We start from the raw sequence: 123,727 nt of genomic DNA on the forward strand, positions 1-123,727 counted from the left end.
TCATTTATGAGAAGTTTTTTTAAAAAGGGTAGCATGAGAAAAACAGGAGGTAAGAAATATAGTTAATTAAAAATACACTTCTGGCATGAGATAAATTTGTATCTTGCCGTAAGAGTATGCCGTTTTTTTTTAGATTTTACATTCAGCTTCTCTCCAAGCAGCTTTTGGGAAGGGGGAGGTGTAATAAAAGAGACAGTACAATATATGTCCTGAGGGAGAATTAGCTCACATTAGCACTGTGTGTCGAAAGTTGCACCTCTGTGAAAAAAAGTTAAAAAAAAAACTGATAATTCCAAAGTTTCTCAAGGAAACATAGCTTGAGCAAAAAATAAGACAAAACAATTTAGTAGCAGTTTAGCTGCCTTAGTTTACATGACTAAAAAGCCTTCCAGTACTCTTGAGGTTCATGGTTGCCAGTGCGTACAAAGTCCCCTCAAAGCAATTCAATACTCTGTTATAAAATATAGGATAAAGTCCAGCTCATTATGAGTTAGGCTGAAACACCTGAAGGCTTGCTGTTTTTTTTCCTGATAAAAAAGGCATGAAATGACACCCATTTCTTAAGTTGTCATTACAGGAATCAGAGCTACAACATTGATCTTACAAAGAAAAAAATTCAATACTGTTAATTTTCACTTGTACGTAATGTGAAAGAGGTCTATTCCAAATGAAAGTTGCAAATATTTACAACCTCTCTCAAGTGAATATAAAGATAAAACATTTAAGAATTAACTAAATGTAAACTTAGTTTTGGAATAACAATTATGAAATCCATTTAATAGAGTGTTTTCTGGTCAATTATAATGCAATTTGTGTAATACTGAAGAGAGAGTCTATCATTTTTTGTCTTTCCCCCTTTTTCTCTCACACATACATACATACATACGTACACACTCATATACAATCTTAAAAATAATAACACATACCCAGCTCAAAGCAGAACATTTATTTTAGGTGCACAAAATTCAGAAATTGTATTTATCATTCTGCACCTCCATGCATAGATATATTCCTTAAATCTGTTATATATCTGGGTGTCTATAAACACATCAAATCACAACTTGCTTGTGCATCATCTGTATCATTTCCAATTATGAACCATGAAATGTCTTCCTTTGGTAAATATATGCTCACTTAGCTCCAGAAGTTTTACTGACAAAATTATTTTTAAGATGGGAAGATCATGTATCTGAAAAGTGTAATTTTCAATTATACCAAATTTTTAAACTTTTTTTAAAAGGCTGCTAGCTATGCAGATATTATAAAATCATTTTGAGTTTGTATGTTTCCGGACAGATTTTAAAAAATACAGGGCAATTCTACAACTCCGCTTATGCTATGTATCAATCAAATTAATTGAATTAATAAGGGAACAAAATCTCAAAGATAACCTTAATTATGCCCAATAAATACATATTTGATAGCACTTTTAAGATTTAAAAAAAATCTGATATTTCATTATTTATAATTTGGTGTGTATAGTCTTAGGCTTTATAAACCATAGTCAGCAGTTCCAAGAGAGATACCATACTGTAATGGAAAAAAGTAGCACTTAGACTATAGATCAAGTGCTGCATACAAACTATTTCTTTAACGAAGTATTTGAATTGCTTGTAACTGATAGCACTTCAATGAATGGCTGCCTGGAATGATAACTTCCTAAAAATATAGCTTCGAAGTTTTGACATTATCTACAAGTTCTGAGGTCCGTGTTAAATTCCAGCAATTGTGGAAAAAATTCATTTCTACTCATTCCTATTTAAAAAAAGAAAAAAAAAGAATCATATACATTGCAAAATTTGTAGAACTACTGTTACTTATAAGACAATCTTGAATGATTGATTTCTATTAATCTACTCTGATGTGTTTTAATCAAGTCTCTGTTGCAATCTTGAAAACCAGGGAGCTGGAAATCTGTTATTTGAATTAATAGCTCCTCAACTAAAATGGCTAGGCAATATTTTTTGCCGTTCAGAATATTTGCAACTACTTTTTGAAAATACACAAGGGCATCACTGGGGATTCCACTTGTAAACAAAGAAACATTATATGGTTATGATATGCCATCTTTAAAAAAAAATAAGAAAGGAAGTTGTGAAAAAGTTACAAAAGAAGTGAAAAAACATGCCACAACTCAGATAATTTAAAAATGATTACTAGAGAAATATTTATCAACCTATACATATTATTCAGTGGGTTGTTTGATTTTGCTACTTGTTTCACCAGTAGCATGTACTCCTCTGTTATGCACCACAGAGTAAGGAAAAGCTGCACTGCTACAAGTATAACTTAGATTTGGAAGCCGTGATAGAGCTTTAATGCTGCCAGGAGGTCTCCCCGGGCTGACTTTGTAACCTGCAGCTTTAGTTGTGCCCAAGGGTCTACCTGGACTTGTCTTAAATCCAGCTGCTTTGGTGGTCCCGAGTGGTCTGCCTGTGCTTGTTCTGTACCCCGCTGATTTTGTCGTCCCTGAAGGCCTTCCGCGTTTTCCAGATCTGTTGAGATTTTTCTTTTTTTTAAGTTCGTCTTTCGTCTCTAAATTTCTGCTACTTGTGGTCTGCAAATGTGGTTCATTTAATGCATCTTGTCTCTGGCATGGTATTGGCTTGTGCCCAACTGTGTGGCTATACTTGGTTTGCTGTGTGGAATATAAATCAAACTGATCGGTGGGTGTCCCATTGTCATCGTTAAGGCAAGATGTTTTTCCAGTCCCGCAGAAAGGGGAGTTGCTACTGGCAACAGGGTGCATCATTTTCTGCTAAAAAAAATGAAATAGAAGTTTAAAACCAAGATAACATTTTTTTAAAAAATTATGTTTTGCCTTAAATTGTGTTTATTGCCTTATGAATGATTTCCAATGTTAAAGAACTTCATATAGGATACAAAGTAGCCCAACACATTATTTAAAAGAAAACCATTTCAAATCATTGCCAGTGTATACATGCAATTTGTATTTGTGTTCGTTTCATATGTTTGTACTACATAAACTCAACTTTTTATATTAAAAATACTTTTAAATTCACAGCAAAATTCTAAATCAAAATAAGCCTCACAGATGCGAAGCTCTTTTCGGCACTATAAAATGCAAACAGTAATTCATAATCAAGCAATTGCTTCTTATGGACACTACTAGTAAGTTATTATGTGATTCCTCTGAAATCTTGCCAAGGGCTCCTTCGTCCGTCAAAATTCTAACATATCCAATACTAAAAATTGAACACACATTTGTAAGATGCCAGGTGAGAAGTACTGTTATAATATTGATTTTTACTAATATTCCAGGGTTCTAATTTACACTTTTGGTTAACCCTAGTCTGAAAATGGCAGATAATTTTTTTTTCAATTGTGAGCAAGGCTATTAATACTTTATATCAGCTAATCGTCAATCATATTTTTTAAACAAACGAAGAGGAATCTGGATTACCTCAACACATAGAATGAAAAGAGCTTTCAATTAAAACATCTAATATTGTAATTTAATTCAGGTCAATTAGCAAGATCCAAAAGTCTTGAATTATGATCATCACAATATTTTAAATAGTTCTAAACCTGAAGGATTTTTATGTACAACTAACTTGTACTGTTAAAATGAGCATTAGTTATTTACAAGAGTTTTGAAATAAATTTGAAAATACAAAAATTACATTTTATAATTATTAATATATATACACACACATACAGTACATACATTATATGAATCATGTATGTTTACAATTATATAAAATACAATATAAGTAGTCTTTAACTTACAACCATTCATTTAGTGACTGTTCAAAGTTACAACAGCACTGAAAAAAGTGACTTACGAACAGTTTTCACACTATTACAGCATCCTTCCTCATGGTCCCTTGATTAAAATTCAGGCACTTGGAACTAGCATGTATTTATGACAGTTTCATTGTTCCGTTGTGATGTAATCACAATTTGTAACTTTTCCCGGCGACTTCTGACAAGCAAAGTAAATAGAGGAAGCCAGATTTGTTTAACAACCATATGATTCATTTAACAATTAACAAATGCAGTGATTAACTTAATAATAGCTATGGCAAAAAGGGTGTAAAATGGGGCAAAGTTCACTTAACAATTGTTTTCTTAGCAAAGAAAAATTTGGGCTCATTTATGGTCATAATTTAAGGATTACCTGCAATTATATTATACTTGGAAATAAAGGAATTTACTGACAGTAAAAACAGTAAGAATTATTAAGCAATGGAGCAGCTTGCCTCCCGGAGTTTTGGGCTCTCCGTCGCTGGATGGTTTCAAGAAAAAAAAAAGTTGGACAACCGTTTATCCAAGATGGTATGAAGACTTGGGCAAGGAATTAGACTTGAAAATCTCCAGGGTCCCTTCAAGCTGTATGATTCTATTTATACAAAATACTGAACCAAAACCAAGCAAACCGCACTACTAGTCTGTAGAGATTCTCAGTCATTCAGGTCATGGTTGTCCCAAAGGTCCTTTTTAAGGAGGCAACTGGACTGTCTTGGGTTTTTTTTCCCTTTGAAGACTTTTTGCTTCTCATCCAATTGCCTCCTCAAAAAGCACCTTTGGAAAAACCATGACCTGGATGGCTGAGAATTTCTACAGATGTTTTACCTATACAATTTGGGATGAACATCTTTTGAATGGTGTGGGAGTAGGAATGGATTTCCAGGAAAAAATTGCAGCCTACAGGAACCAGGAGCACTAATCGGGTGACCCTGAGGACACAGATAAACCTCCAAGGACCCTCTACATTTTAGAGTCTAAAAGGATGCAAATGACCAGCTGTCTACAAGGAATATAAATCCTTCCATTCCCCGCCATCCAGTTAGAACCGAAGAAGCTTCTTGATGAGAAGCAAAATGTCTTCAAAGAAAAAACAAGAAAGTCCAGTGGCCTTCTGAAAATAATAATTCAATTACTGAATTATTGAGATAATCAATAATTCTTGACTTTTTGGAATAGAAAACACTTTTATTTTCTGAACACAAAAATCCTTTCATTTCTCTCTTTGTCAACCACTATAGCTAAGTGTTTCAACTTTGGTTAATTTACGATGTGTGGACTTCAACTTCCATGAATTTAAGATGTGTGAACTTCAGTTCCCCAGTCAGCATTCTGGGAGGTGAAATCCACACAACTCCAAACGCTTTGCTATATTGTAGTCCAGGGGTCTCCAACCTTGGCAACTTTAAGATTTGTGGACTTCAACTCCCAGAATTTCTCAACCAGCAAAGCAAAACTGGCTGAGGATTTTGGGAGTTGAAGTCCACAAGTCAAAGTTGCCAAGGTTGGAGTTCCCATTGTAGTCTACTGGAAAGTTAATGGAGATCAATAGAAAAGCAGACATTAGCATAACTGGTCTTAATTCCCTCCAACCCAACCATCTCTGATAAATGCAAACTGCATTTAAATTTAAAATAGTCTAGTCATGGCTGCAAAGAAGCATTCATTGTGCCCACAAAGTGCCACCTAGAAAAGCTATTGTTTTAATTAATTGGATTAATGAATCAGGTTTGACTCCATCTAGAGATTAGTATCATCTGTCTATGATGCTACTTAAGGAAATTTGAGGGAAAAGATAATCCAGAGTTGCAAACTAAGATCAGGACAGTCAGACATCATTCCTGCTGATTTGGATGGAGCTTACTCATATTTAATGGTATTCAGTAGCAGCCTTAGTGAGTATCAGAGTTCATGCAATATTAAGCAGACTGCTATAATGCAAGTATTTATATCAGAGGACAACAACCTCAAGTCCCCAATTTTATTTTCTGCAGCTGTCTCCACTACAGTTCTTCAATCCAATATTCAAAAACTGATACCTGTAGAATGATTTCCAGCCATACTAAATCAGAAAATACACAAAAACAATACAGGTAGTCCTTGACTTACAACCACAATTAAGTCCAAAATTTGCTAAGTGAGCAATTTGTTAAGTGAGTTTTATCCCATTTTATGACTTTTCTTGCCATATTTGTTAAGTGAATCATTACAGTTGTTAAATTAGTAACATAGTTGTTAAGTGAATCTGGCTTTCCCATTGACTTTATCTGCCAGAAAGTGGTAAAAGATGGCCACATGACACTGCAACCCTCATAAATACACACCAGTTGTCAAGCATCTGAATGTAAATCACATGACCATAGGGATACTGCAAAGGTCATAAGTGAAAAATGGTCATGTCACTTTTTCAGTGCTGTTGTAAATCAAGGACTATCTGCACTCTAATCCCTGAAACAGATTTGGCAAAGGCAATATTCCAAAGATAACCCTACACTATTCCCAAAATGGATTGTACCCCAAATCTATCCATGAAAATTTGGCCCCACCTATTGCCAATTCTAAATTTTCCCACAAGTTTAAAGAACATAGACAGCAATACAATCCATGTTGAACTAGACATTCCTGACTTATATAAAGTACAGCTGGTAAGCATTTTGATAAGCATTCCCTATTTTATTTAGATAATAAAAGCTCTTCTAAAATTATACCTGATACAGTGCAATGTATTTACTCAAAAGAAAAGCAACTTTCTAAATTAAGACACCCATATAAAAGAGTAACATTCTCTCTCTCTCTCTCTCTCTCTCTCTCTCTCACACACACACACACACACACACACACAAATAATCAGTCTCTATTATGATGTTCTCAGAAATATTACAATCAACATCCTATTTTAAAGTTAAATATTTGGGAGAAAAAAGAATATATTTTCCTTTCTAGTAAATACAATACAGCTGCATCATTTAAAAAAAAATCCTCTGCACTAAATGAAGATGGATTTTTTTTCTTTTATTGGAAAGCACTGGATCCAATAAATTTTCCTCTTGAAAGAAGAGATGAAGGCAATCTTGACTACTGTAATCCTCTCTGCTCCAGCAATTCATTATATTATCTATCAGGCTGTTCCAAAGAGACTGTTTTCCAGAACAGCTTTTCAGAAAATGCAGCAGAGGTAGTTCTCGACTTAATAACTGGTCACTTAGCAACTATTCAAAGTTACAAAGGCCTCCCCCCAAAAGTATGTATGACTCAGATTTGAATTCTGTCAGCCCTCCAGGGTACATGACTGCATTTTGGAAAGTTAGGAACTGGCCATCATTTATGGTTGTTTGCAGTATCCCACGGTCACATAACCACGATTTATGACATTTTTTCCGGAAACCAACATTTATTTCTAGATTAGTTTAGTTTTGGGCAAAAATATGTCAATAGTGAACAATGAGTTCACTTAATGACCATGATGTCCATTAATGACCATCACAAAAAAGGTTGTAAAATTGGATGCAGTTCCAGGATGACCTGCTTAATGACAAGTACAAATTACAACAGTAATTGTAGGCTCAATTACAGTCATAAATTGAAGACTACTTGTTCGCAGAAAAGAATCTACCTATTTCCTGCCCTGCAGAAGCAGAATTTTATTAAATCATAATCTGAATCCAAAACCCACCACTTTGTAAACTTGTGTTATAATTTGCCTTTTTTATAGTTTAGCAATGTTATTTCTAAAAACTATTTCCTAAACAAGAGATGATACAATGTTCCCATCTTGCCTTAGAATATTCCTATGTTGACCCTTCTATATTTGTAGATCAGTGGTAGGTACCAGCAGAGACTACTGCCGGTTTGCTCAGGGGCACAGGGCGACTGGCTTCGCACGCATGATGTGCACTGTGTGCGCATGCGCAAGACAACTAAAATTGTTTTGCGCATGAGCAGAAACCAAAAACAAGGTGGCGGCGTCTACGGATCCACCGGGAGAACTGGTTCAGGAGTGTGGCAGGCCTGGGTCACTGCCAGTTCCAGTGACCCAGGCCGCCAAGCTACTACCTGTTCGGCCGAACCAGTAGGAACCCACCATTGTTGTAGATTCATAACAAGGACAAAACATTATGGCAATACAGTAAATTCTGAATTAGCATTAGGAAACTCAATGAATTGCTCTGGAACAATTACTATCTCTCCATCAAACATACCTTACAAGATGCAAGAATAAGAGGAGGGAATATTAATAAGCAAGAATAAAAGTAAGGAATATTAATTATCGGCATACTGCTTTGAAAAAAAGATTACAAATAAAACTAATAAGTTTGTATGTCTGTACATATGTTTCTATTAAATCACTAAAAGCTAAGGTTGACCCAAAGAAAAAGGAGATATATATTTATACCTTCTCTGTCCTCATAATATAATTCCAGGAGAAGAATATAAGATTCTTAAATATCTTCCATTTAGCCATCAATTAAATCTAGATCTGTTTAGCTATATCCAGAACCCATAGACAATATCTTAGGACTTAGATATAAATAAATAGACAGTGGCTGGAATAGTTGCATTAAAAGAAATCCAAGGATGGAGATCACTTTTTCTCAACAGCTATCTTGTGGCCTAGTTTGGGGGGGGGGGGGGTGTTTCCTAAAAAGGTTGATCTATCTGTATATGTTTCACCATCACCACAAGAACAAGGGAGATAAAATAGACCTGATGCACAGTGGAAGATATAGTCTACAGATGCTATTGTCTCTTTAATTCTACAGTGAACCTGAAAAAAGTGAAAGAAAAAGAAAGAAAAACAACTGTAAAGGAAGCAAAAAGCTACCTTGAAATTTTGAATGTTCATGGGGCAGGGAAAATCTGCAGCCATATCTTGAAGAGAAATAAGCAGGAGTTCATTCTTTTCATTGTACAAAGTAATACACAGCCTCAATTAAAAAAAATGCAACGGATACAAATTTAATGGAAAAACAACAATATAATTCTGTACATATGGGACCTATTTCTGTATTATGCTCAGGGCTATAGACTAAATATTTAAAAACAAAGACTCAGACCACATGTATAATCAAAAGGATTCCAAGTACAGTAAAAGTGCAACCTAGATATGAGTCAAAGCTAGAGATATGTAAATAATAGGTTTTAATAAACATGTGCTGTGTTTATTAAAACCCTTAATTAGCAAGTTAATATTCATAACCTTATTTGTACACATAGAGAAATATATAAAACATAAATAAGGAGAGGAAAAAATATGCAGCCTATTTGTAATAGGCAAATTAAATAGGGCAGTTAAGAAAATGAAATAAATTCCAGAAAGATGCTATACATGAGAGCTGCAAGATGTGAAGCTCCCATGGCTGCTGAATGCAAAAAGCAATAAGTAACACAAAGAACTACAGCAGCTTTACCTCCTTCTCTTTCACTCACCACTGCCCCCCAAAGCACCGGAGTGTCAGTGGCCTTCCTAAGATATTTACAGGGAATATTGCATTGGGATATGCGAGTGCGAGCATGTGTTACGGAGAGCATTTTATTATAAGCTCGAGGGAAGGATAAATCAGGAAATGGGGGCACGGGACTTAATGAGTTTTTGCTACTATACCACAAGATCAAAACCATTAGGACCCGCCATCTGCTTTATTCAAAGCAATTTACCCAATAAACAAGTTACCTTTTTGACCTGTTTCCCCCCCCCCTTCTTTTTTTTTTTGCTACTTCTAATTGAAGAGTTAAAAACCAGGGCTGGGTGGAGGATCTCCCTCTGTTTCCAGACCCCACTTATCAAACGGGGTAAGCGATCCCGACCAATTCCTCTAAAAAAACGCCGGATTCAAAATAATGGCAACAGTTATTCGAAGTGTTCCGAAGTACTCAAATGGTACTTTGTCTCCCGAAGCTCGGTCGGAAGAACATAACGCCCCCTCTCCCCCCCCCCCAAGGAAAGGGCAGCCGGTCGCTCCGGGGCCCAGAGAACCGGGAGGGTGGGAGAAAGGGGTTGGTTGGGGGTCGCAAAACCACCTCCCTCTCCAATGCAACGGGGCGCAAACAAGAGGCTCGAAAGCGATTCCAGACGGCGGATGTCGCGGTTCCTCCCTGGAGGTGGAGAGGAAGATGGGAAGAGGGGCTCACGCTCCTGCCCCAGAGGAGGGAAGCGTCTCGCTTCGTCCTCCTCTTCCTCGGGTCCAGTGACAAATGGACGGGTGGGCTTTTCCCGATCTCAGGAGCGGCGGCCGCGGAAGGGAGACGGGCAGGCACCGCCGTTCGGCCCTTTCCCTTCTTTCTCTCGCACGGAGCCAACTGGGCGAGGCTCCATCTTGCTCGCCTATGCAAAGGAGCGGGCGGAGAGGCGACGCCAAGCCCGCGGGCGACTCCTACCTGTGGGATCCGGAGAGGGGTGACGCTGGGGAGGGGGGGGAACCGCTTGGTCCGGGAAGCGCGAGCTCAAGCAGGGTCGGAGCCGGTCCTTGCGGGGCGCTGCGGCCCCTCCCCGCCGCCGTCTTCCCTGCCTTCCTCCCAGGCGGGCAGACCGAGAGGGAAGGCGAGCCGGAAAGATCCACGGGCGGGGGAGCGGGCCTGGCCGAGACCGAGTGGGCCAAGCAGCTGCAGGGAGCCGCGGCGGCAGCGTGCGCGCTCCGGGGTCTGGGTCTCTGCGCCGCGGGAGCGAGCGAGGGGGAGGCTGAGGCTGAGCTGGGGGAGGAGCGGCGGCGGCGGCGGCTGCTCTGAGCGGAGGAAGGGAGCGGCAGGCGGACGCCTCCGAAAGAGGCCGCTGGCTGGGGCGGTCGCTGGAGGGAACAGCCGCCCGGAGAACCTGGCCTGGCGCGTTCCAGGGGCGACGCGACGCGGCGTCACATGTGTCTGGGAGGCGAAATGACGGAGCCGGCGAGCTGTGCTTTTGGGCCGGGCTCGGGCTGCCGGGGGGCCTCAGCTGGCAGGCATCTCTGCGGGGGTACGGGCGAGCGAAATGCGGGGAGAGGGCCCCCCGGGAGGGGGAGAGGGCAAGGTGGCTTCGAGGGCGAGGGGCCACAGGCTGTCACCTTCAGAGGCGGACCCTAGAAACGCGGGGGTCACTCAGCGCTGCAGAATTTGATAAGGACTAGCTTAGCACTGATAAGAGTTGGGGTGCAGGTCTGCAGCCCCAATTACTACCCGATACCATAAAGCGAATTGACTTGTAAGCCTATGTGCTTCAATATAATTATTTTCTTGTGTGTGTTTGCTAAAGGAAACCGCATATATGCATAAATCAGCGCTTAAATATCACCACATCCTGATGCATTTTTCGTTTATGTCTTAGGATTTATGAGCTGCCCTGTGGCTAAAATCTCCCTGGGTGATGGATAATAAAAACACTAAATCAAATCTGAGTAAGCCATAACAAAGGCTGCAAAACAAGGTATCAGATGAAAAGATAATTAAAAACACAGAAATTAAACTGCTTAATAGCAAAACAGAGTGGAAATATATGAAAAGGCACACTGGTCTAATAAAAAAAATAAAAGACCTGCTGCCAGCAAAGTAGGCTTTAAGTGGATCTCTTTTGGAGAGAGACTCCATAGCATAGAGACTAAAGGAAGCGAGAATATTCTCCTCTCAGACAACAATTTCAAGGCTTGGGTAGAATTGCAAAAAAAAGGGGGGGGGAGATTTAGCTGCAGATTTTACCATAAATACCCAACAACGTGTATTTCCATCCATTTGAGAGGCAGTAAAAATTACTGCTAGTCCTGTCAGAATTAGGCTTCAATTAAAAGCTAGAAAATTTGTTTCTATCAAAGAGTGCTTGAACCTCATGAGCTGTCACCCCACTGGAGTATCTTGCTTGGTCAGGCTTTCCTTCTTTTACTGAAATCCTTATACATGATAAAGCTGCCACCTTCAGACTCAGCTGTTGTGAGTTTGGAAGCAATATCAATGTGTACAAGTATCAACCAACTGAAGTTAATCCGCCATGTTTCTGAAAGTCCTTCATAAATAATAGGATTTTTGTAGGTTATCATATCCCACATCATTTCAATGAACAAGTATACAATTCTCATGGGCTGGCAAGGGCATTTCTGTACAATTGATAAGCTTAATCCAAAAGTTCAATAAATATACCAAAAAAAATAATGCTTCCTTAATTGTAGAATTTTTTTCTTTTCTGGAGGAGATTTGAGAACAGGTCTCTCAGATTCTATATATATCATTCAGGGCAGTGTTGCCTCTTTTAGATGAGCAGTTTATAATTTTGAAAAGGAAAAATAAAGTTTGATTCCACCCTTCAAAAAAGTCATCAATATTTATATGTGCATATACTATTTCTGATTATTGGTGTTACATATTAGAACTAATCTATCATATTACATATTATAACTAATATCAGGATCGCAACTTGTGCCCATCAGCTTTGAACCATGTCAGTTTCCTCAAGTATCCTATTTCTTGGGTGTCAAACAGATGCATCAACTACTGGCCACGCCCATCCCCATCTCCTTAGTCAAGGAGAAAAAGTTGTGATATGTCACATGACAACAATGTGTCATGAGTTTGACACTCCTGTTCTGAACTGATTTCATGCAGCCTCAGGTTGTTTTCTTAGGCCACACTGATGGATAATTTTTTTGGTTCAATGCTATCCAGCCAGGCCAGGATACCCTGGAAGATGCGCAGGCTGGGCCATGCAATCATACCAGGGGTCTGAGGGGCCTGGGGTCAGGGGTTGAGTGGTTCAGCTGGATTCATCCCAAAGAGACTTCTGGCAACACGGGGTTCAGAGTTGATGCCTTGAGGCCTATTCTGAGAAAGTAAGTGCTGTTTTTGTGGCTGGTCTGGGTGTTTGGGCAAGGATAGAGGCAGGCAAAGCTTAGCCAGGAAATATGGGATTTCACCATCCTCATTTGATAGATTTGCTAGATTGTATCATTCATTCTGGGTAAATCTTGGGGAAAAAACAACCCAGTAATAAAACCAAGTCTAGAGTCTCTGGTTTGAAAAATATTGCTAGGTATCACACTAAGATACTTTTCATTTTTCACCCAGTAGCGCAATTTCTGAAACTCAGCAACTTTTAAGATGTATGGGCTTCAATTCCCAGAATTCTCCAGCCACTATGACATCTGGGCAATTCAGAGAGTTGAAAGCCTCGCATCTTAAAGCTGCAGAGGTTGAGAAGGATTGCTTTAGAGACTTGTAACAATATATGAAAAAGATTCAGTCTTGCCGCCTGATGAACTTCAGGTTAATGAACTAATTCTCCTCCAGCACTTGGATGGATTTTAGATGGATAGCCCTGCTTGATGTCAATCTGCCAAGTTCTCTATAGAAAACTAATAATAGTACATCCAGGTAGATGCACCCTTTGTCTCTTGGCTTGGTCAGCATATGCATATCCCCTGTACTGTGGGAGACTATTTAATTTAGGTTTTCCTGTTGAACTAAAAATAAAAATCCTTTGTGGCAATCCTTTTTTTCCGTGACCCGTCAAAACCACGCTCAACTAAACCGCGCCCGATTAAACCGCGTCGCTGACGTCATCAACAGGGCGACAACAGCCAGCGCGGAGAAAGAAGGGCGCTTTAAATAGCGCTTTGAAAGCAAGCCGATTCAACTTAAGGTAAGGGTTAGGTTTAGGGTTAGGTTTAGGGTTAGCTTTAGGGTTAGCTTTAGGGTTAGGTTAAGGGTTAGGGTTAGGTTAAGGGTTAGGTTTAGGGTTAGGTTAAGGGTTAGGATTAGGTTAAGGGTTAGGTTTAGGGTTAGGTTTAGGGTTAGCTTTAGGGTTAGCTTTAGGATTAGGTTTAGGGGGGTTAGGTTTAGGTTTAGGGGTTAATTTTAGGTTTAGGGTTTACAGCATGCTTCTGTCTCCGCGCTGTTGTCGCCCTGTTGATGACATCAGCGACGGGGTTTAGTCGGGCGCGGTTTAGTCGAGTGCGGTTTTGTGGTGGAACCCTTTTTTTTCAGCCAGTTCTAATATTAGTTCTGACTAAAAATCTGGTGTTGCAATTAATATTAAAAATGCCTCTAAAATTTTTAGTTTGCCCACTGTACATTTTTGTTATACTCAGCTGCAGATTCTAGGCATATACCAAAATGTTGATTTTTAACAGCATCAGCTATAAACAAATTTAAAACTCGTCTCATGGATGTAGCCATATGAAGGGTTAAACTCAATGGAAAACCAAGGTTGAAACATTTGTTTTAAAGAAATCTGTTCAAAAGAAACTGCTTTTCTCGTCTTCTACAATACAATATAAATAAGCATTAAGATTATTTTAAAGCAAGTCATTGTAGGTTGTTGAGGTTATGTTTTTTTAACTATCTTGTGCTTTTGAATAGAGAAGACGTCATCTGTTCCCTGCTGGCACACATTACATTTAAGTAGCTGGATACATACAGCATGAGACAGTGGAGTCTCTGCAGCAGCAAACAAACAATTAAATATTAATCTACTGCACTTTTCATGATAATGCTTGTAGCTGAATGGAGCCAGAATGCAGTTCCTGTGCTATTTTTTAAAGAGAAGCTTGTTACAAAATGGACTCCCAGTCTTGCTCAGCTATTTAGGATAATTGACTGAAGCACAAAATCAGTAATGCTAAACTCTTCAACCTAGTATCAAAATCTTCTTTAAGGATTATATAAATGTTAATTTCTTTATGCACATTCCTGGTGGCAGCTGCAGTTCAATATTTATGTTTCTTTAAAGAAGTCTTTAATATTTATGTTTCTTTAAACAAATATTTACCTTTACAAATCTCTGTTCCTAATTTAATGACCTAGATAGAAATGTGCATGTATATAAATGATTGTTCCAAAGAATTTGGTCAGATTTATATAGACAGCTATGTTAGTTTATGATAGCCAAAAATCAGAAGGAATCTGGTACTCCTTTTCAGACCAACATATCTTAATAAAGGGCATAAGCTTTCATGAGCTGTGGCTCACTTCACCAGATATATGGGGTGAGTAAATTGATCAATTTTGCCCCCTGCATATGATGAAATGAGCTCACAAAAGCTTATGACTTTTAATAAAATATTAAAGGGCTACCAGACTCCTCCTTATTTTATACAAATATAGAATCCTGTACAATATGCCTGTTTGCCAGAGCTAGTTTGGTGTAGTGGTTATGGCATCAGGCTAGAAACAAGGAGACTGTGAATTCTAGTCCTGCCCTACACATGAACCCAGTTGAATGTGTGTGACCTTGGGCCAGTCATTCTTTCTTTCCACTCTAGAAAGAAGGCAAAGACAAACTGTTTCTGAAAATCTTACCATTAAAACTGCAGTTCTAGTCCAGACAGTTGCCAGGAGTCAACACAGAATTGAATAAATAGATACCTGTTTTCACACCAAATTGCATTTACATCAGTAGAATTCATTTCCATATAACTATGGAGCATTGTAGAGGGAAGTGATTACCAACTCATAAGTACATGGTATTATCAGGCCAATGCAGAAATACTTTCATACAGACGAGAAAGGATGTAGAATATCCAAATTTCGCAACACTTCATCTTGAATCAGCATAGTTCGTAAGCTACGTCATCTGATTCTGGATCTAGTTCATGAGATGAAGCTGAACTTAGTAAAACTGCTTCAAGGACTGAGAAAAGCTGTGCTTTCAAAGTATCAGAAGGCAGCATACTGGATAAGCTTGTATATGACTAAGCAGCTTCTTTAGGGCTATATTGCAAGCCAGTTCAGTGGAAGATACTGATAGGCTACCATCTCTACAAAGGTCACACAGAACAGGCTCAAGTCTAATTGGGGGTCTGATTGTCTTCAGAATGCTCAAAGAAGTTGGTTTCTGAGATAAGCAAAAAGGCTGGCAAGTGAGGGAAAGAGATCAGATCCGGCTCTCCTCTTGAGTCTGCAAGACTTCAGCTATGGATGGCGATAGAAAAAGTAGGAACTATCCAAGAAGAGATGGAGAGATGAGGTTTTTCTTCTCATTTCATGTGAGATTTCTGTACTGAAGCAAACATATTACTAGTCCAGAAAATCCATTCTTGGGAAAACTGGAGAACACACAAAAAGGGAACCAGAACCATTTCCATCTTCCTTTTTGTTACTTAAGAAATTTCAAGGAAGAACAGATGAATTATGCCTACTGCTCCAATCAAAAATTTTGACTCTGAAAATAAAACCTCAGTAGATGCCTCTTTTGCTATATCTACAGTCAATCAGTACTAGTTTCCAATCTTCATTTAGAAAGATCATTCTTGGAACCTATTAAAACCATTAGGCTTTTCTTCAAACTGGATTCTTTTCCAAAACTCCTTGTAGCTCATAAATGTACCAGTTTTACTGAGAAGAGGAATTATTCCAGCAGTGGTTTTGACCATATTAAATGTATGTGTGTGTGTGTATAATTGCTCTTTGTAATGCCGTAATCTAAACCAAATACTTGATTTAAAAAAATAAGATTTGGAATAGCAATGCCATGGTTGCCTTACCTATATTGGTCCACTAAATAATAGAAGAAATATAAAATGGTTTCAGCGAAACCTACTTTTGTACTCCATAATGATTTTGTTAATTATGTATGAGATTTCTTTCTGCCTCACTGATTTTAATCTCTTATCTCTGGCGTCCATTGAAGGCTGCAGCAAAACAGCAAGTATTCAAATCATACTTCAGTTGAATGTGGAGATAGACAACTGTGTTTCTTAGAAAGGTGCTTTCCCTCCCGTACAGTAAATATAAATCTGTAAGCTGAAAGCTTTTTAAAGAGTTTTTCCTTTCTTGTAAGACTTGGACCATCTTGCATATTATAATCACAGATTTTTTCTTTTTCTTAAATAAAATGTACTTTTCACTGCTTCAAGCATCAATAAAAAATCAATACCAGTTACTGAAAAGCAGCTTCTTTTAATGTTAAAAAAAGTGATATTTTCGTCATCCTGCAAATTTCTGGGCCTGGGGTTGGGGGGACTTCTCCTTACAACCAGATGTTGAACTGACCATCAATTTACCACATCTCAATTTTAATTTTGAACAGTTGTTTAGCTACAGTAATACTGGTTATCTACAATGAAACGAGTATTGATTCTTTTATCCACCAGTTTCTCCAGGATTTTGTGATATTATCAAAATGCATTTTCTTCAGGAAACTGTTCTACAGTCTGCTTTTCTTTTTTTTACTCAGGATTACCTTGAGATAATTAGCTATATCTACTAAGTTTCATAGACAAGTTAGGCTTTCCACATGAAATTTTATTTTCAGTTGTTTCTGAAAATAAGACAGTGCAGATGCCCAAATGTACAGAATATTTATTCATTAAATGTGAAATCCAATATATAAAGGTTCATACATGACTACACTATTAGCTGTATTTTATAGGGAATATCCAGATATTTTTGCATTTCATTTCAATCTATCAAACTAAGGGACAAAAATACCGATCCAGAGTTACTATCTCCATAATTACCATTTATCCAAAAGCAATCTGAAATGTGTAATATTGTATCAAATGTCCCATAATATTTTTCCAACTATCATTAAAATATGTTTTTTCAGTTAACTGTGCTGAACAGAAAGGCATTCTTCCTGTCCTAAACTAGGGTGAACCAGCAGTTAGAATTTTTCTACAAAAACCTACCCTTTAAGAACACAAAGTTGTTTAAGCAGATACCATATTTGGAAGTGATCTTGGTCAAGAAAAATAATCACAAGAGCAGCACATTCCTTTTCACTCATGTGACTGGGAAAAGTAAGCAAGCAAACTTGTCTTAAAAGGTGGGGCAGAAACAGATTATACAAATCACAAATGTGCATGCACACACAGGCATCACTTCTCTTACAATGTTTAAAAAGTCAAATGATTCCTGTAAGGGGAAGCAGGATAACATGAGAATATATCTACAGAAGCTTCTAAGTCTAATCACTTTACAAAGGTCTTGTCTGACGAGTTACAATCTTAGGCAAAACACAGCAGGGAAAGAGACTGGGGCAAAAGGATATATATTACATGGGATTAGTAAGTGCCATTGTAAAGAAGATTCCAAAATCGGATTTAATTTATGTAAAAAACTGCACACCTTGCCCTTACCCAGTAGCTTTCAGTGGAAGCCTTGTCCTTACTTATGCACATAAAATTTCCGTACTGGATGTGGCTACTACCTCTCATAAATATGCAAATAATTCCTGTAAGCAGACATTTTGATGTTTATTTAAAATATTTTTATTCCACTTTTCTACTTAAAAAGTATTCAAAGAGACTAAATCAATTGAGTCAACAAGGTCTAACATAGTCTTGCATTCAAACACTCATTTGCAGATGACAAAAGAAAATACAGTTTAAATAGTGTTAAGGTTTCTAGATTGCAGATTGTATCCAATTAAGCTGATTGTTCTGTAAACCACTGAGTCTGTGTTGATTTAGCAGTATATCAGTAGAATGGCTACAGTAAATTTATTTCTGCTATACAAACACTTCTCCCAAATTTTTAATTCAATGGACGCTTCCGTGAACAGAAAAATAGGTGTTTTCTGCAAATTTCTTCTCCCATTTAACTTTCCATTTGTTCCAAAATTTTCTCCAATTCTTTGGAGTACATTTGGAGAGAAAGAGGTTTGACGGGTTGAAGCACCAAAGGAGAATTAGCAAAAATGCTTCCTTGTATCTCACTAGAATCTCTGCTGAATCAGAGCTTCCCATTAGCAGAACTGGACAGATCTGAAACCACAGTACTTACACATTTATCACTGGAGGTTTTTAAAACCAACAGACTTCTTTAATGAAATGGTTATGTATAAATAATAGTCCGTGACCATGAAAGCAGGATATATTTTTTTCTTATTCAATATGTACAGAAAAGAATTAAACAATTCTATTTATTTAATGCAGTTAGAAAACATGTATATAGTGAAACACATTTTTTTACAAAGACTTGCATTCCTTCTAAAACTGAAAGTGTATTTTTCTGATTAGCTTCATATTCTTCTCCAGAAACTCAAGGCAGACACCTAATAGTCCCATTCCAACTTTCCCCCCTAACAATAACCCTGTGAAGAAAATTGAGCTGTGAGAGATAAGAAGGGGAGAGAGAATCTACAGCTGAGAGTGGATTTGATCTGTTTCTCCCTGGTCCTAGCCAACAACTAAACCACTGCAACACACTTTTAAATATAGTAAGAATTAATTTTTGCCCAATGGAAGTGCCATCAGAGTTTTTCTAAGAAATTTCCCAACACAAGAGTATTTCAAATCAAAACCATATTCTTACTTTTCTCTTTCCAGTACTTCAAAATTAAATGTCAGCTTTAAAACAAAAATATAAAAGAGCCACAATATACCACAAAGAAAGGTGTCACTGTCTAAAAATGAAACAATTAACAATTCTCAATCTGTTCAACTTAATGTTTTGAAAAATATGAGTGTTTGACATTTTAGAGAGGATGTCCCAGGGCCATCTACCTGAATTGGCAACAGAAAACTTCACTGACAAAGCTGTCACATTGCCAATGCCTTATAGGTAATAGGAATGAGGTACAAAATTAGAACAGTCCTAGAATTGACATATATTTTCTTCTTTCCATTAAAATCTAAAGGTAAATTTTAAAAGCCAGTGAGCAAATGAAACCTAATATTAGTCCTTCTATTTTTTTTTCTCCTGGATAGTGAGACAAGCAGGTTTGTGAATTGGAAGTTCCTTTATCAATAATTCCCTCCCCATTGCCATAGATTCTGGCTCCCCCCCCCCCGCAATTCTTCCAATTTATGGGCATATTCTGCACGCTTTTAAATTTAGAACTGCTCTAAATTGTTTTTGAAAAATTTTTCTTGTACAAGGGAGCATGCTTTTTCATAGGGAATTTCCAAACTGGACTACTACATACCTACCGATAACTCCAATTATACAATAATACTAAAATTAAAACTACAGGAATTTGAAAAAGCTATTTTGACAGTTTAGCAGTCTGAAATCAAATGTGATGCTCAAACAGATTGCTGTCTTCCAAAAAAATAAAAAACATGCTAAAGGTGCTTGAGTAATTATTTTTATGTAATCATGAAAAAGTCTGGAAAAATAAACTCCACTATCTATGCTAGATTAAGCTAGATTAAATCCATACTTCTCTATAAAAGTGTTTTCATATTACAGAAGTACAATATTCTTCTTAATTAAATACACATTTGTATTACTTAGTTGTTTTCTAAAATGTAATACTGTTATTCATCAGCCAACTCAACTCTTTTTTGACATGACATTTCAGAAGATCATAAAGTTCTTAATATCACCAGGAAGTGGAGGAAAGGAGGGGCAAAAATCTAACACACAACAGAGGAAATTTTAATTTTAATTCTAAATCATTTTTCTTTTCCTAAAAATGACCAAGAAACAGCTGCAATATCCTACTCCTGCCTGAAATATTTTGAACTGAGATTGTACTATATACTTTTCATGAATATTATTAACTGACTTTATGTAGTAAATTGAAAAACATTACAAATTAAAAAAATAATTATGCCCATTTGAAACTGTGGTTCTATATGCAGAAAACAATCCCTCACCAAAATAATTGTGATCTTGATCTTTAATCAAATTACAATATTTTTAAAAAGCAATGTACAAATAAGCAGTAAACAACAAAGGTAAACAAAAATGTTTCACAAATGAGAAACTAGTAGAGAGAAAGTTGCTCCAAATATTTATAAAACTTTGTATCTTCCTTTGTTGGTTGGTTGGTATGAATTTTGCTGCAAGAGAACAAATGAGTATGTTATTAATCAAAGATCCAATTGATAATGATTAATAGAACAGTAAGTCAACCTAACTATATAAAGCAACAGAAACACGTTTAATTCAGAGTTGCACAGAACAGACCTCCACAAATTGGATTATTATGAAGCAGAGCAGGGGATGCAGCTTTCATTAATTCTTCCCAATAGTCTTTAAAATCCATACTAAGTGGTGAAACATATTTAAATCATTATATATGAACTAGCGTTTGGGGGGTGGGGAATACTGTTGAAGCAAGCAAAAACTAGGAAAAAATTGCCCTCTTCTTCTTATATAGAAAATTCTGCTACCATCAGAAGGACAATTCTGTTCAAACAGATAATTTTGAATGCAATCTTATGAAAGGAGTATAAAATGAAGTTCAATAAGCATTTAACTGTGTTAAAGCTATTTCACTTCTGACATCATCACATTAGATAAAGACTCCTTCAAAATAAAACTATACATGTGAATTGAAAATACAATGATGCATAAAATAAGCAAAAATAAATATATACAGAAAGAAAATTGCTCTACTTTTACAGAAAAATGTAATATAATTCTAAAAAAAAACTTCCCAGATTTTAACTACTGAAAAAATATGTTTGTTTTAAAAAAGGCATCCTGTAATAAAATGTTCTTGATATATTACTGCTAACAGTGGCTAATATGAATTATAAAGTAGAAATTCATTACTTCAAGACTTCAGAATTTGCAATATTGAATAAGTAAATTTAAGATATTATGATAGATTTATGTTACCCTGTCATCAAAAATTCAGTAAAAATGGTGCAATGTGTTAAATCAAGAGAATTCCCAAAAGAACAGCAATCTTCTTACTTCAACCTCCCTCAACCACTGGAAATGCCAAAACAGCTGTTCCAGCAGCTGTTCCTTACAAAATCTTACAAGCTGATTCTTTGGAACAGGTGATCCTGTAGGTACCCAGGTATCAAGCCACAGAGGGCTTTATAGGTCGAAATAATGATCTTACATTGAATTCTGAAACTGATCAGCAGCCAGTGCAGGCCTTGCAAAATTAGTACTGGAGCATATAATCACTGGGAGCTTGTACATACGGATGCCTTTTAACATTTCATACAGAAATCATGAAATCATATTTTACCTACCAATCGGATGAGCTCTTCTTTGATAAGCCTAGTGATTTCTGCCTTTGCTTTCTGAACAGCCAATTCGTTGGCACCTGGAAATGCAAAGCAACCCCCATTAAAACATCTGATTATTTGAACATAATCTTAAGTAGTTTGAAAGATTTTTAAATAATCCATTAATTGTATATTAAATGTATGCTTTAAAATTGATTAGTATCATTTTGTACTATCTCACAATAGTTGGTCAGAGTTGTTAGGAGTTAGGCAGCCTATACAGTGTACAAAGAAACATACAAATAGATAAATAAATCAAAAGTCCTTTTGCATCAGGATATACTCATTTAAGTAAATATAAATAAGAGATATAAAGCAACAGTTGTACCAAGTTTCTTATGCAGCTTTAAAAGTCTCCTTAACTTTAAAAAGCACATTCTCTGAGGCTATACATCTCTGGCAACTTTTTTTCATATTCCCTTAGTAAGGAAGCCCAAAAAATCCAGACTCTTTTAAAGGAGAAAGATTGTGTATTGGCTGTTTCAGATCATGTTCCAAGAGAGTGTAATCCTTAGCTCAGTGATGGCTAACCTTTTTGCCATTGTGTGCCAAAACTCCGGAGGGCAAAAACCAGCCAAAAATCAGCTGGCCAGCACACTGGAGCTGACAGAGCAATGCCTCATGTGCCCTCAGAAATGGCTCCACGTGCCACCTGTGGCACACACGTCATAGGTTCGCCAACCTGCCCTTAGCTCATGCTAGCCCAAAACCCAAGCAAGGGCTGCGAGTATGCATGCGCTGACCTGCCACTCAACACACCCAGTTCCCTTGTTCCCCCCACCGAGCTGGGCTGCCAAGCCACAAAGGTCGGAGACCACTGTACTATGTCATAAAACAGACCTGGGCATTTTACAATTCCGGGACCATATCTTGCTCTTTGGTTGTCCCTGTCCAGTCCACATAAGGTCAATCAGAAATTAGAAATCAAATGTAAATAAGTGTACTTTAAGCATGTAATAGAACTGCATTGCTTTTATTTTGAAGGCAACTGCTGTTTTTCCCCCCCAATTTACATATATGGGTGTGTGCTTATGTCCTTTTGGTTTGGACCCCACAACAGTCCTAGTTTCTTATGTGGCTCCTTGGGAAAATTAATTGCCTGGCATAAAAGAACATCTATGTAATTCATCTTAACACTGCAAGCTACTTTCTTAGAATCGTTACAGTTTTCAAAATAGCCTACAGTGCTTAATTGTTTATTTATAAGATTCACTTTATTTTAAAGGAATAGACTTTTGCAAAATATATTCAGCAGTCATGTGTTTTCCATCAATAATTACCTCATTCCATAAAATATTCTATCTTCTCATTCCTTTTACTGAATATATTTACTCTGACTGAAAAATGAGAGAAAAGCCAGGAGGCAGAGATTGTTTTTTCTCCAAATATTTAAAACAAGTCTTAAGAATATTTTTGTAATTGTAGATATTAATTCTTTAGTGACAGGCAATTTATAGTTATTTTAAAGAAAAGGGAGCTCAATGCTAATTCAATTTGTAACTATTGGACAATATCCAAATAAATGATAAGAGCCGTCTTTCTTGAAAGGCATCAAAATAATGTATCAAATATCATACAGCTAAACTTCTAACATGCTTTTGTTTATATTGAATGGTCATTTTAAATATGGAAAGAAAATTCTACCAAATCAAGATGATGAAAAATATTAACTTCCATTTGAGGGCAAATAAAATATTAAAACTATAGTTCATACTAGAAAATAGACAGTGTGTGACACACACACACACATATAGATGTGAAAATCCCCCAAATCTCTTCTCCAAATAGCCACTTTCACTATTTATTACACTATTTCTATACTATCCAATTCCCAATTGACTCTAGACACTTTACAATAAAACAAAGATAAAAATAAAGCACTAAACCAAACAGATTGTAAGCAATGATTTCATCAAACTTTCAAAATACAAATTACATGACCATAAAAATATTACATGCAGGCTTATGAGCACAAAAAGATTTCCAGTGTTGCAGTAAGTTCAGTTTCTTTGTATTTACAATCAAATCCTACTCTGGGGAAGGTGCAGCCAAATCCATTGCATTCAGCGGGCTGTGATTATTTATTCTGCTTGTATCAAATTCATATTTGAAATATAAATCCTAATGTACCTGGAACAGATTGTTTTTAGTAAATAGCCATTACACTACTTTATCCTTTTTAAAAATAATTTTACTAAAGCGCAACAAGGAAATGTACAAGGAAAAAATAAGAAATATCCCCATGCCTCTTACAAATTACTCAAGAGGCAAAAAATAATCGGAATTGACAAAAATGAACAGAAACCATAGACTTATTCAAGGATAAAAGCTGTGGTTCATGACACCAAGGCAGAGTAACCTATACATCAGGCTACAAGCTAGATATAGCTTGTGTTCCAGGCTAGAAATAAAACAATCTGTTACACATGAGACAAAGAAAAAGTAAATTCTAGACAAAAACACGTTCCTGCAAAAATAGACAGCTGAATCCCTAGCTGCCTCTCATGCAGGAAGGCAGATTCTGTTATCTTTCAACAGAACTGGGAAAAGATACGTATTGCTCCCTAAGAGTGGAATGTAACTTGGCTGGTACAGGAAGATGAAAGGGACAGCTGCTGATAAAAGCACCATGCGTTATTTCAGCAATTGAGCCAGCAGGGCTGGATTTGGGGCAGGTAGATAGTGGAGAGACGAAGCCTATAATCTTTCTCTATCAGCAATTGAAAAAATATTAATTGCTATGTAAGGTGCGGGTTCCTCATTAGATCGCAAATGTAGCCAGTGCCAAGAATAAAGAAAACAAACAAACCAAACCCGATGCCCTGCCGCTATTTTTTGGTTTGCTCAGCTGGACAGAGCTTGAACAAAAATGACAAAACAGAGTTAGTTCTCTTGCAGTCAAATATGCATGCTTGCTCTGCTGAAATGTAAAACTGCCTGTTTTTGTGACCGTTGTCCCCCTCTCTTTATGTCTCTCTCCCTTTCTGTTGTATCTGTGCACACCCTGTACTTTTGTTTAAAAGAGCAAACTGAATCATCAAAAGATTAACCAACAGGGAAATGGAATCTGGGGCACGATTGCAAGGGAGAGCTATTATTGTTTATTTTGCTCAACTTGCTACTTTTCTTCCTCATACTAAGAGTTTTAAGATTCTGGTTAGCAGCAGTGGACCTTTTTGCTGGTGGGGAGGGCACTTCACATAAACAATGTTCTGAACACCTGCTTACTTAACATGTAAATCAGGAAATATACAAAGCAATGCTCAGTTGCAGATTTTTCACACCTAAAACTCTTTCCCAAGGTTGGAGCCCTAGTTGATATAGGGTATAAGTTAGCATTCCTTCTCAGAAAGTTGGGGTATTAGTCATACTCACTCTCAATAGCCAAGTAAATTTTTCTTTCCCCCTCCTTGGGTTCTTTGCCGGGAGGAAAATAGGTTCCTCTGATTGTAATGGCAGCTTCAGAATATTCACTTATTCTGTGCAGTGCTTCCTTTGAAGTCACCTTCCATCTAGCAGTCTGCAAAAGAAAGTGATAAAAAATTCTAAATAAGATGAATTCCCTAAAGTTGCATGATAAAATTATCAGATATTTAAAATCGCATCTACGTTTTTAGCTTCTATTCATTGGAAAACTAATATAAGATCCATATGCATAGCATTTTTATAAAAATCATTAAGAAAGCTGGATTTAATAAATTTATCTTTCTGGAAACACTGTTTTGAGCTAACTTTTAAATGTTTAGCATTTTTTCTATGCCAGAGTTCATCTATGCCCTGCTATTGTGTTATTTACTTAATGCCTCATCTCAATTCAAAGAATAAAATTTCCCCCACAGGGTTTTGTGGGTTTCATTTACTAAAGGCAGAGGTTTTTTAATTTATATAGTTATTTATTTATTTATAATATATATGTAAGCAGCTTTCAGACAAACAACACAATTTCAAAGTGTTAAAAGGCACTACAGAGCTTTATGCTTGAAAGCATGAAACTGGACTTTGTATTCCTACTAAAGTTTATGCAACAGTCTGGTTAAGGGCCATATTCTGGGCATGTGTGCTGTCAAAGGGCAAGCAAAATAAAGTAAAACAACTTGATAAAGAGCCAGAGTAATGAAGAATGCACATTAATAATTTTGCAAGACTAAAAAAGGCAAAGAATAGGGACCACTCATATATCAAAGCTCTTTTGGATGCTAAACAAGCATCTCCAAATTGCATATTAAAAACACACCCGATTGCTTCCAGCATTTTTCTGAATACATATAACACTGGGGGCTGGAATTCTAGGAAAGCAATTGTAATTTCCAAGGACAACATTTTCACTGCCAATATAGCCAAACTGATTTGTGTGCTGTTGAATAGCATCCAAATGCCCCTCATTGTAAACTGAATCTTTTGTTTTTCAAATACCCCATCATTCTCCATATTTTATTTGGGATGAGAGCTTATTGAGAGCCAGTCTGATTTAGTGGCTAGGTCACCACACTAGAAAGCAGGAGACCGTGAGTTCAAGTTCCGCCTTAGTCATGAAAGCAAGCTGGGTGACTTTGAGCAAATCACATTCTCTCTCACTCCAACCCACCTCACAGAATTATTGTTATGGGGAAAAGTAGAGGACAATATTCTACTTAAAGTTAGAAAATCTTAAGGATACTGAAGTACAATTGTTACTGCTGAACCACTTATAGTTCTTTCTTTCTTTCTTTCTTTCTTTCTTTCTTTCTTTCTTTCTTTCTTTTTTTTCTTTCTTTCTTTCTACCTACCTACCTACCTACCTACCTACCACCTACCTACCTACCTAATTTTTATATCATTCATTTCACCTGTGTGACTCTATATAATTTTCAAATAAAAACTCTAACACGATTTCCCCTCAGTAGTGAAGGGAATAGCAGGACATCCTCTGCCAAAATATAGCTCTGCAGACCCTTATTAGCCAGCAGGAGAGAATAGGAGACAGTGTCAGGTAACCCATATAACTGAGGAGTTGTCTTCATTTAGTGACACTGGTTGCAGAACTATTGATTAAATAAAAGATCCTTCAAGACAACTCTCATTGGATGGTGCTAATTTTGATTACCTAGCCAAAATCCCCAGGCACAGATGCAGGATCTGTATGACATAAGCCTGGGCAGAGTCCTGTTTCCCTGTCGCTGGTTTTAAAATCATCATAATGACTTTACATCACTAGATTGTGAAAATCAAGCCACATGACTGGATCTGAATGATGATGCAATCTCTTTTTTATTCTGGAATATTGAAGGTTGATCATTAAAATATCACTTTTTTTTAAGGATTCCTCAAATATTATTTTTTTCCGTCAGAGATGGTGTTGAATAGTTACTGGATTAACTCAATCCTGATCCTAGAAAGGCGGGAGAAAGACCCAAAGGCAGTAGAGTGGACTATAGTTAGTACTGCCTTACAAGTCCATTTTTATTCTGATACTAAGATTTTAAAAATGTGATGTGATTATAATCAACAACATTCCTTAAAAATTAAACATGTTACTGAATTATACAAACAAGCAACATAAACACAACAGAAAAAAGTTAGTTACATGGGAGCCGAAAAACATTATTATAAGAAGAGTGGTAGCAATTAAAAAACTCTACAATTTAAATGAAAATGAAAAAAGCAATCCTTGCCTGAGGGAAATCATTGATCTCCAATTCTTCCTCATATCTCTTAAAAGATTCATTTTGTCCGCCCTCCTGCTTCTCCTCCTCTTGTTTTTCGATGGGCACATAATTGAGCTTGGCATTGATCTTCTCAGCGAGTTGCTCCGCAATCGTTTTTGCAGAAACTGTTGGAGCCTGAATTGTGCCACCCCTCAGGATAGCGTTTGTCGCTTGCTGCATCACATCCTGAAATAAGGTATTTAAAATAAAAAAAACTAATTTCAGAAACACGTACCACTTGCAATTTTATATATCAAGATTTTGGTAAAAATGTATAATACAATTGAACAAAATGAGAAATGAAAAGCTTGTCAAATAAACAAAACTGGACATAGCTACTACCTAAGGGGATGCTAATATGACTTGCTTTATTTCTGCTTGCAGAAATAAAGGCCTTCACAATGTTTCAGTCTCTTAATTATTCAAAGATCACTGTGATTTTAAAGTGTGATACTTCAGTCACCTATCTGTCAATGCTGACAGATGGGAATAGGAAGCAGATTGCTGCTTCATATTGGAGTCATAGCATCAGTTCTCACATGCTGTCTAGTACAGAGAAGGAAGGTGTAAAGAGCGGGCAAATTTGGAAAAGTCAAGTGTCTCCCTTCTCTTATTGTAACCACGATAGTTTCAAATCAAAAACCTGATTACAGAATTTCTCATATAACATTTTTAGCAACAATTGGCAACTCTTATTTCTATTCCAATTATCTCATTTCCCAGTCTCCAAGTAGATAGGAAAACAGAGATAAAACAAAGGGTTTATTATAAATAAATTACCAGTTGTACAAACAAAAAAAGGGCTTGCAATACCTTAGAGACCAACCAATTTATTCTGGAAGAAATGATATCTACTTCACTAAAATAAATGTGCTAGCCTTTACAAGAGTCTTTGTTGTTTTTGCTGTAACAGATAACATTACCATCCCTCTAGAAATTATCTGGAGGGCTGCAGATAATTACAGCATTCAAATTGGCTTTTTTTCCCAGGCAAAACAAAAAACAAAAAAACAGGCACACAGGACACATAACAAATTTGGTGTGAGGCCACCAGAAATATAGAAAGAAACATCACAGAATCGACTGGAGGAAACACTGCCTTTGTTTGCTTACACTGTCAACTAAACAGCTCCAATGAATGTCCCAAACTTAACTGGACTAGCACCTGAACGAAAAATTAAACTTTTCCTCCAAATAATTACCAGTGACTTTGGGGGGGGGGGGAGCAGAAAATAGTTTGTATTTTCTGAATAAGAAAAACAGTAATGGAAGTGAGCAAAGATGGGAACTGAAAATAATGAAAGATGACTAAAATAGGGAGGAAATAGTGAAAAGGTCCTAGAGTCTCTTAATGGCTATGGAATGGAGCATACTAGCACCTTCCTGCTTTTTTTTTTTGCCTTTTGCTCGTGAGTCTTACACTTAAGAATTTTGTCTTTCTGTGGAAGCTGTCTACATAAATAAGTATTCTGAAAAGTCAGAATCCCTGATCATTAGATAATCTCCATGCATAAAGAGGCTTACTACAGACATTCTCCAAACAAAAGTATCTCATGTATAATTGTAAATGTAAATGACTGTTGGCTTACCTGAATGGTTGTCCTCTAGGCGCTGCAGGAGTGTCCAAGCATGGGTTAACTTCAGCTTGCTGCCCAAGGACTGAGTTCAAATCTTTGTGTAGCTACGCCTCCTGTTCCCCATAGAGGCTCAGTTTTAAAAACGAAGGTATCCGATCCAAAGGTTGCTGTATAGAAAAGTCTGTGTCTTATAGGTGCTAAGTCCTGCACCCACACAAGAAAAACCTCTAGGGCGGGGTTGGACACTCCCACAGTGCCTAGAGAACGACCATTCAGGTAAGCCAACAGTCATTCTCCTAGGGCGCTGCTTGGAGTGTCCAAGGATGGGACATACCCAAGCTATGTGGTCCCAGGGTGGGAAGAAGGAATGTCCCGGGTAACAGGGGTCGCAAGGACCCGCTGTAAGACCCTCCTTCCAAACGAAGCCTCAGCCGAAGAAAAGATGTCCAGTCTGTAATTTCGAATGAACGAAGACAGCGAGGACCAAGTGGCCGCCCGACATATCTCCTCAATGGGCGCTTGAGTGGCCCAGGCGGCCATTGTCGCGGCGCTCCTCATGGAGTGCGCTGTTATACAAGGAGGAACAAGCCTGGCTTGTTGTTCGTAGGCCAATTTTATGCATGAGCGCAGCCAGCAACCTATGGTGGAAGATGACACTTTCCTGCCCATTGAAGTAGGTTGGAATGAGATGAAGAACGATTCCGACTTGCAAAAGGAGGCCGTCCTCTTTTTGTACACCTACACAACGCGGCGCACATCCAGCTTGTGCCAGACCCGCTCCCTGGGATGGCCAGGGTGCGGGCAAAAGTTGGGGAGGATCACCTCCTGCATTCTGTGGAATAAACTCTTAATTTTTGGTAAAAAGGCTGGGTCCAATCTCAGAATGACCGTGTCCAATATCTGAGATTCTGCTCGCCGAGGTAATGGCTATGAGGAAGGCAGTTTTGAGCGACAAATGTCGTAGACTAGCCGAGCGAATAGGTTCGAATGGCGGTGATGTTAGGGTCTGCAAGACAATTGACAAGTCCCAAGTTGGGTAATGGTGCACCGTCGGAGGGCGTAAGTTCAAGAAGCTGCAAACCTTTGGGTGTCTGCTCAGCGGTTGAGAATCGTCTCTGGACAAGATGGTGGCCCGGGCTGCAGGCCCTTGTCCAAGCCCTCCTGCAGAAAATCCAGGATTCGCGGAATTGTCGCAGCTGTGGCGATGATATGATGGGAGTGACACCAGGAAGAGAAACTGGTCCATGTTGCATCATAGATCCGCACAGTAGAAGGTCTGCTGGATGCCTGGATAGTGCCGCTATGTCCAGTAGATGCTTGATCTCCGCCTGCATCATCTGTCGCTTGTGGGGCGACTTTGGGATGGGGCAATGAATGAAGAACCAAGGAGGAAGGGAAAGGAAGTCTAAGGTGAGGCTGTGATGAATGGGGTTCAGTACCCAAACGTCCGTCGTTGTCTCCTCCCACTGGTTGGCGTAAATGGACGGGGACCGGTGATGGTCACTTGGATCTGCGAAAGAAGCGGTTGGAAAAAACGCCTCAAAGGGATCTGCGATTCCCCTGCTGGCTGGGTTTGTCCATGAAGGACACCCTATCTTGGGTGCAGTCCTGTGGTTGAGAATAGGACCTGGCAAGTTTCCCGAGATAGAAGGGGAGTCATTGTTCCGAAAGAACTGCTTACAAAAATAGGACCAGCCTTTGCGGTCCGGTTTCTTGGAGACCGCCGGTAAAATCTTCCGTTTGTCCTTGGACTCAATCAGGACAGAGTCCAAGGCCTCCCTAAATAGCTTGCCACCCTTGAAGGATGCCGAGTCCAACTTCCACTTAGCCTTCATGTCTGCCTCCCAGTGGCGCAGCCACAGCAAGTGGCGAGTGGTCACATTTGAAGCCATGGCCCTTGATGAAAATTTGGTGGCGTTAAGTGAAGCATCGGCTGAGTACTCGACCGCTGCAATGATCTTGTTCACATCTTGGCATGACCTAGTATCCCCAGCAGGGAGGTTGGCTAACAGCTTGCGAAGCCAAAATAGTGCTGCCTTGCTGAAGTAGGAAGAGGAGGAGCAGGCCTTCATGCCCCACGCAATGGCCATGTGAGTTTTATGACAGGCCTTCTCCATCTTTTTGTCTTCCGCTTTCAGACCTTTCAGTAGGTCGTCTGGAAGGGCCAAATTGGAAGTCAGTGCCACTATGGGATCATCCACTTGCGGAAGCTTCAAGAGCTCCTCCATGGCGGTCTCTACTGAGTAGAGCTTCTTATCCACCCCACTAGGATTAGCCAATGACCCAGGTTGAACCCATTGTCACTGGATGATATTCAGGAACAGCTGTGGCACTGGAACCAACTCCTGAGGAGGTGTGATTTCCTTAAAAGAGGCCCGTGCCTGGATCCCCTGGTCTTATAGTCTCGTTATACTGATCAGTGGTATTCTTATCAGATTGGGCGGGAAGTCCCATTTGAATGGACGAAGCCCTAGCCTTGGTCAGAATGGCCTTGAACATTGTAGCTTAAATAAGCCAGAGAATGCGGGGGTGTCAGGGACCGGATTCTCATCCTCCGACAGATCAGGGGCATCTTGTCCACCCTCCTCCTCATTAGACACCTAGCTGACCGCTGAGGAAGCAGGAGGGGAGATCCCAGAGGGTTGAGGGAGAACTCCAGTGTTCTGCCCTCTGGCTTTGGCTTTGCTCAGGAGGGGTAAGGATAAACCCAGTTGTTGGATGCCGTTAGCAATCCCCTGTGATATTGCCCATTGGACCACCTCCTGCATTGCTTGGGACAACTCAAGAGCCTCCCTAAAACTAGGGCCAATGGGAAGAGCCTCTTCCCCATTAGAGAACAAGCCTCTTCCATGTCTACCTCTTCCAGAGAGGAAATAGGAGACCTGGAGGAAACCCTGAAAGGGTTGGCAGAAAATCCAAAGTCCTCTTCATCTGCCAGAGATGGAGAGCCCTCCCCTGGAGTTTCCACCAAGGGAATGTCTATAGAAACTGGTGGTGGAGGTGGTTCCCTGGCTTGCACAGTTTGTGCCTGGGCACTAATTGCCTTTTGAAATGTCTCTCCAGGGCCTTTTGTCTCCTTTCAGCCAACCTTTCTGCAGCTTTCGAGACTTTCTTGGCTTGGGGCTGTTTCCCTTTTGCAGGGCAGCCTGCACTGTCCCCCTTAGCAGCAGGGTTGGGCCTGCTGCATTTGTTAGCAGGAGGTTCAGCTTGATCCCTGGCTTCAGACACGTTTCTGCTGGCCATGGCAGATTTCTTTCTCAGTCAGAGCTTTAGATGTGATAATTGGAGTAATGCAATAGTTCTGGAAGTATGCCCCTTTAATTCTGTCAAAGTTCTGAGAAAAACGGGGCCTTGTCGGGATCAGTAGCAGTCAACAATATTTTGGCGCCAAAAATGGAAGTCCCAAGGCACTGCAGATCTGCGCAGTGATAAAGCAAGGAATGGCCCGAGAGAGCCAAACTCCTTGCAGCCGCTCTCAATAGTCTACCTGGGGAGGGGGAGACCTGCCTGGAGACCCAGAGCGAGATCCCAAATTAAGCTCTCCCAGCGGCGATCTACTGTGGAAATCAGGTTGCGGCAAAGCAAATGGCTTGAGAATAAAGTGCACCGCTTTTCTGTCCAAAATGGCCACCGCAAGCTACGGAGCACACTGGGGAGCTGCCGGCAGTTCGGAGAGCTCAGTAGAGCCTCCGTTCTAAATTTAGACCACTGACAATAAACTCAGAGGGATCCCTACCTGCCTACCTGCCCCCAGAGCTCGCCAGCAGCCGCTGACGAGTCTCCCGGTGGTACCTCAACCGCGGTGGTCACGGAAGGCAGCCGCACTCCAAGCACCTGTTCCACGCTTCAATTAGGAGTAAACTTTCCTCCAGTGATTTTTAAAGGAATCCTAACACTATATGCTAAACACAAAAATAATAAAAAAGGCTACACTAACTGCTTGGAGAGTCCAATTTGCTGTTCAAGGACTGGAACTCCCCAACTGCATCCTTTTAGGGCAACTGAGTTTTTAAAACTGAGCTTCTGTGGGGAACAGGAGGCATGGCTACACAAAGATTTGAACTCAGTCCTTGGGCAGCAAGCTCAAGTTAATCCATGCTTGGGCACTCCAAGCAGCGCCTAGGAGAATTCTTATGCCTAATTATCAGTGATTATTCTTAAGCATGCAAACAGCCATCTACAAAAATGTTCGTTCAGAAATAATGTTCATTTCTTTTTATATCAGAATACTTAACTTCCAAAAACATTTAATGCCAATCAAACCATGTTTATCAGATCTTTTTATGTCTTTGTAAAGCATTAAAATATTTATTAAACTAGATAATTTTCTTTTATTCCTGATAAAGCCACATTTTGAATATACGGATCAGCCATTAGATCAATAACACTTCAAATATTGGCAATAAATATATAATAAAACTTCAGTTATCCGTATCCCCCATATACAAGTTTATGAATACTATCTAGGTTTAATGTACCATAGCTTCTATACTGTTGCCAACCCAAATACCTGGATGGTGTTTTGCTATTATACCAAATACTTTCATTACATAGATGTTATTCAAAATATTTTGAAATATTTGTAATGATTTTGTGTATCATGTACACAGTTAAGAGGAATTTATAATTTAGAATGGGGACTGGTTCATATTTTTCTGAATAGAAATTCAAATTGGGTTTCTAATTCAACTGCAACAATTTTTTCTTAAATGAATAAATAAAAGTGTTTCATCCGTCTTTTCTGCTAATGTCTATGCCTGCAGAACTTGTGTGGATAATGAAGATTGTACTATATGAACATAGCAAGACATAAAGAATTTAACATGAAGACTATAAAGATTGATTTGTAGAAGAGGATGACCTTAAACTGAAAAGAGACCAATACTTGTGCCTCGGCTCCAAGATTCTTCTGTGCATTGATTCTCAACGCCAATCTCTTAGCAATTTCTAATTTCTCTGCATTTCCTGCTGTTGGGGCAGGAACATTAGATGAACCACCAGACGAGGCCATGTCCTTCACTCTTTTCTTTGAATTGAACATGCTTTCAATCTGCTCGTCAATCTATTAAAAAAAAAAAGAGAAAGTTCATATTTTTAGGGTAAACACACCAAATGATTAGAAGCAACATGCTAATGGTTTAGATATCTAAACAACTGATTTCTTTTTCAAGTACTAACCTGAAAAAAAAACCATTCAAAATAAATTTTGTTTTAAAAATATCCGAAGTAAATCAAAAAGTAGGGGGAAAAAATTGAAGTTGACTTTTATGGCAACATCAAAAACTACGCAAATTGTGAAAATGATACGTCACGTATTGATGAATGAAAAATGTTGACGATAATTTAAAAGAAATTGGGCTCACAAATTCACTCCAATATAAGACATTTGTATAAGATCAGCCAGAGGACAAGAAAACAAAAGTGTCAGCACATTTTACATGTGAAATGTCTTAACTAAAAGAAATGTATGAACTACTTGCATCAACTGCTGTATCTTCATCATCTGAATCCTGCAAGCCAAGTGCCGCTTTTTGTAACTTCTTCCGCTCATTAGCCAAAGCTTCTTCTGTTTCATCAAATTTGAATCCTTTACCAGAGAAGCCGCTACTCTTTTTAATTGTTTTCCCCTCCTATATATGTATAATTAAAAGTCAGTCATCAAATATAAAAATGTTCTAGATGTTTACTGGCAAAAGTTTTAACATGTAAGGTATTTTAATATGCCATTTTAGAGAAATGTGGTTCCTTGATACCTTATGGTATCTGGTACCTTGGCTGATACCAGGTTGGCTTTCCATACTTAGTAAGAAGTGGGTTTTGGGAGATGAATATTGAAGTACTGATGAGATTTTCTGCCAATACTTTGCATTGCACCCCACAGAATCTTCCATAGAAACAAGGATTTGCCTTGCAGTATTTTTAGAGTGTAAGATATGAAACCAGAGGGTTGAGGGGGTGATTGGAGGTTTCCTGGGAACTATTAATTATAACTGCTGGAAATTTGACTAGACAAACTCATCTGTTTGGCTGGTTTGGATCAGTTGCCTATATGACCGATTCCTAACAACCTCCCAACTGGGATACAGATGAAATATCTGGGGGGAAAATTGACCAGTACCTCAGTATTAATTTCCTGAAGACCAACTATTAAATAGATAAAGAAATGTGAGAATTTAGTATCTTATCACAAAACTAAAACAGTATATTTAAAACTGGAATTTTAAGAGATCAATTAAGTTATGTTCAAAAATTTAACCATCATTCAAAGAATAAAATATATTAGTTGAACAAACTAATTCTAAGAACTGTTCTTTGCATACATAAACAGGATTTAAGTAAGCAATCTGAAACCAACAACTATAAAATGGATAACTCACAGCTTTCTGCTGATCTTTGAAATCAGTCCAAAGTTTCTCTAGCTCAGGAGGAACTGTGGTACCTGACAACTCCAAAGCTTTAATTATATCACCAGCATACCGTGCTTGATCTTCAGTTATGAAAGTATAGGCATAACCCTGTAATAAAATATTAAGCATAAACATAATATAACTGAAAGTACATTTATTTCAAGTTATTTCAAGTTTCCACTATGCTGGGATGAATTTGCAAAGTCTGATTTCCCTCTTCAAAATTAGTTATCTTTCTTTATTTTCAAAGAAACAGATCCACACCAACCTATATAATTATGTCTGATCATTGGTCAATTTAAATACATGTACACACACACACACACACACAGAGAAACTTTTAAACAAGTTAAAAAAATAATACTAGTACAAAAAAAGAAAAAAACAAAGAAAAAAAAGATCCAACAAAGAAAAATACAAGAAAAAGATATAAAGAAGTAGCTTCCAGTATTTTTCTTAGCAGTTTTATAGAAATATATTTGAATTTATATCTCTAAAGTTACATATTACTCTTCTTTGTATAATCTATACTGTTTAACAGAACTATAAATCTCAATTTTCTTTTTTTGAATGCAAAATGTTCATAAAAGAATGTTATGTTTTTCATATTTTTACATAGCCAGTGAGATCAACTAAATTTTAAGACGGTGTGAAAAATGTGCAGCATTAATTCATGATGTCTAAAGTACTAAATATATACCAAACAAATGAAGTAAAAAAAACAATCACAGTATGAAAACTTGAGTCTTAAATATTATGAAAATTTTCTGATGCTGATACAAATCAATGAAAACAAGCATTAGTTTATGAAGAATTAGACAACATTCCAGAAATGATTAAATATGTTAAGCTTTAAATAATAGGATATAATATAGGTCTAATCTTAGTTTTATTTTTTTTTAAAACCTGATTTAAAAATAAACCTGAAATCAATGCAAAAATACCGAGCATGATTCAGAATGTGTATCCTGTGAATGAAAGAGTGATACCTATCTTCAATTGTTCAAAAATCAAATGAGGAAAAATATAACCGTTAACATTTTTTTCCTTCCACAGCTTGGGTAATCCAGAACTGAGTTCTCCCTAGTTCAATGGGACATTTTCAAACAAGGTTTCACAGAGCTGAATCTTTAAAGCGATTCGCTCAGGATCTTTGCATGTGCACGTATCTTATCTATATCTTATCTATAAACTATATTATATTTCTACAACCCAGTCTTATTAAGCACATGGTCAACAATTTTCAATTTGGTTTCAATCGCAAAATCGCTATTTAGTTGAAAATGAAAGATACAAATAACTGAGTCAATACAATTAGGCCAAGGACTGAAGAACATTAAATCAAGGATCACACATAGTCTGAGGGTTTCGAGTTATTCACCACTGCTCTATTTAATTGGAAACGAGCACATTTTTATTGTTAGTAAAGCCATTTTAGATCAAACGGCTGCTCAGAAAATATATAAATCAACAAAGCTATAACCCATCCAAATGAGATTTTATCTTTTAAGTCATCAGTGGGGAAAAAAATATTTACATACTTTGTTGCCTGCACGCCCAGTTCTGCCTGCCCTGTGCACGTAATCCTCATAATGATTAGGACAACTGTAGTTGATTACAAGCATAAGATGCTTTACATCAAGACCTCGAGCTGCTACTGATGTAGCCACAAGCAGTTTGCATACGCCACTCTTGAAATCATTGATTATGCTGTCTCTGTCATATTGGTCAATACCTGCAGAAGAAAACATGCAGAGGATGCTGATGAACATTTAAGGTTCAGTTATTTTGTCAAATAATTAAAAGACGAGGAATGCCCACTACCTCCATGAAGTGAAAGACAGGGGTAAGAAGCTCTCATCAAGTCTTTCAATAATCCATCAGCATGCTCCTGTTTATCCACAAATATAATGACAGCTCCTTTTTCCTGATAATGTCCTAGTAGCTCAAGCAATTTCAAGAACTTGCTCTCTTCCTCTATGACAATCTGAAAGATCGGAATAGTTGGTGAAGGAAGCAGTACAGTTAGCTCCAATGGAACTTCTGGAGATATCAGTATGGTCTATAATAGCAACAAACCTGATTCAATCATCGTAGTAAATGTTCAGTGGAAACTTACTTTAATTTTACAATAAAAAGCATTAATTTTTTATATATAATCTATAATTGCAACTACCAAACAGAGTAAGATTCCGCTTCATTTTTCTTGTCTTTGGGTGGGAAAAGACTGCCTAGGTACAAAGTGAGTAGTACAAAGATATACCATCAAAGACCTGTTCCAACCCATACAAAAATTAGTTTGTTCGTTAAATGATTTTTAGGGCTACCATTTCACTCACGTTGTGTCAAAATTGTACAATATCTACTGTATTTTTCAGAGTATAAGACACACACTTTTCCTCCAAAAAAGAGGTTGAAAATATGGGTGCGGTTTATACACTGAATACAGCGTTTTTGGCCTCCTGAAACCTCCCCCCCTTCGCAAAAATGGACGTGTAGAGGGTTTGGGAGGCCTGTGAAGTGCTCCTGGGGGTTGGGGAGGGCAAAAACGAGTGAAAGATGGATCTTTTTTGCTTGTCCCCCCCCCCAACCCCCAGGAGCACTCTACAAGCATCCCAAAGCCTATGCATGCCCTGTTGGTTTTTTGTTTTTGTTTTTTTGCAAAAAACGGGCTTGTTTCCATGAAAAATGGGCCATTTTTTGCTCATTTTGCCCCTCCCCCCAGAAGCACTCTACAAGCTTCCCAAAGCCTATGCATGCCCCGTTTTTTGCAAAAACCAAGACGTGCAGAGGGTATGAGAGACCTGCAGAGTGCAAAAACTTTGGTGCATCTTATACTCCAGGGCATCGTATAGTCCGAAAAACACGGTAAATTAACCTCAACTCAAATTAAAACTATAACTACATAATATACTAAAACACAGAAATTACTCATCTACAAATCTACAATAATTTGATTGTTTAACCAGCCTTACCCAATATCCGGGCAAAATATTTTGGCCATCCACAGCATATTTGAAATAATTTATGAAATGTATGTAAAATCTATGTAAAATTCACTATGGGCTTATAGTGGGGGGGAAAAAAACAAGCCTTAAACTGTATTTCAGATCACATAAAATGTAAATTCTGGCTTTTGACGCTAAACTGATAAATAATAGCTATGGATATTTAGAAAATTAGCCTTGGATCCAACTTTTTCTTTGATAATGCCACAGTCTTCTTTGAATCTGGTACAATAGAACCTCCGGTCACGACCATAATTCATTCCATAACATTCGTCGCAACCCAATTTGGTCATGACCCGAACCTAATTTTGGAAATTTGGTGCTTACAAAAAAAATGGCGCCGAAGGGGATATCAGCTGTGGGGAAAAAATTGTGAATTTTCTGGTTGGAACCCAATTTGGTCATGGTCAGAAGCGTTCATGACCAGAGGTTCTACTGTACTTTGTGATAACGAAGTGCCAGTTCCAAACATGTTCCTTTATAGTAACATATGGATTCCTTTGACAACAATACTGTATGAACTTTGTAGCACAACAGATTATTGGATAAATTTTACAATAAAAATTATATATCACTCTGCAGCACAGGAAAATAAATGTTATCACTAGTGCTTTGATGAACTGCCTCATCAAAGACACACAAAACAAAAATAATTACTCTCTACTTTATATGGTTAATACATTTCAGAAGTCAATGCCTACAAAATATTTACAAGTAAAGCTATCTCGGATATATAATCTTTGTTCTAAAGCTTTGACGGCTGTCATTAAGACAGGGAATACAAAGGTTACATTTCTACATCTTACCACTTTCTGTTCAACATCTGAACAGACAACACTCCGGCCACCAACTTGGACCTCAATTGGTTTGCTGAGAATACGGCGCGCTAAAGCCTCCATGGCTCTAGGGAAAGTAGCAGAAAACATCACGGTCTGGCGATCAAGTCTCACATTGTCTACAATGCGCATAACCTATCATGAACAAAAGTGGGTTAATAGTGAATTTCCCAAATCAGCTTATTGCTTTTCTGTGGAAAGACATTCTTCTACAATATCCAATGTTCACACCAGTGGTAAGCAATTATCTACTACTAAGGTATTTACAAGCGGTTAATAGGTAAACTCCATTCTTTTTTTCTTTTTTGTATAATCTTGTACCTAATTTAATGAATTGGATAACAGACAGCATTGTAGTATAAGTAGGTATCAGATAATACTTTGGACTTTTCCAATGCCCATTTCGGTACTTACATTAGAGATTAAACATTTACTATACAAAAATAACATTCTAGTAATCAATAGCTATGCCATCATAGACCAGAACATGAAATATATTGTGTAAGTCTTCGTTAGGAAATCTGTAAAAACTAGTCATCTCTCTGGTTACCTGAGGCTCAAAGCCCATGTCAAACATTCTATCTGCTTCATCAAGGACAACATATGTCACTCTCCGAAGATTTGTCACCCGACCTATAGAAAGGAGAGAAAACAACAAAAGGAAACAAGAATAAATCTAAAAGCTATTTTTCTTCGTAAATTATATAAATAAAATGGTACATATTCTGACTAGAGTCTAAACAAAAATTTAATCATTTATTTATTTTAGAAAAACAATTCACTAAGTGCCTTATCTTTTGTACTAGCAAATGTTTTCGCAATTGTGTACTGATGCACAAGGCCCATTATTTTGTCAATTACTTCTCTTGCATATCAGTACAAGGCCAGAAGGACCTGCAAAATTCAGAAAACAGCCCTCACCAAAACACATCATAAAACTAAGACTAAGGTGAAGCAACGAGCCACATCAGCCATTATCTGTGAGCGCCACCTAGAAAAAAACATATTAGAGATTACAGCGCATGTGTGGAAAGCAAAATTCAAGTGATAACTGAAGAAACCTTACAAAATCTTAGCGTCACTATTGCAAATACTTGATTCAAAATTTAATTACACTGAAGTCAGGGAAAGTGTTATCTCCAATTTTCTAAGCAGAAAGTCTCATGCTGGTTCACAGAACCTATTCACAGAAGCTACCATCATACTAATATAAACAGAACTGCACATTTTTTTTCTGATCTACAAATATAGCTTAAAATTAATGAACTTAATCTTAAGAATAGCTATCTCACACACAAAGTGACAAATAGCCCCATGCAAAAGACATCTTTGCCTTGTGTAATGATCTAGACCAAAAAGATTTTTTAAAATTTTAACTAAAGATTTTCAAAGGTGCTGATAGAAAGTATACCTAAGCCCAATTTAATTGTTTGAGAATCAGCAATTCTATACTAAATCTTGTATTCAAAAGCACAATGTGCATACATCAGTAATTCTCCATCACTATTTAATGTACTTTGTATTTGTATTGGCAAAGAAGAGAGAATATACATCTGTATTTAACATACATAATGCTTTTCTTTTAGAATTTAATTCTAAGGTTTTTTTTAAAAAAACAGAAGGAAGCAGTTTGAGGATTTGACCTGAGAAGCCATGAACCCTTAAACTGGAAAGAATTACAGATTTCTACTATGGGTTTCTATTGGTCTACTATTTGATGGATCTAGAGAGAGTACAGAAAACATTCTTGACTACTTTTGCATATAGAGAGACGAGAGTCATTTCTAGCACAAACAAGAAGTTACAATCCACAACAGCCTGCTTTCTATTACTTTATACAAACTGCTACTCCCATTTCAATAAAATGATATCAAAGTGAATGTATTAAAAACAATAAAAACACATAAAACATCTGCAGAGATGCCCTAGCCATGTCACTTCTATTTCACTTAGTGAATATATACAGGAGGTCTGAGTTTCACCTCAGCTACTGATGCTTATTGGTTGGAAGCTGGATTGAGTTAGACCTTACTGCAGCATCTTCAAGCAAGTGGATAGCTCTTTTTAAAAATCTGAAGGAGGAAATGCTATTTTAATGTAGTGTAAAAGTAAGTAATTCAAAGTAAACACAAGATTTCTATTTATTTTACCTTTACTTCTGAACACATTTTGTAGCATGTTATTTCTGATAGATCAAAATAAGAAATTTGCAACACTTTTTTTTAAAAAAAATGGCTCTTACTGTAGAAGTGTACATTACTTTGGAACAGCATTGCTGTACCTACCTTTGATGGCTTAGTCTTTGGAAGCCCAGTTCTATAACTCTTGAAGGAACTTTTTCCACAGAAGTCAAATGTCAACAGTTTAGTAAGAGTTGTTATAGAAAAATACATAAACAATCAATCAAACATTGTGTGATAAGCACATAATGTTGCAGTAAAATGTACTTTAAAGCTGCAATATCTCCGTTTAGGTTATTCATTACTGAAACATTTTGAGAAAAAAAAGCCGTTTTTTAAAACTCAAACCATTATGTTTTGTTCCCAAATTTAAAGATTAAAACTTCATTGTACAAAAAGTTAACAGTGTCAACAACCATTAGATAGGGAACACGATTTTAATATAAATGATAGATGACAAACAGCTTTTTTAGAAAGTCAATTCTAAAGTTGAGCTATAATCCCAAAATGAGTATGTTTATTTTAAGAAATGCTTCAAAGGTTTCCATTCATCAAATACTTTTGAAATTTATAATGAAAGATATTGAAGAGTCATTTTTAAGACTACATTCTACATTAGAATAGATACCACAGCTTCAACAGATCTACAAATTTCATTATTGAAGGGGAGGGAAACAATGTGCCATAATTTCTTTACAAATAAAAAGTATTTTCTTACCATTATTAGCTGCTAACATATCAATCATACGGCCAGGTGTGCAAACTATTATTTCCGCACCCCTTTTCAGTTCAGCAATCTGAATATAAAATAAGCAGAAGAAACTATTTTAATGTGTAACATTTATAACAAGTAATACTTAAAATTATCAATACTATTAATATATGGGTTTAAAATATGCTTCCTTCTGTTCTCAATTATTAAATTGATACATAATGTCAGAGAAATATACAGCTAGCACAGAGAGAGGGAATTGGGGGCTCACATCCACCGGTCCCCTCTATCTAAGCCCACATTTTGGATAAAGTCCATCTATTTTCCCTTATCCCACCCTCTTCCTAAACATAGGGAAAAATGAATTGTCTCTGAAAAAATGTGTAAAAGCAGCTAGAGAGGAAAGGACAGAGTTTCTGTACACTGCCATCACATTGTTTCAAATGGGTTATTTTAAAAATATAATTGTTGTGTGATATGTAGACCTATCTCCAATATTACTTTGTTACCAGAAAAACCAGTCACTAAGTAATGTGAACCTTTGACTGAGAAAACCTCACTAATCAGATTTTACAGCATCTGTTGAACAACTGACTAATTCAAATCCACTATACTCTGAGTATTGTAAAGTTGTACATATTCTTTCTCTTTGGAAAGTTGGCTAAAACAAATCTATGTTTTCCAGTGCTTGTGAATGTACAAAGTAACACTGTGCAGACTTTTAGATTCAGTTTGAAAATGGTACTTTGAAATGCAAACATTGCACCTGTCTGCAAAACAGCTGGGTCTTTCCCCAGAATCAATTAAAGAGTGGAAAGAAGCCCAATATTTGTAATATTTGTAACACTGAAGTCTCTTTTTGGAATCAGATTAAAAACAATCTGATTATTTTTGCAAAAAGCTGATTTTTTTTCTAGACAAAATATTTTTCTGTTAAAGAAACACTATCTAGACCTTCTTGTATCTCTTAACCATCAGAAGCAGTCTGAGGAAGTATGGTAGATGCAACAGAGGACAATCAGGAAATTTCACTGCAGGAGTTACTTGTTTCTGGTATCTAATCCAGTACAAAAAATCTTAATAATTAAGTTATGAAGGAACTGCCAAAACTGACTGTAAAAAAGACAAGAGTTGTTTATTACATAGGTGGCAATATAATCTTATTGCAGCTCTTCAGCATTTCAGATTCAATCTAGGAAAGATGTTTCACTATGTCTATATCACTTTATTTTCCTAGTTTCAGGTGGCTAGTTTTCTGTCCATTCTGGGAAAAGGTATGACTGTTTAAAATGGGTGCTGCACTAGTATGTTCCAAAGCACTTTTTGGAGACCGAATGTAAAGTCTGGCAATCCTAGATTCTGTCATTGTGATATAAGTTTGATAACATACCTGTTCACTTATTCCCGTTCCTCCATATACACACACAACTCTAACCCCAAGAGTCTTTGAGAATTTTTTACACTCCTTTGTAATCTGTAGAGCTAGTTCTCGAGTAGGTGTCATAATGACAGCTGGGGGAAAAAAACAGAAATTTTAATCCAAAAGTCCTCATCATGAGCACACCAGAAGTTTCAATAAAACTGAGACTCTCCTCAAGATTTTCACATATTATGTGATAAGAAAAAAAAATCTTGTTTTGTTATACTTTACAGAACTCTCTTTCTACTAAAGCAAAACCATCACTAATATTTTCCAGCATGAAGCTTTTTCCAGCATGAAATTAAAAATATGGTTATTTTCAACTGATTAGTTTATGCTCTGCATTGTTTCAAAAGCTGTTTTATTATTGCATTTTGTTTCCTTTTAAGGAACATTTTAGGAGCCTGTGCATAAAAATCCTGTTTCTCTACATGAGTGATTGGATTAACAAGCACATCCATACAGCGGCAGGTTTCACATTTTGTTATCACTGGTTCGCCGCAGGCGCACTCACTTCATGGGCACACACGCCCTTTATGCACATGCGCCTGGCCTTTCATGCATGCACTTTGCTCACGCACCTTCCGCGCATGTGCCCAGCCTCAAAAAAGTGCCTAAATAGGATGGCATAGAGCCGGAGTGGGTGCGCAGTCCCACCCGTAATTTCCGCTACCAGTTCAGGTCAACCAATCTGAACTGGCTGAATACCACCTCTGCATCCATACCTATTGGACCTTCGCCTTCTTCTAATGATCTCTGATCCATGATGTGTCTGAACATGGGCAGCAGAAATGCAATAGTCTTTCCACTTCCTGTTTTAGCAATGCCAATTAAATCACGTCCACTCATAATTGCAGGTATAGCTTGGGCCTGGATAGGGGTGGGCTTTTCATAGCCATGTCTTTAAAAGGAAATACAAAGATACTTTATGGACATGAACAATATCATATATGGGTCTACTAAAGCACTGATTTTCAGTTCTAATATCACATAACATACTTCACAAAGTACAGCTATAGATTAGTGAAGAAATTATAAATATAGGGAACTATTACCTATTCTGATACCTTTAGATGATGTCAAGCTATAATTCATAGTAACTGCACCCAAACCTAGGAGGTCCTGAGAATTATACTTCAGCAACACCTGAAGAATCACAAGTTCCTAATTTCTGGCATGTGGCATGTAGCAGAAACTGCCTTATAAAATATTTGACTGGAGCTAATAGGTGTTTACAGTTTGATATGAAGCAGTACACTCCCCCTTTTTTGCTGTACACTGCAAATTTCTTCACAATTTTTCCTAATCATAAAATATATAAGCTACTATTTCCATATTGCTTACTTACTTTTTCAGGGAATTCAGGATTTTCATAGAAATACCACACTGTACCCAGGTTTTGATTGGCTTGGGACATCCTTTACCCTTGACTATAATTCCTTCCATTTCCAATCTGTATGCATTCACCTCTGCAACATACAACTTGAATTAATATATGAATCACTCATTTGTTGACTTTTATTAATGTCTTCTATATGAAGAATGCTATTCATGTTCGATCACTTTTTTACAAGATGGTATATTCAGGTATCTTTACGAGCAATATAAAACAAAGTTTTTAACATAACTGATGAAAATCATGCAATCAGCATCATTCTCTACAACTATTGTGTATCTTCTTTTGTAATACAAAATAATTAGTAGCTTTTTAATTAGATAGACTGTTAGCCTAGTTAAGACCACAGTAAACCATAATCTGATTAGATTGATTCTGGATAAGTAGACACTCTCTTATTATAGCTTGCACAAGAAATGCCTAAAAAAATCCTGGCTTTGCAATTCACATGACTGCAATTAACTCTGGAAGCTTCCAAAACTCTGAGACTCGCAAATCACTTTGAATAATAATTCTCTCTCCATACTTTATTTTTTAACACACACAAAAAAACATGAAGGTTTTTATTTAGGGCAGCAGGTACTTAGGGCTTAGCCAGGAAAGAAGAGAAAGCACCTACTTTGGGCTCTTCAATAAGAAAGCTGTGAGCAAGGATCTCAAATTGATTCTTATTGTCCCAATATGGGAAAAGGAGCTAAAGACTACAAATCATATGAACATATGGCTCATAGTACACAAGAAAGAAGCCTGTTTGTGGAATGGCTATTCTGAATCCAAACTAATGACATTCTGGCTGTTTTTCAATAGAAGTAATGTGTTCTCCTGTTAGCTTTGAAAAAGAATCAAATACTATGCAGATCTATAAATCTCTGTTTCCTGACTAGAAGATTTTTTCTCATTTTTTTTTACCCTGATGTGATTTCATCAGGTGCTTCTTATTCTCTCCCAATAATCTTTCCAGATATAAGAGCAGGAATTTGTAGTTGTGGTGTAGAAAGTAAAATGCCATATTTTTCGCTCCATAAGACACACCTAAGTTTAGAGGAGGAAAACAAGAAAAAAAATATTCTGCTCTGTTGCGCCCACTACCGGTCAGCTAAACGACGGCTGGATCCTGGCCTCCAGTAGCCCCGCTGATCAGTGGGCTGGCCGATCGAAAATGCCGCCATTGCTGTCTCCTCCATGTCTGCTGCCTCTGCCAGGGAATGCTGGAGCCTTCGCCTCCCAGAATATCGCCAATCGGCTGTTCCAGGTGGTGCTGACATATTAACTCCATAAGACGCACAGATATTTCCACCCACTTTTTTGGGGGAAAAGTGTGTCTTATGGAGCAAAAAATATGGTACATTTATTATTAGACCAATGTTTCTCAACCTTAGCAATTCTAAGATGTGTAGATTTCAATTCCCAGAATTCCCAGCCAGCATGCTGGCTGAGATGTTGGCTGGTTGAGGAACTTTGGGAGTTAAACACCACATACTTCAGAGCTGCCACAGAAAAACTGTATTACCACATAACAAAAAGACAAGACAATCCAGAAGACAGCAGGCTGACAGGAGTGTAGAGGATTCTCTGCAGCCTCCTACACTATTCAAGGAGCTTTCAGCCTGAAAATTTTAAGAGATACAAGAGTAGTAGGATAAAGAAACTGCCACTTTCTCATTTAATGAGGACTTAATTTGATGAGGAAGTAGCATATTTCTTGAGATGAACCCAATTCACAAAATCTCACAATTTAATTTACTGAATTTGGTAGCAGTTTCTTTGACACTGCTGATTACCTTCCAGAGTCATTTTGGCTAGCTCGGGAACTTCAACATAGAAATTTTTTCTGTAAGACTCATATTCAATCTTCCCATGATCCACTGGTTCCAGCAATTTCCTATGTTTCGTTTGGTAGCCTGTCAGTGCAGTCTGGAGATCAACTTCCTCCTCTTCAGAGGAATACTGGTGGGTTACAAAGCAGAAAAAGTGACCTTTAGGAAGATTTTTTTATATATATAAAGCATTTCTATATTTTTATAAAACGTTTGAAATTCTGCAGCACTACACATCATAAAACCAGATAATAAAAAATAAAACTAACAAGGTAACTACAAAAGCATGACAGCAGTGATTAACAAAGATTTGTTCATTATGAAATTTGTTACAATGTTATTTAATTAACTTATATATTTAGAACTTCAGATGCCACCTTTTACAATGTACTTTTTACTAAGGTAAGCTTGCATGACTCTTTTCCTCCAAATCTACACATTTACTAGCTTTATCCTTCCCTAGTATCTGTACTTTTACTACAAAACCTACATATCCTACCTATCTGTTTTGCTTTTGCTTATTAACTATCATAGCCCTATGCTGAGGCAAGAACTGTTCAAGCAGTGAAAATAGCACTTGACATATGCTCCCCTTTTAAAGGGGAACCTACAAGCTCTTCAACTGTCCTCTCTACATTTATTTTAGCCGATGGAGGAACATAAGTAAAAACTCATCTCCCATAATATTAATAGTATTTCTGCTGAGCAATCCCACTGGATTTCCTTCTGCTCCCTTCAGGGATACCTCATTTTGAAAAAAGTTTAAGTCCTAAGCATTCACAATACAAAAGTAACAACAAATTATCTGATTCCAATCTAAATATGTTCATTATTATACAGATTGGGAAACAAAATAAAATTATCTCCATGATTGAAACTATCTCTTAAAACACATAGTATTTCCTGGAGTTTCATGTGAAATAATGCAACACAATTTAATTACCTCCATTGCATCTTGATCATTCACCATGAGTTCTCCTTTCTTCTTTTCAGTCTCTGGAGAAGCTTTTTGGGTTTTCACTACAGTTACTACTTTTGTAACTGTTGGACCTGATTTCTTTAAAATGAAAATAAAAGGGGGAGGGCATTTTACTGAGTTTGGAAGCACACAAAGCAAATCAGAAACATGAATTACTTTAATACTCTAATTTTGAATTTATGTGTCATAATATTCAAAAAGCTATTTCAAAATCTGAATCAAATCCAATTTACCTTTTCACTTCCAGCTCCACCTTTTACACTTCTCATATTAAACTTCTTGACCTCTTCTTTTACTTCTTCCATATACGCATCTAGTGGATCTAACTCTTCATCTTCAATTTCATTACCTTCTTTTTCTCCTTCTGCAGTTTCTTCATCATCATCTAACATGAAATATATTTTTAAAACCATACTAGGATACAATATGTTCCTATATATGTAACTCATACTTTCCTAAGTATATTTTAATGGTAAAAAAGATGACTCTTTTCTATATAAACAGTGACATTGATTTTCTGCACAGTCTAACTGCTGAATGTGGAGATTGTTTATTTTTTTCTACCTATAAAAGTACCGTATTTTTTAGAGTATAAGATGCACCAAGATTTTGAAGAGGCAAATTAAAAAAAAAAGTTTTTGCACTCCGCAGATCTCCCAAAAACGGCCTGTTTTTCGCAAAACAGGGCCCATTGGTTTTTTTTTTTTCAAAAAAAAAAGGGCATGAACAGCCTTTAGGCGGCTTGTAGGTGCTCCTAGGGGTTTGGGGGGGAGCAAAAAACAGCTATGCACGGCCATTTTGGTGAAGGGGGTGGAGTTTCGGGAGGCAAAAAATGCTGTATTCAGTGTATAAGACGCACCCAGATTTTCAGCCTCTTTTTTGAGGGAAAAAGGTGCGTTCTTATACTTTGAAAAATACAATTCTCTATATTCAAATTCTCTACAAAATATAGACTCTGTGCATAAGAAATAAAGTGTAAAAACAACATGCATACACTGTTATATGGGCAGAACACCCAGTTTCAGATGGTTTGGGAACCAAAACATGCAACTTTGGGGTGTTTTCATTTGTGTAAGCCTGATTTGCTCTGCACAGTAATAGCAGAGAGAAGCATATAAAAACTCCAAGGTTTCAGCAGTTTCAGAGAGAGATGGAGAGGAACAGTTGAGAAGTTACAGAGGGATGTGCATTTTGTTTCATTCCAAATCCATAAAAACAAAAAGCATTTTAAATTTCAGTTGTCTAACTAGAGTTGATCCAAAACAAATTGATATAACCCCTAGAGAGCAAAGGGATTGAAACAACATATTTTCCCCATTTCATACACAACTTTAAGAACCACTGTGGCTATTGTCTTCAGTTATGTTCAAAAGAATATAGCTTATTTCTTCACAAATAATTTTAATGCAAAGACATTAATACCATCATCATCTTCTAAACTCCATTTCTTCCCCTGCTTCATCTCTTCAATTTCTTTCTTCAGTTCTCCTATATTTTCCATAGCTTTCTTGCGCTGCTCTTCTCTCCATTTTTCTACTCGTTCTTTTCGTTTTCTCATTTCCTCTTCCAATTTATTTTGATCAAAATTCTATTCCAGAAAAAAAAAATCATCCAAAAGGTAGTATCAAATTTCTAATACAGCTTAAAGAGAAATGAAATTGATCTAGATCCTGGAAGCATACAATTAGTGAAAACCTGATTTTCAGTTCTATCCAGTACAACAACTTTTTCAGAAAGTAAACTTTCTTCAGAACGAAAATGTAGTAAAACTACGTTCTAGACCAGTGGATAACAAAGGAAAAGGAAATATGAATATACATCTATTTTGTTAAATGGAGTAGTATGGGTAGCAGCATACTAGGAGCTCTTTACAAAATTAGATTAAAAAAAACTTATCTTTCTAAAAGTCTACATGGTGTTTTTGATAAACAAAAATAAGCAACAAATGTCAGAAAGATAAAATAGGTTAAGAGGTTTTAGTTAACAACACATTATGCAAGTTATTCAGATTTTAAAATACATTATCATTATGATATCAGTTACTGCCTGGCTACATTGAATAGAAACAACCTTTAAAATTGATGCAAATATTACAATTACTTATTTAAATATTTGTTGTGCTATTTCTCATTAAAACTTAAGAAATTATTTAGAACCTTCAAAATTATGGTTTTAAAAATGGCTTGTTACTTTATAGACATAGAACTCTTTCTGTACTTACATTTACATCTTTATCCTTTTCTTCTTCCTTGTCCTCTTTCTCTTTTTTCTTGTCTTTATTAACTTCCACACCTTCTATCTTTTCTGTAGAACGTGATCTGAAAGACATAGAAAGCATTCTGTATTGCATAATGGTTTCTGTTCTCTTGACAGACAATATTAATGAATACAAATAATTGTTTTTATTATACATTGCTTCATTGAATGAAATTAAATTATAATAAACAAGTCTTAAGTTTCTGAACTCCTTTTTCTGCCCTTCTGGCACATGCATGCAAGGAAGACACTTCAAGTTTTTAATTAAGATTCAGTATTATGTCTATACCTAGACAAACTCATTTATTATAAACTGGGCTAGGGAAATAAGCCAATTTTAAATTGTGCTTTCCTAAAGTTAGAACAAATTAGATACCCTTTGCCAGTGTTTAGACAGCATATTCATGGCCTAATACAGCTGCCCAAATATTTTCATAGTTCTTTATGTATAGCAGAATCTTTACAACCCTTTCATACTCATGCTTAAAAAATTGCAGACATTAAATCTGTAGGTACTGGGAAAATAGAATCAGTCTTCAATTTATCTCCAGTTGCTTATTGATGGTTCAAAGTTACAACAGATCTCCTCAGAGCTAGTTATGATCCAGTTTTAGTGTTACCTCAGTCGAATGCACATTTCTGTAATGATGTGATGGCATTTTAACCACTTGGCAACCAGATCATCTTTATGGCTATTTGCAGCACTATGGCCAGATGGCTGCAATTTGTGGATTTTGTTTTGCTAGTTTCTGGCATTCACTTTTGGTTCCTGGTAAAAAACGCCCATTGCAGAAAATGAATTTGACAATCACTGTGTTTGCTTAACAACCCTATAATCTTCAATTCAATCACATGATTCCTGTATTCCATACATACCTTTCCCTTAAACTATTTTGTGAAAGGGGTTTCTAAAGTTTGGATGCAAACTTAAATTGCAATTAATCAAAAATTGAAAATGGAGGAGGAGCCAACGTTGCGACGAAACGGACATACAGTCTCCATGCTCCAAGACTGCCGCCAATATACTTTTGCTGGGTGGTCCAATTGAACCTAAACTGTCCCAAAGAGACGGTGAACAGGAAAACTAAGTCTTGCTGATCTCAGGGACCCTGCAAAGTCCCTGATTGATCCAAGAGACGGTTTTCAAGCTGGCGACAAAATGCAGCCTAGGCTGATGAAGTTGTGATGGCTCCGGAACGGAAGGAAAGCGGAAGGAGAAAGTGTGTCCATCTGGTGAGGAATCCTTTGTTTTGAAAAAGACTGCCCCCCAAAATTTCTCTTTTTAAGCTAAATTAAATCCTTAAGCAGAAGAAGTAAGCGGCGAAATTAAGCTGCATTGGATTGTTTTGGATAGTATATTTTTTCCTTTTTTTGGTAATTATACTTTGCAGATTAAAGTGCTCACAACTTTTTTTTCTCTCCTCTTTTTAAAGTGAACGGACCGGTTTTTCTTCTTCTATTTTTGTTGCTTTACTTTTTAACTTAAGGATTAAAATCTCTTTCTTTATTTTAACAAAAGTTTCTACTATTTGCTATTAAATTCCATTTAAGAACTTTGTTTCCCTTAAGCTTGAGACAACATTAGAGAGTGAAAGGAACCAATACTGCCTCTCGGAGGCTAGAGTTTCTGAAACTATACATTTTCTCCTGTTTCTCCTTTGATCTTACTGTTCTGTACTTCAAAGTTCCGTAATCAAAAGTGATAAGAGCCAAGGGCACGAAGTGTTTACACAGATGTCTTTTGAGAGCTTTATCGGCACTGGGAGAGGGAGGAAAACAACCGGAACCCCTTTCTTGTGAAGATTACGAATGATCTTGCGTTTAAGTTATATATATATATAATAAAAGGAGTCGTTCTCTGTAGCTCAAATGGTTAACTCCCTGCCTGGGAGGCAATAGAGCACAGGTTCGATCGAATCCCAATAAGGATATGGCTAGCTGATGAGAGCTAAATAGCTTGAAATAGATCTATACTAGTCTTCCTTTATTTATTTATCAGCACAAATAAAAAACATATATATATATATATATATATATATATATATATATATATATATATATATATATATATATATATATATATATATATATATGTGTGTGTGTGTGTGTGTGTGTGTGTGTTTTCTGAGGTTTTCGCGGGTGTTAGTATGTGGGTCTCTAGTTGTTCGGGTTTTCTCCCGCGTAGTTCCCTACTCCTGGAAACACCAAACCTGAAGTAGTCAGCAGCAGCCTGAAGATGACGAATGTGACTTCGTCGAAACGTCGCAAAGACATATCCAATTCTACGCGGGAGAAAACCCGAACAACTAGAGACCCATATATATATGTTATATTTATGCTGATAAATATTTGGGCATACCAGGGGTTGTGACTTTAAATATATATATATATATATATATATATGGTCTGGAAAGCTAGAGTGGCAGCAATTTACAATTTGGAAATATGGATCAATTCCAGAAGAGGAAACTTTAATTTTGCAAAATATTTGGGATGGAATTCAAAATTTACTGGAGGTAACTGGAAGATAGAGTTTTTACTAGAAAAAAATGATGGGGATGGAGCACCAAAAATTGAAGAGAAAAATGAATACAAATATAAGAAAACTAATGATTTGATTTGTGGAGTGAATGTGGTTGAAAGCGAAAAAATGGGAGTATAGAAAAGGGAATTTGATAGACTGGAGCTCTACCCCAAATTTCAAGGCACAGAAGAAAAAAGGGGAAAAATTAGGATTTTAAGGAGAGAAACCTTACCAGAAGCACGATCAACAACTAAAGATAAATTAATTAAAGTAGCAAATGGAGGGCGCCAAGACTACCCGAGAGATGCAACAAGTAACAAGGTGCGGAGAGATGTCCATAAAAACTTTACTAAGGAAATAAACAGAAGATTCATTCCATAAATGGCAAAAGAAATAAGACTATATGCCTATTGGAAGGACATAGGTTGATATATGAAAGTTGATAATAAAAAAGTAGCTAAGTCTGGTGATTAGTAAGTAGTAATTTAGTAATTTTTAGATTGCTATGTTAAATAAATAATTGATAATGGCAACAAGGTACATTTTTGTATTGGCTGGATGTGAGGAAGTTGGCTATAAATAGTAAATGATTTTGTTAACAAATATTAATGATAATAATAATAATGAAATGATAAGAGATATAGTTAATGATATACATATGTACTGGTTTAACATAAGGAATTTGGATATAAATTGCAAACTGACTTGGAAAAAAAGGCTTAGAAATTTTGCTAATTAATCCTTAGTTTGAGTGTGTTATAAAGGTGTAATGTTACTGGATATATGAACATTTAACAAAAAAATATGCCATCAGGTGTTTGTGTTTTTAACTATGGATTATTTTAGGCAAAAGGAAGTTAAAACAACTTTAGTCAAATGAGAATTATGCTATGCTGACAGTAAGATTCATAAAAATTTTTGATATCAGATATGAATATAAGCAATGACTGTGGAAGAGATGCACAAAAGTTATTTGTAACCAACTGACACACTTTCTACACGATGTAATGTAAGATGATTCTTTTTTTGTGTTGTTTGTTTAATGAAAATAAAAAAAATGCAAAAAAAATGAAAACGAAGGGAAATTTCTATCTCTCTTTTTTGAGTAGATGATAAAATAAAATTCTTGAAGGCAAAATTCAGCTCTTCGGAACAAAAAAGATGACCATTCTATCCAGTGCAGAGTTAGCCACACTTAGGTCCGCTGATTTTAAAGAATTAAAATGCATCAAAACCTGCAAAGAAGTAGCTTTATGTATACTTATAGCCCCCCCACCAAGTTTCACTGAGTTCAGTGGGATTTACCATCAAATATGTGATTAGTGTAAGCAAGAAATCTAACAACAGTACATAGATTAGTTTGTTCAGTTCCTTTTCATAAAGTCATTCCAAAGATCAGATAATATTGCAGAGCAAGCTTCAGACTGCAGTACATGAGTAAGATTATAATTTTTTTCTAGTCTATTCAATTAGACCAGTGGTTTTCACCAGGTAATTCCTGGAGGCAGCAGGATATTACAAGGGAACCTGAGGAGAAAAATATGTAAGGGAAGGCACAGCATGGGCCACAAAAAAGCCAAGTAAATGCTGTCTTGTTGACAGTGAAAACACACCAGTTACTGTCCTGTGTCTGTATCTGAGACATGGAATTGGGCATCATTGTCAGCTGATTCATTTGGCAGATGGTGGAAGCCCTCAGTAAACAACTGACAAGGGAGTGTGTTGAGTTACTAAAATTATTATAAATAAAAACATATATTCTGTACAAACCAAGTGTGCAAGTGATGATCTTCTTCATGATAATGGGACGTGGACAGGGGATCCACAGGAAAAAATCAAGGTTGGAAGGGGGCCACAGGCAAAAAAGATTGAGAAACACTGATTTGTATTACTGTACTCACAATAAGCATTAAAACTAGGTGTACGAAAAGGATAGTCTCATATAGTGAACCGGATGTAGCAAAAATAATTTTTTGGCATATTAAAATACAATATAGAAACAGCATTCCACAATAGAATTTCATACCTACATAACTGGAATATGAGCAAAATAGCAGCTATATTATTAGAGTTAGAAAAAAATGCATACACTCAATTACCTGTTTTCTACTTTCTTGCTCTTGCCAGGGCTGGAAGATCGAGACCGTCTGCCTCTGCTCCGGCTTCTAGATCGTCTTCTCTCTCGGCTGCGTGATCGTCTTCTCTCTCTACTCCTTTCCCTCTCTCTACTTCTTGAGCGCCTGTACAAAGCAGATTTGAGGTACAATCTTACGTAAAATATATTTTTCTATTTCATAAAACATCACTCCCCAAGAGCCAGTAGAAAATACTCATTTCAGAAAATAAAAGAGCAATGAATTCCAATAAAGCAGGAGTGTCAAACTCATGGCACGCGAGCCAGATGTCTCACGTGCTGGCCATGCCCACTCCCATTTTAGCAAAGGGGGAAAAAGTCACACTATGCCATGTGACAACAATGTGATGATGCAAGTTTGACACCCCTGCAATAAAGGAACAACGAATTCTAATAAATTAAGAACCAATTTTTACAGTGACAAAATAATATTCCTTCTCCATATCGTCAATTTGTTTAGAAAAATGTTCAGCATTTACTAAGATTTTTTTCTTGCAGGAGTCTATTAAAGACTGCAACTTACCTCACCCGTTTTCTGTCACGTGATCGAGACCTTCTCTTGTCCCTGCTCCGCGATCTCTCACGCCTGCGGTCTCTGTCTCTACTCCTAGAACGCCTGTCATCTCCACGTTTTGCTCTTTTGTCAGATGGTGAACGACTGCGTGAACGGCTACCAGAGCGCCCTCGTGATGAGGAGCGCTTCCGATAATGCCTGCAGTTGTATATTAAAAGAAGGGTGAATGCAAAGAATACAGAAACTCAAGTGTAAAGGATGTGATAAACAAATACTGAAGACTATGATTAAAATCATTCAAAATGTTCCAAACTAGACTGTGAAAATATGTGATTTATTTTCAGTATTTTTACTATTGAATTGATGTGATTTTCTTATAAGAGGATTAGTCCGAAACTGAGACCAAGACTGAAATCTTTACAAACTTCTGAGTTTCTCTGGGATAGCTGTTTTCTAGCAATCCACTTGATTGTAACTGTTAAAATACTAAATGGGAAATACTAGCTATGGAAATACTAGCTAAATTCTTCTAGCAGGAGTAAATAAAATGAAATATAATTTGTTAAACAGAGGATAATATTATATACATTCCAGGCTATTGATTTTTGGATTCAAAATAATGTGGAAAAGTTAAAGAGCCACAACAGTAATAGCAAGGAAGTAGCTTATGAATTTTTCATGAAGGAAAGACAAAGCAAAACAAACAAATATATCTCCTGTCAGTTAATACGTATATATTCCCTACTCTTTTTCTCTTTATATAAATACTGTTAATTTCTGGGGAAGGATAAAATATGCTCTTGTTTATCTATAGAATTATAGAAAATACAACTCTATAATTAGCTATTTCCCCAGGCCCAATGCAACCTCCAATAAATGTTGCTCATCACTCAAGTGACAAGTGATGTGCTCCCAAATGGAGGAGAGGGAGACTATATTTTCAGCCCAGGGTTATTGAGGTGTTGGTCAAACATGTATTTTACTTCTAGCATATATGAATACATAAGATAACAATGCTCAAATAAAATACAATCTGATTCTGAAGTAGCCAAGTTTGCTAAACACAATGCACCCAAAATATAAATATAGGACTATACAAGTAAAACAAATTAAAAACTACCCTCTTTCCTATTTAACTAACTGTCCTCTTTGCATTTTGCAAAGCATAGACTATAGTGGCACTTCATATAAAATAGGAATCCATCATACACTGAAGGAAAAACAGAATCATGAAATCCCAATGAACATCTGAACTGAATGTCACACACAAATATTGAAAGAGGTGGCAACTATTTGATTAATACAATCATTAATCATTTACATAGTACATTTGTGCTTAGAAATTGTGAGATAAAAACTATTATTTTAAATAGATGAACTCACTGTTTTTGCTTGGACAACTGTTGCTTTGTTGATCTAAAAAAATGAGAGAGATTAGGTAAGCAAGATGGTATCTTCAAATAAATCCATTTTGGATGATTTCAGCATGAAACCTTTCAAAACCTGCCAGCTACAGTTAGGCTCTGCTTATTTTATATAATACTGAGCTTCCCCTATGAAATATTCTATGCAAACTACTGCAAGTTTATTATGTGATTGACCAAACCTCATATCTGAAAATCATGGATGTTTTCCAAGATTGTGCTATGCAACTGACTTTTCACTAATGACTATTTCCCATTTGGACAGACTCCAACATTTGCAAAACAGCCTCATTGGACAAGAAGGATCTCTCTATTAGAAGGAAAACATAAATGGCGGAGAGGACAGTTGTGTTCTCAGATATTTGATCCAATTGTTCTGAAATTTATTTATGCAATTATTCTGACAAGCAATCCCTAGCAATCTAAAACTCATAGAGTTATCAGTGCATGTAACACAGATGTTTGTGCGGTAAGATTATCACTCCTGCTATCAAGCAAAACCAAGCATTTAATAGTCAATGCCATACCATGTGCATGAATCATGCAAGTGGCAAGAAAATAGGGGCAGTCAGGCATAACAAAGGTTATGTAGACAGTAAACACAGGGTCAATCAAAATTGACTCAAATGTCTATACACCAATGCACAGAGTATGAGGAACAAATAGGGTGAATTAGAAATTCAAGTAAATGCGGGCAGATACGATATTGTTTCCATTACAGAAACTTGGTGGGATGAAACCCACAAATGGAACATACAGCTAGAAGGATTTAAATTATTTAAAAGAAATAGACCAAATAAAAGAGGAGGTGGAGTTGCACTATATATAAGAAATAACTACATCTCTACAGAAATAGAGCACAACAATGATGGGAACTATCTTGAATGCATTTGGGTCAATATTAAAGGTGGAGGGGGGAATGACATTGCCATAGGTCTATACTACAGGCCACCCAACCAAGCAGAGGAAGTAGATGAACTTCTTGCTAGTCAGCTAAGGTATGTAGGAAGCACACCACAATAGTAATGGGAGATTTTAACTACCCTGACATCAACTGAGAAACAAACTCTGCACCAAGTGAGAGATCCAACAGGTTCCTAATGAACCTAGCAGGCAACTTTGTTTCCCAAAAAGTAGAGAAGGGAACAAGGGGATCAGCCATATTGGACTTAATTCTCACTAACAGAGAGAAAATGATAGGTGTTGAAGCCATAGGAACCCTGGGGGCAAGTGACCATTCAATATTGGAATTCAACATTATGCAAACACACGTAGTAGAACAAAGTCTTGGACTTTAAGAGAGCTAATTTCAATAAACTTAGAGAGAGCTTGGGAAGAATTTCATGGATGAGAATCCTCAAGGGGAAAACAACTCAAGAAGCTTGGTAAACTTGAAAAATGAGATTACAAAAGCCCAGTCTAGCACAATACCAATGAAGAAGAAAAATAATAGCTCCCAAAAGAAACCAGCATGGCTGCATAAAGAACTCTCTGACAAATTGAAAGACATAAAAGTTAAGTATAAAAAGTGGAAAGAGGGGGACATAACTAAGGCAGAATATCAACAAATAGCCCAAGCCTGTAAAGATGAAGTAAGGAAAGCTAAGGCTCACAATGAAGAAAGGTTTGCCACAAAAGTAAAATATAACAAAAAAGGCTTCCTCCAACATGTTAAAAACAAGAAAAAAGTTGAGGAAACAATTGGTTCATTGCTGGGAGAAAGTGGCAAGAAGGTGACAAGCAACAGGGAGAAAGCAGAACTATTTAACTCATTTTTTGCATCTGTCTTTACACAAAGGGATAAAACAGTCCAACCTATCAAAAACAGCACCATAAAAATCAGATTAGGAATACAAATTGAAATAGGGAAGAAAATGGTAAGTGAGCACCTGTCTACCCTAGAGGAGTTCAAATCACCAGGACCGGATGGATTACACCCATGTGCAGGACCTGGGTATGTCTAGTTTAATGAAAAGAAGGACTAGGGGAGACATGATAGCAGTGTTCCAATATCTCAGGGATTGCCACAAAGAAGAGGGAGTCAAACTATTCTCCAAGGCACCTGAGTATAGAACAAGAAACAATGGGTGGAAACTAATCAAGGAGAGAAGCAACTTAGAACTGAGGAGAAATTTCCTGACAGTTAGAACAATTAATCAGTGGAACAGCTTGCCTCCAGAAGTTGTAAATGCCCCAACACTGGAAGACTTTAAGAAGATGTTGGATAGCCATTTGTCTGAAATGATATAGGGCTTCCTGCCTAGGCAGGGGGTTGGACTAGAACAGTGTTTTTCAACCACTGTGCCGCGGCACACTAGTGTGCCGTGACATAGTGTAAGGTGTGCCGTGGGAGAATTACTTTATATATAGTCAATATAGGCACATAGTTAAATTTTTTTAACATTTTCTAATGGTGGTGTGCCTCGTGATTTTTTTCATGAAAAAAGTGTGCCTTTGCACAAAAAAAGGTTGAAAAACACTGGACTAGAAGACGTCCAAGGTCCCTTCCAACTCTGCTATTGTATTAAGCAGCTATGAATCACACACACACACACACACACAAAACCCACATGCAACATTTTTAAGCCTTATTATACTTCATTGTTCAGGAAAATTAAAAAAATCTAAGGAGAAGCAGAACTAATATCCATCCATCCAAATGTATATAAAGTGCATTGCAATAATGCCAGAATAATGTTAGCACAAGGATTTGAGAAGTCTTGGTGAATCAAGATGTTGCAATAATGGATTTATTTATTTATTTTTGCTTATAATAATGCAGTAGCATCTTTCACAAGGAGCAATCTGACAATCTTTTCCTGAACTTGGCTCTTATGTATTGTTCTCTTAATATTATCACTCTAACTCGTTTTACATGCCATCCTAACTCGCATAGCAGACGAATACATCGATAAATGTGCATAGCAGACAAGGATTACAGTGGAAAGCCACCGCCAGTAAGGAAGCAACCAAATTAAATAAAATCTGCGATAATGTTTGACGCCCAAATCACAACTATAAGGGGCATCAAATACGAGGAAGCTGGGGGAAACGTGACCACAGATTCGTCCCAATAGACCGACGACCTAATTGGGCTTTAACAACGAGAAAGAACGTGGCCCCATGAGGAAAAGGCGGCCAGAGGCTACCCAGAGAGAAGCCAGAGGCTTAAACCCAAAGGCAACACGGACCGCCCTTATCCTCCATGTTGCAAATCGCCTCGTGATGAAGGCTTCTTCCTATCTTGAAGTTCCGGAATTTAAACTAGCTGCGTTATATAGACTGTCCAATCTTCAATCGGGCGACCACGCCAGCGTCAACGAGGCCGACTTCTCGGCCTTCTCCTGGACTGACTGCCCCGGCCTCCTTCCTACGCGGCCTGCGATCCCCTCCCTTCGGCCCCAGTTGCGGAGAGAAGGCCAAGCCGGCAAAGCCCGCAGTAACGCGGCAAGCCAAGCTCCTGAAATCCGCCGCCCCTTCGTCGCCCTTTACCTCGATTCCCGACCCATGGCAGCCACCCCCGGAGCAGCGAAGGAGGACGGCTTTCTCTTCCGCCTCGGCTCCTCAAAGCCAAGCGGCGCCCGCAATCATTTTCCCAGAAGCAAGCGAAGCGGAAATGCATCACCGACGCCGAAAGGGGAAGAAGGCGAAGAAGAGGGCCCGGATGATGTCCTACAGCCGGCCCACAGCAGCCTCTTCTGTCCGGCGGAGCGACCAGCAGGCGGGGCAACTGCGTATCCCGCCTGAATTTTAAGCGGGTGGTAACTTTGTCCTAAGAGCGCTTGGTGTACAGTGACTAACTCGCAGGCAAACTACGGTACCCCGTGTTGTTAAGCCCATCATGAGGAGAGAACTGAGCATACCTGTGCTTTAATATTTATTCGTAGTCTGCTGCCAACTAGTCACACCCAAAGGGTGCTTTTTCAAGAGGCAACTGGACTTCCTGCTTTTTTTTCTTGAGGAAAAAGGAAAGGAAAAACCAGAAAGTCCAATTGCCATCTTGAAAAGGCAACTTTGGGGCGACCACGATCTGGATGACTGAGAATCCCCATAGACAACTGTTCATTTGTTGTACAATGGAAACGCCTACGACTTCTGATCCTTGGCATGAAATGTGGATCCTCGATTTCATATTTTTGAGGGATATGCCTGGAATCACCATCTCTGATTACAATTCTCTGTGTGGCGTACATCCCAACAATTTTTCTGTCCTGTTTTGATTCCACTGCGGCTTAAAAAATGGATCAGAAAAAACTTTTCTTAGTCCCATAAAAAAAAATCAAGGTCAAATCACGATCCATGTGTGCCCAAGCATAAAAAATTACTAAATTACTGTTGGGCAACTTGGGGCCCTGCAACAATACAAAAGAAATGTCCTCAACTTCACTTAACTTTTGATGGGATTCTAATCTGGATCAATTCACAGAACACATTTGTTTGAACTGGGTGAACCACTGCAAACAGTTTAAGTTCATACATGGTGCAAAACCAAGGATTTGAGATCAGGTTGCCTTCATGTGTTATTATTTTTGTATGTATCTGCATGAAACACAAATCATAGTTCTTTTACTTACAATGTTTTGTAATGCGATTCATTGTTATTGTATGATTGTAATCATACAATGATTCTAATCTGATTGTATCTTATTTGAGTAGTTATCCCAGTGGTGCCAACATGTGGATCTGATGCATGGCTTCACATGATTTTACATCTAACCCAGATGAAATCAACGTAGATAGACAAATCAGAACTCTTTGCAAATAACCAATTACTAGAATCATAGCTCTAAGGATTTTTACCAATATAGTACAAAAAACTTGAACTCAGCACACAAATCGTCCTGGACATTATGTGCAACTTTCCAGAAAGACCACCAAGCGGTGTTATCTTCTCTTTCTCAATAGACAGGGAAAATCAGAGTTGGTAAAATTTGGTATTAGTGGCACAAAATCAAAGGAACTAATTTTCTAAAAAAAAACTAATTGCATGTGTTTTACCTGAAATCCTAGACTATATTTACTCTTCCATTAGTCAGTTCTGGAAATTTGTCATTTTCATGGCAATAGCTGTATCATATTCTCAAGAATCTTTATGGTATTCACATTAAGAGATCATCAAGTCAAAGATAGCGGTTTTGAGGAATGAATTCTTATGGATCATATGGAGGATAAAGGATAAAGCTGTTCTTATATAACAAGTTATTACCAAAGAAATGTAGAAATAACCTGACTTTCTGAACATTTTGTTTTGTTTTATAGATCCAGGAAGTGTTCTATCCAGCAAATAGTACGTAGGACACTGTTAAGTTCAGCTATAAAGGTTTGATTTATTTCCTTAATCCTCTTGGAACCAGAATGTTGTATGCTAAACTAGTAATTCAGAAATAAGGAAAGTTAACAAAACCTGATCGTTGCAGACATTTTAATGTATATTCAAGTAATGCCAAAGCATAAATAATTGTAACATAGCTTCAATGCATTTAACAGAATCAATGCAACAATTACAACAATGTCAGATTTTTACAGAGAAGTCAAATTATTGAAAAGTAAACACACAAAGCAGCTTATTATTTCATCATATACATACTTTTAGACAGCATAGGAGAGCTGCTCCTTCTTTGTGCTTGGAGAAACTTATTTTTAAACCACCAGGCTCTCTGCCCATTTATTTTCTATTTGCATTTAAATATGTAAAATATATTAAAAATAAGGATGCCAAAAAAACCTATGACTATAGTGATACTAGCAATTTTCTTAGAAAGGGACCACACTTGAAGATATTTTGAACATTTTTCAAAGCAGTATTGATTTTTTAAAACTTCAATCTTGTTTATGATGTTTCCTATCGCCCTCCCTTACCCCCACCCCACTTTTTAAAAAAAGTATAGATGGGTGAATAGTGTTTTGTTGTGGTGGGTTTTAACACATCAAAATTTTGTTTTTATAGAGCAGGCATTTGGGGAAAAACCTGCAGTTCTCCATCTTAATGTGTTGGTCATTAATTTTCCTACTTTTATCTGTTTTATCTTCTATGGAATGAGTGCTTTTTTTTGCATCTTCTAGAATCACTATCCAAAAACAGTCTATCCTGTACCTGGAACTTAGATAAGATTTAAGTGTCAGAAATGTCCATATTCACCATGGCAGTCATTGGACAAAAATGCCTAAGATACTATCAAAATATCAAGAGTTGGGATTGATAATTCTATACCTACATTTGCTTTTTGAAGTAAAAAATATATCAAACAAGATCTTAGATTTATGCTATTTTATCAATATTTGAAGGTCCATCATCAAAAATATAAATTATAGGAATTTAGAAAAATTAAATGTGCAAAAACCTAAAAATAGACTTTTTTCAAGGTGTTTCCATTATAATTCATATTGTAAAGAGTCAAATTTGTTTTTTAAACCGAGTGAAACTGCATTGCCAAAATATGCACATTTCTTTGTGTATTTCAGCCATGACTTGGTCTCCAAAACACCTATTCCAAGGAGCAGTGGTAAATTTTGGTTCAGTAAATGCAATCACTGAAATTACAATGTAAGGAAACTTATGAGTCCATTACAAAGGAAGAATCAATTTAACTTTCTATCAAGTCTTTAAAAACCCAGTTATGTTTTAATTTAGCCTGTAAAATTAAATTATCTGTAATAATTGTAGGCAAAGCAAAAGATATTTCCAGTTTAAGTCAAGCTACTTGACAGCAGACACTTCAAAAATTAAAATCTAAGAAAAAAGTAATCTCATTTTTCAGAATAGTGAAAATGTTCCACTAGTATAATTTCTGTCTTTGATTAATTTCCAAATCTTTGCAAGATAGAACCACTTACGGCTACTGAGAATGGGCTACATATACATAACAGTGACAAGATGAAGATAGGGAAGAACTGTAACATAAGAAAGGATTGCAGATACATGACACATCTCCTTCAGACCATAATGAAGTCATAAAATCTAATGCAAATTAAGATTAACTAATAAAGTCTGCCACATTTTATGATTTATAGCTATTGTGACTGGCTACATAACATGGGAAATTGCTTGTATAATTACAAAACTATAAAAGGGTACCAATTTTAAAACTGAGTTAAGGCTTGACTATAGAGAAGGCCAAGAAACAAAACATTTCAAAAAGGAACATCAGGATTTGCTAACTTCAGTGAATGATACTTTGTTTTCATATGGGTTTATAAGAACCAATTTATATATTTTAAAATTAGCATTCTACTATATAAACAGACCATATTTTCAGCTACCTGTTTTCTAAAATAGTATGCATATTAAACACTTGACTAACATTGGGGCAAAATACTAATTTGCACCTTCTTGCCCTGCAGTGTACCTTGGTGTTTAGGTAAAGATGCTAAACATCACATGCACATATTCTTGAAAAGAAAATATATGGGATAAGATACCAAAGTTTAACCTAACTTGTCATACAAAGAAAAAAATCTAACATTGACTGAAATGTCAGAGATGAATAAAACTGGTGACACTTAACTGTTCAAAGGGCTAATAACCCAAAGACCAGTATTTCAATCTTCAGTGTCCATTTAATGCAGCATATTCATAATTCATGTAAACAAAAGTAGAAAGATTCCAATTCAAATGGGAATGTGCACAAATGTCAATGCACTGCTATTTTTAACTTCAGCTTTCTATATTATCAACAGAACATTACCACTTGTAATGAAGACAACAAAAAAATAATTTGACTGAGTCTAATTACATTACTAAAACCAGAAGCCTCTGAATTTTATCAGCATTTTTATCAGCATATGCCACTTGCTCAAAGTATGAACTAGTATATTGAAGTGACAAATATTAACACAGAGGAATGATCTTAAGAAATCATTCTGGATTGATCCACAGTACATCTCTTTCCATTTGTGGAAAAGGTCATTTTTTAAGAACGGGCTTCTGATGGGAGGAAGAGAAGCACCCCTTTCAACTGTCTGTGCCCTTTATATGATCTTGCAGAGGGTACTTATCCCAGTGTTTTGAGGGGCACATGAAATGGAGGAACAGGCCAAAATAGCTTTCCCACCTTTTGCTCAACAGGAGCTTCAATATAAGTTCTGTAGACAAGTATTCTGGAACAAAGCCATAAAATGTAATTCAGTCAACCACACAATACCTTAGTTATCTTGGGGTTTCATGTCCAAAGAGAAATATTAAAGTACAAGGTGGCATCTGCAATAGTGGGAAAATTAATGTCTTCCTTAATAGCAGGAAAGGCCTGCTTTTGAAACATTGTTACTCTGTCTTCCATGTTTGAGATCACACATATGATACTGTATCTAACCTGTAATAATTCACCCTCATAGTTGGGAATGCAGCTTTTCCTTCATAGCTGTGATTAAAGTGTAATGAATTAAGAAAGAATAAAGAACCATGAACATTTAACCCTGTTTGTATATTTACAGAGGGATGTGGATGAACTCAAGACTAAAATAGTCCCGCTGATGTATTGAATCCCACAGCTATTATCATGGCACTTCTGAGCCAAAAAACACAAGCAGTTCATGACAGAAAATGAAAGTAAAGAAATAAACACAAAGGTCTGTAAAGACATCTCCCATTTTGCTGTAAGTGTCCATGGAACGACTAATTACTTCTGCAGGGATCCCAGACAATAAAAGAGCAGCAGTTAATACTGTAGTTTTTGTCTTCTTTTCACTCTGCAACAAAAAAACCAACAACAAAGTTTAATTTTTCAGAAATTTCATCTTAAAGCATCTTATTTCATTTTAAATGTTATAGAACCTATTCTTCTTCCCCCACAACTTGTGCCAAATAAGGAAACAATTAGTCTAGGATCACTCAAAGGACTCTATAGTTGACTGAGAACATGAATCTCCCAAGTCTAAGTTTATCACATCAGTCATCACTAAAGGGAATCCTTCATCCTTGGTCACTCCAAGGTAGTAATATTAAGGATCTGATTTTTCTAATAAAACACTTACCTTAGGGAAATACTTCGACAGTCCCATATATGCAAGTTGTAAAGTAAGGAATGGAGCAAATATTGACTGTAGAGAAAAAAATGAAATAAAAAATTATATACTTTACCAGATAATCATGAGAAATTGTACCAAATAGATGCTTTCAAAGAAAGCTTCTATTTCTTGTAGAACATAAAAAATGAGAAAGCACTTTTTAAAAATGCTGCTAATCAAACATATTGCATTAAAGAATAACTCATGTTAAATATATTTAGACAATGCTACAGAGATAGGTGGAGGTGGATATCTGTGATAAATTAAATATTAATATATTAATGATTAATTAAATCAGGTTATCACTTATTTCCAATACAAAGTTCTTTGAACATCCAGTGCATAATATTAAAATGCATTAGTTAGGTTTACTTTGAAGGGGTAATTGTCAGCTGTGCTTTAGGACTTCAAATGGTTAATAAAAAAGAGGGTACACAGCCACTGCTTTCTACCTAGATTTCCAACCCCTTCTAATGCTTAATTGATGCCAAGAACGAAGTGCAAGAGAGGAAGTCCTCAACTTACGACCAAAGTTGAGCCCAGAATTTATGTTGCTAAGGGAGAAATTTGCCCCATTTTTTAACTTTTCTGGCCACATTTCTTAAGTGAATGTGGCTTCCCCATTGACTTTGCTTGTTAGAAGTTCACAATAATCAAATGACCCTGGGACACTGCAATCATCACAAATATGAACCAGTTGTCAAGCATCCAAATATAAATCACATGACCATGGGGATGCTGCAGTGTGTGAATAATGGACATGTCACTTTTTTCAGTGCCATTGTAACTTCAAATGGTCACTAAATGAACTGTTGGAAGTCAAGGACTACCTGTAATAAGTTACAATTCCCTGACATTGTTTCTAGTACAATTACATCACCATCAGGCGCTTCACAAGTGGCGCACATTTATAAAAGTCAAAGCATCCCATGGATGTGTAATTGCCAATGGTCAGCTTCACAGCTGGATTCTGTCAAGTAAAGACAATGGAGAAACATGATGTCATGCTTAATGACCACAAGTGATTTGCTTAATAACCATAGAACTGACATCATAAGTCTGGCATAATCACCTGATGTTCTGCTTAATTGCTGCATCACTTAGCTATGTAATGGCCAGTCCCAACTCTGGTCATTAAGTTACTTACTGTAAAGATGCTCTGAAGTACAGACTTTCACACAATTCTTAACAATTACTGCTAAAACAATAGATGGGTTTTATGGATTTGAACCGGAATCTATTTAGCCATGAGAAAATAGTTGTTCAGCATAATTATTCCATACATATACTACTTTACAGCCTGTCAGCAAGGTAACCAAGTCAAAGAAAAGGGAGAAAAATGAAAATAGTAAGATTTTTTTTTAAACTTACCAAATATTTGCATACAAAAGCTCTAACGCCAATAGCAAGGAGTACACAGCCCACCAATCTAAAAATGTGAAAGGAATCAAATTCCTCCACAATGCTTCCATTTTCTTGACTTGGCTTCTCATTCATCAGCTGGTTTCTAAGCTTCATCGCTTCATCAAACCTTGATAAATACTGATCTAATCCATGGCGTGGTGCTCGCTGTGGAACGTCCAACAGTTCCCCTCTATTGCGTTGCCGGAGGTCACTGCTGCCATCACTACCAACTTCATGAGCTTTGCTAAATAAGTCTATTTTTTCTCCTTTGTGCTCTGCTAAACTGCTTGTGTGGTCAGCCGTTCCTGATAAGTTGCAGACTGTATCACCAAGCACAATCCGTTTGGAAACAAGAGTAGGAAGGGAAATTGGTTTATCCAGTTCCAGTTGAAGCTTAGTTTCTGAATGAGTATCATCTTCTAAAGAGAACAGAACAAAAACTGAAATCATACCACAGATTTGAAGTTGATAATAATTTCTTAGAGGTGTAGGATAAAGTACAGGATGTCAACAACTGATACAATGCTTCAGTTAGTCAGAGTCCTTTTCTACCTAATCACATTTAAAATTCATACTTTCCCATGTGCATTTCTTTAAATATAAATATATTATAAATTGCCCATAATTGCAACAGATTCAGCAGAGGAAAGTATAAGAGGCCCTTGATTTGAAGGTGGAAAATGGTGAGCATATGATCCTGGGACACCGAAATATACATAAATATATGCCAGTTATCAAGCACCCAGATTTGATCACTGTGATGGTCCTAAATAAGACCACCAGTCATAATATTTTTTCAGTATTGTCATAACTTCAAATATTTGGTAAATGAATAGTTGTAAATTGAGTATACCTTATTATATGTATGTTCAACAATATTTTCAACAATGTACTTTTTTCTAATACCTTTATAGCTCTCAAGAGAAATTAGCAAATATATTTATGCAGTAAATTTTAGAAGTGCATCCCAATCTGAAAAGGATGAAAACTGTTTAAATAGAAAGAAGTACACACAGATACTCATAAATATTGTTTATTTTGTCACAACTCCCTCAATTTTTCTTGCTTCTCAAAGAATCATATGCCCAAATGTTCCATTGTCAATAATAATGAGGTTACAGAAATTATCTATGTACATCCTAAATATCATTATAAAACAATGTTTTATGCAAAAATACAGTGGTGCACATCTTTTGATTGCTCAAAAGAAATGAACAAATCCCCCCTGTAATAATCATCTCTCAAACAGAGTTTCACATTGGCTTATCATTTATGCATTGAAAAAAGTATTTAAAAGATCAAAGATAATCATATAATATACTGCCTAGAATAGGGTATTGAACTGGCAGCCGCAGGCCAGATGCATCACACACAGGCCCCGCCCACCCCAGCTCCATGAATGGGAAAACCGTCACGAAATATCACATGACAGCAACATGATGCAGCGAGTTTGACACCTGTGGCCTAGAGAGTTAGACTAGTCACTTATTCCCATATCCTGTTAAGTACAGAATTAAGATATTCTCTAACCATGCTTAGAAAACCTCATGAAGTCACTTTTAATGCATCTGTAGCTCACAATAAAGTCATCTTAAAATGATACATATTCTGTCACAGAGAATACTTGGCTTATATAATTCTGATCTTTCTAGATAATAGAGAGATCATGGTACAAGAACATATTTTCCAAGACCTTCATGGTTGCTCTGCCTTATTCTGTGGCATGTCTTGACTGCTGATTTCCTTAACTGTTGGTGGTTGATCCAAAAAGCAGAGGCTATCTAGCACTGCAATATCTTACAAGGCTGGTTACTCTACCTGATTTAGAGTCTTCTTGGTCTTCTTTATGTTCAATTTTAGTCCCATTTTTCCTCTAGGGTACAAGTAGTCCTCCACTTATAACCATTCATTTAGTGACCATTTGAAGTTACAACAGCACTGGTTTTTCATACTTACAACTTGGGGACCTGGCAACTGGCATGTATTTATGGCAGTTGCACTGTCCCAGGGACAGGTGTTCACCATCTGTAACCTTCCCAGGAGGCTTCCAAGAAGCAAAATCAAGTGGGAAAGCCAGATTCACTTAAAACCAATGATTCATTTAGCAGTGATTGAGTTAGCAACTATGGGGGGGGGAACGTAATAAAATGGAGGCCAAAGTCACTTTACTAAGTCTTGCTGAGCAATGGAAATTTTAGTTTTAGTTGTGGTTGTAAGGACTACCTTATTTGATTTTTATTATTAGAGCTTTTCAGCTGCAAGGGCAGTGTCCTCAGCTTAGCATCCATTGCTATTGGCAAGACTAAAAATGTAATAATTTTCTTACAAATCTCGACTCCTTCACTAAATTTAAGATAGCAAATAAGATACTACCAATTATGCTAAAAGGCTATTCACTAACGTAAGGTTTTTCTTGGTTGGATGAACTCACAGATACTGCGTTTTTATTAAAGCCATTCAAATGTGACTTTTTTTTTCCTTCCAAAAATGAAGAATGCGGTTCCCGAACAACCTACACAGTGTAACTATTTGACTGGGCCGGTCCCATTTAAATGAATAATGGGTTTAAAACGCATCAGAAAGCAACTCCATTCAATTTCCATTATCCAAGAATGACGACTCCTTTTATATTTCAGGAGCTCGAAGCACTAAACATCTGGCCGCTACCTTAAGCCAGCCGTTTGCAGTGTTGCTGGAAACAAAGTTTTGCTGCAAAAAAAAAATCCCGATTTTTAACCTAGGCGAGGGAGGCGGCGAGGAACCGGGCGTGAGGGTTTTGAGACGACGGAGGAAAAGGGCCCAACCGCCGAATTCCCGCCTCCCTCCCTCCGGCTGCGGCCTAGGCTTTCCTCGCCCGGGGCCCCCCGACCCCAGGCCACGCCCCGTCCTTACCCGCCTTTGGCCGATTGAAGCCCATGATGCGATTGATCCGCTCCTCCGAGTTCATCAGGAGCTTTCGTCGGCGGATCTCGGCCCGCCGCTGAGAGGCGGTGAGTCCGCTCAGCGGTGGGGAAGACCCACCGGTTCCTTCGCGGTGGCTGCTACCATACCCGTCCCCTTCCACAGGATCTGCCTCCATGACCTGTCGCTCGTCGAAAGAGCCGCGAACACTTTCAAGGCTTTTCTCTCCTCAAATAATACAATGGAAATCACCAACCCTCCCCCCGCCCTCTCCGACAGCCGCCCTCTAACGCGCAAGCGTAACTGACGCCATTTGAGGACCGCCTTCGGACGCTGAAACGAGCGACGCCATCTTAGATGAGGGTCTCCCTGTTAGAGCAAAAGCGGCAGCGCGGTGACGGCGCCGGTTTAAAGCCGTTGTACAGAAGCCGCCGACCCTAGCAAAAGATGGCGGAGAAGGCTTCGGGAGTGAAGCGGGTGAAAAGGGCTGAAGTTGAGTATGATCTCATCGGTTAGGGGAAAAAATCATAATCGCTTCCGTCATGGTCAGCTCCGGACTGCTTCAGGCGGGGCTCCGCGGATTTCAATTGGCAGTCACCTGATCGCGGGAGTTGATGGTTTATCCCCCAAATAATTAAGGAAACACCAAAATTATTTTCCATTCTAATCCCAAAAGGCAAGGATTTTGTTTTCCTAGCCTTTGGCTTGCAGGCTTATTTCATTTTACTCATCTTTTATATTGATTTTTTTAAAAGTGATTTTGTGCTAGACTTGTTTTTTATTAGTTTATTAAAATGGTTTAGATTTATTTGGTGTTTTTCATGTTTTTTCAATGTCCTGTTTTTACTGAGTTACATGTTTTGCGAACCATAGAGCTAATGTACTTTAAATAAAAAATGCCACAAATGTAATGTTTTGTAATACTTTTGGATATAAGTGGTTAGGAATTATTTATTATTAATTTTGAGTGCTACAAATAAATTCCAATATATAGGCATGGTTTGGAATAAAGAATGGTGAGGAAAAAAATAGGAAGTGGAAGCAGGAGTGTTAGGAGTAAAAGATTCATTGTTGGAACTCTGGCTTTTAAGTGGAAATAAAGCAGAGCATAGTCTTGGTAGAAAAATCCATCTGGTTCAGTTCCAAGCCGTGAGAAAAGCACTGGAGACAAAATAGAGTAGTGGTTCCCAAACTTGGCAACTTTAAGTCTTGTGGACTTCAATTCCCAGAAGTCCACAAGTCTTAAAGTTGCCAAGTTTGGGAACCACTGAAATAGAGGCTGAAGACTGGATTGGAAAGATGGTTTAATGATGAAGCAGAACCACCAAGCAAGTGTGATTGTGGGCAGCTGACCACATGGAGTTGAGAGTGAGGGGTATTTATACCTTTTCATGGGCTTTGAACTTAAACTTTCTGTACCTCTGCAAGAACATGCATTCTATTGGCTAATGTAGGAGTTATAACTGGCTCTGTAGGTTGTCTCAACTCCCAGGTTTGATTGAAATTTGGCTGATGCATTGAAGGGGCTTGTTGGGCAATTCCTATTGTGGCTGAGGGCTAACCCTACCTTTGTTCAGAGCTGGATGCAGGGAATTTGCTTATGAATAGAGCTAGAATAGAACTTATCTCTTAAGTGCTGACATCTGCTGTGGGCTATTAAGGAAGGTGGGGACTCCTTTCCAAAGCACGTTTTCCATTTCTCATCCAGGGAAATGTAATATTCTACCTTTTTAATATTCATTCTTCTAGGAGAGAAGGTGCTTTACTTTCTAGAATAGCAAATCATGTTATGTAAGATTTTAAACTGGAACTGTGAAGGTTCGTAGGCATGCACCCTCACATACGCACTGAAATTGCAGTCACCTTCAAAATAAAAGCAACTCAGTTGTATTGTGTGTATGGACTACACTTATTTACATATGATTTTTAATTTCTTATGAGCTGTATGTAAACCATAAAACACCCAGGTCTGGCTTAGAGAAAGGGATTTTAAAAGAACTTAGCAAACAACAAAAAGGTAGGACAGTTAAGTCAGGGCTTATGAAGAGAAAAAAAGACAAATTTTGAAAGTAAACTATGTTAGGATCATGAGCATTTGGATGTATCATAACAATCATTGTTCCTTTGGTACTAATATGAAATACATGAAAGTATGGAAGGGCAGAGTTGTATTGCATCTTATGTTTTGCTATTTTGACAAAATCTCTGCTTGCTAAAAAAAAAAAAAGGTCCACAAAAAAGGTCTAGTAACTCAGAATAGTACAACCAGTGTCCAAAAATCAACATTTCAGAATGAGCTGAGGAAAAGATACAAATAAAAACAAAAAGGATCCTTTCAAAATAAAATATTCACTATAATAAGTGCTCAGTAAAGAAGTTCAAATATTAATAGATAGAAAAGAAAGCTCCTCAACTCCATCTTTGGTTCATACTCAAAAAAAAAGTTTTATCAAGAAACTGACGGGCAAAAAAGTTTGAGTTCAGCATAAAGAGGATCTAGAGAAACTTCCATGTTTTGGATTATTTTAAAACTTTAGGATCAGATGTTTGCATCCAAGGTTATTGAACGAACTACAGTAACTACAATATAGATGAATTCTTACATACTATTGGAAAATTTGGAAATTTCTAAAGTGCCAGATGGCTGCAGAATAAATGTTGTGTATCTTTTTAAAAGATCAGCATATTATGGACCATTCCAACACAGATTCTAGAGTAGATAATAAAAAGCTACTGTAGTACTTGCCAGATGCTAGCATGGATTTGATCTAACAAATTCTTCTCTAAGAAGTTTATCAATTCCAATCTGACAACTTCCTTAATAGATTATTAAAATGCTGTTGAGAAAATATGCTTTGAGTTAAATGAAGTTTTTGATAAAGACTCCCACATTATGCTGAATAGCAAGCTTCATGGCATGAAAATAACTGTATTGAAAATTGTAGTCAGAAAATGCTTTAAAAATTTTGTTCTTTAGATTTGAGGTATCAAGTAAAATACCGGTAGGAACAGTTCTGGGTCTTCTAATTTTAATTATTTTATTTAATGATTTGGTTTTAAAGATCAGTGTACAATCATATTTTTAGCCAAATGTTGTACGTTGAGTGATTTACAGGTACTCCTCAATTTACAATCATTCAGTGACTGTTCAAAATTGCAACAGCACTGAAAAAAGTGATTTATGACTGATTTTCACTTACAATATTGCAGTATCGTCAGAGTGATGCTCGACAACTAGCATGTGTTTATTATGGTTGCAGTGTCCAAGGGACATGTGATCACCTTTTATAATCTCTGTTAAGCAAAATAAACGAGGAAGCCAGATTCACTTAACAACCTTGTTACGAACTTAACAACTGCAGGGATTTGCTTAATTGTGGCAAGGATTGTAAAATGGGGCAAAATTCACTTAATAATTGTATTGTTTAGTAATGGAAATGTTGTGCTCAATTGTGGTCAGAAGTTGAAAACTGCCTGTATAGGGGAAGGATACAAAGAATTATAGGGGAAGAAAAATAATCCCTCCTCCCCATTGGATCTATAGCTTTAAGCTTATTCTTCACTGAACCCAATCATATATGTTCAGTTACTTATTTTAGCAACTTTGTAACCTCAGAAATATAGTTTTGTGTTGTGGCCCAGCAGGAGCCATTGCAGTTGCAAACAGACTCCGATAGCAAGGGACCCCATGACTCGGCTCTGGAAGATGTGGAGGACCCTGGACAGGGTTCAGACTCCGAGCAGGGACCAGAGAGGCTGGTTGGCCACCAGGAGGCACCTGAGGCATGGAGCAGCGGTGAAAGCCAAAGGGAGCTTGTCCCTGACATCAGGCCCTGGAGCAGTGGGGAGGAGCTAAGGGAGGTGGTCCCAGACGCCAGGCAAAGGCGGGCAGATAAGCACTGACAGCAACTACAGAGATATAGAAGATAATTGGGGGCCAGGTGATTGTGATTAGGTTCCTCCCAAGAGAGTATATAAGAAGAGACTTTTGGAGGAGGCTTTTTGCAGGACACCACCATTATACTAAAGCTGGAGAAACTCTTGTATGTATTTCTTATCTGTGGAAGTCTGGGTTGCTGCCAAAGTCTCGTCAGTGTGTTAATTTACTGTGAATAAATTGTCTAGCAGTAATCTTATATTGTCGTGACTCATTGTACGGAGGGGGTTGTCAGAACAGTTCTAGATGTTAATTTTTGCCTTCTGTTCCATCGTTCCTTGATATAAATACTTTCCCTCTTATAAACTGCATGTAATATGTATTCTCAAGGCTGAAGGAGTTGATAATTTATCATGGCTTTGATTGTTGTAGAAAGATCCTTAAATATAAGTTTTCTATCAAGTTTATATGTGCAGAAGATAATAGGATCTTGATAGGAAAAGAGAGAAAAAAAATACAGATAAATAATATACTACATATAATTGATAAAAATCTTCCAAGCCAAACTAAATTCCTCATGATTTTATAGATATGTGTTGAGAACAAAGAAGTGATTTGCCATTGCTTTTTTGTGAGATAACTTCCCAGTCTCGTTTTAAGCTCTTGTTTTTCCTTAAACTTCCCTGTCCAGTTCTAATCAGGGTCAGATATACCCAGTTAAAGTTAAACGCTTTCACTGCTAAGGCTTGACAGTATAATATGGTGCTTATAACCAAATGTGTTTCCTGGATACAGGACAGAAAGGTTTAAGTAATTATAATGACTAAGCTATTATATGTAATGTAAGAAAAAGCTGGCTGAGCTACCTTTGTGAAAAATAATAAAATACTTCCAAAAATCTTAATCTTTCATGAAAAAGTCTGAGTTAATTTAACAAAATGATATACTATTCCAAATAGATACTGAAGTTTTTATTCACTTTCCAAAGTTTTTATGTACATAGATGTATTGGTTAGAATTGTGGACAAGTTGAGATATATAATATTTTCTGATATTGTGAAGAGTCTATTATGATTACTGAAATTTAACCGGCTTAAAGTTGATTAATTACGATTCTCAGAGGAGCATTCTAATTAATGGTCAGACCATCATATTTAAGTCAATGACCCAGCAATTCTTTACATTATAATTCTGCATATTTATTGAAACTAATTGCTGAATGTGAAGTTTCAGAAGAATAACTGCTTATATTAAAATACTTGTATTTCAATCAGTTCAATCAATTTGCACTGCATTTAAATAGCATTAATCCCCAGGTTTAATCATTCATAGAAGTACCTCTTTATGCACTGAAAATCATTTTATTCATTAAATGGTCAGATAGTCTCTGCATATTCCATTTTGTTTATAAAAACACCGATAAAATTCTATGCAAGCTCTTTCAATTAATTTTATTGAGTAGCCAAATTTGATAAATTAGCACAGCTAAAATAAGCATTTGCATGTGTTACAAATGACTTTTTACAGGAATAAAAGTGAAAATTACAAACTGTAAAAAGGGGAACAAGTAAAACCTTGTCTTCAAGTCAGAAGAGCAAGGTTTACAATTGCACACTAAAGATCAATGTCTGAGATCAGAAAACAAGGATTAATATTACAATATTTTACACTACTTTACAAAATCAAATTGACTGTAAGATTTTAATATGTAGTTAGTGGAGAGAAGGCTAGTCACATTTGATGGTCCCTTGATATTCTGAATGATATATATATATATATATATATATATATATATATATATATATATATATATATATATATATATATATATATATATATATATATATATATATATATATATATATATATATATAATGTTATATTAACCTTGAATAAACAAGTTTTTCCACATTATTGCAAAACAATCAGAATTTATCCAAATGCAAATTAAGTTACAGAAAAGTAAATGCTAATATGTTGTTGCACGATCAAATCTAGAATATTGATAAATTATACTAATTATTCTTTAAAATATTGAACTAGAAAAATAGAGAACATTTGCTGGTGACTGCCATGCTGAGATGGGAGCATCAAGGCTACTCTTGATTACTTATGTTATTAAAGAACCTAAAACATATATAAATTGTGATTTAACATTTATACATGGATTTGCCCTGGATTTCTTAAGAAGTTGAGGAGGATATCAATTTTCTCCTCAGAAAGAATTAGAAAATTCACTTCTATTTCAAAGTGCATGAACATTCTAAATAATATTCTATCCAAAGAGCATAATATGCTCAGTTAACTTTTTTTTAGAGTTAGCTAGGGATGCATTCTTGAAATCTGTTTATCAGGTTCCATAATTCAATCAAAGCCCATTATTTTTATCCCACATGAAGTAGACCTATGTCAACATCATGTTTTCCCCTCCTTTCCATGCAGAATATTTTTAAATACAGATGTTAGGCAGGGTGCTGCTTGTCTGGATTTTACCATTCAGGTTCTACAGAATCTGATCACACCAATTCTCTGCTCCAACTTGAATGAAGCAAGGAGGAACCCACAGCCAGCATGAGATGCCAGATACAAATGGTACTTCCCTATACTTAATCTTTGCCTATACCTTCTTTTCAGAAAGCTGGCTTATACACAAAGGTTTGTGTATATTTTTTGGAGAAGAGTTAATTAATCCTCCACTATATATTGTATTTTAAAGCACTTGACTGATTTCTATAACTTACAAGTGCATATCTCATCATGATCATATGTTTCTAAATTAGATTACCAGTGTTCTAAAAAAAACATTTCAAAATAACTGAATTAAAAAAAATATTAAAACAGTGAATTCAGTTATAAGGTTCCTGAAGTCAGCAGGTAATTTTTTTAGATATCTGAATTATTTTAAAGAAATGTCCCCCTTTCTTTCAGATGTTGAGCAACCATTTTCTACAGATCTTCATAAATCATTCCAACAAACTAAATAGATCATGATGCAGACAGTATCGCTAACATTTCTTACAATTGCTATTCCAGTTGGCAGTTGATAAATACTATAGTTCATGAAAAAAAACTTCACTGGCTTTTTGCATATATGATGATCTAGTCATTCCTCAAATGGGTGAAACTGTATAAATTAAAGCAATGACCAACAAATCAATGCAAATGATTCTACCAAAACTACCAGGAAGGATTTGCAGCAGAAAAATATTCCATTCAATTTGGGGGCTGTGTGTGTGTGTGTGTATGTGTGTGTGAAGAAAAGGGCAATGTAGAAACCAGTGATTGCCATAATATACCACCAGAGTTCCTTCTGTTTTACAAATGTCAATACACTTATATTATTACTTAAATTATAGCAATTTCCAGGGAACCATAAAAGTAAGATTTCTCTTTTATAACTGCTCAGTATTTGAACATTCTGAATTGAGCAGGGTTCCTGTCTATAGTTTTTCCATTAAAGCCTCAAAATGTTTGAATAGCAAAATTATTATTATTAAAACTGATGCTCCTTCGGATCTCAACAAGCTATTAAATACACCTCCAATGTATTATTTAACCAGTAAGGATTTTATGAAAACCTCAGCCCATTATAAAAAGATGACTGAAAAAATAATAAAACAATACGAAAATAATGGTTTTTGGTTTACTGTCTGTTCCCCTATTTACTTTCAATGAATTAAGACCAAACACATCATGCTAACAGCCAAGACTAGGATCAAATATTGTTCACTATTTTTTTCAGCTGCATCAGATCTTTTTAAATTTTAATTCTTACTGAATATAACGTAATCTCATTAATCTTTCAAGACCTAGAATACTGACACATCCTAAAGATATTCAAATGAATTATTTGATATTCATTTAAAACCCAAGTAGACTACTTCAAGTTTACTTTTGTTCTTATCATAATCAATGTTTAAAAGAAATGGAAACTAAGCTCATTGAAACTGCAGGTATTTTGTTCACAATGTACTTTTCATTGTTCCTTTAAAAAGGCAACTTTTAACGAATAATGTACTGTATAATCAAGACAATATAGTTTCCTGGAAACTCAAGTCTTGGAATTTTTAATTCTAGCAGCAAAACACAAAGCAGAAAAATAAAAATGAAAGGTAAAAAAGTTAGTTTATAAACATTTCTCCAATATTGCCTTTTAACTTATGCCACAATTACTTACTGTGAAACATTTTTGCAGTAAATTAAAGATGACCAACATATTCAAATTTATTTTAAAGTTTTAACGTACAACTACACAATAGTGTACTTAAAGATTCCACAGTCCTTTATTTGCTTTTCTTTTTTCTTTTGGAGCCGGGGGAGGGGGGGGAGGGAGAAGAGAGGGAATCACAGTGAGATTTTCATCAACTGCACCAGGCCAACAACTTATAGGAGCATTACAGGAATAAGAGTTTTGCACCGAGGGTACATTCCTTTGAGCAGATGAACCATTTAAGAAAAGAGATCATTTATTCAATTTTTGCTGAATATGCAAAAGAAATTCATAATATGATAATGCAGATTCTGTTCTGTCTTCTATCATATTTTGTAAGAAACTTGGTTTCCATGGACTCTCATCCCTTCAAAATATAAACAGAAAGCCATTATAAGTACAGGCTTATATACTTTATTCCTTTTAAAACTATTCATCATGGTAACTGAACAGCAATGATCATATTTAGTTAACATTTATTGTATGCATAGAATTAATGTGCAACATTTCCACTAAAAGAACTTTGTCTATTTTAGAGTCTAAATAGCTAACAATCCTGCAAATAAATATTAACAATGTCATAATTCCATTTGCATCATCTTCATTGTCCTCTTTTATTCCTTTCCATGGTGTTACTTAATACTTTTGGCTAGTAGTTTTGTTTTTGCACTGAATATGCTTTCTGTCTCTGCAAAAGTGTCTTGTTGTGCCAGACATGAACTGAAGGAAGTTTGCAATTTAAGGTACTTGCATGCATGCAATTTTTAGTGTTCAGAAAGGCAATCATGCAAATTTTCGTTCAATCTACCAATCAAATTCCACAAGCAATCTACTTACTTTAAAATATATAATATAGGAAAGAAAGGCCTTTGCTCCCTTAGCCAGAAAATAAAAGCAAGAACTCTAGACGATTCAGCTGTGTTCAATTCTGGAAGATGTGTCTGTCAAAAACAAACAAAAATGGGGGTAATAATGGAGCAAAATATTATAAAATATTCAGAATACTATACATCATGAACTGATTCTAACTTTATTAAGCTACCTCTGCAAGAGTATACTTTTTTCTCTTTGAGAACACAACAAAGTAAATCTTTTTTCTGGTGTTTTTTGTGAGACAGAGCACTCTAAGTTCAGTTCAGTTTATTATATTCATATGCCGCTCTTTTCCCCCCGAAGGGGACTCAGGGCGGCTCACAACTCAAACCAGGGAAGGGGGATACAGACAAAAAATTTAAAAAACAAAGCATAACAATTGCATAATTTAAAACACACAACAGTCATACCATTCGAGACGGGGGGGGGGGGCAACAGCTCTTTAGCCCCAGGCCTGTCGGAACAGCCAGGTTTTAAGGGCTTTGCGGAAGGCCTGGAGGGTGGTGAGGGTTCGAGGGTAAGAATACTTAAGCAAACTTAACTTCTCAACTATGACTGTTTGTTCATTGACCAATCAAAGTTACAATGACACCAGATGAGGGGAATTTAATGGCAGGTCCTTACAACTCCCACAGACAAAGGACCACAATTTACGACATTCCCTGCTGGTTTCCCACAAGCAAAGTCAATGGGTAAGTCAGAAGTCACAGCCAGGCAAGGGCTTTGCTTAATGATAGCATCTCAGACTGCCAGAATTGCCATTGCTAGAGGTGAGGTGGTCACAAGATGTCACACTTTATGGCTGCATTGCTTAGCCACAATAATTATGGTCCCAACTGCAGTCATGAGCTGAAGTCTACCTGCATAGAAAATCTTTTTCGTTATTACATTAAGTGGGAAAGGAATAACTATTAAAGTAGAAAGTCAGTTCTTTCTCAATGTGATATTACACACACAGACAAAGGGACTGGAACTTTAGGTAATTTTTATGTACATAACATGGCAAATGGAATGTTACAATAAACAGAAACATATAGCGCATAAACTGTTCATTTAATGATAACATTTTTGAGAAATTGACTTTAGTTCTTCTAAATTATACGGTGCAAACTCAGGCATTCATAAGGATAGCTAAAAGCCAGAATCACAAAAGCTCTCTGTAGGTCTATTTCAATAAAACTTCAGTTTGCACAACTGGTACTTTGTTGGCCACACTTAAATAATTTTGGGTAGTTCTAAGGAGTCACATTACCAAGGAATAGAAGTAGGTAACAATATCCTGACTGATACCTCATCTTAAATCTCGAGTCAAGTTCAGGTTTCGGCAACTATATTTTGTTGTTTTCTTGGTAGCAATATAGTATGAAAATGGCTTGTTCTTACCTTTTCACGTTTTTTTTAACTTTGCCTACTCTACAATCATTCTTAGGATTTCATGGTGATCTCCCATCCAGCTGCATATTGGATCTGACCTATTTAACATTTTCAAGACCAGGTTGACTAAATGCTGCCATCTGCTGTAATGGTATTGTCCTACAACTTTGTAAATCCTTAGCCATTATCAATATTGGCTGGGCTTGATGAAAGTTGTAGTCCAAAACTATGAAGGACTCAGGCTGTCTACCCTTGCTTACCGTGTTATGTTCTTACCATATTTTGTGGTATTGATGCATAGTTTGGGGCTCCAAGTACTTGGCTTATAAAGTTCTGTCCACAATTCTTTCCAACCCATAAAAACATGACCTGTATATTCAAACACAGGAATTAGTAAATAATGTATGCATTAAACCTTTACCTCAATAAAATACTAAAAGTAAACCAGGCTAATAAAATACTGCTATGAAGGTTTATTTATGGAGAATGAGATGACTCCTGCTGCTCATAGTATATATAAAATCCTACTTACAGAGCCAGCATCCATAAGAAAAGCACCATCCCGGTTTAGCTTTTCTACAGAGAGCTGAAGAATGGGTGGCTGAGGTACTGTTCTGTCACCAATGTTGAGGGCTCCCTAAATAGATAAAATGATTTCTAATAGGCAAATAAAACAATAGATCTTATGTATTATAAACATGGGCTGCCACAACCTGACCGATATCAAGTGTAAAGCATACATCATTAGCATATATCTATAACATAAAGAGAAATATTTTTAAGCAATTGTTAATGTTTCCAGATAGAGTGGTTTGCAAATTGAACACAATTTCTGTTCCTTGCACTATCAAAAGTGTTTACATTTGCACGAACCAATCATAGTTGTTCTTGAAAGAAATTTAACAATGTTTAGTTTGCATATAAATAATATTGTTTCATTTGTTAAAATGAAGGAATGCATACCATTTAAATTTAATTCTATTTGTAATATCAGATATTCTACTTGCATACATTCAATTTCAATGTCCTTTGCAATTTACCCATTATAATTTAATATCTCCATTCATTTAAACACACACTAAAACACTGAATTTGATGGCTAAATGATTAGTATATCAAGCACAAAATTAGACAACTACATACAAAAATAGAAACAGTTTATAAAATTTCTGGTACATGCCAACTAATAATCCAATTCATAAAAGTTACAATTTATACTATAACTTAACAGCTGTTATATTTATATCTACTCTCAAAGTATGTCATAATTGCTACCTTCATAATTGATGCCTTCACCTATTATGTCAAATATTGGTACCTATTTGCAATGTTCTTGATTGTCAATACTCACATAACTAAATCACCCCTCAAGGCTTAGATAGGGAAGGGGAAAAAGTTTTCCTTTTTCCAAACTTCCAAGAGTTGAGGTCTGGAAAAAGCAAGACTGACATATAATATTGAAGAAAACTGCTCCCTGAATCTGAAAAGCATACCTTTACTATAAAATATGCACTAAAGTCAAATGTTTTAGTACAATTTTGTATAATATCTGAGACTAGGAAGATACATCCAATGATTTCCAGACAAATTTAGATGAAGAACTTACCTCATCTGTGAGATTGTCAATTCTATACAGATTGGGATGCATAATAAGCATGAGGTACACTAATGGTTGGCTTTTCACTTGACACGTTGTAAAGATGCGTTCATCTAAACGGGTATTTGTTTTACTTTGGAATGCTTTCTGTAAGCAAACGTAGCAACAGAAAAACAAGACAACTAAAAGTTATTCAGATGTCAAGATCATAAATTTAAACCATACTTTTTTTACTTCATGCTATATTCTCAATATAGAATAGGTTTTTTTAAAAAAATTGTTACTGCATATAAATATCTGGAAAAAGTTAACTATAATACTATAAATGGTCATCATTAATTTAGCAAAATTTACTTAGCCAACTTCTATTTCTAAGGCAATTTCTGTTTTTATTTTTACCTGTTTTAAAAGAGCCAGGATAAACAATGGAAACAGACGTAATGATGCAGGAGCCATAAGACCTGGTTGCTGAATGGTTAGGACAGATGAGCGGTATGCAGAAAGAGAATCTATTACAGCATTCACCAATGCATCTCGAGCATCACTCAAACTAGCAGAAACTGACCGATCAACAGCTGAAAAGGAACAAAATATAGTTCAATTGAATGTCAAAAAGACAATCACAATAAAGAGTATTAACAATAGATATTAATGATTCGTTCACTTGCTCAATCTCTCTCACACACACACAGAGATATCCAATTTACCAAAAAGAATACAAAGCAACACTGCATAGTATCTATATCTCTTTATGCTGTGGCAGTTGCCAAGCTTTTTAGATACATTTTATAAAGCACCTTTATGCATTCTAACAATCTCAACCAAAACATTCATTACCACCAATCTTTAAACTTTGTACAAAGATAGTATCAACAAATCAAAAAATATTGTGCAATTCAATCCAACAATTCAGCACATACCCATATTGGCTAAAAGGCCTGTAATAGCTTGTACATCAGCTCCTAAATAAACATCGCTCAATTGGCTTACAACAGGTAAACACAGTGTGTGGACACGTATTCTTCTTTCACCTGTTAAAAAAGTAGTTTTTAATAGCATTTAAAATAAATCCAGGGTATCCTTCAAAAACTATGATACATTAATTCTATTGCGGACATGGGGTGTATAGAATTTGTATAGAATTTGTACAGAATTATACAAAGTCATTCATCTTACAAATTTAAATAGAAGCTGCTGTTTCTAACCAAATTTGTTATTTTCCGCTTTTTTCAAACCCAAAGCACCATTTAACAGTGAAAGTCATGAGTATCTGCCAATAACCTATGAAGTTCTTAATCATGAAAACTGCAAAAAATCTAAAGATTTTAATAACAACTATTTTTTGTTAAAAGCATGGAGGGTATGGCTTTGAAATGTATACCAGATGCCACAGGCTGCTTACCTTTACTAGATGTATACAGGAGGGCTGACTGAAAACAGACCACCTGCATATCTGTCAAGCTCTCCTCTACTGACATTTGGACAGCATATCCTGCATCAGGATTCACGTTTGGCAGAGACAATAGATCAGTTGACCGTACAAAGAAGTTGCCATGGAAGGTGTGAATTGAAAGGCCTGGAAAAAGAATTATAATGTTTAAAACATTTTAATTAAGTTTAAAATTACTAGTATTCACTCTTCAATTTTCAACAGATTATGTTTAAGCACTGTCACTAAGTAAAAACATCAAAGCAGAAGCAATGTGTGGGAAATGAAATTTCTGTATGGCAAACATACCCCACTGTTATAAAGCTTTTGTAATATTATTCTCAATGTAGTGAGCAACAGTATTTCTTTGTGCAAGCTGAGAGGATTTTACCACATAAAAAGGGCAATCTAAATGCAGCCAGTCTCTCTTGAACGGCTTAGGTTGGTTACAATATTCTTAAATGAGTTATGCAAATATACTACTAGCATTATCATTATAAGTCTCTTTATGTTTTCAATAACTGAACTGAACCAAAATTAAAATATGTACTTTTTTATAGTACAGGGCGGGGCATAACCTTTTCCTAGGGGGTCACAGCAAGATCGACAGCAGTTTACAACTTCCGTGACACCTCATTTTAAAGCCCATAAAAAACTGAATTGAATGAGCTATTAAATGTTAAATTTGCTTTAAGAATGGCTGGAAAATTCGATTCGGAAGAACAAAGGATCATTGACAGAATAAAATGCATTGCCTTTCGAGAGGCTCGCGATGCTGGAGCGACGTTTATCAATCGAAAATGGATTGCAAACAAATTGAAACGTCATCCGGATTGGGTTACTGATAATTGGAACAAAACAGCCCAAGAATGTTTCACAAAATTTGGAGAAGGGCGTCCTCTGCAACTGTCCCAAGAAAGCAAAGCCATCATTGCAACTGGCAGTCGCAAACAACGAAAAGGAAACCGAAAAGTGGCCCAAGAAATCCTTCAAATTCGTGGAAAACGAGTTGATCAAAGGACAATCGGCCGATATCGAGAACGAGAAGGTTTGAAGCCATTCCACGTCATTTGCAAACCATTGAAAACTCAAACACACGTTCAAGATCGGCTTTGGTTGTGCGATTGGTTGTCTGAATGGACCGAGGAAGATTTTCTTCATTTGGCGCCATCTGACGAATTCTTCGTTTATGCCATTCGAAAACCGAATTTCCAGAACGATCGAATTTGGGCTAAAGACGTCGACGACATCGCCAAACATGAACGATATCGACAAATCGTTCGCAATCCGACTTGCATCAGGATTTTCGTCATTTTCACAGCCAAGAAACTGCATTGGGTTTTGAAGGATAAAGGGGAATCCTGGGATGGCAGTTATTTCCGTGAGAAAATTTTATTGGAGAATGTCATTCCATTTCTCAGTGATCCAGACAATGTCTTGGTGGTTGGTGAGGCTGTCTTTCTTCATGACAAAGCTCCTTGCATGCGTGCAAATGCGACTCAGCAATTGTTAAAGGAAAACAATGTCGAATTTTGGGGCAATGACGTCTGGCCGGGAAATTCGCCAGATCTCAATCCGGCAGAGAACATTGGGGCCATAATTAAGGATGAAGTGGAAGCTCTGATGATTCAGGAGCAAGGTCAAAATCGATATTCGGTTGAAACTTTGAGAATGAATTTGGAAACTGTGTTGAAAAATCTGGAAAATCGAACGGAACTGTTTGAAGATTTGTTGTGTTCTTATCCACCTCGTTTGAATGCTGTTCGAAGGGCTAATGGTGGTCATACTGACTATTAAATCGTGTCAATAAACTCAGTTTTTGATGGGCTTTCGAATGGTGTATGAATTATTTGTGTTGTTATTACAAGTGTTGCTGTGACCCCCTAGGAAAAGGTTATGCCCCGCCCTGTAAAGAAGACGTATAGACTTAGGGCTATGTTATTTTGAAGTGGGAAAACATTTGAAAACTGTGCTTAAAATAAGCCTAAATTTAGAAAAAATCATCTCATTCATAAATACACAGGTAAAGGTAAAGGTTCCCCTCGCACATATGTGCAAGTTGTTCCCGACTCTAGGGTACAGTGCTAATCTCCATTTCAAAGCTGAAGAGCCAGCACAGTCTGAAGATTCCTCAATGGTCATGTAGCCGGCATGTTTAAATGCCAAAAGTGCATGGAACGCTGTTACCTTCCCACCAAAGTGGTCCCTATTTTTCAACTTGCATTTTTACATGCTTTCAAACTGCTAGGTTAGCAGAAGCTGGGACAAGTAATGGGAGCTCACTCCATTACGCAGCGCTAGGGATTCGAACTGCCAAACTGCCAACCTTTCTAATCGACAAGCTCGATCAGAAGTCTTAGCCACTGAGCCACCGCATCCCTATAAATTCCAAAGCAAGTTCATTCCTGTGTGCAGCTCATTTTGCATTACCTGTTGATTCAAGATGTCCTCTTTCCCCCAACCTCCCAAAATCTATCCTTTTACCAAAAAAGAACATTCAAGGCATAAATTTACCTTTGGATTTACAATGCATTCTTTAAAAATCTTCCTAGCAGTACCAATCTGCTATGATAGGCAGATCAGATTCCCCTGAGCCAATTTATTTAACAATATAGCAAGCTCTAGGAAAAGGAGGGAGGGAGAGCTGCTTCCACTGTAACCATCCAATATATGAAAGACCTTGCCCCTGGGGAATAGGATGCCATGTTTCCATGATCTTTGAGATCAACAATCTCAAATTTACACATGTGGAAATAGCCTTCACTGATTATACAATTGGTTTATAATATTCTATGACAACTCTCTCATAAAAGCTCATACATTAAGACTGTAAAGAAAGAATAATAACTTAAGCAATGCTGAGTATCAAACATCATTTGTCAGAATTCCAAATTCAAGGCTACTTAGAATTTCAAATATTTACATGCACCTTTTAACTTATTTAGGCAATTATGACAATGCTTCAATTAACACTGGCAGGCTAAGGGTCTGACCTTTGGTACATCTTATCCTCATGACAGCTTCAAAGCCAATCTTCCTAGTTAAATATCGCTTTAGTTCTTTCTGTAATTTCTCCACCATAAGAGGATTGTGTTGATGATGGTAAGCTTGATAATAATATACACTACCAGCAGAATACCTTGATATACACCCTAAAAAAAAAGTAAATTTATTTCATTTTTGGACTTAAAAGTGATATAATATAAAAATAGAAGTTTTACAGTAAGAAAAAGAAACATGCACATTTTTTTCAAGCAGTAGTCTCACTACTGAAGTGGAATACATTTCTTTCCTAAAAAACAGATTTTTAAAGATTATGAACTGGAAATAGATCATTACTGAAATGTATTGCTCCATCTTTTGATTGTAATGTTTTAGTTTTTACAATTTAAAATCTGTAATTATACCTTTATTAATCAAGCAGGAAAGAAAGCAAACCAGTAGAACAGGGTTCCTCATGTATATATATAGTTTTACGAAACAGTTTCGATAAACGACAATCATATTTTATTATAATCACCCCTGATTATAATCTATAATCTACAGATTATAATTTCAATAAAGCATTCTTAAATGGAGAGCAACAAGTATGTCTTACCTAATGAAGCCAAGTCAGAGTACTGCCCACTAAGAAGAAACAAGTCAACCGCAACCTGTTGTCCTGAGCAATCCAAGGCCAATTTTTTATAGAAGTCAGTAGATGGTGTCAGAGGAACATCCTGGTAAAAGGCAAAAAATGTACTTGAAGGGGTGTTTCATTCATATTCATTCCACCAACAAAGCAATATTCATTAAAGCACTGAAACAGCTGCATCCTCCCAAGGGTTTAGCACAGCTTTTTGTGCTAAATTGCCTCCGTATGCTTGTGTATGTATGCGGTGCATACACACCGAAAACATCTTTGGTGTGTATGCTTTCACCAGGAACGCTGGGTAAAAGGAAGTTGCAGCTGTGTAGACGGTTGAAAAGTGAGGCTTTGTTCACAGCCTTACTGTAAGGACAGCATTGTTCAAATGATTTACACTAGCTATTGCCAAATATTTAAAAAAAATACTAGCAATGTTCAAACTAACACAAGGATTTCGTTATACAATGGCTTGAGTCTAGGCTTTCTAGTAGTCAATCAAAATTGAAAATGGCCATTTAGGCATTAGGTTCAATAGCCTTTTAGTATAGCAAATGAAATTAAATAATCTATAACAGCTCATACTTATATTCATCCTGTAGAGACAATCAAAAATTAGTTTGATATAGTGGTTAAGATATCAAGCTAGAACCCAGGAGACTGAGCGTTCTAGTCCTGCCTGAGGCACAAAGCCAGTTGGATGACTTTGAGCCAATCCCACTCTCATCCCTAGGAAGACAGCAATGGTAATCCACTTCTGAAATCTTGGCAAGAAAACTACAGGCATTTGTCCAGACAGTCTCCAGAGTAAATACTGACTTATAGGGTACATATGCACACCCCAAAAAAGTTCACCACCTGTCTAGAAATAAATTCTACAGTTGAACTGCTCTACTTTTAGCAAGTTTTCTAATATGCAGTCAGACTCTGCCTCCCTGTAACATATATCTGTAATTCTTATAGCGGTACATAACCTGTTCTGTGCATTATCTTTTCAGATATATGAATAGTGGTATTATAGCAATATCAATAGCAGACTTATATACCGCTTCATAGTGCTTTTACAGCCCTCTCTAAGCAGTTTAACAGAGTCAACATATTGCCCCCCAACAATACAGGTCCTCATTTTACCCACCTAAGAAGGATGGAAGGCTGAATCAACCTTGAGCTGGTGAGATTTGAACTGCCGAACTGCAGCTAGCAGTCAGCTGAAGTAGCCTGCAATAATACACTCTAACCACTGCACTAATCTTTCTTAGTTTTCTTTCTCAGGGCTAAATATGCCTAGTGCCTTCAAATGTATCTTCAAAGAACAGTTTCTGCTCTGTTGATCATTCTCACTGCCATGTTTTGAACCTGTTCCAGTCTCTCTAAATCTTTCTTAAATTATAGTACTCAGAACTCAATGTTAAATCTGACCAAAGCAGAATAAAGGAGAACTATAGTTTCCTGTGGTTTAGAAGATATTCTTCTGTTGAAAAATTTGCATTTTTGCAGCCCCACTGCAGACTAGAACTATTTTTAAAAAGAACTGTTGCAATAAAAATAGATTTTAAGAGACACTTAAAAATCAGGCATAAAAGTTTGTTTTGCTAACCTTTGTAGATGCTTTTTGGTTAGGCTCTTCCCGTGGTTTGAGTGCACCTGCTCCTAAAGATGGAAGCTGAGTTTGGAAGACAGTAATCCGACCCCCAGTAGATGACATAAGTTTAAAGGCAGCCTGTAGTGCAGGTCCCAAAGCACTTTGGGTTTCCAAAGATTTAATGAACATCTGAGGCAAAGTTCTCAATAAATCTTGAATCAGCTGAAATCAATCAAATTTCCATCTTTTTATTTGCTATATTTATCCATTTTTATATTATCCAATATTTGAAGCTCACATTACAGCTTAAAAAAATAAAACTTAAAATAAAATCAACAGTAGTACTGTGAATTTTTTTTGTCTAGTGTTAAAATGTATGTGCCAATGTGCCAATTGGAAATACCTTCCACAATCAGGGTTTCTCCAACAAGGAGACCTTAATCACTCAGTGGTTGTTTATTTTGTTTATTTATTAAAGAACGTGTAACAGCATCATGTCATCTGATAGAACTGAAAGCTTCAAAAGTTGATTTTCGGTTCCAAGCTTATCAGTACAATAACTAATCAGATCCTTAGAGCTTTAAAAGTCAGTTATACAGTACAGTGGGTGAGAGTGTAGGTTACACAAATGAACCAGAAGCTCAGTAGTTGCCCTCTGACTATACCAATCTGGTGTAGATAACTCAGACCCAGTCTTGTCCAATTATCTGGGAAGATTTTGCTTAGGGTGAAAAGTGGACTGGAGTCACTCTTCACACTGATGGCTGCCATTTGTCCCATTATTAGGTATCAAACATTTTAACTGAAGTTATTTTGTTCCTTAGGCCAAAATATGTTTTAGATTTTATTACATGGAATAGGCAAAATAATATTTCAAAGTCTTAAAATGTAGTCTTAAAGTCTTTCAATTGCTTAAAATATACTTTTGCTTATACTTACAACATATAATATTACTCTTACCTCTTTGCTTTCGTTTAAATTTACTAATAAGTTTTCCGGCATGGGTATAAACACATCTACAAGATAGATAACAAAGTATTTAGTATTTATTTTATCACTGGATTTAATGATTATTCAGTTGTGATAGCCTTGGAAAGGCTGTTTTACACCCCATAAAGAACTTCCACCCTTGATAAAACATCATGATATAATATGTAATATATTTTCACCTATATCCTCCACAACGCAATGCTTTGAGGTGAGTTGGACTAAAAGAGATTGATGAGCCCATAGTCACCCAGTCATCTTTTAATCATAGCTGCCTGTGATTAAAACTCAAGAGTATCCCATTTTGACATCAAAAGCCCCCCCCCCCAGGTTTAACCCCAAGGTGAGATCCACACCCACACTTCTGACTTTACGAAAAGCCTAAAGCCCTGCCTCTGTCAAATGGCCTAGTATCCCAATGGGGGCAATCTTTCTGGATGTGGTTAATGGACTACGACCCCATCTTCCACCCATGTGTATGTTGCTTCCTCTCTCCCTAATTTAATGTTACTATTTATTGATGTAATGTTTTTATTGGTTTTTAATTATTAAAGTCATCTCCAGGCGAAATAGGCAGCATATGAGCTGAATGAATAAAGAGAGAGATAGATAGATAGATAGATAGATAGATAGATAGATAGATAGATAGATAGATAGATAGATAGATAGATAGATAGACAGACAGACAGAGAGATCTGGATTTGGGGAAAAATACTGAGGAAAAACAACCTTTTAAATTTTTCTCTCTCTCTCTCTCTCTCTCTCACACACACACACACACACACACACACACACACACACACACACACACACACACACACACACAATCTAAGTGGGCAACACTTCCACATTACCCCAATACAAACTACTACAGTGCTGAGAGATCTTCTAGAAACTACAGAAATAATAGTATTTATTTCCTGGACCTATAGCCAGAAAGTGACAGTGAAATTGAAAAGCAGAAAAAAAACCTCTTGAGAGGTGTGTGTGAAGTGTTTTGCTTCTTTGACATTTCCTATAATGGAAGTGTGATAAGACATAATTTGTAAGTGACCTAAGTGGTATCCCTAAAATGCCTATAGCAAATGAGACAACTATCACAAATCTACTTCTCCAGATAGCTAGTTTGTGTGTGTGAAACAAAATCTGCAATGAAAAATTTTAAACCCTAGGGTGTTTTTTTTTTGCAAAACAAAAATTGAAAAACAGGAAAGACCCTGAGGCATATTTTACCTAGGAGTGTTTTTCTAGCTGTGTTTGACTAGAGGACATTTGCTCTTTTTCCTTTCTTGCTCTCCTAGCTTACAGTATGACTGAGAATCATCTTTAATAGCAAAGTACCAAGACTTGTCCTGTAACTGTTTTTTTCTTCTTTGAAAGTGTTGGATTAATGTTCCAATTTAGGAGTATATGACAAGAGTCATAAAGCATACTTCATAAATTTAGTATTTGAGATTATTTCTTCTTACCTTCAATATCTGAAATGATTAACATTTGAGGCTGTGAGAGACCTTCCTGGAGGCTATAGAAATGGATTGTGCTGTCAAATGTTATGAAGCCTATTTTTGTTCTAGTGTTCCCTGGGAGTCTGAAAATGAAGCAGAGAAATTGAGGGCTAGGCATTAAATATATAAAGTGTACACATTTAAGTTGAACTTATATATTTTCCTAAAACAACATTTCATGTAACATGTTAAGTGTAGATAAATAAATTATTATTCCATGAACAGCTATAAAGCTCACATTCAAATGGGTTCGTTATTAATTTTCAAAGGAATAGAATTTTAGGGTGACAATAAGATAACAAAACAAAAAGACAGAGAACGACCCAGGGGAGATATTCTGAAGTGGAGAAAAATTCTACCTTCATTACAGAAAGAGGCATTTTATTTGTTTCTTATAAACATTGCAACATACAGAGTTCCTTAAGCAAACTGTCCTTTCGAATTATGGACACATTTCCTAAAGAATGTACTTCAATTCAACACAGTTCATCCATTCTTATTAAAAGATGAGCCTCAAATCACGTTGTGAGTCATGCTACTTGGATTACAGATAATTCTAAAAGGTCCATAAACTTTCATCATTGCAGGTTTGTGTAAATTTATGTTGTCTGTATACTGATGTCAACGTGCAATAAGCTAAACAATTGTTTATGCTATCTTGTTTTTCAATTCTGTAAATATACCTTAATAACGAATACTCTCGTAACTATAATTTTATACATTCTGGTGGGCTCATTTTTGAGTCAGAGGAAGGAACAGACAATAAGCAGCCAGAGTCAGCTTCAGAAGTGCTGACAAACAACAAGCAGCCAGCCCACATACCATCAGACAGACCGCTGCCTGAGCAAGCAAAGAGGTAAGTCCAAAACAACACACACAGCTGCTGTCACTTTCTGAAGATGACAGTGCAGAATTACTTCCCCCTTCTCAACACAAGAGCCTGACAGGCTGCAAAGAGAGTAGAGTCTTTGTGCTCTGTGAGACTGCTCACCACAGAAGAGGTCTCGCCCTAACATGAGCTGCACTGGGGTTGCTTCTATTAAAATGGAGCAGCAAGTACAAGCTGTTCCATGAAGACAACCACCCTAACTTCTACTCCGTGTGCCTTGACTTGTGAACCTTGCAACCCTGACTTTGATCCTAAACAATTCGTCAGGATCCTAAACAGATCCTGACGAATCTGCTCCATGCTTTGATCCAGGGACTCCACCTGATAACTCTCCTGTGTGTTGCTTTGATTTGGAACACTTGTAAAGCAAAACTGCTGAACTTCGGGGGAGGGAGGACTTTATATTGCAAGGGCATCTGTTTCCAACTCTTATTTATTTAGTAAACAGAACAAAATTACCCCTTTGTGTGTTTGTGCTTGGTTCAGGATCGGACAGATATGAATTTTAAAGATTACATCAATAGATTGAAAAGATGCAAAGGACTCACAGATCTAAATTATCCAACAAAGTCTTGCAGACAGTGTCTAAGTATCCTGTTTCTATTGCATTATGTGACACATCAAATACAAAGAGGTACACAGGAGGCTGAGGTGGACGTAGCTGAAAAAACAAGACACAATTATAAACATTTAAATGTCAATCTAGGACCGCTGACTTTTTTACTTGGCTGTAAGGTAGTCTGAATTTTTAATACCGTAAAAATACAATGCACTTTTACATATTATAATCTATTTTTGAGTAGTTCTCTATTGTGAAAATGGAAAATTTTAATTGTAGCAAGTTTACTGAACTCTGCTTTCTAATTTGTGTTACAAAAATGAAAGAAAAAGCATAGTATGTACACCACACAGTTTTTTTTAAAAGCTAGCAAATGGTAGTATACTGGATTGAGAGATTTAGAGGACTGAGAACCACTATGACATTAAAAGATATATTTATTGTAAAGATGCAATACATTAGAGTCAATATTTCTTTTAAATCTTGAACAGTATGGATGGAGGTTGAGGTGCTGGATTAGAAGCAGAGAGGCCTAAGTTTTGGTCCTCCTTAGACCAGGGACGTGCAGTCAGGGGAGGCAGAGCCTCATCACTGTCATCATGAAAAGAAAAAAAAATGTAAAAGGAAAAAGGCAAGAGCTGAGGTCAGACTGAGCTAGTTGCTGCCAGAGTCACCAAGGATGACTTTGCTTAGTGCTTAACTGTTTAAAAAGGCCTCTAAAAAAGCGCCCTCTACAGGAGGCGGCAGGAGAATGACGTGCCTCATCTAGTCTGGTGTTTTATGATCACTCGAGCAGAGTTAAGCAAGGGTTAAAAGCCGAAAAATTCCTGACATAGATGAGGCACATCGTTCTCCTGCCTCCTCCTGTAGAAGGTGCTTTTTAGAGGCTTTTTTAAATAGTTAAGCAGAGTCATCCACGGTGACCCTGGCAGCAACTAGCCCAGCCTGACCTCAGCTCTTGCCTTTTTCCTTTTACATTTTTTTTTCTTTTCATGATGTCAGGCAAGAGCAGAGTTGAAATCCTCTCTGAAACAGCTGGAAAAGGTACGTGTGGGTCGGAGGGAGGGGGAGGAATTCAAACTTCATCCTCCTGGTGCAACTTTGTGTGTGTGTGTGTGTGTGTTTGAGAGAGGGGGCAGGGAGGGAGAGAGGGAGAAAGGAGAGGAAGGGAGAAGAAAAAGAAAGGAAACTTATTTAGCAAAGGAGAAAAACAAATGCTATCGCTTTAAATCGGAACTGAGCCTGCCTGGCTGTGGAATTCTGGGAGTTGAAGTCCACAAGTCTAAAAAAATTGCTGCCTCACCAGCCATAAACCTCACCGCACGTCACTGCCTTAGACACAGAAGCTGGTGGAGTCCGAAAGAAGGCAATGACAAACTACTCCCACATTTCTGTCACAGAAACTACATGAACCAATAAACTGACTGAAAAGTGTGTCTTCATTGAAAAATAACTCTTTCTCTGGTGCAATGTAAGATCAATAAGCTTTCCTAGAACTACAGTGCATAAGCATCAACAAGTAAGGGAAAATGAGATAACTAAACTCGTGGAACAAGACACAGTTCCATAGAGCCCGACTTGTTCCATAAGCAAGAACACACTACTTCACTTTTCTTCTAATAACACTTCACAGTATATGAAAGGGTGCTGTTTTTAAGAGCAGTTTTTAATAGAGAAGGAAGCTGCTGATAAAGAGTTTGAGAATCCAACCAACTACTTGAAAGCTCTAAGAGCTTACAACTATATGCAGTCACTTTGTCTCAACTGAAATACCACTTTCTATAATAGCTATACAAGAATGGATAAATAAAGGTTAAAAAAAGAAAAATGTTGAGATAGAGTAGTTCTGCACAAGGTATTATAACTACACATTATATAACATGGAGTGGGGGGAAGAGAAAGGAAGGTGGGGAGGCAGAATCTCACCATATATTCAGAAGGAGCCATAAACTCAATAGTGGCATTTTGAACTTCAGGTCTTTTATGAGGTTCTCCATAAACTCTTGTGACAGGATTATACATAAACTCTTCAGGAACTATAGGAGGAAAATACACTTTATAAACCAGTGTAACTCTCAAGGTTTACAGTATTTTATATAATATTTTTCAGCCTAGTAGTCTTTTAAAGAAATATTTATTCCCATAATATGTTCAATTACCTAAAATGCAGCTAGAGATTGATGTCATAAATGTATTTTACTGGAATCAAACAGCTTATTTGTATGTATACATGTGTACACTTAAGAACTTAACATGAAGTCAACTGATTCTTTATTGGATTTAAACTCATAAAAAAACTCACCATCATTCACTCTGTAGCACAAGTTGCATTTCCATCTCCTTTGATCAAGGAAGCTGACAAAAGGATTGATATACGTTCTACAGCTACGACATCTCACAATTGTACTAGAAGTTACTACAGGCAATTGCTGAAAAGAGGAACGTTTGAGTCATTTGTTTAAGAACATTTGTCATCAAGTATAATTTAATTCTTTTTTTTTCATAAGACTAAATAATGATAATGACAATAAAAATTGACAGCCTTGACAGGTATGCTTGCAATGGCAATTCTGATTTCAATCTAGTGTTTTTTTCCATGAGATTCTAAATTAAGAGATGGGTTTAAAGTCATGTGCCAGTGGGAGACATGGCATTGCAGTTTTCATACTTGTAGACAAAATTAAAATATTCATTTACTGATGAAAGCAATCAGGCTTTATTTTGAAAACAGAAAAAAAACCTGAATGTTCATAAAACATCTTATAATATATTACCAATAAATTACTTGGACTTGGACAACACACTTAACAATGTATGCTTATGCAGAAGATGAGAACCTATATAAAATGTTGTATGTTGCATTCAAGCAGACAATTATGTAAAAGTTATGTAAAAACTAAAAATATTATGAGGAGACAAGATAGACTGTTTAATTTGTAACAACTGATGTCCCATTTCCCACAAGGTTATTCCCTAGCCTAGTAACTCTTTATTATTTGCAAACACAACCTTCACAGCAGATTAAAATCAGGGAAGAAACGATACTAAATATACTCCCAACTTTGATTAAATATTATCTATTGAAATGCCTTAAAAGATAAACTTATAGAAAAAACTGAAAGATTCAATCAATCAATCTTTAGTTCAATCTGTGTAAAGTTTCATCACTGTTGAAGCACTGTACATTCATACATACATATGAAATAAATAAATGATATTTAAAATACCGTATGGTGCTGTAACTGGACTATAAAAAGGCAACTTACACAAAATGCCACTTTTGGTAAAGTCATTTCATTTGAATTTCTTCTAATTTTCAATTTCAATTCCTCTTGGTTAAAGGATTTAATTTATTTAAATAATTTGTACTATACCCAAATCAATAAACTAAAATTCCTAAAATGTAAGAGAATCATCCAAAAACAAAACTAGATTTTGGAATTTTTATTTGTAGAAACTGCTGCAGCCAGAGTTTCTCAAATTTGGCCATTACAACAGATTACATACATCAAAGTAAATTTCTGGAATTAATCTCTAAGACAATTACGGATAATACATGCATGTAGAATTCTATTATTATCTAGAGCAGTGTTGAGCAGTGTCAAACTTGGCAACTTTAAGATGAGTGGCCTTCAACTCCCAGAATTCTGGGAATTGGCTGCAGCTGGGGAATTGAACTCCACACTTCTTATAATATGAAGAACATTGACTAGAATAATTTGAATATAGGCTATGTATTTCTGAAAATCAACACCCTAACATTTTCAAACATTAAATAACATACCGATAAATCTTTGAAAGGGTGAAGTAGAAGCCCCAGGGGTAGTTTGGCTTTATTCAGTAAGGCCTGAGTCTGAGGAATGTTAGTCAAGGTACACCGGAACAACCTATATGGAAAATCAAAGGATTAAAGAATTACTAAATGTGTCAACCTTCCTGATCTCCACAGTCAGTCATTACTTTTCTCTCTTTTTATGTTTGAAGAATGGGGACCACCCTATATCTTATGCAGCATTCAGTTTAGGGGCGGGGGAATTATAACAAATGCAAAATTTTAATAGTTTGTAGGATTTTGCTACGCCAGTTATTTTTTTCTTTCCTAGCAGGGATCTCTTTTTCTTTTTTTCTTTTGATCAACCAAATGCCAACCAAATTGGTTGTTACAGGAATTGACTGACTGGTTTGTCACTTGAGCTTGACGTCATGGGTTAAGGGTGTGAATGGTCCAAAGTCAGCTTTCATGCCTAAGGCAGAACTAGAACTCACAGTCCCTTGGTTTGTATCCTAGCGCTTTAATTGCTAAACCAAACTATCTCCTGCTACAGTCATTTATTAACTTGTAAAGCAAGTAGATATCCTGACCAAATTAGAAACAAAACATTAGAAAGTAACACCATCCTTTGAAAAATATACTTCTGGATCTATACTATTTATTCACCACCAGAATCCAAAATAGCCTTTGCAAACTGTTGTTTTTTTAAATATCTACAGTACAGCCTTAGATCTAACAGGATATTTCTGAAGCTAGAATACAAATCTATATATAATTTAAATATTCAAAAGCAAACCCAAATTAAAAAAAACAGAAACATATGAGGGGTAAAGCTGGCAATTGAGAAAGAAGAGATGCAAAAAATAGCAAAGTTGACCTCAGGTTTTCATTGCTTCAAACAAAATATTTTCTCACTGAGGAAAACAAATGAATCCAATGCTTAGTTCTAATGAAGCCTTCATAAATTGCTAACCAAGCATTAGATTCTATTCACAAAACATAATCTAACATAATTGATTAATTACATTCATACAGATGATCATGTGTAAGCATACAAGTATGATATTAAGCATACAAGTATGAATAATTTCTATAACATTTGTCTTGATGGACACAGTTACTTGGGTGGGCAATCCATAAATCTGTAGTTAAAGGTGCTTACAATTTTTGCAATTTGGGGAAGAATACAGCTTCTACAATATTTAGTTTTTTGTTTTAAAAGAACTGTTACTATCAAGCATCAAAACAAGATTCCTTATATTCTTTTCAGAATCTATTTTACTGAAAGCATTTAACCTTCAAATGTTTAAACATGTTTACATTTCTCAAAACTTAAATGTGCATTAGCAATATACTCAAATATAGAAAAAGTGCAAATAATCCTTTTTACCCAATGTTCATTTTGCTTCCTATTATAACAAACCACTGAAACCCAAAGCAAGTTAATAAGAGCTTTATTTTGATTCAAGCAATTAGTAAATTGGGTATTCCCCAGTTGCAAGACCATAATTTGTATGTACTAAGATTAATCACGAAGCTTTGGCTTATCAGCATTGTAGAAATTATCTTCTCAAACTCTTTGGGCTATGAAATTGTGAAGCAGTGCCTTGTGCAACTGACATTCCAGCAGGACATACCAACACAGCTGAAAAATACTGCTGTATTGTAGACTTTAATTGCAATGTAGTGGCGTAGGTAGTGCTTGACTTACGACTGTAATGGAATCTGCCAATTCCTATCAAGTGTTGTGATGGTCGTAAGTTGGGTCACTCACATAACCAACCTGATTTTTTGTGGTGGTTGTTAAGTGAAAGTTGCACTGCAGTTATCAAGCAAACCTAAGTAACTTCTTGTTTGTGGCAAAACTGTCATATAATGTGATCCATAGGACCACAGGATGCTGCAAACAATTGTAAATACAGCTATGTTGCCAAGTGCAACCATGTGATCTGGGAATGGGAGAAGAAACCACCAAAACTTTGGAATAAGGCCACAACTCCCCTTTCCCTCCTTTTTTTTCACATAGGTCGCCACTAAGTTGAAGACTTCCTGAATACAAATATAAACCTCAATATCATAACCATCATATAAAATTTTAACTATCTGAAAATTATTCAAATAACCCACAAATGTAATTAGTATACCCTATCACAACAGAGCCAAATAAAGTCCATACATTTTGCTATCTATTCTGTTCATCCATGAACATAAGAACTGATAACTGTTTCTTTACAATCTCTCCCTGCTCTCATATTTGAAAAAGAATATCATGCCAGCTTTTTAATTTTTATTTTAGCTTATAGGATCCAATCTTAAATTCAGCTATCATTTTAATAACTTCAACCTTCTTACAGAAAGTATTCAGGTACAATTGTTATGTATAGAAAGAACCATGTGAGCCTACATTTTTTCCTTTACATAGGATTAATTGGAACCATCAAAAACAGATTACCGTATTTTTCAGAGTACAAGACGCACCAGATTATAAGATGCACCAAGGTTTTGAAGAGGCACATTTTTTTAAAAAGTAGGTAGATAGATAGAGGAATAGATAGGGAGAGAAAGAGAAATACAGTAGGGAGGGAGGGAGAGAGAGTAGTTAGCTAGGTAGATAAAAGGGATAGAGAGAGAGAGAGAAATAGAAAGAGAGTGTCTGTGTAGGTAGGTAGAGGGATAGAGAGAGAGAAATGGAGATAGAGAGAAGTACAGTAGATAGGTAGGTGTTTCTGCTGGCACAGCACTTGATCAATGTAATTCTCATCAATCAGTTAAAGAGCTTTCCAAAAGGAAAAAAAAGTTTTTGCACTCTGCAAACCTCCCAACGGCCCGTTTTTCACAAAAATTGGCCCATTCCCCCCCCCAAAGCATGAATAGCCTTGCAGAATGGTCCTGGGAAGGGGGAAAAATGAGCAAAAAATGGGCCCGTTTTTTGAAAAACAAATTGCATGCATAGCCTTGTGGAGGCTTATAGAGTGCTGCTAGGGGCTGGAGGGGGGGAAACGGCCATTTTTTGCTTATTTCTGTACTCTCCAGCCCCCCAAGAGCTCTCTGAAAGCCTCCATAAGGCTGTACACAGTCATTTTGGTGAAGGGGCAGGGCTTTGGGAGGCAAAAAAATGTATTCGTGTATAAGACGCACCCAGATTTTCAGCCTCTTTTCAGCCTCTTATACTCCGAAAAATACAGTAGATTTTTATTCACCAGTGATGATTTTTTTTATTAAGAGTTGTATTTTTATCAAGAGTTGTGGCAGACATCTAAGTAATGATTTAGGATTTATAAATGTGATTAAAACCTAACATTTCAGGTATCTTCTTGTTGATGTACTAAAATTAAACCCTAACCCTAATCTTTCTCAGTCTGTTTTTGTTTAAATACTTTAAAATACCCAGAAAGACTAGGGAGAACCTTCAGAATAATAGAAATTGAAGAGATTTATTATTTTACAAGCAGTATTAATTAATCATACTCGGGATTGCAGTTGAGCTTTTGAATATCTTGATGCAAATTGGGAATGGGTGCTTGCAAGGGGGTTCCAGGAAGAATATTTCTCTCTTGAAGAAGGTTGATAGGTCTTAATCCTTCAGGCTGAAGACTTAGTCCACCCATAGATGCAGCTAAGGTATTTGCTCCCATGCCAGGCTGCACCCAAAACAAAAATTAAAGTTAACCTTTATGAAACACATTTAAATCCATGCAGACACACAATGGAGGATGGTGGAGTTAATATTAGATGTAAATACATAATTCATAAAGCACTTATAGTAGTTTATTTACAGCTCATCCTCAGTTACAACCATTTGTTTAGTGACTAATCAAAGTTACAATGGCACTGAAAAGTGTCTTATGAACAGTTTTCACACAATGACTGTTGCAGCATCCCCAGTCATGTGAACAAAATTGAGACACTTGCCAACTGTCATGTGTTTATGACGGTTGCAATGTCCCCAGATCATGTGATCATTAGTTGTAACCTTCCCAGCTGGCTTCCAACAAGTAAAGTCAATGGAGGAAGCCAAATTTACTTAATGACCAGATGATTCACTAAACTGCAATGATTTGCTGCCTTAACATCTATAGCAAAAAGATTTTAAAATGGGACAAAACTCACTTAACAACTATCTTGCTTAGCAACAGAAATTTCCGGCTCCATTGTGGTCATAAATTGAGGATTACCTGTATTTTATTATAAACTAGTTCACCATCCTATTAGCACTCAAAAGTAATCTAGATATAAAAGTCCATATTTATTTTTAATAAATTCCAGTAATATTAGTTATTTGCATTTATATCATGTTTTCCTTGTGCAAGCATACCTGGGGAAACTCATTTTATCTGAATAATAACGTAAGTAGCCTGGGTAGAGTTCAAAATTATCCACTGATAATTCCAGTCCAAGTCCAACATCTTAAATACTGCACTATACTAGCACTAAATTAAAAAATAAAGTATATTGAATTATGCAGTCCTATTATGTAGACAACACTGATTATTAAAAAGACCGGAGGAAGTAATGAAGGCTAATGTTTAGATGAAGTGCATTTTTTCAATTTCATAATGAATTATTAATAACTAAGGAGAGTATTGTAAGAGGGACGAGATAATTTTGAAATATCTATCAGAATCACATGAAGGGGAGAATCTAGCCAATTATATGTGTATCTATAAAGCACAAACTTGAATGAGAAGGTGGAGCTCACTTGAGTGAGAAAATATAACGCCTGATGCTTAACTCAAATTGGAGGCATATCTCCTTTTATACAACAGTAGAAAATATTTAGCAGTGGCTTAATATTGCCGAGCTAGTCTTACTCATCAACTTAATTGGTTCTAACATATTTCTGTTTAGAATTGGAAAAAAAGACAGGAAGGACAGAAATGTAATAGAGAAACTCTTAATGTAACATAGGAAAATTAAAAACAGCTCTTTTCATATAAAACACATTCTTTTTGTAAACCAACCAGTTCTAATCTAGCTATAACTAGGAACTGATTAGCCAGAGAATAGAAATATCATGTATGCAAACAGCTCCAACCCCTTATTGTAGATAGGAATCAGAATATCCCTGATGACTTTCTAGCTTCTGTTTGAGCGCAACTAATGAAGAGGACGTCCACCAATTCTGGATAATTGGTTCCAGAGTCAAACTATTGTTACTATTAGAATATTTTTTTTCAAATATTCAATTTGAATTTACATTTTCATAACTTTATACACAATTTTCATGACATTATATTGAATGTGATAACAAGCATATCACAAGTGTGTGCTCCTTCTAGAGGAATACAATTCCATCCGGAACCAGAATCACATTAAATTCCTGGTTCTGTTTGTTTGGGTAGCATTTCACATGTGGATTCTTGATACCTTGCAAATCAATCAAGACTGATTTGTAGGTATGGCATGTGATATTTCATCAATATGTTTGGTCTTGATGAAAATGCACATCATGATATCGATAGTCCTCAATTTATGACCAATATTGGAGTCCAACATTTCTGTTGCTATGCAGGACAGTTATTAAGTGAGTTTTGCCCCATTTTACAACCTTTCTTGCCATAGTTGTTAAGTGAATCACTACAGCTGTTAAGTTAGTAACCCGGTTGTTAAATGAATCTGGCTTCCCCATTGACTTTGCTTGCCAGAAAGTCACAAAAGGGGATCACAGGACCTCAGGGCACTCAACTGTTATATATATGAGTCAGTTGTAAGCATCTGAATTTTGGTCACATGACCATGGGGGTGCTGCAACCGTAATAAGTGTAAAAATGGTCATAAGTCACATTTTTCTTTACCACTGCAACTTCAAACAGTCACTAAATGAACTGTTGTAAGTTGAGAAGTACCTGTTTACACTTCTTGGCAGAAACTGAGAATCTCCAGTTTCCCTCCATACTATATCTAATTATTAGTGTGCTCTTTCGTTGAACCAAATGCATATATGTTCAGAAATCTCATCCTTAGGCTGGTCAGGGTGGGATTAAAAGGAATCAGTGTAAAGCCAACTGTGTTTTCATATAACAACCTAAATTTAGGGAAGTTGCAATTCAGTTTATAATTTTTAATTTGCATAACCATTTAATAAGAAATCTAGTGCATTTTTCACATCTAAATAATTCCTCAGGAACCATTAATTTAAACCATTTAACATTTTGTTCATGTATATTATATATGTTTCAAAAGCAGATTTCCACTTATACAATTTAAATATCTTTTCCCTCTTTTCTCTATCTATATAAAATAAATGGTAGACTTATTAGCCACCAGAAAAAGGGTGACCGATCACCAGTTCTACCCATTCTACTATTAAAAAGACTTTCTGGATACAAATCTATGTATCTATCCAATATCTTGTCTACTGTCTTTCTTGTCTAAAAAATGCAAATTTACCAAGCAGGAACTTCTATACTTTATTGTAGCACTGAAAACAAGATTTACAGCTGATTTCTATTTTTTAAAAATTTGGATCTACCACCTCAAAAGGCATTTTATCAATATCAGAAATTTGATTAATTTTTTTTCTAAAATTTGAGTTCTTTAATTATGGAAGAACAACTTTTACAAGGCCAACAAAGCCTTTGTGGAACCTAGAAATAACATATGAGTAAAATTGGGGGGGGGGAGGGATGTACCTGAGGGAATTGCTGAGGGAATTGCTGAGGTCCTCCTGGATACTGCATTCTTGGTCCTCCAGGTGGAGAAGCATTTTGGTAGCCTGGAGGCAAGCTGGGATAAGCAGTCCCAACATGTTTGTTTACTTTAGCATTTTGAGAAGCAGGATTATGTGGGGTTGCTGAAAGAGTAAATACACTGAATGGTAAATGATAACATTTTTTTTTACCATTTTAGTAATTAAATACAATGTACAGTATACACAGTAAACAGATCATGCTATGTTATATAGCATTACTTTACAGACAAATAAATGTGGTGTGTTTTTAAAAATAATTTTAAACCTTAAATACTTTCAAAACAAAGTAATATAATTCAAACTAAAACCACAAACATAACTTCCAATTTTAGTTCACCTCTCCCACCCCTGGCAGAAATATTGCTAACTTAAATCATCACAATCATTTAGCTGCCTGAATAAAGCTTCAGTTTATGATGTTTCTGCTTTGGAGAGCCTCAGCATGCTCAGTCTAAATAAATACAGTTATGTCACCCTATTCTTTTTGTTTTTATTAAACAAAACATTGACCTTTTTGTAATCACAGCTTTTGAAGGCTTTAAATTACAAATGGAATTCTCACGTTGAACAAAAATCTAGTCATTACACTGTAATATTTATTTATAGGTCTGACATGTGGCACCAATCTAAAAGAACTCTGAATGGCTTATACTGTTCTCTTTCAGTAAAAAAAAGGTTAAAATGAAAAGTAAAAAACAAAGCAAAACAATTAGCAACTGTAGCTGAAATTTCAAAATGTTTCACATCTGAGGCTGCCGGACAAAGAGGCTTCCAGACAGAGAGTCTTCCAGCAGCCAGCCCACAACCATAGAGCACACTCCTAGAGTGGCCGCTGCTGGAAGACTCGGCAGCTGAGTTTTGGAGTTTTGAAGCCGGAGAAGAAGTTATGCTCGGAGCGCGGTGGGGGCGGAACAGGCGCTCGCGCAACCCCCCTCTCCAGCCGGGCAGAACTCCATGCACTGACCTAGAGGGTATCCCGAATGTACCAAGCCACGGGAGCTGGGGAGCGGGCAGAGCGCCACGTGCCTTGGTGCCATAAGGATACTCCCTAGGTCAGTGAATGGTGCTCTGCCCAGCTGAAGAGGGCCAGCTGGTTGCTAGTGAGCGTGGTCACCTCAAGACTGCTTCGCCCCGAGGATGTGCCCGACTGTTCGGGAGCCAGTTCACAAGGGAGCAGCTGCCCAACAACCCCAAAACAATAAGCCCTCCCCCTATAATAAGCCCAAGGCCATATTTCGTGGGGCAAAAGAAAATAAGACCATGTCTTATTTTCGGGGAAACACGGTATCAGAACATGAACTCACCAATATTAAACCAATATAGGCATACAAACAATAGTTTGAGGACAGTGTACCTGCGCTACTCTCAGTGCCATCACTGGTGACTATCATATCAGAGTTAGTGTTAGTAGCGTGAGTAGTGTTCCAATGAAGACTTGGTATAGTATTCATAACTTTAAAAAGAAATTCTATCACACAGAAATAGGAATAGATCATTTAACAAAATATAGATTACAGCAAGCATTTTTTGTTGAAAAAAAAAATAAAGATTTTGTTCAATTAACTTTCCTTTTCATATGATTAAGAACAGATACTTGAATAACATATAGGTAGTTATTCCCAACAGTAATTGAGACTGGGAATTCCAATGCTAAGTAAGATACAAGATCATGTGATTGCGCTGTCTTATGATAGCAATTCCAACAGTCCCAAATGCCGTTGAATCTGGTTGCAGAATTCCATGGTCACATCACCATTTGCGATCTCCTATTAACTTTCCCATTGACTTTGCTTGTCACAAGCCAGCAAAGAAGGTTTGCAACAATGATCATATGACCACGGGCCACTGTGATGTTGTAATTACAAGCCAGCTGCCAAGCAACCAAGCTGCAATCGCATGATCTTGATGTCTAATAAAACACATTATTACATTATCTGGAGGACCACATCAAAAACTGCTAACGGAAATCTGGGAACAATATCATAAAGAAATAAATGGAACTATCAGGGCTACACACTATTTCCAGGTATTTCTCTTGGCAATATTCTCAATAACAGCTAGGCCCATCCTTAACTTGGGATTTCAGATACAAGAGACTATTTTTTTGCTAGGACTTCACCCGAATGTATTTTTTACATTCAAAGTTCAATGTTTTTGAAGTAATCCAGCCAGTGCTTAAATCTGCAGATTCGCTAGCATCATATCTTTTGCACATGGATTAGCTTTCTTTTGTACATTATTCTGGAAAGTGTTGTCTTTAATTAGGAATGCTGGTAACATGTTTTCAAAGTTTCATAAGAATTCTAAGTTGAATCACGGAGTGCTCAAGCATATAGTTAATCAGTAGGCAGAAAAATGGTGGTTAGGAAATAGACAGAATAAATTTTAACCACACATTAAAAATAGACTTCTTAGGTAACTAGGACTTGGGGTGACTACTGCATATGTTTAGGAAGAGCGCAGCAAACTGGATCTGATATTCACAAAGCAAAGAGAAAGCTGAACAACTATGTTCTGCAGTGTGATGCAAGCTTGAACCTGGAGCCAGAAAGTGGAAAGTAAATAAAAACAGCAGCTAATACAACTGCAAAATCACATGAATCCAAATTTCCATGCCAGCAAAGGGATTTCATCAACATTGTGGAACTTTGGACCTTTTTGGTCCTGATGTTTTAGACACTGAAACTGATGAAAAATGTATATAAAACCATGCAGTATGAATGCTTTGTAGTCTCAAATCTGCAATAAACAAGACTGGTTTGCGCTGCTTCTTTGTTCCAAATAACAGACCTTCAAACATGGATTAATGTCCTGTTACAGAAGGTCAGCAAGGAGACAGTTTGCCGCCACTTTGTATAAATAAAAATGGATCGCAAAAGTTGTTATAAAAGTCATGTCATGTTGTTCAAGATTGTTGGAAGAACCAATTCACCAAGGACATGACTTACTTTCACTTTTCCCAGATTATTCTTCAGACCCTCAATGCCCAAAGCCTGAGTATATCAGAATCAGAATCACTGAGCATGCTGAAAATTTCCTAACTCTTGACAATTAATCCAGCCATTTGTTGGAGAATTTTAAGTACACTTTATTGCCCTGAAACACAATACTGTTTCCCTGAAAATAAGACCTCTTCAGATAATAAGCCCAATCGGACTTTTGAGTGCATGTGCTAACATAAGCCCTCCCCTGAAAATAAGCCCTCCGTGAAACTATTGCAACACAGCAGCAGCCATGAGGTGACCACGCTTGCCATCTCCTGCACCTCAAAAATAATAAGACCTCCCCGAAAATAAAGCAAAGTGCTTATTTCGGGGGTCAAAAGGGAGGAACACAGTATTAACCAGCAAGCTTGTGAACCATTCTTGCAATCAAAGACCATGAGGGTTGTGGTAGTGGATGAATTAGATAAAGATCATACAATGGGGCAAAACTCAATAAATAGAGTCTCATGTAGTAACAAAAAATTGGGGCTTAATTGTGGACGTAAGATAAAGACTACCTGTAATGTCTTTCATTGAGTTCTTGTCAGATCATGAAACTGCTTTTCAGGAGATAATTCAGAAACAGATTGTTTCTAAGATCCAATTAAAATTAAACACTTTTTTTTCAAACCAACCATTGCTAAGTGGCTTCCTCATGTATCAATTGTTGCTGGCCATTTCCCCTGTTCTGTAATTAAGGTAAAACTGATTTTGATAGGATACTTAATGTATGTGAAATGTTATACAGCTATAATTTGCTCCTGTACTGATATAGACTCAAACATAAAATGAATTACTAAAAACTTTTTACATTCTACATGTACTTAAGGTGGATTTACTTTTGTTTATTTTTGATTAGTTGTGTTCAGAAGGGCAACATTTTAATGAATATTCAGATTACTGTACTTTTTGGAGTATAAAACACACCTTTATTTTGCAAAAATGGCCTTGCATAGCTTTTAGGAGGCTTCCAGAGTGCTTCTGGGGCCCGGGGAGTGCAAAAATGAGCAAAAAAACAGGTCGGTCCCCCACCCAGGAGCACTCTATAAGCCTCCTAAAGGCTATGCATGCCCTTTGTTTGACGAAAAGCGGGGCATTTTTTCCTTGCTTTTGCCCCTCCCCTCAACCCCCAGGAATACTCTACAAGCCTCCTAAAGACTATGCATGCCCTTTTTTTTGACAAAAAAGGGCCCATTTTCACGAAAAATGGGATATTTTTGGGAGGTCTGCAGAGTGCAAAAACTTTTTTTTAAATTTTCCTCTTCAAAATCTTGGTGTGTCTTATACTCTGAAAAATACGGTAAATAGTACACATAGTTCTTGATTTACAACAATTTATTTGGTGACCGTTCAAAGTTACAATGGCACTAAAAAAGTGACTTATGACAGATTTTCACAGTTACATGTGATCACCTTTTGCAACCTTCTGACAAGCAAAGTCAATGGGCAAGCCAGATTCACTTAACAACAGGGTTACTAACTTATCAATTGCATTGATTCACTTAACAACTGAGGCAAAAAAGGTAAAAAAAATGGAAACTCAACAAATGTTTCACTAAACAGAAATTTTGAGCTCAATTGTGGTCATTAGCTGAGGACTACCTGTATACCCTCCTCTCCAAGGTCATTAAACCAAAAGTGAGCCATTCAATATATATTTTTCTTGCTATTTATAAGAATCTAGAAAAGTAATGGTGAAAAACATGTACTGTATTTTACTTCAGAGATCACTGAGATAGAAACCCCACAATTTCTTAAAAGAATTCATTTTTAGTACAAATTAAAGAAATCTAGATAGAAAAATATTTGCAAATTTTAGAATTCAAGAACACCTTCCAAAAATGCAGTTAACTGAACTGGAACTGGTCTGGTTTCCAATATCACAAGTATTTATCTACTTCTTTGGTTCTAAGAGCATTTTTGTTCTAAAGTAATATTACCCTAAAAAATTTGGTCTTTATTATTCTACTTCATATTTACTTTTCAAAAATGAAATACAAAACTGCATCTTTGATTACTACTACCTATTCACATACTGTAGAAAAACTATTCAGATTATATGAAAAAGAATAGAGTTCTTTTAGTAAAAAATGAAGATTTCAGAACTTTTCTAATGAGTAAATCACAATTTAAATGAGCTGCCCCCATTAGTGATTTAAATCTAATATACCAAGCATTACACATACCTAACAATTATTGTAATGTATAATATGTTAGTTTTCATTAAGATTTAACCAGCATGACAAAAGTTAAATCACGTGATTTTAGACCAAATCATTCTGCAAGACATTTCATTTTATACTACACCCCCACTTAAAGATGAATCATGCAGGGGGAACTTCTTTAATTTAAGAAAAATAGAAATTGTTATTAATAGTCAATCACAAAGAAAAATATTTTAGGTCTAATGTTTTAATGGATAAATTTCAAAACTGTTTTGCTTTGTTGATAGTTAACCTAGCATTTTCATTGTTAACTAATTATGACTACAGCTTTGTCTTGAGGTTTTAAACAAATCCATTACATCCTGTTTAAACACACATTTCACATCTTGATTAAAACCAGACTATAAAGTGCTGCTGAGTGAAGTATTATAATATTACTAAATGTCTGTTAAATTACTGCAGGTGTCCATATCACTTTTAAGTCACAGAGTTATACATAATGTATAAATCTATATTCAATTTTCAATTCCAGAAAGCACATTTCCTCTATACCAAAATAGTTCATAATTGTGTTGTGTGGCTGTTTTGAATAAGAGGGATACGGGGGACCCCTTGCAGGGTAGGGCTGAAGACTATGCCCAGTTCTTGGCGGACAAAGTTGCTCGGTTTTGGTCGGATCTGGACTCCACCCTTGCAGACCCAGCCGAGGCACGAGTGGACGACTTGGTAGACCAGCGCTGGGTTGAGTTTCAGGATGTTACCCCCGGGGACGTGGACAAGGCCATGAGGGCTGTGAGTGCCTCCACCTGTGTACTGGACCCGTGTCCCTCCTGGCTGGTAGCTAACAGCAGGGAGGTGACACGGAGCTGGATCCAAGCGGTTATTACCGCCTCGCTTCGGGAGGGGCACTTCCCCGCCGCACTTAAAACGGCGGTGGTGAGACCCCTCCTGAAGAAACCATCTCTGGATCCAGCTGTACTTAACAACTATCGTCCAGTCTCCAACCTCCCCTTTATTGGGAAGGTTGTTGAGAAGGTGGTGGCCTACCAGCTTCAGCGGTCCTTGGAGGAAGCCGATTACCTGGACCCCTTCCAGTCCGGCTTCAGACCTGGTTACAGCACAGAAACCGCTTTGGTCGCATTGACCGATGATCTCTGGAGAGCCAGGGATGGAGGTCATCCCTCCATCTTGGTTCTTCTTGACCTCTCAGCAGCTTTCGATACCATCAACCATGGTATCCTTCTGCGACGACTGCGGGAGGTGGGGGTGGGAGGCACTGTTCTGCAGTGGTTCTCCTCCTACCTCTCGGACAGGTCGCAGTCGGTGTTGGTCGGGGGACAGAGATCGACCATGAGGCCCCTAACATATGGGGTGCCGCAGGGGTCGGTCCTGTCCCCCGTACTATTTAACATCTACATGAAACCGCTGGGCGAGATCATTCGGAGGCACGGGATAAGATACCATCAATATGCGGACGATACACAGCTGTATCTGTCCGCCCCGTGCCAACTCAATGAAGCGGTGGACGTGATGAACCAGGGTCTTGAGGCCGTTAGAGACTGGATGCGGGCTAACAAGCTTGTACTCAACCCAGAAAAGACCGAGTGGCTGTTGTGTTTCCCTCCCAACAATTTGGCTAGCATTCCATCACTCAGGCTGGGGGGCCAAATTTTACACCCCTCAGACAGGGTTCGCAACTTGGGAGTCCTCCTGGATCCACAGCTGACCTTTGATCACCACCTGTCAGCTGTGACCAGGGGGGCATTCGCCCAGGTTCGCCTGGTGCGCCAGTTGCGACCCTACCTGAATCGGGAGGCACTCACAACAGTCACTCGCGCCCTCGTGACCTCTAGGCTGGAATACTGCAACGTGCTCTACATGGGGCTGCCCTTGAAGAGCATCCGGCGACTTCAGCTAGTCCAGAATGCGGCCGCGCGAGTGATTGTGGGTGCACCTCGGTTCACCCACATAACACCTATCCTCCGCGAGCTGCACTGGCTACCTGTTGATCTCCGTGTGCGCTTCAAGGTGCTTCTTACCACCTATAAAGCCCTCCATGGTAGTGGATCTGGGTACTTGGGAGACCGCCTCCTGCCGATTACCTCCTCGAGACCGATTAGATCTCATAGATTAGGCCTCCTCCGAGTGCCATCTGCCAGCCAGTGCCGGCTGGCCACTACGCGGAGGAGAGCCTTTTCAGTGGTAGCTCCGACCCTCTGGAACGAGCTCCCCGTGGGGATCCGTACCCTCACCACCCTTCAGACCTTCCGCGCAGCCCTCAAGAACTGGCTATCCTGCCAGGCCTGGGGGTAGAGATTGATCTGCCCCCACCTGAATGTTGGATGAATGTTGTTTACTTTTTAATTATATGTAATGTTATATGTTATTGTCTGTATCCCCCTTCCTATGCGTTGTTAGCCGCCCTGAGTCCCCTCAGGGAAAAGGGCGGCCTATAAATAAACCTATTCAATTCAATTCAATTCAATATATGGACAGGCACAATAGAAACAATTAATTCCCCATTTAACTTACTTTTGAGCAATGGAAATAGAATAAAAACTATCTTACCCAGGAAACCACCTCCTTCTATTGCATCAAAATTGTTTGGGACTGATAGTCCATCATTAGCAGGGCATGTAGTATCACCTATTAACAAAATAATCTATTAGAAATAAGTAACACTGATCACAGCTGATATCATAATGTAGATTGTAAATCATAATTCATAGCTTAACATTATGTGTAAATAGGGCCATTATGACCCATTCAATATACTACGGTTAAAATAGATCATGGCTCAGTAGAATATATAAACTCAGTCCTTGCTTATGAAGTTAAAAAAACTTGGTCCATAAAAAATTATGCTACACTATCATGTTTCCCCAAAAATAAGACCTTCAGGAACTTTTTCTGCGACCAAGGCTTTCCTGAAAGCCTCTGCAGTTGATAAGAGCTCTGGATTGATCCGGAGCTCTGTTATCGGCTGCAGAGGCCTTCAGGAAAGCCTTGCCAGCTATAGAAGAAATGGGCCGGCAAGGCAGCTGCCAGGGGGTGTGAGGTCTGGCTGCAACTCTCCAAAGTTAAGTAGTAGGGCAGGTCCACCCCTCCATCCCCACCCTAGCTTAATTTTTATCCATGCACATTGGAGTGGGCGGGGTCTTAATTAGGGGTTATCTTGAGGGTAGGGTTTATATTGGGTGCATGTGTAAAATCAAACTAGGGCTTACTTTTGGGATAGGTCTTATTTTTGGGGAGTGTTTTTATTTCTTTTCAGCTGTTAATAGGTTTCCTTTTCTCCTAAATAAAGTATCACCACTGGAATTGAATCATATTCAATTACTCTTACATAATTCATGTTTTTGCTCTTAACTGTATGAAAGCAGTTATTCCTCTAATAACCACGTTAATGCTTACCTTCTTGCATACTTGCTGAGTTTTGTACAGCCTGGGATGCAGTGCTTGATGGGGGAGGAGCTAATGGGGGAGCAGAGGGGTGTGTATAAACTGGACTTCCAACTGCAGAAGGTCCTAAAGGAGGTTGAACTGGCAAATAAATGTAATTGATTAGCTTGCGGTAGAACAGTATCCACAAGAACCAGTAGAACTTGCACCTTTTCTCAGTTTCTCAATGAATTAATTTTGATACAGAGTCTGTTTATTTCTTAGTTAGCACAATAGCAATAGCACTTAAGATTTATAAACCACTTCACAGTGCTTTTACAGACCTCTAATTGATTTACAGAGTCAATAATATTGTCCCCAACAATTGGGTCCTCATTTTACCAAACTCAGAAGGATGGAAGGCTGAATCAACCTTGAGCCTGGCAAGATTCAAACTGCCAAACTGCAGTTAGCCAGCAGTACTGTATTCTAAACACTGTGCCACAGGCGTGGGCACTATGGCCCCTTTACCACCTATGGATTTCAACTCCCAGAATTCCTAGCCAGCTACTGTGTTGAAGTCCACAGATCGTAAAAGGGCCATAGCAGCCCACCCCTTCTTACAGTTTAGTGCTAGGTATAAATCAAATCATTATTGCAGATTTGGAAAAAAAAACTACAGTAATTTAAGTTTAATGTTAACATAAGCAAAATCACAGATCTTACCCAATGCAATTATCCCATGAGAAGTTGCTGACGAAGACGAAACGCATTACTACAGAATCATACAGTGTGTTTCTACAGCTAGAGATGGATTATTAGGTTTCCAATTCCCTTAAATACTACAATATAGTGACTCACATACAGTTGTTCTATGCAAATATATGTTCTATATAAGTGTATCATATCATTTAATAGACAAGAGACAAGAAGTACAGAGAATGCAGCAAGAACAAAGTTCAGCAACCCAGGCCAGCATATCCATTCTACAGCAGGGATAGAATGTTCTTTATAGCTACCCTTTTTCTCATCACCACATCAGCATTACTTATCTGTGGCAAGACAGAATCAATACAGGTAGTCCTCGACTTACAACAGTTCATTTAGTGACTGTTCACAGTTACGATGACACTGAAAAGTGTGACTTATGATCATTTTCACAGTTATGACCGTTGCAGCTTCCCCATGATCATATGATCAAAATTCAGACGCTTGGCAACCAGTTCATATTTATGACCGCTGCTGTGATCTGATCACCTTTTGTGACCTTCTGACAAGCAAAGTCAATGGGGAAACCAGATTCACTTAACTAACTTATCAGCCGCAGTGATTCACTTAACATGGGGCAAAAACTCACTTAACAAATGTCTCACTTAACAACAGAAATTTCAGGCTCAGTTGTGATCGTAAGTTGAGGACTAACTGTACTTGCAAGTTCATATTACAGCCCATCTATATATTATATTCTACCATACACAGTTCTACTATAATTTCTTAACCCCCAGAAATATCAGAGAGCTGAAAATTCACTAAACAACAAATCAGTTGCCAACTAATGACTCACATTAAACAGCAAGAAAATTTATTATTGCTAATGAAATAGAACATTATTGCTAATTAGGGTTTGAAATCTTATTTGTTTAACCTACTGGATTAAGGAATCTGCAACCCTCCAGATATAATATTCTTTATCTTTGGATATGCTGGTTGATGCTGCTGAATACTGTAACCGAATTACAACTTGCAGTACTGTCAGCCAACAGAGCATTTGAAAGAGACTAAACTGGTTTTCCAACTCTGTCATGAAAGGGGAATCCTTCTGACACAAATTTGTGGAATCTTAGAAGTTGTAAAGGAGGAGGAGACTGAGGGAATCCCATTATTGTAGTACAAGCCCATTTATACAATCCTTGGTTTCATGTTCATAAGCATTTTGGGAATATCTGGGATGAAAAATACCTAGGATTTTTCCCTAGATGGGATATGAGTCTTGGAATTGCTTCCTTTTTCTTACCTTGCCTTGTATAGGTGTTGTGAATTGGAGGACCTCCAGCAGAAGAAACATAATGGTAGTTTGTGGGCAAATTTGTATTCCCTGATGGCAACAAGGGTGAAGTTACCGTGTGAGCAAAATGATTTGGTTGAGATACTATATTAGGTTGAGTCAAAGGATTCTGCATATATTGCCAGTTTGAATTAGCTGAGAAATTATTTCCAGAATAAAAACTACCATCAGAAGTTGATATAGCAGTTGAGTTCTGCAACAAAGAAGGCATTTGGGCAACAGGACTTGGCTGTGATGCTGTCAGAGAAGATCCCATTGGGGTTCTATTAAGAGTCTGACCAGAAGGTATATTCCAAGATGTCCCATGGCTATATTGTCCGGAGGTGGCATGCAGAGGATTCTTTGTTGCAATTTGCTGAGTATACATATTTGGGATCAAAGAGTTATGTCCCTGTCCATCTGATAAGTGTGATGAATTCATCAATGAGCCTGGCACAGGACCTAAAGGAAGACATTTCCAATTAATAAATGAGAAACATTTTTGTTGAGAAACCTTAGGTTATTTCAGTAATTAAAATAAAATGAATAAGGCCAACCACTAACTTTATTTGGCTTTACAAACTGCCGAACTACTCAGAAATCCCACAGCTTCATTACTGTATGTAATTCCATAATAAAAGGTACGGATACTTAAGATGTGTAAGTGAATCCCGGCAACTCCACAACTGTACAAACCCTCTCTTTAGCAATGGTTTAAAAGAAGTCATAGGGAAATGTTGGAGAAGTAATAAAAAAAATCCAAATGAAGTATAGCTACCCATGGGCACCATCAACTTCAGCATTACATTAAATTATGTAATTTTAAAAAGGATGCATTTTTGTCAACAGAATAACCATTACCTGAAAATAGAGAACAATTATCTGCACATAGTGGGGAAACCTGGAGGCATAATGGTATTACAAGACCTCAGGGAAGGAACTGACAGAAAGAAATATATCAGCCACCTTCTTTGCTGTGGCCAACTAGGTATATTTTCTAACAGCATGTGCTGTTATTTCAAAATAGCTATACGGATTCTATATTTTATCAAAAGAATAAGAAAAAAAGTGGCTGTTTAACTCTTTGTCAATAAAAAGTAACAAAAAGTAATCTTTTCCTCCATAAGAAGATTTCGGAAAATAACTATTAATGTGGAAGGTGAGACTAACAGGATGCCATGTTTTCCCAAGTAAGGGGACACACACACACACACACACACACACACACACACACACACACTCAAACACACAGACATTATTCCTTATTTGTCACAAGTTATACAAACTCAACCAGGATCAAGTCCATTTATTTCAATCATATGTATTTTTAATAATGTTCTATACTTGAACATAAACATTTAAAAGACTCTCTTTAGCTTGATCTCTTTTTCTGTCCTAATATTTACATTTTTCAATCTGATTTTATATTCCAGTCATTTCAAAAGCTGCTCAAATTAAGTCTGATTAAAACCTATTCAACTAATCAAATCATGTGCATGTCTTCAATGCTATATAATTGGTCAAGCAATTTATATAACAAGCTCTGAACGATAACCAGATAAAATTAATATGTTCCTGTATGAAAAAGAACATATTAGGTATTTCTTCAAATTTTCTGCAACTTGAAACAAGAGTCTCAAACTGATGGCTAACCTCATATCCAGTGACAACAGGAAATAGGCCAACATCTTGTGTGGCAGCTTCAAGTAGGCCACGTGTACAGACAGCTGAACTTTTAGCCTCACACTGAGGCATCGCCAACCACATCAAACAGTAGCAGTGCCTGTGGAAGCAGGTCCTGCCCCTGCCTGCAATTTACATCAAGCTAAGGCTACGGGTGCAGCTGTGTCTTGGTCTACTTCCTGTGGATGCAGATGCTTTTCACCCTATTGTTAGGAGGGGTCACAGCAAACAGTGGGCCGAGCAGGCTCTAGCAGGGTTGGACTTGTGCTCTCATTTTCCCAAGGTGCCTCAAGGAAAGACCTTGCAGAGGGAGACAGAGGTGGGATCTGTAAGCCAACTGCAGGACAACAGCTGGGCCCGGCTGTGGTAGAACAGAGGGATCCCATCTCCCCCACCTAGACATTCAGTGCTTTCCCACTGCAACTTCTCCTGCTCACATATTCTCCATGCAAGAGTGACTCACTACACACCTAGCTCTAATATAGCAATAGCAATAGCAGTGGACTTATATACCGCTTCATAGGCCTTTCAGGCCTCTCTAAGCGGTTTACAGAGAGTCAGCATATTGCCCCCAACAATCTGGGTCCTCATTTTACCCACCTCGGAAGGATGGAAGGCTGAGTCAACCCTGAGCCGGTGAGATTTGAACCGCTGACCTGCTGATCTAGCAGTAGCCTGCAGTGCTGCATTTAACCACTGCACCACCTTGGCTCAAGTAATATCAGTAACAACTGCAACTGTCACTGCATAGCAAACATGGTAGCCAAAGTGAAATGATGAATAAGGATGGATAAAAATGATGGATGAAATTTAAATTAAAAAGTCAAGTTTAAAATGAGATGGTACACGTTTTCTTAAAAATTTCTTAACAAATACAAAATGAAAAACATAACTTCTTATAATATACTAATCTTTATAATATTCAGTAGAAGCAAGCATGATAACAGGCTTGTTAACTAGACTTCTCAGTAAAAGAGCAATGACTAAGAAGGTTAATGAATAGTGAATATGAGTACAATTTATACAATAAAGAATCTATGCAAAGAATGGAGGAAAGAATACAAAACGAAGCAAAAAGAGAACAGAGCACACTATTGCAGTTTCAAGGATTTGAGAACTAAATTCCTTATCCAAAGCTATGTTTAGTAAAAATTAATAATATCAATGGACAATTAATTCTACCACCTTTCGGAAAGTTTTAATATAGTTTCTCAACTGTAGGTAAAACAGACAAATCATTTTATCTAAATCTGAATTTTCTGATTAAGTACACACACTTTCTAAAATTGTACCTACCTTTCTCGGAATTCTTAAGACCATTCTTTCAAAGTTATATCAAAGAATATATAAGTATAGGTGGTCTTTGACTTACAACAGTTCATTTAGTGACAGTTCGAAGTTGCAGTGGCATGGAAAAATGTGACTTATGACCATTTTTCAGTTATGACCTTTGTAGCATGTGATCAAAATTCAGATGCTTAGCAGCTGGTTTATACATATGACTGTTGCTATGTTCCAAGGTCATATGATTACCTTTTATGACCTTCTGACTAGCAAAGTCAGTGGAGAAGCCAGATTCCCTTAGCAACCAGGTTAGTAGCTTATCAACTGAAGTGATTCACTTAACAACTATGACAACAAAGGCTGTAAAATGAGGTAAAACTCACTTAATAAATGTTTCACTTAGCAACAGATATTTTGGGGTCAATTGTGTCATTAGTCAAGGATTATCTTTCAACAGTTCATTTAATGACAGTTTAAAGTTACAAAGGCATTGAAAAAAGTGTTATGACCATTTTCCACACTTACAAACATTGCTGCATCTCATGGTCACATGATCAAAATTTGGATGTTTGGCAACTGATAGTTATGATGCTTGCAGTGTCGCAGGGTCATCTGATCCCCTTTTGTTACATTTGACAAGTAATGTCAATGAGGAAGTCAGATTCACTTAACAGATGTGTTACTAACTCAACAACTCTAGTGGTTCACTTAACAACTGTGGCAAGAAAACTCGTAAAATGAGGCAAAACTCACTTAACAAATGCTAAGTGACATTTAACATTTGTTAACATGTTAACAAATGTTAACAACATAAATGTTTGGCTCAATTGTGGTCCTTGGTTGAGGACCACCTGTAATTTTATTGAGCACTACAGTGAATAAGCTGATTTTAAGTAATTAAATACAATGTTCCTGACTATGGATTTATATCACAAGGTAATCAAACTCATCTGACCAAAAGCCATTAGAATTAAATCAGCCAAAATAAGAACCTATAGAATACGTACAGTATGGACAGCTTTAAATTCAATAGGACCTATAAGAAATTTCTAACTGGAATTGCCTTGAAATCACAAAGTAGGGAGCCTCATAGCAACATTTTTAGTTTTTCAGAGCTGTGGCAAATCACAATGACAAATGACTTTTGTGGGGGATGGATACTGCTCACACTGTGACAATTCAAACATCAGATTCTAAAATGTGCTATGCCCATGTAACTAAATACAGCATCAAATTATATAACAAGTCTAGAGTACATCTCCTTTGGGGGAAGCGTAAAAGCTTAAATGTTCCCATCATTCCATATAAGAATTTCCATAGAATGTTCAGGAGCAGAACCCATTTCTCTACATAGAAAATGGCTAATAATTATAAGGCAGCATGAACATAAATTTTCCTATTACTTCAGAAACAAATTGGAATTCTAATTATGTTTCTTTGTAACACTTTAGTCTTCCAAAGCAATATTCAGCATTAATGCAAATAAATAATGACTTAAAATTTTCTTGGATGCTCAGAAAATCAGAGATGAGAATTTCTGCTACATACTATGCCTAATTCCATTTCCTCTTCCTTTTTATATAGGATGTCAGGTCTTATTTTCAGTTTTATAGTTACAGAAATGTGATTCCTTTAAATATTAAAGGAATTCCAGTTTTCAAACAGACAATGAATACTGCCACTACTGGGTTAGAAAAGCAGAAAGGTAATGGAGAATGATAGTTTACTATTTTGTCTAGCATAAGACAAACATGTTTTCTCTTTAGGCTTGGCCTGATTGTAAAAACAAGTGGAATCTATAATTCCTTAATTCAGAATTATACATTTTTAATAAGAGAGCATTCTTATATCAACCAGTCACCTAGTATCGTCTGTATGTATATTGTTCTATTTAAAACTGCAGTTTATTCAAAATTACTGCCTCTATTGCCACAGAAGCTGCACAAGATTGTGGGTAACCACAAACCACATTCAGAATTCTGTGCAATTAAGTCAAATGAGTCTTGGGATATTTTTTAAGCTAAAATACATGTAATTAATTAATTAAAATATAATTTAAAGAATTACTTTTAAAAAATAATTTTAATTGACAACACCTAAAAGACTTTAGAGCACAAATTTCAAGATTTTCCAATATTTTAAATCATCATAAATCCACAGACAAACTAAAATATAAGACCTATACAAGTTTAAAATTGTTTCAACTAAAGAAAGATAATACACCATATAGGTAATCCTTGACTTGCAACCATTTGTTTAGTTACCTCGAAGTTACAATGGCACTGAAAAAGTGACATGAAATTTTTTCATACTTACAACCATTGCACCATCCCTGTAGTCACACATTCAGACACCTATTTAATGATGATTGCACTGTCCTGGGATCATGTGATCACCTTTTGACAAGCAAAGCCAAGTCAATGGAGAAACCAAATTCACTAAATTGTGTAACTAATTTAACAAATGCAGTGATTCATTCAACAAGAAAGGTTGTAAAATGGGGTAAAACTCACTTAACTGTCTTGCTTATAGCAAGATAAATTTTGGGTTGAATTGTGATTGTAAGTCAAGGACTACCTGGAGCATCTGGGGCTTTTACATTTGAAGTAAAGAAAGATAACATGATAGAATATAAAAGTATACATGGTATAGAAAATACGAATGGAGCAAGTTTTTTCTTTCAACATCAGGATTCAGAGTTACTTATTGAAACTAAATATGTTGAGAAATCAGGAGTGTTAAAACAAAGTACATTTTACATAATGCATAGTTAAAATGGGATTTCACTGCTTCCTTTAGCCAAATTTATAGCTAATAGTTTTGATAACAGGTATTACATCTAAATATCAGCTAGAATTGTAAGTCATGAACTACCTGTACCATAATTTGCATCAAGACCAAACATATTGATTAAAAATCACACACCATGCCTATATGTCCATCTTGATTGATTTGCAAAATATCAAGAATCTACAGGCCAAATACTACTCTTCCTAAATCAGTTTGCAACACACGAAACAATACCACTGGCTTGCATTCTTTCTACATCTATTTGTTGCTCCAGCAATGATCCTGTTGCAATAAACAATCATGTCATTTCCAGCTAACTTTATGTCACTATCACTTTACAATACAGGATGCCCATATCGATTTAGAATTCTACACTTCATATTAAATAGGAAACTCACATAATGTAACCTATGATCATTAACTCCAAACTGGTGTAGTAAAAGGGGAAAGGACAAAGTTCTGTATTACAGAACCATGGAATCACAGTTTCAATCTCTTAAGAAACAAAATTTGTACAACTCCTATAAGTACTAATACACCTTGATTCTCTTCCTAGACCTACAATCTTTAAAAAAAATAGAATACTAATTACTGTCAACATCCAACTATGAAACTATACAGTGAAACACAGCTAAAGATTGGCTATTGCTCTATTTTTACCAGAAGAACACACAGGTCGGCACACAGTTGAGACACAGTTTACAGTTCCTCAGCCAGCCTCATTTGTCAGCTTTCAGTTCCAGAGAGGAGGAGAAATTGAGCAACTAGTCAGCTGAGAGATTTTTCTGATTATACCAGCATAATGAACTCCTTAAACCAGGAGCATTTGAATTATGCACAGCATTCTTTACACCCACAGATCCCAGAAAGCAAGTAGCATCCATTCTGTATGCAATTTTCTTCACAACAGTGCTTTTATATATATCTGTAGGAAGAATGGTCAGCTGGGAAGCCGTCTCAAAAGAGTGATTGATCAATTAATTGTACAAAAGACAAATATTGTAAACCATCCGGTTTTCTAAAGATATATAAACACACAGCGTCAATAGGTTGCAAGCCACATTAGGGTACTGCCATATATATGAATATATATATTCTGCTACGCAGATTAACCTATTTCTCCCTCTGGGAGCCGCTTCCCGTGTCTTCGTGTTAAATTCTGGGAAATACTCTCAAGCGGCAGAGGCGTTTCATCGTTAGGAGCATCGCCAGGGAGTGACACAGGGAGCGCCCATCGCTGCCTCGTCCCCAAGAACGCTAAGAAAATGCTCCACAGCTGCTACTAGTGCGGATGCCACGGCTGCAACTAGTCCCTTCTCCCAGGACCTCCCTATGACCCTCAACGCCTTCCAAGCACGGGTGCCATCGCGAAGGGAAAGCAGGGCCTCGGGATGGGAAACCAGGGGAGCCCGCCTAGCAAAAAGCCCGTCTTCTGCTCGAAGTGCCATCCAGCTCCTCGAGGGGCGACAGCCGAAGGGGGTCCGCGTACCGCCGCCGCCACGTACACGGATCCTCCGCGCTCCCGGCCGCCCTGCCCCTCCGCGGCGTGACATACGACTGTCCTGCCGAGAGGAGCCAGAGATTCAAGCCCCCTTTAGAGGAGCCAGTGATGACCCGGGGTGCGGCCGGGTTCACTCACCATTGCTGTACGGCTGCTGCGGTGGCGGCGGCTGGCCGGCTCTAGTAAGGCTATTATACGCGGGCCTTCCCGGCTGGGCCATAGCGGCAAGCAAGAGGATCGCTTCACGGGCGTCTCTGAGTCTTGCTCCGGCGCCAAGCCCAGGAGGGGAGGCCCTGCTCTTCACACCGGAAGAAAGTAAACGAAGGCCGCGCAGGCGCACTCGGTACACGTGGCACTTCCGGAACGGAGGATCCCGCAGCCGTAGGCGGGGCTTAGGGTTGAAAAACCGTGGCCTTGGAGGCGCGGTAGAGATTTAAAGGAATAGCGCTCTGGGGACATCATCGGGGCGGGGTTTTGCTTTAAAAGCGTTGAATTGACAGGCGGGATTCATTGACACCTAGGCTCACCTTGCTCAGAGTCCAATTTTAAAGGAAAAAAAATCGACCCATAGCTGCTCAGAACCATCAGTGGGTAAATCAATAAGTCTTCTAGGATTCGGAGAGTGAATTTTCTTCAATCCTGGGAACTCAGCTCACCCAGAGTTTGAGATTTAGTATAGTGTAAGGTCAAGTCAAAAATGCATAAAGATATACGGTATGTAACATGTAAGCAAACATTTTATAGTTGCAAATTTATAAAAGGAACAAGATAATTTTCTAAAGTAAAATCACACTGGTCCCTGATAGTTTCCTAAGTATGTCCGCATAGGGGATTTTTTTTCCTCTCTCCTTTTTTCTTTGACAACACTGTACAGAAGAGTTTGCCACACTGCATCATCTGGCCTGATTTTTCACCTTTCCAGTGTAGGTTATGCTGCAGCTGTGATATTTCTTAGACTTCTGCCACCTAAGCAGAGCTGATGTGGCTCAGTTTTTTGACATCAGCAATGGCATCTGCAGAATCTTGCACTATGTTGCAATACAAGTTCCACCTCTTATCTACATACAGAAGGGAAGGGCTTGTTTCACAATAGAACACTGCGTTCAACTTTCTTCCCTTCTCTCGCTTCCATGGCACCCATTACATTTCAGGCAGGTTTAGCTAGGCGACAACTTCTATAACAGTATTTTAAAAGATAAAAGAAGGGTATTTTTAAGATTCTGCAAAAGTTTGATAGTTTTAATCCAAACAGCAAGATTTTTTTTTTAATGACAGCTTAACTAAGGAAAAAATTAATAGGGAAAATGACGATGGGAGAAATCAAAGCAGTCTTCTCAGCTTCTTGCAAAAATTCATCTTTTATATGATTTGCTGAACTGATTTCCCATAAATATGGTGTTCCAGAGCTCTGTTGTTACACTAAATTCCACCCAGATAACAGGATGCTTTAGGGGGGCGGGGGGGGATTTGCAATTATCTTCACATTCTGGCCACAATCCACAGTTAGATTATCTTAAATTTATTGAAGTCAATTGGTTAAGATTTAAAAGGAATAGTATGTCAAATAAGTATTCTAAATGAAACAGATGTCTTTTGAAATGGCAAACAAGTCTCTGGATTGCAGTGGGATAGAAATGTGTGTTTTATACACAGATAGAATAAACAACAATATCTATGAGATTTGTATTTTGGGAAGAGGAGTGAGATATCTCACTACTACTATGGTACAATGTCCATTGTATCTAAATTTGCTTATCCTGAGAGCAGGGTGGGGAATAGACAACTAAAAATATGGTAAATGCATGACTACACTGTCCCTGAAATACCATTAGACTCCCACCAATCGTGTGCCAGTACATGAAAGGTTTCATTGATGGTGTCACATATTCTCCGTGATCTCATTCAAGACACTAATGGCTGTTGTTTTTGATAGAGCATTGAGAAGAAAGAAACCAAATTTTTAATTTCAGCAGGGGAGAAAAGTGTCAATACAGACCCATTTGCTTTTTGGGTTCTGGGAGAAAAAGCCATTCTTGATAGAGACAAGATCTCCACTACAATATCGTTTCATGGATCTAGGAGGCAAACCATGCTTTCTCTTTCACCACACTTACCCTGTTATGACCAGCTTTTTTATGGCTGAATTTAAGGCTGGCAGGTTGGGATCATCTGAATTTGAAAGGGACATTGCTCCACCTCCCCTGTTACATAATGTTGGCATAATGGCCATAATGGTCTATACTTCAAATAGTACGGAAATGTTCCTTATTGATTCTACCATAGTCAACCAATCTTTCTGAAGAAATCTATAGTGACTAATGTAACAATTCTGACAATGTTGCTTGTCAGGCCAGATTTACTGCCAAGCCAAATCCTTAGCCCAGGGCTGTCAAACTCCCAGCCCACAGGAGGAATGCGTCATGCACTGACCACTCCACACCCGGTTTAGTGAAAGGGGAAAAAGTCCTGACATGTCATGTGACACCCCCATGACGACGTGAGTTTGACACCCCTGCCTTAGCCTCATCATCTTCTCTGCCCCAGTTCTCTGCCTCACTGCTTTGCATACTGGCAGCAACACCCATTCTACAATCTCCTTTTACTGAATGAACACAGAGAGAATCGTTGTTCGTGGGCTCATCAAGTAGCCCTTTCACCTGCCCTCACATCTTCATTCCTAAAACCTGGACTAATTCTGGTGGGAGAGAGAATTTCCTATTATCTAGCACCCCCTAAAAGCACAAAGCTTGTAGCAATAGGCATAAAGATGCCCATCTGCATTTGGCAGATTTAACAACTTGACAGAGAGCATCCCAGTCGCTATTGGTACTTAACACTATTGATGGATCTCTTATTGATCCACACAGGGAGAGTGTTGAATGGATTCTATGCCTTTGGAAGATGCATGATACAAGGTGAAAGATATATACCAGTGATTGCCTATCTGACTAGTTATGGTCTCTATTGTGTTACTGTATGGTGTGAAATAATGAGTAGCTTGGTATAGTGATCAAGGCAGCAGGCTAGAAATGAGGAAGCAGTGAGATATAGTCTCATCCTAGACACAACGCCAGCTGATTGTCTTCAGGCCAGTCACTCTGTCCTAGGAAG

At 37.1% G+C, this 123,727-nt stretch overlaps 4 protein-coding genes across 9 annotated transcripts; all 4 read right to left on the reverse strand.

Annotated features, from left to right (window-relative positions):
• Positions 1 to 869: 869 nt before the first annotated feature.
• Positions 870 to 10,437, reverse strand: CUNH5orf24 (chromosome unknown C5orf24 homolog). Of its 4 annotated transcripts, none has more exons than XM_014070401.2 (2): positions 10,144 to 10,437; positions 870 to 2,755 (listed from the first exon to the last, which is right to left on the reverse strand). In XM_014070401.2, exon 2 carries the CDS (start codon positions 2,750 to 2,752, stop codon positions 2,186 to 2,188), a length of 567 nt encoding a protein of 188 aa, XP_013925876.1. In that variant the 5' UTR covers positions 2,753 to 2,755; positions 10,144 to 10,437; the 3' UTR covers positions 870 to 2,185. The 4 variants fall into 4 exon arrangements, with proteins under 4 accessions (XP_013925876.1, XP_013925869.1, XP_013925861.1 ...); XM_014070394.2 differs by having other exon boundaries at positions 870 to 2,758; positions 10,144 to 10,436; XM_014070386.2 differs by lacking the exon at positions 10,144 to 10,437 and adding an exon at positions 8,591 to 9,740.
• A 9,832-nt stretch (positions 10,438 to 20,269) lies between these two features.
• DDX46 (DEAD-box helicase 46) lies at positions 20,270 to 60,142 on the reverse strand. Of its 3 annotated transcripts, none has more exons than XM_087709526.1 (24): positions 59,999 to 60,142; positions 56,466 to 56,498; positions 55,092 to 55,205; positions 54,534 to 54,674; positions 49,876 to 49,972; positions 49,077 to 49,242; positions 47,888 to 48,039; positions 47,619 to 47,732; positions 46,640 to 46,805; positions 44,811 to 44,931; positions 44,188 to 44,363; positions 43,433 to 43,554; positions 42,049 to 42,127; positions 39,701 to 39,783; positions 39,121 to 39,285; positions 37,131 to 37,293; positions 36,848 to 37,041; positions 35,277 to 35,414; positions 34,380 to 34,529; positions 33,761 to 33,961; positions 27,290 to 27,508; positions 25,014 to 25,158; positions 21,603 to 21,676; positions 20,270 to 20,450 (listed from the first exon to the last, which is right to left on the reverse strand). In XM_087709526.1, exons 1-24 carry the CDS (start codon positions 60,013 to 60,015, stop codon positions 20,403 to 20,405), a joined length of 3,078 nt encoding a protein of 1,025 aa, XP_087565652.1. In that variant the 5' UTR covers positions 60,016 to 60,142; the 3' UTR covers positions 20,270 to 20,402. The 3 variants fall into 3 exon arrangements, with proteins under 3 accessions (XP_087565652.1, XP_087565651.1, XP_087565650.1); XM_087709525.1 differs by having other exon boundaries at positions 33,785 to 33,961; positions 55,092 to 55,280; XM_087709524.1 differs by having other exon boundaries at positions 55,092 to 55,280.
• A 1,769-nt stretch (positions 60,143 to 61,911) lies between these two features.
• CAMLG (calcium modulating ligand) lies at positions 61,912 to 70,071 on the reverse strand. The gene is made up of 4 exons (XM_014070425.2): positions 69,806 to 70,071; positions 66,881 to 67,332; positions 65,477 to 65,542; positions 61,912 to 65,191 (listed from the first exon to the last, which is right to left on the reverse strand). The coding sequence occupies exons 1-4, from the start codon at positions 69,990 to 69,992 to the stop codon at positions 65,000 to 65,002; spliced, it is 897 nt and encodes a 298-aa protein (XP_013925900.1). The 5' UTR covers positions 69,993 to 70,071; the 3' UTR covers positions 61,912 to 64,999.
• A 7,155-nt stretch (positions 70,072 to 77,226) lies between these two features.
• SEC24A (SEC24 homolog A, COPII component) lies at positions 77,227 to 120,927 on the reverse strand. The gene is made up of 23 exons (XM_087709527.1): positions 120,755 to 120,927; positions 113,329 to 113,820; positions 111,348 to 111,476; positions 110,502 to 110,579; positions 102,726 to 102,886; positions 99,562 to 99,734; positions 96,106 to 96,208; positions 94,624 to 94,750; positions 94,248 to 94,357; positions 92,311 to 92,423; positions 90,838 to 90,956; positions 89,342 to 89,397; positions 88,397 to 88,603; positions 86,773 to 86,893; positions 86,168 to 86,326; positions 83,148 to 83,321; positions 82,666 to 82,776; positions 82,145 to 82,320; positions 81,755 to 81,892; positions 80,681 to 80,785; positions 80,425 to 80,517; positions 78,739 to 78,842; positions 77,227 to 78,268 (listed from the first exon to the last, which is right to left on the reverse strand). The coding sequence occupies exons 1-23, from the start codon at positions 120,834 to 120,836 to the stop codon at positions 78,154 to 78,156; spliced, it is 3,246 nt and encodes a 1,081-aa protein (XP_087565653.1). The 5' UTR covers positions 120,837 to 120,927; the 3' UTR covers positions 77,227 to 78,153.
• Positions 120,928 to 123,727: the final 2,800 nt, after the last annotated feature.

This window comes from Thamnophis sirtalis, unplaced genomic scaffold (genome assembly GCF_051295495.1).
Source record: "Thamnophis sirtalis isolate CommonGarterSnake01/CBP01778 unplaced genomic scaffold, rThaSir2_p1.2 scaffold_3, whole genome shotgun sequence".
NCBI classification, from domain to species: Eukaryota; Metazoa; Chordata; class Lepidosauria; order Squamata; family Natricidae; genus Thamnophis; species Thamnophis sirtalis.

Coding starts and splice junctions, on each gene's coding strand:
- CUNH5orf24 (XM_014070379.2), bottom strand. CDS start 8,635: ATGGCTGCAGATTTTCCCTGCCCCATGAACATTCAAAATTTCAAG. Junction 2,759..8,590: donor TGAACATTCAAAATTTCAAG/GTAGCTTTTTGC, acceptor CATTTTTTTTAG/CAGAAAATGATGCACCCTGT.
- SEC24A (XM_087709527.1), bottom strand. CDS start 120,836: ATGGCCCAGCCGGGAAGGCCCGCGTATAATAGCCTTACTAGAGCCGGC. Junction 86,327..86,772: donor CTCTGACTTGGCTTCATTAG/GTAAGACATACT, acceptor CTTTTTTTTTAG/GGTGTATATCAAGGTATTCT. Junction 82,321..82,665: donor AGGCCTTTTAGCCAATATGG/GTATGTGCTGAA, acceptor GTTCCTTTTCAG/CTGTTGATCGGTCAGTTTCT.
- DDX46 (XM_087709524.1), bottom strand. Junction 55,281..56,465: donor CAGTTGTCCAAGCAAAAACA/GTGAGTTCATCT, acceptor ATACAACTGCAG/GCATTATCGGAAGCGCTCCT. Junction 25,159..27,289: donor AGATCAATGATTTCCCTCAG/GCAAGGATTGCT, acceptor TTTCTTTTGCAG/ACTGCTAGATGGAAGGTGAC.
- CAMLG (XM_014070425.2), bottom strand. CDS start 69,992: ATGGAGGCAGATCCTGTGGAAGGGGACGGGTATGGTAGCAGCCACCGC. Junction 65,543..66,880: donor CTTTTGTATGCAAATATTTG/GTAAGTTTAAAA, acceptor TTTTCTCTACAG/TCAATATTTGCTCCATTCCT. Junction 65,192..65,476: donor TGTCGAAGTATTTCCCTAAG/GTAAGTGTTTTA, acceptor TTTTTGTTGCAG/AGTGAAAAGAAGACAAAAAC.